Source organism: Saccopteryx leptura, chromosome 1, assembly GCF_036850995.1.
Source record: "Saccopteryx leptura isolate mSacLep1 chromosome 1, mSacLep1_pri_phased_curated, whole genome shotgun sequence".
Lineage (NCBI taxonomy): Eukaryota > Metazoa > Chordata > Mammalia > Chiroptera > Emballonuridae > Saccopteryx > Saccopteryx leptura.
In genome coordinates this window covers 6,098,904-6,210,345 of record NC_089503.1, presented here as the reverse complement: position 1 = coordinate 6,210,345, position 111,442 = coordinate 6,098,904, and the positions used below count along the sequence as shown (strand labels likewise).

Below are 111,442 nucleotides of genomic sequence, written 5' to 3'. Positions count from 1 at the left end.
TTTGCACACAACCTGAAAGTGATGAAGCCAGGATTCAGACCTAGGCAGCCTGGGGCCTAGAACCCCAATGTCCATCTCAACAGACAACCTGGGTTCAAGTCCTGTAACCTCTCTAAGTCATAGGCTCTTCAGCCATTCAGTATATGCTTATTGCCCTGGCTGGATAGCTCGGTTGGTTAGAGCATCATCTCGATACACAGAGTTTGTGAGTTCGATCCCCGATCAGAGCACATCCAGGAACAGATGGACGTCTCTCTCTCTCTCTCTCTCTTTCTCTCCCACCCTTCTTCCTCACTCTCTAAAATCAATATATAAATTTAAAAACATACACATGTATATTAAACCATGCCTATGGGCCGGGCTTGCTCTGGTTGCCGGGAGGAATGCTGGGGAACGAGAAAGGCCTGGGCAGGGATTACCTTCAGGCACCGCGGGCACCTGGTGAACCACCAACCGTTACAGGTGGGTGAGCAGTGCCCCACCAGCTCAGCGGCCCAGCAACTCAGAGCTGCCTGGACCTCCTGGCTACTCCAGAGTAGCCACACAGACACCGTTTTCTGTGTGCGCGCATCCCGCATACTTCCGTCAGAGCCTTGGTGCAGGTCCCACCTTTTAGCCTGTCGCTCCGGGACAGCCCAGAATGGCAGGGATTTGTGTCCTGTACTCGCCTGGACTTAGAAAAGTGTGTCTAAAACATGTCGAATGAACGAATTACTGAGCTCTGGGGATTCCCTGTGACTTCCTACCTAAGCAGTTGGGTGAGAAGTGGTGGTTGAACTGAAGAAATTTCTCAACAGATAATTATTTTAAAAGTTTGATTGATGCCCTGGCCGGATAGCTCATTTGGTTAGAGCTTCACTCCAAAGCACAGAGGTTGCCAGTTTGATCTCCAGTCAGGGTGCATCCAGGAATGGACCAATGTTTCTGTCTCTCGTTCTCCTTTCCTCTTTCTCTCTCTAAAATCAATGTATAAAATAAAAATTAAAGAAAGCTTGATGGGTAACCCGCGTGCTCTGTTCCCTATCTGCCCCCTCCCACATTCCCTCACACTTACATACTTGTGGGAGGCGCCCTCTCGTGTGTGGGGTAGGGTTTGAAGGGGTCACAAGAGAGCGTCTCATCCAAGCCCCTCATTTGATCGTGGGGACACTGAGAAGCCTGGATGTGCTTGAGGCTGTGTGTAGGACTGGAGCTCCTGCCAGGCCACCTGACTTCTAGCACAGACCCCAGATCGTCTTTGGGTCCCTGTACTTATCCTGTGCATAACACAAAGGGTTCCTGACAGTTCTGAGACCCTCACCCTCCACTGTGACTAGTCCCTTCGGGATCTGAGAGGCGACATTGGCTACGCCAACCGCAAGCCTGGCGAGACTTCTGGGAAGCAGATTGGAGCGCTCCCTTCAGGCTTCGTGGCCTGGGGGTGGGGGCGGGGGGGGGGCAAGAAAGCCAATTACAGCTCCTGTCCAGAGCTGTGGCCGCTGAGGGGCGTAGGGAAGCCGGAGGCACCTCACTGAGCATCTCATGCCACCCACAGCCGCAGCGACAGGGAGGGACCTGCACAAAGTCACACAGTGAGTCCATGTGCCAGCGCAGACTAGAAAGCCAGGCTTCCTGACTCCCAACACCAGACTCCTTTCTGCCATCTCCAAGTCCCGCAGAAGGGCCGATTCTGACTCTTGGTAGGTGTGTATGTGACAGAAGAAAGTCCTAAAGAATTCATCTCCCTTCCCCCAGGGTCTGAACACCTCAAGGCCACAGGTTCCTAAAGCCTTAGGGGTCAGGCGCAGACACGCTGTGTGTGTGACTGTTCACAGCTCCCCTCCCAGCCTTCTGGAGAGCTCTGACATCTGTCTCCTGTTTCAGCTGGGCTGCTCGGCTGCTCAGGTAATGCTGTGGGACAGAGAAGCCTGCAGCCACGGGGACTTACACTGGGGTAAAAGAGAGGGTCAGACTCAGTGAGGAGGAGTAAAGGTAAGGAATAGCTGTGCTAGGTTCTTTTTTTTTTTTTTTTTTTTTGTATTTTTCCGAAGCTGGAAACGGGGAGAGACAGTCAGACAGACTCCCGCATGCGCCCGACCGGGATCCACCCGGCACGCCCACCAGGGGCGATGCTCTGCCCACCAGGGGGCGATGCTCTGCCCCTGGGGGGGGGGGGCGCTCTGTCCCAACCAGAGCCACTCTAGCGCCTGGGGCAGAGGCCAAGGAGCCATCCCCAGCCCCCGGGCCATCTTTGCTCCAATGGAGCCTCCTTGCGGGAGGGGAAGAGAGAGACAGAGAGGAAGGAGAGGAGGAGGGGTGGAGAAGCAGATGGGCGCTTCTCCTGTGTGCCCTGGCCGAGAATCGAACCTGGGACTTCTGCACGCCAGGCCGACGCTCTACCACTGAGCCAACCGGCCAGGGCCTTTTTTTTTTTTTTTTAAGGGAGAGAAACATCGATCCATTGCTCCACTTACTTACGCATTCATTGGTTGATTCTTGTGCGTGCCCTGACTGGGAATCGAACCGCAAGCTTGGCGTATCAGGACGATGCTCCAATTAACTAAGCTACCTGGCCAGGGCTGTGCTAGGTTCTTTTGGGAGGGCTGTGGGCAGAAGGCTATATTAACAGTGACTCAGAGGCAGCTCGGCATTGCTTGGATCACACATTTATCCACTGAACACAGATCGCTCACTGAGGGCCAGGCCCTGTGGGAGGCCCAGGGATACAGCGACGAATGAAATAGGCATGGTCTCCATGCTCACGAGCTGATATACTAGTGGGGCAGACAGCCGTTAAAGAAGTGTACACACGTGTGGAATGATATCGAGCTATGGTAAGCGCAGTGACTAACCCAGGACAAGGGCTCTCCTAGAGAGTAGGGGGCGACAGGCAGGAGGGGCAGAGGAGGCCGACTGGCTGGCCCCTGAAGCCGAGCCCTGGGCAGAGAAGGGGCCAGCGTGGGAGAGGGGGGAGACAGTGCAAGCTGCAGGAGGAACAGCCCGTGCGGAGATCCCCCCCCCCGCCTCCCCCCAGGCTGGCAAAGGATATGGTGGGTTCAGAGGACCGAAGGGCTGCGGAGGACAGCCAGACAGGCAGAGAGGTGGCTGGGCCGGCTCCTGCAGGCTCAGAGTGAAATGTTTGGGTTTTTTGGCAAGCGTAGTAGTTGGAGACCACTGGAGGATCTAAACAAGGGACAGGTGTGACACAATTGATGTTTTAAGGTCACATCGGTGCTGTCTGGAGAAGGGACTAGAGGAGACAGGCTGGGGGCAGGAGACCACTCAGAGCTCCTACAGCCATCCAGACAAGAGATGGCAGTGGCCTGAGCCAGGACGATGGCTCTGGGGACAGAAGAGGAAGGTGAAGTTGCCATCTGTTTGTGAGCGAGAGAAGTCAGGGCTGCCAATGAATTATATAGTAAGTGGATGAGGGGGAGGGAGTGGAAGGTGGGGTCAGGGACGACTCCCAGTTTATTGTTCCCAATGCCCACACAGAGCGGGTATCATTTACACTGAGCCCCCAGAAGGAAAGAATAACCTCCCCTGGCACTGCAGGAAGCCTGCAGAGGGAGTGGAGGGCAGAGGGAGGGGGAAACAAAGTGGGGTCCAGAATTGCAGGTTAGGAGCTGGAGGGCAAGGGGTCCGCAAATATATCCTCCACACTGCAGACAGTACCAGAGGGGCAAGGACAGCCTGCCCTAAAGGATCGCCGGGACACCCTGGGGCCTTTCGAGCACCACAGGGCCTTGGTGTTGCGGGAAAAGAGAGGTTAGCCAGTCCCCGCAGGACTTCCCTTTCACGTTACACAGGGGGACTGCGGCCCAGAGCCAGGGCACACATCCCCGCTGACGAAACCCTTCCAATTGTACAGTCCCAAGTCTTTTTAAAAAAAAAAAACTTTTAAAAAAAATTTATTGGTTTTACAGAGAGAGGAAGGAGGAAGTGAGAAGTATCAACTCATCGTTGTTTCACTTGACTTGTTCACTGGTTGCCTGTCCTATGTGCCTGGACCGCGCAAGCCCAGGGTTTCAAACAGGGGAGGCTTTACCCACAGGTCGGGCAGTCCGGGCCTTTCAGTTAATAGCCACGTAAGGGCGAGTCTGGTAAAACGTTTCCGGTGCTTATTAGTGCCCGCTGTCATCAGGCGCCCCCCACCCCTCCGCGAGGCTCCCAGACCTCCCTCCCTCCCCACGGGGTAGAGCCCCACACACCGCGGCGCCCTTCTTCTCGCTTTCCCCGGCTAGGTCCACCCTTCCAGCCCTTGCTGCCCAAGAATCTTCTGTTCTTCGAAGATCAATGAAGGGTCCTCAAAGCCAGAACGAACAGCCACCTCCGACAACGGGATCCGGCCGCAATTGCTTTCTTCTCTTTCTAGTGCTGGTGGTTGCTGCTTGTGTTCGGGGCCCGGGCCCGGGCCCGGGTTGGGTGCGGACCGTCTTGCTTCGACCCTAAATCCGCGACATACATCCGGGGAAATCCGTACTATATTGGTGACTCCGGCGGGCTCCTCTGCACGGAGCACCCGGGGGGCCGCGTCCCCTGGGCTCCTCGCGCTCGGCTGCACAGCCGCCGTGGGAGCCGCTCGCGAGGGGCGCGGAACCGCTCGGGAGGGCCCGGGTCTGCGAGAGCACAGAAACCCCGTCGGCACCAAGCGCTTCCCGCTCACGTGACCAGGGCTGGCCTTCCCTCCCAGCACAGACTCCGTCACGTGACAGCGGAACCCACAAACGTTCCCCTCACGTGACGGAGCCCGGCGTGTGGACCAATGAGGGGGAGGGGCGGGGCTGTCGGGGGCGGTGCGCGCGAAGGGAAGCTGGCTGGCTGCGGGTCGGGAGGTCCGGCGGGAAGCCGTGTGCCGGGGCCGGTTGGGGGCCTGCCGCCGGCCGTCCGCCAGTCTCAGCCCGGGCGCTGGCCAGGCCTGGCCTTGGGGCTGGGGGTAGCATGAAGTGTCTGGTCACGGGCGGCAACGTGAAAGGTGAGCTGGGACTGGCCGGGGGCGGGGGCACGTGGGACTGCCTGCCGCGCCAGCCTCACCCCCGATTCCCCTTTTCCCCCGCAGTGCTCGGCAAGGCCGTCCACTCTCTGTCCCGTATCGGCGACGAGCTCTACCTGGAGCCCCTGGAAGACGGGGTGAGGGGCTGGGGTGTGGGAGTGGGTGGGAATCCAACAGGGAGTCCGAACCTGGGCTTGAGTCTCGCCTCCACCAGGCAGGATGCCCGTGGACTAAGATTAGTCAGTTGAATTTCAGTTTCCAGTCCCTCGCGGTGGGCCATTAGTTTGGCCGTGCCATCTTCCCAGGCTTGTGTGTGAATGGAGAGCCGTTGCCCTCCCTGAAGTGCCAGGTGGTGGGTGGGGGTGACTAAGCAGAGTGCGCTGACGGTGGTGTGAAGCCCTTGGTGGTGGAAGCAGTGCTGAGGCCAACTCAAGGAAAGCTTCATGGAGGAGGCAGCCAGTGACTTGAAGGGGATAGAGGATTTCAACAGGTGATGGTGGAGGTACAAGACATTAGGGCACGTGGGTCAGCAAGAGTGTGCCAGAGGACTGGGCCTGTTGCTGCCCCTGACCGCATCGCTGCCCCTGCTTTTCCTGGCCCAGCTCTCTCTCAGAACCGTGAACTCCTCCCGCTCTGCCTACGCCTGCTTCCTCTTCGCCCCGCTCTTCTTCCAGCTATACCAGGCGGCCACCCCAGGTCAGGACCCCCTGCGCTGCAAGATCCTGATGAAGGTGAGGCCCTCTCCTCGGCAGTGGCGGCACCACGCCCCTCCTAAAGCCCCCACCACAAGTGCGGCTGCTCTGGGGCACTCAGCAGATGTCAGGTGGGAGAGATGTGTGTGCAGGGGCAGTCCCGTGCACGATACAGCGAGGGGCACAGTGAAGACACCCACAGAGGGAATGCAGCTATGGAGAAGGTGATCAATCCTACCAGGGACCTGCAGTGAATGGTGACATCAAGCAGGTCTTCCAAGTCTTGCCAGACAGGGAACAGCATGAACAAAGGCCCAGAAGCCTGTAAATATTCGATATGTAGTGGGAGCTCCCTTCCTGGTTAGGACAGTGCTGACCCTATGATGGGCCAGGGACTGTAGGGGACATGAGAGCTGTTCAGGAGATGTGCAGTGCTGGCCTGATGTGATGACCCTCCTTAGTCGTTCCTGTCTGTCTTCCGCTCACTGGTGATGCTGGAGAAGACGGTGGAGAAATGCTGCATCTCCTTGAACAGCAGGAGCAGCCACCTGATGGTCCAGCTGCACTGCAGATACGGTGAGTAGGCAGGCCAGCCCCGTAGGCCCTGGGGCGCAGGGGTGGATGTCGGCAAGGCCCTCTAAGACCCTGTCTGCCCGTCCAGGGGTGAGGAAGACTCACAACCTGTCCTTCCAGGACTGTGAGTCCCTACAGGCTGTCTTCGACCCAGCCGCATGCGCCCATGTGCTCCGGGCCCCAGCAAGGTAAGTATACCGCCTGCCCAAAAGCGAGCCCTAGGTCTCAGATTTCTTTCTTTGTGGCTTCAAGGGCCAGGTTAAGAAGGCACTTCTACTGTTTTCTCTACAGCAGTGGTCCCCAACCCCCAAGCCGCGGACCGGTATCGGTCCGTGGGCCATTTGGTACTGGTCCACAGAGAAAGAATAACTTACATTATTTCCATTTTATTTATATTTAAGTCTGAATGATGTTTTATTTTTAAAAAATGACCAGATTCCCTCTGTTATATCCATCTAAGACTCACTCTTGATGCTTGTCTCAGTCACGTGATACATTTATCCGTCCCATCCTAAAGACCGGTCCGTGGCCCAAAAAAGGTTGGGGACCGCTGCTCTACAGGGTTTCTGTGAACCTGTGTTCATCCAGCCGTTTGCTCTCAAGTCTGTCTAGCTCTTTAAGGGAAAGGCTGAGTGGAGGAGGGGCAGGGGCAGGGACTCCCTTGCTGTGTGCTCTTCACTGCCTTCCTGAGCCTGTATTCTCCGCCCCAAGACTCTGGCTTGGCTCTCTGACCCGTCAGAACCATTCCAACTTTTCTTCTAAAATGCAGTTCTATAGATCTCTGGCTTAAGCAGCCTTGAAAGTCTGTCTTTAAGCTTTGTGGTTCAGGGGCTCAAAGCCCTTCTTTAGCTTGGTCACCCTTCTGAGGGTGTTCCCATGCAAGGGCGACATCTCTTCCTACTTGTCCTGGCGCTAGTCTTGGGGAGTCCTTGGGCCAAGGCAGGAAGCTGGGTGGGAAGGTTGTGGTCTAAACAGGCAGCTCTGGGGCTGGAACCCTCTGGGCAATCCAAGCACCAACACACTGTGACCAATCTGGGAGATGGAAATTCCAGTGGAAGCACAGGTCATGGTGAAGACCAGTGCAGAGGATGGCTTCCTTCCTGCCCATGCTGGATTCTCTTGGCATTCATGTAGCCCAAGGTCTTGTTCATTTATTTTGTTAGCTGTAGGTCATCGTAACGTGAAAGTATGTTTGGGTCCTGACAGTCTGGTTTTCTGATTTCTGTTGATAGAGCTTTTCAGGTGTCCTCTGGGTAGAAGAGAGGGAAGGCTGTCACTTCTGGCCTGGATTTTGAGGCTCTTTTTTTTTACAGAGACAGAGAGAGGGATAGACAGGGACAGACAGACAGAAACAGAGAGAGATGAGAAGCATCCATCATCAGTTTTTCGTTGTGACACCTTAGTTGTTCATTGATTGCTTTCTCATATGTGCCTTGACCATGGCCTTCAGCAGACTGAGTAACCCCTTGCTCGAGCCAGCGACCTTGGGTACAAGGTAGTGAGCTTTGCTCAAACCAGATGAGCCGGCACTCAAGCTGGTGACCTCGGGGTCTTGAACCTGGGTCTTCCGCATCCCAGTCCGACGCTCTATCCGCTGTGCCACTGCCTGGTCAGGCTCTCTTTTTTAATGAGTGATCTTTTCCTTTTTCCCCCCAATTGATTTAAGAGAGAGCATGAATTTACCATTCTGTTTAGTTGTTACATTTAGTTGTGCACTCAATTGCTTTTCATATATATTTCATGACCAGGGATCAAACCTGTGACCTCAGTACGCCGAGACGATACTTGATCCACTGAGCCACCCAGTCAGAGCTTTTTTTCTTTTTCTTTATTTTTGTTCGCTTTTTTTCTTATGGATAACTTTAAATACGTGTGAATGCAAGCTTCTGTCCTAGTTGTCTTGAGACAAATTCTGGATGTTATTTCATTTGTAAATATTTATAATTGTGTATACCTAAAAATCAAGGACGGAAGGGCCCTGTCTGAAGGCCAAGTGTATTTATGAGGATGGCATGGGCTGTTTCCCACTGCTGGATGGGCAGGTGCTGCCTGCCCAGTGCAGCCCATCCTTCCTGCTGCCCTCTCTGGGCTCTGCTCGGCTGTCCTGTCCCTTGCAGTGGACTTCACTCTGACAGCCTGGGAACTTGGATGGGGCAGGGACCACATCCTGCTCACCCCATCCTCCGTCCTGGGGCATGCGAGGCCTGGCCCATGCTGTTCCCCTTTAGTGCCGGTGTGTGTGTCACTGCCTTCCCTGCCTCAGGTCCTCTGAGGACAAAGCCAAGCCTTGGGTGTAATGCTGTGCCCTCCTCACAGGGTCCTGGGGGAGGCCGTTTTGCCCTTCCCCCCGGCATTGGCTGAAGTGACTCTGGGCATTGGCCGAGGCCGCAGGGTCATCCTGCGCAGCTACCAGGAGGAGGAGGCAGGTGAGGGGCTGGGCATGGCCTGTGATGGGGAGCAGAGCTGGGTGGCAGAAGTTGGGACCCATGGGCCCAGGTCCCCCCTGTTCCTGCCCCCACAGACAGCACTGTCAAAGCCATGGTGACTGAGATGAGCATTGGAGAGGAGGATTTCCAGCAGCTGCAGGCCCAAGAAGGGGTGGCCATCACTTTCTGCCTCAAAGAATTCCGGGTAAGGTTCTCCCCTTACCCTCACTCCTTTGTCCTCCTTGCCCTCCTGGGCCTCACGGCTCTGCCTCTCCCCTCCCAGGGGCTCCTAAGCTTCGCAGAATCGGCCAGTCTGTCTCTCAGCATTCACTTTGATGCTCCTGGCAGGTAATTCCCGGCCTCAGGACAGGGAGGGCGGGCTTGGGGTGCCAGGAGCCAGAGGCCCTCACCTTGTCTGGATCCATCACCTGCCCAGGCCAGCCATCTTTGCCATTAAGGACTCTCTGCTGGACGGCCACTTTGTCCTGGCCACGCTCTCGGAGCCATCCCTGAACTCCCAGGACCGTAACTGCTCCGAGCTGCCCCGGTCAGTGCCTGAGCTCCAGGCTCACAGGTAAGGGTTCCCGCAGGCCTGCTCTGTGCTCTTCTGTGCACCCTGGCGGAGCCTGCTGCCTCCCCCCCCCCCACGCGGGTGCGTGTGTGCGCGCGCGCGCACACACACACACACACACAGGCACTTCCTGTAAGGCCTTGGCCCCTGCCGAGCTCACAGCTTCCAGCCCCACAGGCTCAGCCTTCCTTCCTGGTCAGCTGTGCTCAGATTCCTCCCACCCAGGGAAGTGTTCCCAAGGTCAGCCTAGCTTCCTTCTCTGGTTGAGGCCTCCCCACTGAGCCTCCTCCCATACAAGCAGGGATAGGGGGCTGCTGGAGGCCAGAGGCCGGAAACAGGTGGCTGGAAGGGCAGGTGGGTTGGGGAGGGTGGGCCCTGCAGTTAAAGCAGAGGAAGTGTGGCCTGCCCCCCCAGCCCATCTCCTGGGAAGGTGGGGGCTTGGGCCCCAAGTGGCCCAGCTCACTGGACTTGCTGCTCCCTGCCCCCAGCTGAGCTAGACTGGGCCCTAGGCTGCCTCCCTCAAGCCCCCACCTGAACCCTGATCAAAGGATTCCAGGCCTACCCCCTCCAGGAAGCTCCTCCAACTAGATCAGGAAGTAATAAAACTGAGAGATCACTGGTGGTCACAGCTGCCCACCCCCACTCCAGCCCCCTAAGGTAGCCTCTGCCTTTTTCCGTTTCTTGCTGACACCGTCTACCTGCAGCACCCCCCACCCGGATGACTTTGCCAGTGATGACATGGACTCCTACATGATTGCCATGGAAACCACTGGAGGCAGTGAGGGCTCCCGGACACTTCCCTCCATTTCCCTCTCACCTGGCCTCCCGCCTCCCTGCAACTCAGGAGAGGAAGCTGAAGCTGAGCTCAGTCCAGTGCCCGGGACCCCCCCACCCAAGAAGGTAGGGGCTAGAGGTGGAGGCCAGGGATGGGAGGCCCGGAGGCCGGGGGCTGCAGCCTCAACTCACTCAGCTTCTTGTTCCAGTTCCGCTCGCTGTTCTTTGGCTCCATCCTGGCCCCTGCACACTCCCCCCTGGGCCCCAGCCCCGTGCTGGCTGAAGACAGCGAGGACGAAGGCTGACTGGAAAACCCCTCCCGTGTCCAGGGGCCCTGGACCGGATGAGGCCCCAGCCTCTCACTTTTCCTAGCACCAGGCAGGGAAGGGCTGGGTCTCTGCCCTGGTGGGTACTGAGGGTGGGCTGGGCTAGAGCCGAGCTGGCTGGTCCTGCTGCGCCCCCATGTCCAAGCCCCAACTGGCCTTTGGTAACTCCTGGGTCCTGTCACGTCCCCCCAACCAATCATGTCTGTTTCCAGGGCTGGCAGTTGACAGAGGTTCCTCACCTCTGACTCTAGCCTCGTGACCATGACTGGACACCTGCCTTCCCTAAGGGAAAAAAAAATCACAGTGGGGCTGCTGGCCCCTGCTGTCTACCCTTGCTGTCAATCATGACTTGCCCCTCCCCCAAGTCCTGGGCACACCTCTGGGAGCTTCTATGGCTGGAATAGACTGTTCTTGTATTTTCAATATTCTCTGGCCCCAGCTAGGAATTCTAGGAGCCCCTGTGGACCTTAATGTGTGGCTGGGGTTGCCCTGGCTGGGGCCCTATGCCTGGCAAGCCTGCCCTCCCAAGTGGCTCTGGGTGGAAGGATGCCAGACCCAGTGTTTGGGACAAGGGAGACAGGCCAGGGCATGAATCCAGCTTTGACCTTTATTCAAGAGACCAGATGGGTTGCCCAGGATCCGGCTGCCAGCCCCAAGGACAAGCAAGGCTGGAGACCCCCAGTCTGGCCCTGCTTTGCCCTGAGCTGCAGCCTCAGCCCCAGGACCCTGCTTGTGGCCACAGAGGCACAGGCAGAGGGAGCCTTGGGGGACTGGATGCTGCTATTGATTCATTAAAAAAAAAAAGTAACACCAAGGCTCCATGTTCCCTGTGATGAGCAGGCCTAGGAGGCCAGCATGACCTCCCATGGCCGAATGGTTTCTGTACAATCCACCGTCTGGGGCAGAGGGCGGGTATGCAGAGGCTATTTCTTGGCTTTGGCGGAGTTACGGGGTGGGGTGATGGGCCGGCCACCAGGGTTCAGGCCACTGAACTGCCCGTATTTCCCCTTGTTCTTGTCGGCGGGCTTGAGGATCTAAAAGAGAGCACACGGGTCAGGCTCGGGGGGCCGAACCATGGGGCCAGCAGCCCCTTCCTTCCCCATCCCCACCTGGAAGGAGCACATGAGCGTCTCGTCCACACTCATCATGGCGCCTGCGTTGTCAAACTCGCCACAGTAGTTGGGAGCTGAGAAGAGTGTTACCAGCTGCCGCTTGGCAAAGAACTCGTAGCCATCTTCTACCACCTGGACGAGGACAGGGCAGTTAGGTAAGCAGGTGCCCAGGTGCAGGCTGGCTCCGACCCTGCCCAGGCCCTGCTCCGACCTGGACTGGAGCTGCCAACCCACCTGGTGTGCCCGGCAAATGAGGTCCAAGTCATGCTTGTGCAAGAACTTGGCCACCACCTCTGCCCCAAAGGTAAAGGAGACGCCACGGTCGTTCTCGCCCCAGCCCTGCACATCCTTGTCGGGGTCAGACCACAGCAAGTCACATAACAGTCCCTGGTCAGGCACGTCTGTGGGCCGCATGATACGCCGAATCTGCTCCATGGATTGCAGGTCCGGAGACAGGCCTGGGGGACACAGAAGGCACAGGACTGCCTCAGACAAGCCTCAAAACAAGTGCCCCCCTCACAGGGGAGAGAATGTTGACCTGGAACGCACAGGTTCCAGGTTTGAAACCCCGAGGTCACTGGCTTGAGTGCTGGGTTGCTGGCTTGAGCATGGGATCCTTCACATGATCCCATGGGGTCACTGGCTCAGCTTGAGCCCCCCTGGTCAAGGCACATATGAGAAGCAAACAATGAACAACTAAACTGAGGCAATTGAGTTGATGCTTCTCATCTTTCCCTGTCTCAAAAAAAAAGGGGGACCCCCTCCTCCAGAAATCCCTGGCCAATCAGTGTCTTTCCCTCTTCCCCCCACCTACCCTATTCCCAAGCCTTCTCTTAAAGACTTTTGGGAGCCCAGGCAAGCAGAACTCATTGCTTTCTGCCTTTTCAAGCCCCTGCCCTCTAGGAGCGCAGGGCTCCCTACAGAAAGGGGGGAGCACAGGGCTGAGGCCACAGCAGCAGAGTGTAGCCTAAGGATGGGGAGCAGGGAAACATCCTGCAACAAGTGACCTCCAAGCCCAGACCCCAGGGAAAGCTGTTCCAGGGGACTGGGAGCCAGTCCTCCAGCGACATGGCTGGGCTTTTTCTTCCCATGAATTGCCTCAGTGGGGCCCCAGAGCCACCCTCACCTCCATGGCAGCAGAAGATCTTCTCATCCACGATGGCAGCGATGGGCAGGCAGTTGAAACAGTCAGTGAAGGTTTTCCACAATTTAATGTTGTAGCGTCTCTTGCCTGCCCAGAGGAAGGAGCTGACTCATGAGGGGGCCTCCAGGACCTCCGAGACAGGTTGGAGAAGAGCATGGAAGGCAAAAAGGGAACCCCCCTCCTGCCCATACTGCCTACCAGCCTTCTAGGAGGAATTCTACAGTGACCGAGTCCACAGAACCCCGAGTTCCACTCTAGAACATCATTAGGGTTAGCACCCACCCCCACTCTATGAGCAGGACCAGGCTAAGACCAGGTCTGGTTTATCTCAGCTTCTGGCCAGCAGAATACAGTTCAGTTAGGTATTCTGAGTGCTTGAGTAACAGGTACTAGAGGGAGCACCACACAGGCAGATAGGACCTTGCATTAGCACGTAAACAGCCCTTCCGTAAATAAGCATTTGCAGACCCTGTGGCAAGAAGGCAGGATCCTGCCTTCCCACCACTCACGGTCCAGCAGGAATCTGTCAGACACAGATACCCCTACCACCAAGCCAACACAACCCTGCTATTCAGCAGGGAGAGCTCTTCAGGTCTGGGCAGCCCTAGGCACAAAGCCCACTCACATTCATCATAGAAGCCATAGATGCGGTTGATGCTGGCACACTCATGGTTCCCACGGAGCAGGAAGAAGTTCTCAGGATACTTGATCTTATAAGCCAGCAGCAGGCAGATGGTCTCCAGTGACTGCTTGCCCCGGTCTACATAGTCCCCCAGAAAGAGGTAGTTGCTCTCTGGAGGGAAGCCCCCATACTCAAACAGCCGGAGAAGGTCGTAGTACTGGCCATGGATGTCACCTATGAACCAGAAAACCAGGTCAAGACTAAATGCAGGGTCTAAACTTGAATGCAGGGCCAGGGTTGGGCTCAAGATAAGAAGAGTTCAGAAATCTTAGGGGTCAGTGCCACCTTCAGGAAGCAAAGAGGCCTGGATAGGGGTCTCACCGCAGATCTTTAGGGGTGCCTCCAGCTCCAGAAGGATGGGCTGGCTCAGGAAAATCTCCCGGGATTTGAGGCACAGACCACGGATCTCGTTCTCTGTCAGCTGTACATTCTTTCCAGGCCGCGAGCCCTGCACTGGAGGCAGAATGGGCGTCAGGACCCTGGTCCCTCCGAGAAGAGGAAGGTGGGCGACACGGGTGCCCCACGGGCACTTCTGGGGGCGCCAGGGCCTCCTGAGCCCCCCTTGCCCGGCGTAGATGGTGCTTGCTGCTAAGCCTACCAGGGCAGAAGGTGGCCTCCCCAACTACGCTCAAAGCGCTCTACTATGTGGAGGGGCTGCCACCCCAAACCCCACAGCGCAAGTCCCTTTCGCGGAGGGACTAGGCTTCTCCCTCACTCCGAGAGACCAGGCCAACCCGTGCGCCCCGGCCCAGGAGAGAGAACTGCTGCCCCTGCCCCAGCAGCCCAGACCCCCAGGTGCGTCGCGAGTGGGGGGTGACGGCGGCCACGGGACCTCGCGGCCCGTCCCCGCCCAGTCTAAGCTGGCCCTCGGAGAGGCAGGAGCACCCGCGCGCCACTTCCGGGCCGGGGAGGGGGGGGTCAGGGCGCGGCGGGCGCCGACCTCTCCCGACCCCAGCCAACCTTCCAGCAAGCGCCCGATGATCGAGTCCAGGTTGAGCTTCTCGCTGTCGGACATGGCGGCTCTGCCGCTCCCGCCCAGCAGCTCCGGGCCCGCTCCTGTCCCGCTCCTCCCTCCCGCCTTCCACTGGCTCCTTCCGGCCTGGCGTTCCTTCCGCCCTCCCTGGTCCGCCCCGCCCCGCCCCGCCCCGCCCGGCTCCGCTCGCTTCTCGGGTCCGCTGCCCCTGCTCCATAGCGCCTCCGCTGGTCCCCGGGAGCAGTGGCCGCGGCGCCCCCTGGGCGGGGCCTCGGTGACGGGGCGGGCTGAGTGTATCTGGGGCGGGGCCTGGTCGATGGGCGGGGCTTTGTGGGATGGGGTTGAATCCAGTTCGGCCCCTCCCAAATTACCCAACCCTTTCGGAGGGTATGGGACCGGAAGTACTGTGGAAGTTGTTTTTCCCTTTCTGAGAGTAATCAGTCCTTCCCACTTGGAGTGAGCACGTTGATATTTTTTCCCCAAATACTGTGGATTAAGTCTTTCAAGTGCAGAAATAGCAAGTGGTTGGTTTCACGTCACTGAGCACCTCTACCTCCTGTGGCTCCTCGGGTGGCTGACCAGACCCAGAAGGTAGCCACAGAACTCCGAACCCATTTTGGCTCACACTGCCTGTGGTGCAACCTAAATTAATATTTATGTATTATAAGTCCCATCATTGCCTTTTGAGTAACATAATCTGCATGTTAAAAGTTACTTTGTAAAGAGCAAACATTAAGTAAATCATAATTCTCATTGGAACCCTGAATTGAGTGTTTGACATGCTAATATCCTCGAAACTGGAGGCAGCCTGCCCGCTTTACCTCTGGCTGGCCCTGACCCCATCATACCCAGCACAGGAACCCCAGCCTGCAGCTAGCCAGCCAGCCAGCCCAAGGGGTGATGGGAGGAGCCCATGGCCCAGGGGCACTGGGGTAGGCCGGAAGAGACTCAGAAAGGAAGGGGTGCCCCCCCACACCCTGGGGAGGGGCCCCCCAGTGGGTTGCTAAGGCTGTGGCGGAGGAGGAAGTGAGAGGAGAGGTGAGGTGCAGCAGGGAGGTAAGCTGGGCTGGTGGGGACAGGGACTGGGCCTGGGGCGGATCTCTGAACCGAGGCCTGGCCTTTCTGCCACCTCAGGGCCTACCTCCTCCAGAAGAGGGGACAGGAGGGGCTTGGTGAGATACCTTGAAACCTCCTCCCTCCCACCCTGCAGCCAGTTTCTGGGGCAGGGGACTGGCTGTGTGGGAGCCCAGGCCCCAGGCTGGCCAACAGCTGCCTCTCACACTGGCTCTCCCCACACCTTTCAGGCTGTCGCATCAGGGGTCTGGGGCACCATGGCCCAGGCCCTGGGTGAGGACCTGCTGCAGTCCTGCGAGCTGCAGGATGACTCCAGCTCTTTGGGGTCTGACTCAGAGCTGAGTGGGCCAGGCCCATATCGCCAGGCTGACCGCTATGGCTTCATTGGGGGCAGCTCAGTGGAGCCAGGGTAAGTGGGGAAGGAAGGTGGAGGAAGGGTGCCAGGCTTGAGGATGGGGGCTGAGGGCTGAGTAAGGCCCAACCTCAAGGGTCCTGAGAGGGTCTGGGGACTCAGCCAGTGTCACCCCTCCCCAGGCTCCAGGTAGAATCCGAAGGATGCCAGGGCTGGGTGGGGTGTCCAAGTATGTCCCTTTAACCCCAACCTCTGAGGATTTGTGCCCACCCTTGATGCCGAAAATACTTCCCCTTTTAATCTCTGGCCCAGGAATCCCAAATCTAAATCATAGAACCCACACCAGACAGGATAACAAGTGCAGAGACACAAAAGAACTTGCCTGAGGTCACAACAGATCAGAGACAGAACCAGACTCAAACTCAGGACTCCTGGCTTCCAGTACAGAGCTCTGTCCACCCCTGTGTCTTCTGTGTCCCTATCCTGGGATACAGCTAACCAGCCCCTCCCCCAACACACACCTACACAACCCCTTTAGTCTTTCCTGCCTCCGCCCACATCCGAGCCACATCCTTTCCTGTCTCCATGACAACCACTGGCAACTCCTGGGCGACAGGTCAACCCCCTAGTGGCTACCCAGTTGGCATGAGAGCGGCAGATGTGGGCACTAGGTCACAGCTGCCCTGCAACTGAAGGTCTGTGCCCATGTGCTCCCAGGCCCAGTCATCCTCCTGCAGACCTTATCCGCCAGAGGGAGATGAAGTGGGTGGAGATGACGTCGCACTGGGAGAAAACCATGTCTCGGAGGTACAAGAAGGTGAGGGGGACAGTGGCCTCACCCTGGCCTGCCTGGCTCATCCGCCTTTGCCTTGGTCCAGGCCCAGGAAACATTTAGCCCTCCTGTGTCCCCACACCTCTTGCCTTTGTTCCCTACTACCCAAAGTGGCCCTTGCCCAATGACAAGCGGTGTTGGTGCCTGCTGAGAGGAGAAGGGGTGGCTGGCCCGGCGGGCCTGACGGGGTCCCGTGGCCTCACCCCCAGGTGAAGATGCAGTGCCGGAAAGGCATCCCTTCAGCCCTCCGTGCCCGGTGCTGGCCCCTGCTCTGCGGGGCCCATGTGTGTCAGAAGAACAGCCCTGGTACTTACCAGGTAAAAAAGTTGGCGGGGGTCCTACCTCCCCTTCCCAGATCCCCTCGCCACTCTGAGCCCTCACACCCACCTTCCTGCCCACCCACAGGAACTGGCTGAGGCCTCAGGGGACCCACAGTGGATGGAGACCATCGGCAGGGACCTACACCGCCAGTTCCCTCTGCACGAGATGTTTGTGTCACCCCAGGGTCATGGGTATGAGGCCAGTGATGCATAGGAATCCCCAAGCTCGCAACCCCAGTTGTTTAGTCCAGCCCCCCACCCCCACCCTCAGCTTTATGTCTTTGCATCTCAGGGGACCCAACAAGGCGGGGTGGTGATGCCTGGGCAGGGGCTGCCAGAGGGTGGGAAGGGATGCCCAGAGGACTGGCCCCTAATGGGGTCTTCTGGCACAGGCAGCAGGGGCTCCTGCAGGTACTTAAGGCCTATACCCTGTATCGGCCGGAACAGGGCTACTGCCAGGCCCAGGGCCCCGTGGCTGCTGTGCTTCTTATGCATCTGCCCCCAGAGGTAAGTGCCCTTGACCCTGCTCTAGAGACTTAAGACTCTGACCCCCCCCCAATCCTGTGATCCACGACCCCCAGCCCCAGGGACTCTGAATTCATGTACCTGGAACTATTGATCCCCAGCCCTAGTTATCTCAGAACTAGTTATCTTGTGCCCTGGACCCATGACTTCCTAGACCCAGGAACTCTGACCTCAGGGACCTAAAGATCCCAGATCCCGTCCTATTGAACCAGGACCTCATTAATGCCAACCTCAATGATCTTCAAACCCAACAACCTTGACCCCCAAAACCTGGGATCCTTTACCTTTGCCCCTTGCCCAGTGATCTAGGAGTCTGGATGTTATTGCCTTGACCCTGTGACTCCTGGTTCTGAGCCCTGTGACCATGATCCCTAGCCCAATGACCCCAAGGACCCAGGACTTGAAGTTTGGGATCCTCCCAAACCTTGACCAATGAACCCTATCCATGTGACCAAATTGAACACCCTGAGCCCTGTGACTTCCAACCCCCGAAACCCGTCGGTAGGTCTTTCTCTGGTCATGGGGAGGCTTTGGTAAGAGTACCACCCAGCACTGAGTCCAGGCTTCTGGCTCCAGAGTCACTGTGGATGGTGTCCAGGGACACCCTGGCGCCCCTTTCTCTGCCCTGTGGTCCCTTTAGTGGTGTGGGGGCACTCACAGACTGTGCTCTGCCCTCAGGAGGCCTTCTGGTGCCTGGTGCAGATCTGCGAGTTTTACCTGCCCGGCTACTATGGGCCACACATGGTGAGAGGCTGGGATGGGGTCAGAGCGCAGAGGGGGAGGGGCTGGGCAAGTGGGTGGGGACCCAGGGACTGAGGGACACAGAGCCTGGGGTTTGGGAGCGGAGGTGCTGATGGACACGGCTGCAGGAGGCTGTGCGGCTGGACGCCGAGGTGTTCATGGCTCTGCTGAGACGGCTGCACCCGCGTGTGCACAAGCACCTGCAGCAGGTGGGCGTCGGGCCCCTGCTCTACCTGCCCGAGTGGTTCCTGTGCCTCTTCGCCCGCTCCCTGCCTTTCCCCACAGTGCTGCGTGTCTGGGACGCCTTCCTCAGTGAGGGTGAGTGGACAACAGCCAGGCGGGCGGGGGGCCGGGGTAACAGCCTTGGGGGGTACGCAGAAATGAGCCCTCCAGCTCTGCTCTGCCCCGTCTGCCACTGCCAGTCCTGGGCCTGGGTCTGGGTGCCCAGGTGTGTTGAGGGTGATGCACCCTGCGGCTCTGGGGAGACAGCCCAGCCCCTGGCCACACACTCCCAATGTAATGAATGGTAGCCCCCTGCGGCGAGACCACCATTGGGAGGGCAGCCCTGGCCTGGGGCGGGCTGGGGCCAGGGAGGCTCCGTCAAGGTAGATGGGACAGGACCTGGGGAGGTCACTGCCGTGGAGGGACTGGCAGAGTGGGGACCTGGCCAATGCTAGCCTGGTCAATGGCTCCCTCATTCGGGAGCCCAAAGACCTACTTGGCGCATACTCACTGGTGCCAGACGCTGCCCTAGCCACCGGGGCCACCTGAGTGAGCGGACCTGCCTCCTGCGGGTGGGGTGGGGATAGAAGGCACTATAACCAAATGAACAAGATATTTATAGATTATCATAGATGCCATGTAGAAAATAAAGCCAGGGTCATGACCGAGTCTTAGGGGAGCGGCAGGAAGAGACTGCTGCTTTTTTTTTTTTTTTTTTTTTTTTTTTCCTGAAGCTGGAAACGGGGAGAGACAGTCAGACAGACTCCCGCATGCGCCCGACCAGGATCCACCTGGCACGCCCACCAGGGGGCGACGCTCTGCCCACCAGGGGGCGATGCTCTGCCCCTCCAGGGCGTCGCTCTGTTGCGACCAGAGCCACTCTAGCGCCTGGGACAGAGGCCAAGGAGCCATCCCCAGCGCCCGGGCCATCTTTGCTCCAATGGAGCCTCGGCTGCCTGCTGCCGGAGGGGAAGAGAGAGACAGAGAGGAAGGAGGGGGGAGGGGCGGAGAAGCAGATGGGCGCTTCTCCTGTGTGCCCTGGCTGGGAATCGACCCGAGACTCCTGCACGCCAGGCCGACGCTCTACCACTGAGCCAACCGGCCAGGGCGAGACTGCTGTTTTTAAAGATGCTTGTGGCGCTCCGTGGAGGAGGCGGACTTGAAGGCACAGTGTGGAGACTGGGAGCCCAGGCAGAACACCGTCTACAGGGTCCTGGGTCCTGACTACAGATGACTTGGGGGGCATAGGTGTAAAGAAAGGTGGACGCCCGGGCCAAATGGGGGTGTCAGGACAGAGCTGAATCAAACTCGGCCTTTGGGCCCTGGTTCTCCTGTCAGAAACCTTATGGGTTGGCCAGCAGTTGCACCTAAAAACAAAACAGTGGTAGAAATCAATCAGCACATTTATTGAACACCTGATGTGTGCTGGCTTAGAGCTCTGGCCATGGGTGTCCAAGTCACCATCTATGGTCCCCTCCTCTCCGGCCTCAGACCTCTAGGGCAGAGCCTGATCGTGTGACTGAGCTATCCTGGCCCTCCCCACTGAGGACAAGTGCTGACATGGACTCCCTCTTATAAAGATGACATTGATCTTCATCCCTTTACTAGTCACAGTTGTTACTAAGTCTTGCTGGTCCCCTGACTGTTCTGCTCAGCAGACCTGAGCTTCCTGGAAGGGCTTCTGAGGCTCTGGGATGACCCAATGTCACACCTGTGTGTACATGCACGTGTGCACTATGCTCTTGGCTTAGGGATAGGAGCTCTGGCAAGAATCTCTCTGGAACCAAAAGGTCACAGATCTGAGCTGGAAGGGCCTAATTGGTCACGTCCCCCAACCCAGCCCTTCCCTGCAGGGTCAAGGAGCTGAGGCCCAGAGAGGTTGTCAGTCACGCCTGGCTTCTGGCAGGCTGCTCTGCCCAGGAGCATCACTGGCTGCCAGGATATAGTTACCAGTGATCCCAAACGGCCTCCTCCTCAGTCCTTGCGCCTGGCCTGGGCGGTGGCTGCAGAGTTATGGGACGGTGGGAGGGACCTGGTGCAGAGGGCAGGTTTAGGTGCAGAATGGAGGCGGGGCAGGGCTAGCCTGCTCTGAGTGAGCTCTCGGCCTGCAGGTGTGAAGGTGCTGTTCCGTGTGGGGCTGACACTGGTGCGCCTGGCACTGGGCACCACAGAACAGCGCCTGGCCTGCCCGGGGCTCCTGGAAACGCTCGGTGCCCTGCGGGCCATCCCCCCCGCCCAGCTGCAGGAGGAGGTCTTCATGCCCCAGGTGCGTGCCCCTGCCCACCCTTCCCTGCTGCACAGCTGGGGAAACTGAGTCCCAGAGCAGGAAGTCAGAATCAGTGCTTAGTTCCTGTCCTTTGAGCAGCAGACACTGTGAAAACCCCAGGCCTCAAGTGACTCGCTATGGGCTCCCTTAGCGAGACTGTCTGTCAGCCCCTCCGCCCTCAGCCACTTCCTGGGGCTGTGTACTGCCCGCCCTGTGGGGACCTTACGGTTTCCTGCCTATCTGCAGTCCAGGCAAACTCAGTGCCAACCGCTCCCCACAGGTGCACAACGTGGCCCTGTCCGAGCAGGACCTGCAGCGGGAGATCAAGGCCCAGCTGGCCCAGCTGCCGGAGTCAACATCCGGGCCACCCCCGCGGCCGAAGGCCCGCCTGGCCGGGGCCCAAGCCATCTTTGAGGCCCAGCAGCTGGCAGGGGTGCGGGGAGGCACCAGGCCTGAGGTGCCCCTTATCGTGGTGCAGCCCCCAGAAGAGCCCAGGCCACCACGGCGCAAGCCCCAGACCCGAGGCAAGACTTTCCATGGGCTCCTGACTCGGTCCAGGGGTCCCCCGATTGAGGGCCCCCCCAGGTCCCATCGTGGCTCCGTCTCCTTCCCGGACACCCGATTCTGAAGGTCTCACCTCTGAGGGTACCACTGTGGACTCAGTGTCCCCTGACCCCAGTTGCCTGAATGGCTGATGCCAGCCTCACAAGTGAGCACCGCACTTTACCACTGGGATTTGGTGACTCAGCTGCCTTCTCACTGGCGACCAAGCAGAAATGAACCAGGAGGCGTTGGCTACAAAAAAATGATTAAGATTTATTCAAAATTCTTAGGGTTTACAAACTAGAAACATGACTAGGCAATACCCAGAGTGTCCCATGAAGAAAAGAAAGCCGAGAGTTCTATAGCAAAAAGCACGTTCTTGAGCAGAATCAGTCCAGCAGTTTTTGGCTCCGAGTTGGTAGGAGATGGGAACCTTCCCGATGTCAGGCGGCCTGGACACGTGAACATTCCTTCCTAAGTTCTTCATTTTTTCCTAAGTTCCATCTATAGGAATTAATAAGACTTCAGGCATTGACGCACAACTGGAAAGTTCAAAAGTTTAAGTCCTCAGGCTAAAGTAAAATAAAATCATTTCCTCTTGAACCCATTGTGCCAGCTTGACGATACAGACTCCATTTTGAGTCACCTTAATTACACTGACTTCATCTTGTTTTCTTCACTCATTCCTCACCATGGACTGTGCCAGGCACAGGATGAAGGAAAGTCACAGAGTGGGGCTTTGGGGCTGAGGCCCACCACCACCAGGCCATGGAGCTGTCCCCTTGCAAGCACAGAAGCCTAGTTGAAGGAGCAGTAGGGTCAGGGCAGCCAGCTGGGCTAGGGAACTCCAAAGGACTCCTGGAATAAAGTCTGATCAAGCAGAAGCCTGGCTGGAGTTGGATCAAATGCCCTCCATCTCCAACCCTAGACCAGTTGCCTTTTCCTTCCTCCTCCCCTGACCACAGCCCTGCATCTCCTAGCCCCGCCCTGTTTGACCATACACACCAAGGCTGCCCATTGGCTACAGGAATGTGTTTACCAGCAATAGGACCCAATGGTGAGCGTCCTGCTCAGCCTCTTAGGGACAGGTAGCACCTGTGGGAGGAGGGCTCCCCAGGTGGATGCTGGGCCCAGAAGTGGGGCTTATCCCTTATTCTGCTCCTCCCCCAAGGCCAGTTCAGGATCCCTGGGGGTGGGGGAACTCTAACCCAAAGTCCACACCCCACCCATGATCCTGGTCCCATTTTCAGAGAGAGCCAGGCAGAAACAAAGGCCTAGTGTGCCCCGGACAAAGGAGAAAGGTCCCGCCGGTCCTTGTCCCCTCCTGAAGCCTTGCCTCAACCCCTGGGGACTGCCACCATGGAAACCCCCTCCCACACTTACTAATTGCCCCCTGTGGGTGCCTGGGACATGAGCCATCACCAGGAAAACAGGGCTGGTTCCCATGCAGGCTTGCTTTGCTGGGTGCCCATTCCTGCCCTCCCTCCCTGCCTCCCTGGGCACCCGCCCCACAGGGTGGAAGGTAAAGGGTTGAGGCCATGGCAGGACCCAAGCGTAGGGGAGAAAGCCTTTGGAGTCCTGCCTCATTGGTGGAATAGTCAGTCGGCCCATCCCAGTGGCTGTGCTGCAACATTGGCATGGCCACCGGTCAGCCCCCTGACTTGGAATGTTCTAATGACAGGGCCGCGGGCCCCAGGAATGCACTCACTCTACATGTGCTTGGGTGGTACTGTGTGCCCAGCCAGGCCCTGGGTCCAGACAGAGCATTCCACTCTCAAGGAGCCTGGCGGAGGCATCACAGAGCTCCAAAACTAGATCTGCATTTTTTTTTGGGGGGGGGGACTGAGGCTAAAGAGGGGAGGGAACCTGGCCAAGGCCTACCTGCCTATGACAGACCCCAGGTTTACCCCTACCCCCACATTGGCAGCCTTGAACCTGCCCCCTACCATTGGGCACCCACCTCTGTCTGCCCTCCTCGGGGTGCTCTCTCTTCTGCTCCCACCCACCCGCAGCCTGCATTCCAGCCCCTCTGAGAGTGGGGCAACACTGGGCCCCCCCCCCAGTAAAAGTGCTTCCAGAGCCCTCCCCCTCAACCCTCGCCACAGCCGGGAAGCTGCATTAATAATAACCCACTCACCTGCAGCTCCTGCCGCCTTCTCAAGCCCCGCCCACACCCTCAGCTCTGCAGGTGGGACTGACAGCCTCACTAGACAAAGGGAGAAACAGAGACTTTGGGAGGTTGAGTACCCAGCCCAAGATGGCAGTGAGGGCCAGAGCCAGCTGGAGCGCAGACCTCTGTGCCTTAGGCTTCGAGCGGGGCAGCTAATGGGATCATCTCAGGCCCTGTAGCAGGTAGGGTGGCAGGACTTAACCTCTCAGTCGGTACATTTCTGCAGTGAGCAACATGTACGACCATACTTGGTGAACCTGGCAGACCCAGCTCCCTACAAACCTTTCTGGAAAGGGGCTCAGAGAAGGCAAGCCATGCACCTCAGAGCGTGCAGCCTATGAGAACCAAAGCTGGAACGGCACCCAGCGATGTATGCTGGCTGGCCTGGGTCAGCCCAGGACATAGGAGTGGGCGGCAAGCAAAAAAGAGAGACAAATGAATCTGGCCTTGGTAGGGGGAGTGCCCATGGTCTCCAACTGCTACCCAGTCCAGAGGTTCCCTGGCCCCATGCCCACACTGTTCCAGGCTCTTACAAATCAGACGTGGCCTCTCTGCAAAGTCTCTGCATGGGAAAGACCTTCTCACTTGCTGTGAGCCTCAGTTTTCTCTTACAGGAAATGGATAAAACTGCCCACTCCAGCTCCAAGGGTGCTTGCTCTACAACCTCAATATTATGCCAGACCCTGATTTTCCTCCCTGCACCCACAAGGCAGATGCCATCACAGCCGGTGGCTCGCCAGCATGGCCTGGAGTGGGCATGAAAGCACGCTGTGCCCTGTGCACGTATGCATGCACTCTGGCAGAGGTAGGAGTCCGACTCCACCACTCACCGGCTGTGTGGCCTTGGACAAGTAACACCACCTCTCTGAGCCTCACTTTCCTCATCTGTCAAAGTCAGAGGAGGATCACAACTGCTACTTCACAGGGTTCAGTGAGATGCAGCATCTAATGCTCCCCACACAGCACCCAGAGCAAGGTCATGAAATGCTTGCTGTCATTGCTACTGAGCGCTAACCTTCGGTCACACTCCTTGCCCAGCCACTGTAGAGCTTGTGTTAAAAACAAGACAACAGGCCCAGTTTGGGTGGCTAAATGGATACAGCATCATCCCTGCAGGCTGAGAGGTTGCGGGCTCAATCCTGGGTCAGGGCACACGTGCAGAAAAAAACAGTGAGTGCAAAACTAAATGGAACAACTAAGTGGAATGAGTTGATGCTTTCTTTCTCTGTCTCTCTTTCTCTCTCTCCCCTTCCCCAACCCCCTCTCCCTGTTACCCTCTTCTCTTTCAAATCAATGGGGGTGGGGGGGGGGAGAGAACAGGTTCCAAATGAAGTCACTTATGCTAAGCCAGGGGTCCTCAAACTACGGCCCGTGGGCCACATGCGGCCCCCTGAGGACATTTATCCGGCCCCCGCCGTACTTCCGGAAGGGGCACCTCTTTCATTGGTGGTCAGTGAAAGGAGCATAGTTCCCATTGAAATACTGGTCAGTTTGTTGATTTAAATTTACTTGTTCTTTATTTTAAATATTGTATTTCTTCCCGTTTTGTTTTTTTAGTTTAAAATAAGATATGTGCAGTGTGCATAGGGATTTGTTCATAGTTTGTTTTTTTTTTATAGTCCAGCCCTCCAACAGTCTGAGGGACAGTGAACTGGCCCCCTGTGTAAAAAGTTTGGGGACCCCTGTGCTAAGCCATATATCACCAAACTGAGAATTACAGCATCAGCTCTCCCAGAAATGGAATCTTCAGCCAGTCAAGTAGGAATCGCCTGGTCAGCACTGGTTAGACCCCTCCCGTCTGCTCAAAGAATGCACTAACCTACCTGCTTCTCGCCTGGTAACCTTCCTGGGTCCCACTCTCTGCCCATCAAGTCTTCCGTTCTGCGCAGTCCCTTAGCGCTCCTTTCTATCTGCTGGATCGGCTGCTGACTGATTTATGAATCATTGAATACAGCCAATAAAGTCTTTAAAAGATACCCAGTTGAATTTTGGTTTTCAACACTTGTTAAGTGTCAAAGCTCGTGCTCTTTGACGACTTCTGTGCCCCCTCCTGCTCCCATGCTGCAGGAGAATGGACTTTCTCAGGTGCCGCACTGTATCTCAGGAGCCTGAGTGTGTGGACTCGGAGCCAGGAGGTCCTGGAGCAGCCAGGCCTGGGGACCTGCATGGGGAGTGTGGGATGGGCAGGGGGACCCTCCATAAGTCACTTCTCCCCTCCAAGTCCCTCCAGTAGTAGACAGCGGTGGGTCCCCACAGGCTACTCTGTACACAGTTGCGGAAAGGACCCCAAACTGCCACTGTGTCCCTACAAGTGCCATGGGCCCCTCAGTACTCTCCCCAGCCCAGGAGGCTCTTGGGGACAGCCAGTGCCTCCAGGGAGAGGATCTGAGTTTGGAGGTATGAGGTAGAGGAATTGTAACAACAGCCTGCTTGTGCTGGGCATTGGCATGTGCCAACCCTCATAGCCCTGTGAGATGAGAACTAACTCCATTCTAGGCAGGAGGAAAGTGAGGTTCAGACCAGAAAGGGGCGGCCTCATGCTGGAACTAGGATTGGAACGCAGCTAGTATGACACTCTCCCACTTGAGTAGAGGGTGAGTGTTTCTTGGTGGCTGGGTGTTTCATGGGGTGAATCCGTGGCTGTGAGCCAGATTTCTTGGGGTGTACTTCTGTTGGTGCCCCTGGGCGTGAGGATGTGTGTCTAGAGACCGTGGGTGGCCAGCTGACCTGCGTGTTGATGGGCAGGACAGATCCTGTAGACGACCCCCTACCCATGCTCAGACCCACTGGCACTTCCTCAGCCTGGCCACTCCCTCCCCACAGGGGAGAGGATGTCCCAGGAAACTGGGACCGCCCTTGTAAGGACATCTTACTGAGTGGTCACTGCTCTGACAGGGCTGGGAGAAATGAGAAGAGAACCCAATGCACCGGGACCCCTGGCCCAGAGGGTCTTTCCAGGACAGACTGCCACAGGGCAGAGCGCTCATGGCTGGGACAGACAGCTGCTAGCCGGGTGTGCTGGGGAGGTCAGGACACCATCCAGGGACAGACAGAGCTCTGGACTGTGTGCTCCAGGGCTTTCCCAGCCACCCCACCCCCGAGGGCGGGCCCTAGTACCAGTCTCTGTCTGCTCCGCTCTCCCTCCCCCTCACCCCCCTCCTCTTTCCATCTCTTGCATTATGGGACATTCTCTCTCTGTCCCTGTTTTCCTGTCTGTCTTTTCTTTACCATGGCCCAATGTCTGTGACCCTCTCTGGCCATCCCTTTCCGTTGGTACCTGGCTCTCTGCTCCATAGTCTGTGTCTCTGAGGATGCCATCTGTCCCTCTGTCTCTCCCTGGCCCTTTCGGTTCCCTGGCTCTTTGGATCGGATGTTCTCCCACTCCCGGGACCCCAGATTTCCTGTTGGGTGGCGCGTTTGGGCGGGAGGGGCGGGGCAGGTCCTCTGGCAAGCAGTGTGGCCCCTGGGCCCGCACCGCCCCTGCCCAACACTGGGCATGCCCCAGGCGCTTCTATATAAAGCTGCGCTGTCTCAGCCCGGCGCTGTATCGCTACCGTGCCGACGCTGAGTCCCCTGTCCGGTCCTCGCGACCCGCTGCCACTCGCCGATTCCCGCAAAACCTCTGCCACCCGCCAGGTACCCCGGCTCCTGCCCGCACCTGGGGAAAGCCAGGGAGGGGAGTACGGGGACAGGTGCTGCAGGCACCGGGACCTTGAGTGCCCGCACCCCGCAACGGGACCCGCGACACTATCCGTCCTCACATTCCCAAGCGGGGACCCGTGCGCCCCCCGCTGGATGGACTGAGTGCCTGGACCCCAGCGCTGCCTGGCTGGAGCTCACACACCCTTGGGAGATGTGTGAGCTCAGAGTGCTGGGCCCATGGGTCAGAGCGGCAGAAATCCCTCCACCTCCCTGGGGTGGGGGTGGGGCAGCGTGGGGCACCTCCTGGCAGGGACAAGAGAGAAGCACTGGGGCGTCCACCTCTCTGCCCCCTGAGTCTTAGGGGCTGGCCAGTTGGGTGGAGACTGGGCTGCCCTGACTCCCTCCTTTGTCTCTCTCCCCCTGTCTCTGCCATCAGGCTCTCAGGCCTCTCTCCACCTGTAAGATGGTGAGTCTCCTCTGGTCCCTCCCCCAAAATGCCCAAGTCCCCCACCAGAGAAAGGGCCCAGAGGGCAGCCTCTGGCACCCAGAAGCCTAATCCTGCGGACAGCCCTGTGCCCACAGCTCAGACCCATTACCAGCTTCATGTGCGCCCTTTGACTCCCTCTTACGCTGTATGTCAGGCACCCCATTAGTCCTGGGAGTGGACACTGTTGATCTCCTTGGGCATTCATTCAGTCTGCAACATTTATTGAGTACCTACTATACATTCAGCACCATTCTAAGTTTGGGTGCAGGCAATGAACCCCGTCTGGGCTCTCCGGGAACTCACCTTCTAAAGGAGGGCACTAAGGTGAGGGTGGCACTGGTGAGCTGGGATTCAAGCCCAGGTCTGAGGCCCAGACCTCTGCCCTGCTGCCTGCATGCAGCATACTGCCCCCCAGTGACAAGGTGCTGTTTTTGGTCCAAGGTTTATCAGCCTGCAAGGGTGGGACAGGGCAGGCATCTGGCGCCCATAAGGCCCAAAGAAACCCCACGACTTGTCCAGGATGGCCTAGCTGACCCCCTGGAGGACAGGCCCACTTTAACCTGAGCAGCCCGCATGTAGGATTCAGCCAGCCTCAGAGAGGGTTATTTCCCTGACTCAGAACATCTGAAAAGAAGGACATTAGCTTCTTCCATACCAAAGCCTAGCACAGGGCTGGGCGCAGAGCAGGCCTTCGAGGTCGACCTGGGCATGACAAGAAACAGATTCACCTACACATTCAGGTCTCAGCAGAACTCCTTGATGGTAGATGGGTCACTGAGGCCAGAGACAAAATGAGCAGTGATTGGTTATTTCATTCATTTATTCTTCTGTCAACAAACATTGAGCAGCTACCATATGCCAGGCACTGTTTTAGGTGCCAGGGCTGCTGCCTTAAAGAACAAAATGGACAAAAAACTCTGCCCCTGTGAACCAAGCTAGGGTGCCCCTGCGTGGAGGGGGTGCAGCAGGGGTCCATCCCCTCGGGGCACTGCCAGTACAGTCTAAACAGCACTCTCCCCTGTGTGCTCCTGATCTCCATTCCAACTTCGCCCTCCCCTGATTCTTGGGACATAACACAAGGTTAGGAGAGTGGGGGCTTACACTCTAGGGTGACTTAATGTCCCCCTCGCCCACCCTGTTCAACACCCACCACTTTTGCCCCACCCCACCCCCAGCTCTCCTTGGATCCACTCGGTCCCGAGTGGAACTGCCCCCTAGGCTCCAAGGACCTGGAGGACAAGGAAGGCCCGTGGGGAGGAAGCTCTGGCCTGCCGGCCCCAGACTACTTCTCTGGCTCCTGGCGCCTCGACGTGGGCCTGGACTGCAAGGGCTCCCCCGAAGGGGCCGAGGCCCGGGCCTGGACTGCCTACTACTACAGCCTCCTGCAGAGCTGTCTGCAGCAAGCTGGCCTTCCGGAGACCCAGGACCGCAGCCGGGTGCCCCGCACAGGTGCCCAAGGGATCCACGGAGGGGGAATCCCTGGGGTGAGGGTGGTGTCCCCAGCCCAGCCTGCTTCCCGTCTCTGTCGAGGTTGGCCCCTGCCCCAGACTCTGGCTGGGTCTGAAGCCAGGCAAGCCAGTCACCTTTGGCAGGCAGGCAGGCGTAGTGGCGAAGGGCCTCTGGCACCTGTCACGTCAGAGCTCAAGGCACCCTCCACCCCTGGAAGATCCAGCCCTGGAATCCACAGCCCATGTTCTGCAGAGGGTCTTGGGAGCTGCTGTGGAGGCAGTGAGCACTTGGGACACATGATTTCTCCTCTGTTTTACCTACTTTACATATCAGGTGACCTCCAAAGAGCTAGAGTACATGAAGAATCACAGGCTTGGCTGATTGTACAGCCTGGGAAACAGGTGCAGAGACTCCTCCTCCCCCCACTGCGCAGGGGTCCCACAGAAAGTCAGTGGCAGAGCTCAGGCTAGAAGCCAGGTCTCTGGTCACCCAGTCTCCAGCGCCTTTGACCAGCTTCAAAGGGAAGTAGCCTCACGGGGTGGAGATGGGCAGCAGCTTCCCTCTCCAGCGTCCCCTTTGTCCCCTTAACTCTTCTCATCCGTACCCAGCAGGGCCATGGGGGTCAGGTAAGGTGGACAAAAAGACAACAAGGGGAACCCCTGGTGAGTTGGTGATGTTCTCTTCCCCCGAGGCTGCCCTGGAGCAGAGGTGACCTTGTGCCTTCTGGGATCCCCCAGCACCTTTCTGTCTGTGCTGCTGGAGGGGGGGGTCCAGAGCCCAGGTGAGTGTCTGTCTGAGTTCCCCCACCCCCTCCTAACGAAAGGGCAGCCTGCCCTGGCCCAGCCACATCCCAAAATACCCGCCAACCCTGGCAACTGCCTGCGTTCCAGGGGACCAGCTGGCATGCTCCGGGTGGGGGTGGGTTCTGGGAGCAGCTGCCCCCCACTACCCAGAGGCCCAGGCTGGAGGCAGAGGGCATGGGGACACGAACCCCTCCCTGGCCAGCAACCCTCCCCCTTCTGCCCACAGGAAACATGCTTCTTTGCCTGTCCCCTGCTTGGCTGACAAAGGTGCCGGCACCAGGGCGGCCAGGAGAGGCGACCCTGCTTGTCTCCAAGGCAGTGAGCTTCCACCCGGGGGGCCTGACATTCCTGGATGACTTTGTCCCCCCGCGCCTAGCCACCTACTTTCTGGCTGGCCTGGGACCTGGGCCTGGCTGGGGTCGGGAAGCAGCTCAGCTCGCTCGTGACCTCACCTGCCCTACGGGAGCCTCAGTGGAGCTGGCCCGGCTGCTGGAGGACCGGCTGCTGACAAGGCATTTGCTGGCTCAGAGGGGTGGTGTGCCCGTGCCAGCTACTCTGGCTTTCACCTACAAACCATCCACGCTGCTTCAGGGAGGGGACACCGGCCCAGGACTACGGCTGGTGGAGCTGAGTGGCAAAGAGGGCCAGGAGACACTGGTGAAGGAGGAAGTTGGGGCCTTTTTGCACTCGGACGCCCTGGGGGATGCCCTGCAGGTAACAGGCTCCGGACCCTGAGTTCTGCGCTGATGCCCGCAGGATGGGACCCGTGGATGGTTATCAAGTCCTGCTGGGAGTTATCCCCAACGTTGCGCTCCGCTGCTGTCCCACCTCTCTGAGGCAGTCCCCTGCCTTCTCAGCTCAGTTTACTCATTGGCTCCTATGGGATGGCATTTTGTCCCATGGCACATGGCGTGGTGAGGAAGCCCCTTCCCCTTCCCGTTGTTGCAGGTGGCCATCAAGCTGAGCAGCTGGTGCTGGCGGGGGCGGCGGGCACTGCGTCTGCACCCACGAGCAGAGGCGGGCATAGTGGCAGACGCGGTGCTGGCATTGCTGGAGAAACTGGAAGAGGAGGAGAGCGTCCTAGTAGAGGCCGTGTGCCCACCTGCCCGGCTGCCCCTCCCAGGTGAGAGCCGCCTGACCAGCCCAGGATGGGAGCTTGGCTTTGCTTCCTGGCCTCTCTGCGCTGGGCTCAGGCCTCCCTGTCTCCCCCCCAGGCAGTCCCCACTCTGGCCCGGAGCTGGCCCTGCGGATCTGTGCTGTGGTGTGTCGGACACAGGGTGACAGGCCCCTGCTGAGCAAGGTGAGCGTGGCCTAGGTGTAGGTCATGACCCTGCTGCGTACTGCAGGCTGACTCCCCTGAGCTGATGACAGCCCCCGGGGAAGGAAAAGGACAAAATCTCTGAGGGGGAAATCTTGGTTGCCCTCTGGGAGGATTCCCCTCCAACCCCTCTGTACCCATCCCACATCAGGCCTTGACTGATACCCCAAGCTGAGGCCCAGGGCTCAGGGCTGAATCCTCTGCCCAGGGAGCTCTTGTCCACAGAAGAGGCTGACCCAGAGTCCTAATAAACCTCCAGTGCCTGGAGCCCTTTGGGAGGGGCTTCCATGCAGGGGAGCTCAGGACGGCTTGGGGACCTCCTGAGTGTCCAGCTCTGGGCCAAGCTGAGGAGAGACTCAGCCCTGTCCTCAGAGAATTCCTAGGTGGGGGCACACTCGGTGGCACAGGCCCCCCGGGACTTCAGGAGTTTGGAGCCAGTATGCTTGGAGCCTTCAGGAAGCAGAAACCCCGGTTGGTCCTGGAAACCTGGGTAGACTCCCCCAGCGTTCTGGGGACCAGATGGGCAGTGGCTGGGGAGGTGGTTTGAGCAGTGTAAGTCAAACTGGAGAACAAGGCTTCTTGAATGTCCAGAGGGGTCTGGCCTGGATCTTGGCACAGGGAAGCTGTGCATGCATGGGGTAGGGCAGTGGTCCTGGGAGGACTCCTCCTGGGCCAGTAGCCTGAGCCGCACCCTGCCCAGGTGGTGTGCGCCGTCGGCCGCGGGGACCGGCCTCTGCGGCACCAGAACTCGTTGCCGCGGACGCTGGAGGTGGTGCTGGCCCAGTGCGGCCTGGGCGAGGCGGCGCAGGTGTCGGCCGTGCGGCGGCGCGTCAAGGAGGCGGCTGAGGCTGCGCTGGCCGCCGTACTGGCCCTGGAGGCCGGCCTGAGCGCTGAGCAGCGCGGCGGGCGTCTGGCCTGCACTGACTTCCTCGGTGAGTGGGAACGGCCAGGGCCAGAGGCTGGGGACAGGGGAGGGTGGGAGGAGCGGCGCACAGCCCAGGGCAGTCCGCGCTGAGCCCGCGTCCCCCGCCCGGCTCAGGCGTGGACTTCGCGCTGACTGTGGCGGGTGGTGCGCTGACCCCCGTGGCCCTGGAGCTGAACAGCGGCCTGTGCCTGGAGGCGTGCGGCGCGCTCGAGGGGCTCTGGGCTGCCCCGCGCTCGGGGTCGGCGACCGAGGAGGCTGCGGCAGCCGCGCCGCTCGTGGAGACCATGCTCAGGCGCTCGGCACGCTGCCTCATGGAGGGCAAGCAGCTGCTGGTGATCGGCGCGGGCGGTGTCAGCAAGAAGTTCGTGTGGGAGGCGGCGCGCGACTACGGGCTCAAGGTGGGCGCGGCCAGGCTCCGGTCGGGTCTGAGTGGTGGAGGCAGGGCCCGGGCGCAGCGGGGGGGCGGGTTTGGGGAGGCTCCCCATCACCACTAAGGGTGGGGTCCGCGCGTGGCTATCTCTCTGCGGCCCTAGATCCCAGGCGGTGGGGCCGCTGCCCGACTGGCCCATGTTACCAGTCTAAACTCCAGCTTCTAGCCCAATTCTGTCCTGGTAAGTTGTTTTGTTTTGTTTTTGTTTTTAGAGAGAGAGAGACAGACAGGAAGGGAGAGAGAGGAGAAGCATCAACTCATAGTTTAGGCACTTTAGTTGTTCATCGATTGCTTCTCATAAGTGCCTTGACTTGGGGGCTCAAGTTGAGCCAGTGACCCCTTGCTCAAGCCAGTGACCTTGGGCTCAAGCCAGTAAACCCAGTGATTACGCCAGATGAGTCCACGCTCAAGCGGGCGACCTCAGGGTTTTGAACCTGGGATCTCAGCATGCCCGGGTCGATGTTTTCTGGCCACTACGCCACCACCGGTCAGGCTGCCCCTATCAGTTTTCTATTTTTTTTTATTCAGTGAGAGGAGGGGGGGGGCAGAGACAGACTCTCACATGTGACACGACCAGGATCCTCCTGGCAAGCCCAATAGGCATGCCGTGCGCTGTTCCTCAGCAACCGAGCTCTTCCTAGTGCCTAAGATGGAGGCCATGGAGCCATCCTCAGCACCCAGGGCCGATTCGACTCATTGCTGCAGGAGGGGAAGATATATATATATATATATATATATATATATATATATATATATATATATATATATATAGAGAGAGAGAGAGAGAGAGAGAGAGAGAGAAGCAATTGGGGAAGGGATGGAGAAGCAGATGGGCGCTTCTCCAGGAGTATACCCTGACCAGGAATCAAACCCGGGACATCCACACATTGGACCGATGCTCCAGCACTGAGCTAACTGGCCAGGGCCTCTGTCCCTGTCAGTTTTTTTTTTTAATTATTGATTTGAGATCTTTATTTTATTTATTTATTTATTTTTTACAGGGACAGAGAGAGAGTCAGAGAGAGGGATAGACAGGGACAGACAGGAACGGAGAGAGATGAGAAGCATCAATCATCAGTTTTTCGTTGCCACACCTTAGTTGTTCATTGATTGCTTTCTCATATGTGCCTTGACCACTCGGCCTTCAGCAGACCGAGTAACCCCTTGCTCGATCCAGCGAGCTTGGGTCCAAGCTGGTGAGCTTTTTGCTCAAGCCAGATGAGCCCGCGCTGAAGCTGGCGACCTCGGGGTCTCGAACCTGGATCCTCCGTGTCCCAGTCCGACGCTCTATCCACTGTGCCACTGCCTGGTTAGGCTGTCCCTGTCAGTTTTAAGCAGAGCTCAGGGTAGACAGGCTGGAGAGGTGGGGCAGTGCTCAGGGTTAGTGCCAGAACCTGGGCTTTGAATGCCAGGCTAAGGAGATTGGTGCTTATGGTGCAGAAAGGGAAGGCACTTCCTTTGAGGTTGATTGAATTCCTGAAGGCAGGAGGAGAGGGCTGGGGAACAGCTTACAGATCCCAAATCAAGTTCACAGCAGTGGCCCCGTTACAGAACCTGCAGCTGTGCGGGCAGAGCAGACATTCTTATCCTCATTGAATAGATGAGAAAATGGAGGCCAGACGTCTAGGCTCTTCCTGGCCCTAACCTACCACAGTGGCCCCTCCCCGCCTCCCACAGTATACCAGCTTTTGGCAGTCCTCCCTCCGGCCATTCCCATGCCTCTTAGCTCCCTGCCTTGCACCCGGAGTTCACCTGGAATATCTCTTCACTCTTCACACTGCCCGGTGTTACAGCGCAGACAGCCACCCTCCCTCCCAGCCCTCTTCGGGGCTGCCTGTGCCCTGGGTACAGGTTGCTTTTGTCTGTTCTCCCAGCAGGCAGTGAGTCTTGGAGGTGTGGGGCCCCACTGGATTCTTCTGTGGGCCCCTCCCAGTGTCAGAACACATCGAATAAATGATGACAGAGATAATAATGCCCAAAGACACCAGACCACCTGTCCCAAGTCCCAACCCTGGTGGTTTCTCTACAAGCCTTGGCCAGAGTGAGGCTGCCTGTGGGAATGAGCCCACTTGCCCTCCTCGCCCCTCCCCTCTGCCCTCTCCCTCCTGCAGCCATCCTTCCTCTGGCTGGCTCTTATTCAGCTCCCAGTTTAAGCATTGCCTCCTCTAGGATGCCTTCTCTCTCCCCCAGGCTGGGTGAAGCGTCCTACCTCTGCACCTCCCATTTACTCAATCACGGACAAATATTTCTGAGCACCTAATGTTGGTGATTTCATCTCCCCTGAGGGCCAAGACCACCTTTTAGGCCCTATCCTGTCTCCCCGGCACCCAGCACAGGCTGATCTGAGTGTGTTGCCCTCCTGTGGTTTCTGTAGCTGCACCTGGTGGAGTCAGACCCCAACCACTTTGCATCCCAGCTGGTGCAGACCTTCATCCCCTTTGATGTGACGGAGCACCGGAGGGATGAGGAGAATGCACAGTTGCTGGCGGAGCTGGTGCGGGCGCGAGGCCTGCAGCTAGACGGCTGCTTCTCCTACTGGGATGACTGCCTGGTGCTCACAGCCTTGCTCTGCCAGGAGCTGGGTCTGCCCTGCAGCCCCCCGACCGCCATGCGCCTGGCCAAGCAGAAGAGCCGCACCCAGCTGCATCTGTTGCGCCGCCGAGGCCCGCCCTGGCCTGCGCCCTCCCTCCATGCTGTGCCTTGCTGCCCGCTGGAGAATGAGGCTGACGTGGAAAGAGCTGTCCACCAGGTGCCCCTGCCAGGCGTCATGAAGCTGGAGTTCGGAGCGGGTGCAGTGGGCGTGCGGCTAGTGGAGAATGCCCTGCAATGCCACCAGCATTTTTCCCAGATTGCCCATGACCTGCAGGGTGAGGCTGATCACCCTGGCATTGGGCTGGGCTGGGGCAACTCCATGCTGCTGATGGAGTTCATTGAGGGCACCGAGCATGATGTGGACCTGGTGTTGTTTGGTGGGAGACTGTTGGCTGCTTTTGTCTCTGACAATGGCCCCACACAACTGCCTGGCTTCACTGAGACGGCAGCCTGTATGCCCACCGGGCTGGCTCCGGAGCAGGAAGCGCAGCTGGTGCAGGCGGCCTTCCGCTGTTGCCTGGGCTGCGGGCTGCTGGATGGGGTCTTCAACGTGGAGCTCAAGCTGACTGGGGCTGGACCACGGCTCATCGAGATCAACCCCCGCATGGGCGGCTTCTACCTGCGAGACTGGATCCTGGAACTCTATGGTGTGGACCTGCTGCTGGCTGCTGCTATGGTGGCCTGCGGCCTGCAGCCTGCCTTGCCTGCCCACCCACGGGCCAGTGGCCATCTGGTGGGTGTCACTGGCCTGGCGTCCCAGCACCTGCAGGTGCTGAGCTCCACTGCCAGCCAAGAGGCTCTGCAGACTCTTCATGAGCGGGGCCTGCTGCGCTTCAATCAGTTCACGTCTTTAGAGGAGGCCCAGGTGCCTGGCAAGTATGAAGAGCCCTACTTCAGTGTGGCCTGTGCTGGGTCCAGCCCAGCTGAGGCCCGCCTCCGCCTGCTGGGCCTCTGCCAGGGCCTGGGCATCGACGGGCCCCACTATCCTGTGGCCCACTTCCTGTCCCACTTCAAATAGCACTGGGGCCAGGGGGCAGGGGCGCAGTGCTGGAGGGGGCACTGTGGCACCTCCTGCTTCCTGATTCTCTCCCTGCCTCTCTTCCTACCACCCTGCCCCCACCCTGGTTCAGCCCTCTCCCAGGCCTCAGGTCTGTTCCCAAGTGGCAGGGCCATTTTGACACCAAGGTCTACTGGCCTTTAGGGCCACAAGAAAAGTAACTGGGGGGGGGCATTGGGTCCTCTTGCTTTCCCAAAAGCCCCAGTAGAGCCCACTGCTTCCCTAGGACTCTAGCTGTGGAAAAGTGACAACAGCCAAACACACACACACACACACACACACACACACACACCACCCCTAGGGGTGGGAGTGGGCCCAAACCAAGCCCATACTCCCCACCCCTCTCCATTCCTGCTATCTCCAGGACGAGAGAACCTGGCAGGCCCTGGCCTTGGCCAAATCCTGAGAAAACCTAGACTAAATCGCCTGTCTCCTCCGCCCCCCCCCCTTCATTGAACAAATTCCAGGACAGTTTTAAAGCCTGATGACAACTTCTGACAGTGCCCCACCTGCCTCATTTGACCAGAACAGCAGAATTAGTTGACCTGGGGACAGCAGTTACCATCTCTCCCCTCCAGGTAGACATGATTGCCCTATTCTACAGATGAGGAAAGAAGCTCAAAGAGCTAAAACCATTGCCTCAATGTCGTATCACAGTGGATGGAATGTCGAGGGATTAGATGGACGGTCCAGGCTCCTGCTTTTACTAAGCCTGGCATGCCCACTTAGCTTCTAGGCTTTGCTCATCTCCCTGCCCTCATTCATATGTGGCCCTCTCATGCTTAGGTGCTTTGGCCTCCGGTACACCTCACTAGCATCGACAGAGGACAGTCTATACTCCCTTCCTAATTCAGGGAGGCTGCTTTTTAAGAACTCCTGCCTCTGCTCAGCATAGGAGCTGTGGACAGCTCTGCAAGCAATCCCTCTCCAAATAAAGGCTTAAGGACTACTGAAATGTCCAGAATCTGGAATAGGTTCTTGCGACTTGGACAACACCTCTCAGGCTCAGCTAGATGGGGGTGGAGAAGGGAGAGATGGCTAAGGGGTACCTGTAGCATCTAGTGCTAAGGATAACCGCCACACTGGCCAGGCCTTTGAGGTGACCTTCCTTGGGAGCCTGCCACGAGCACCCACACTAGGACCCAAACCTTGAGGGTCTCCTTGAGGGCCTCCTGAAGGTGAAATGACAACTGGAGGGCCACATCCAACCAGATGGCCAACCTCCAGCCCACAGACCCCTGAGATCTGTTCATCTGAATTTGTATCTACTCATCCAAGACCTCACCTGACCCAAATTCATCCCCACAGAGCCCCATCCAAAAATCCATGCCCAAATTTAAAGTCACAGACCAGGTTTGGTGTGTTCATTCATCCTTTTAAGAGAGTTTTATTAGGCACCTATTCTGTACCAGGTAGCCGGATTACTAAATGTTCTTAAACTGGCAACGGAGCAAATTCCAGTAAACCCATATTTACGGGTGGATCAGTGAAACACAAAATCTTTCTGGCAGGAACCTGGCAACCAAACCTGGCAGTAAGCTGGGCACGGAGCCATCACCCAGTAACTGCACTGACCTGCAGGGTCCTCAAGCACGGAAGTATGTTAGGGAGAAGCTGATGCAGCCGCCTCCCTTTCCGGGGCGAACAGAGAGGAGAGGCATCCTACCTTGCCTCTCGCCACCCAGCCAGCCTGGCAGCAAAAGGCTCAACAGGGCTAGGTATTGCATTTACACTCATACCTGCATGCTTTGGAATCTGCCCAATTCAAACTGTAAGCTAAAATGGGCGCCTCCCAGGCCGCCCTTGTCCAGTGCTGCTACCCAGGAGCTGTGCTGGGAAGACTTGCAAGTTTCCGCAAGGAGGATCCCGCAGATTTTGGCTTCCTGGCACTCTGAACTACAATTCCCGAAAGGCCTTGCGACGGGACGCCACAGTTTATCCGCGCTAAGCGGCCAACCCCGGGGAAGGCGATGCCTCTTTCGTAATTGGCGCGCGCCGCAGCTGTCGCGGAATGATAACGCACAGGCCAGGGCCAGCCAGGGCTGTCAGTCACAGCGCCTCCAGGTCCGCGCCCAGGGGCCCGCGGGGCCGGCGCCGCGATGGCGGCAGTGTTTGACCTGGACCTGGAGACGGAGGAAGGCAGCGAGGGCGAAGGCGAGCCAGACTTCAGCCCCGCGGTGAGTGGTCTGCCCAGGCGCGGCTCGATCCCAGGGCCGATCTCCTCCCCCTAGCGGGGGCATCGCCTCAGTTCCTCCCGTCTAGAGTGGGCTGCGCACCTGCAGACCCCGATCTTTCTCAGATCCTGGGCCCTGTTGAGCTCCTACCTCGCCCTCATCTCGACCTGCCTCCAGGACCCTCGCCCTCCCCCCCCCCCCCATTCTCCCTTCTCTGCCTCCGTCCTCTCCTCCCCAGTCCTGTCCCGTCACCTGCCAGCTCCCATTCCCGACCCCCTCCTCTCCTGGGCCGAGCAGCCCAGCTTGTGGGGCGCCGCCCTTGCCTCTTACCCCTCGGTTTCTCACAGGACGTGTGTCCCCTTGCCGAGTTGAGGGCGGCCGGCCTGGAGTGAGTGAAGGTCGTGTTGGGGGAGGAGGGGACGGGCTGGGGAAGGGAACCTGGGGAGGATGGAGCCTTGCCCACTTTGACTGTCTGTGTCTACAGGCCTGTGGGACACTACGAGGAGGTGGAGCTGACCGAGACCAGTGTGAACCCCGGCCCTGAGCGCATTGGGCCGCACTGCTTTGAGCTGCTGCGTGTCCTAGGCAAGGGGGGCTACGGCAAGGTACGGGCCCTCCTAACTTCCTCACTGGCCTCGCAGAACAGGCTTCTCAAAACGAACTAGACCTGTCAATCAGGAAAGCCTCCGACAGAACTCAGAGCCAGAAAAGGAAAGGAGGGAAGGGCAAATCCTCTCAGAATCAGACTTGAAATCTTGACTGCCCCACCCTTGGGTGGGCATCAGTCTCTTGGTCCCAATGCCAGAGCTTCAGGGTGGGGCATTTTGAAGATAGGGTGTGGAGAGGAAGTTGATCCTGTCTCCCCTGCCCTACAGGTGTTCCAGGTGCGAAAGGTACAGGGCACCAACCAGGGCAAAATATATGCCATGAAGGTCCTGAGGAAGGTGAGTCGTTCATTCAGCCCAACAAACCTTCACTGAGTGGCTGCTGTTCCTGATACCCTACACTAGATTTTGAGAAGACAACAGTGACCATGATGGTTTATTGTCAGTTGTGATTACAGTCATGCACAGCTTAATGAGGGCACACATTCTAAGAATGCGTCGTTAGGCAATTTCGGTGTTGTGCAAACTTCACAGAGTACACTTAAACAACCCCAGATGGTCTAACCTACTTCACATCAAGGTTATATGGCAGAGCCTGTTGTTTCTGAGCTATAAACCCGTACAGCATGTTCCTATACAAAACATGAGATTGAGTCAAACACAGAGCCTGACCAGGCGGTGGCGCAGTGGATAGAGCGTTGGACTGGGATGCGGAGGACCCAGGTTCGAGACCCCGAGGTCGCCAGCTTGAGCGCGGGCTCATCTGGTTTGAGCAAAAGCTCACCAGCTTGGACCCAAGGTTGCTGGCTCGAGCAAGGGGTTACTCAGTCTGCTGAAGGTCCATGGTCGAGGCACATATGAGAAAGCAATCAATGAACAACTAAGGTGTCGCCATGAAAAACTGATGATTGATGCTTCTCATCTCTCTCCGTTCCCATCTGTCTGTCCCTATCTCTCTCTCTCTGACTCTCTCTGTCTCTGTAAAAAAAAAAAAAAAAAAAAAATCAAACACAGAGAAAGTGATGTAATCCAGAGATGCTGTAAACACAAGATGTATGAGGCTGCTGCTGATGTAACATGGTGTACTGTTTTATAGTAAACTTTTTTATAAATATAAAAAATATACTGTAAAATAGAGATAAAAGCCCTGGCCGGTTGGCTCAGTGGTAGAGCGTTGGCCTGGTGTGTGGATGTCCCAGGTTTGACTCCTGGTCAGGGCACACAGGAGAAGCACCAATGTGCTTCTCCACTCCTCCCCCTCCCCCTCTTCCTTCTCTCACCCTCTCTTCCTCTCCTGCAACCATAGCTCGGAAGGCTTGAGCAAATTGGCCCCAGGTGCTAAGGACCGCTCTATGGTTTCACTTCAGGCACTAAAATAGCTCAGTTGCCAAGCAACAGAGCAGTGGGCCCAGATGGGCAGAGCATTGCCCTATGAGGGGCTTGCCAGGTGGATCCTAGTTGGGGCCCATGCAGCAGTCCCTTTCTCTGCCTCCCTGCTTCTCAAGAAAAAAATAAAAATAAAATAAAATAGAGATAAAAAATTTAGCCTGATCTGTGGTGGCGCAGTGGATAAAGCGTTGACCTGGAAATGCTGAGGTTGCCGGTTCGAAACCCTGGGCTTGCCTGGTCAAGGCACATATGGGAGTTGGTGCTTCCAGCTCCTCCCCCCTTCTCTCTCTCTGTCTCTCCTCTCTCTCTGTCTCTCTCTATCTCTCCCTCTCCTCTCTAAAATGAATAAAAAAAAATTTTAAAAATTTAGTGCACATATATACCAATAACAGTCATTTAATGTCATTAGCAAGTATTATGGACTGTGCATAGCTGTATGTGCTTCACTTTTTTTTTTTTTTTAGTGAGAGGAGGGGAGGCAAAAACAGACTCCCGCATGTGCCCCAACTGGGGTCCACCTGGCAAGCCCACTAGGGGGCGATGCTCTGCCCATCTGGGGCCGTTGCTCTTTTGCAACTGGAGCCATTTTTTAGCGTCTGAGGCAGAGGCCATGGAACTATTTATCCTCAGTACCCAAGGCCAACTTGCTCTAATCGAGCCATGACTGCAGGAGGGGAGGAGAAGAGAGAGAGAAGCGAGAGGGAGGGATGGAGAAGCAGATGATCACTTCTGTGTGCCCTGACTGGGAATCAAACCCAGGACATCCACATGCTGGGTCGACACACTACCCTGAGCCAACTGGCCAGGGCTGTGCTCCACTTTATAGGACTGGCAGTGCCGTAGTTTTGTTTGTTCCGACATGACCATGAACATGTGAGGAATGCATTGTGCTAGGGCTTTAACTCATCACTGGGAGATAGGAATTTTTAGCTCCATTATAATTTATGAGACCATCATCATATATGTGGCCCATTGTTAACTGAAATGTCATTATGCAGCATATGACTGTATGTTGTTTTTGCAGAAATTCTCAACCATGGGCAATTTTTCCTCCCAGGCAGGGGACATTTGACAATGCCTGAATATATTTTGGAGTCATGACTAGAGAGGGGTGTTAATGGCATCCAGTGGGTAGAGGCCAGGGATGCTGCTAAACATCCTACAGTGCCCAGGCAGCCCCCCTTTACTCCAAGGAATTATCTGTCCCAGACGTCAGAGGTGCCGAATTTGAGAAACACCAGTCCCTGAAAAGGGTGACTGCTGGTAGCAGCTGAATTAAGGAGAAGTACATGGAGTGATAGAGGGTGTCTATCTATGGCCGGAGGGACTGAAGAAGACCCTGGTGCCCGCCTTCTAACCAATCCCTGCCTCTCCAGGCCAAAATTGTGCGCAACGCCAAGGACACGGCACACACACGGGCTGAGCGGAACATTCTGGAGTCAGTGAAGCACCCCTTCATTGTGGAACTGGCCTATGCCTTCCAGACTGGTGGCAAACTCTACCTCATCCTGGAGTGCCTCAGCGGTATGAGTTGGGTCCTGGCTAGGGACGTGGCAGGGACAAGGAACCAGTACAGAGAGCTCTGGGGGCTTTGGAGGAAAGCCTGGAGAGAGGTGGTGTATAGATCGGCTGTGGGGTCCCCACACCCATCCGTCCGTCTGTCCATCATTCATTCATTCAGCAAACATCTGTCCAGCACCTATTGTGTCCCTCACCTGTGTTGGAGGTGGGTGGGAATGGTGGGAGTTTATTTAGGAGTCTAGAGGGTTGTTTTGTCCGTTTCCACTGTCCCTTCATGCCCTGTTCCTCTCTCCTGTGTGTTCTGCCTCCAGTAGGTCCCAGATCCGGTTGGGTCATTCTCTGCCGTGTCCTCCATCCTTTCCGCTCTCGGGAGGGGGGGACACAACACAGTTGTGCCTTACCTCGGGCTCACTCTCTGCTAGTGTCTCCTCCACTGACTCCCAGGGTTGCCATCTCAGAGCCCCGCATTGTTCCCAACACTTCTCTTCAGAATTCATGGCTCCCTCTAGCTGCCTGGATGAAGCCTGGCCTCCCTGGGGTCCTGTTCACCCAGGAGCCATCCAGGCCGGCTTTTCCCACCTCCCTCGTCGGTGCAGGATGAGCCCTATGAGCTCCATTCCCTGGGCTCTGTCTCAGCAACCCCTTTAAGTCCCACTGCTACCAAGACTTTCTGTTCCCTCTCTTTGGGATTAATTTTGTCTTCCTCTGTCTCCTCTGTGGGGTATTTTTGTGTTAAGCCCTTGGCGCTGTTGCCTCAGTCTGGCACGTGTCTCCCCCCTAGACTGAGCATCCTGAGAGCAATGGCTGGGTCTCTATCTCTGTCCCCAGCTTCACCCAGCACAGGGCCAGGCACCGAGTAGGCGTCAGTAGATGTTTGCTGAATTGAATTGAACCCCTACGGCAGCTCTGTGAGGCAGGTAGGGCGGGAATTACGAGCCCCACTCTCCCCAAAAAGAAACCAAGAGTTGGAGAGCAAAGGAGCTTGGTCCCAGCACACAGCTGATGACATGTTTGTGTCGCAGGCGGTGAGCTCTTCACACATTTAGAGCGAGAAGGCATCTTCCTGGAAGACACGGCCTGGTGGGTGTTACTTCCGGCCTCTCTCCTGGGGGTCTCCAGGGGTACCTTAGGGCCTCTCCTTCTACTGTTGCCTTCATCCTGTCCTGTCTCTGCAGTTTCTACCTGGCAGAGATCACTCTGGCCCTGGGCCATCTCCACTCCCAAGGAATCATCTATCGGGACCTCAAACCCGAGAACATTATGCTCAATAGCCAGGGTGCGTGCCTGCAGCTGTATCTTCTGGGTCGGAACCTGCCCGGGAGGGCTATGGAGCCTTGTCGGGTGGCCCAGTGCCCTGACCAGCCCCCCAACATTCTTCCTCAGGCCACATCAAACTGACGGACTTCGGACTCTGCAAAGAGTCCATTCATGAGGGCGTTGTCACCCACACCTTCTGTGGCACCATTGAGTATATGTAAGGGGCAGCTGGCGGGGCCCAGGGTTTCAAAGGACAGCCAGGAAAGGCCTGACCCAACTGATGGTTCCCCCCGGCTCCCAGGGCCCCCGAGATTCTGGTGCGCAGTGGCCATAACCGGGCGGTGGACTGGTGGAGCCTGGGAACCCTGATGTACGACATGCTCACTGGATCGGCAAGTCCGGCCTCCTCGGGAGGGCGCGAGTGGGTGTGGGAGGCGGTCCCTCTCCTGGGCCCGGAGGGAGGCCCGCCAGACTCCCCTCCCCCTCTGCCTCCTCCAGCCACCCTTCACTGCTGAGAACCGGAAGAAGACCATGGACAAGATCATCAAAGGGAAGCTGGTGCTGCCCCCCTACCTCACCCCGGATGCCCGGGATCTTGTCAGAAAGGTGGGCTTCCTCCTGCCCTTGGTCCAGCCCCCACTTCTTGTCCCAGGCCCTGCACAGGGTCTGGGGTGCCCCTGGGTCGGGAGGAGCCGACCCTGCCTGGGCAGTGTGCCGTCGGGACAGAGGAGCCCTGGCTTTGGGGTCCCAGATGTTGAGCTTGGGGTGTAGCTCTCTGACCCAGAGCAACAGTAGCTGACCCTGACAAGCCCCCGGTCTAAGTCTTAATCTGCAAATCGTTCGTGATGAGCTAGCTGCTCTTCATGTAAAAGGCAACCAGGAAAAAGAAAAAAAAGCCTGACCAGGTGGTGGCGCAGTGGATAGAGCGTCGGACTGGGATGCGGAAGGACCCAGGTTCGAGACCCCGAGGTCACCAGCTTGAGCACGGGCTCATCTGGTTTGAGCAAAAGCTCACCAGCTTGGACCCAAGGTCGCTGGCTCAAGCAAGGGGTTACCCGGTCTGCTAAAGGCTCATGGTCAAGGCACATATGAGAAAGCAATCAATGAACAACTAAGGTGTCGCAATGCGCAGTGAAAATCTAATGATTGCCTTGGCCGGTTGGCTCAGTGGTAGAGCGTTGGCCTGGCGTGCAGGAGTCTCGGGTTCAATTCCCGGCCAGGGCACACAGGAGAAGTGCCTGTCTGCTTCACCCCTCCCCCTCTCCTTCCTCTCTGTCTCTCTCTTCCCCTCCCGCAGCCAAGGTTCCATTGGAGCAAAGTTTGCCCGGGCGCTGAGGATGGCTCTGTGGCCTCTGCCTCAGGCGCTAGAATGGCTCTGGTTGCAGCAGAGCGGTGCCCCAGATGGGCGGAGCGTTGCCCCCTGGTGGGCGTGCCAGGTGGATCCCGATCGAGCACATGTGGGAGTCTGTCTGACTGCCTCCCTGTTTCCAACTTCAGAAAAAAATACAAAAAAAAAACACCCAAAAAACTAATGATTGATGCTTCTCATCTCTCCGTTCCTGTCTGTCTGTCCCTATCCCTCTCTCTGACTCTCTCTCTGTCTCTGTTAAAATAAAATAAATAAATAAATAAATAAAAGGCCACCAGGGCCCTGGCTGGGTAGCTCGGTTGGAGCGTTGTCCTGATACGTCAACACTGCAGGTCTGGTCCCCAGTCCGGGCACACACGGAACTCCGTGAGTGCGTAAATAAGTGGAACAACACGTCAGGTTTATCCCTCTTCCCGTTCCTCTTTCTCTCTGAAATCAATGGGTGGAAATAAGTAAGCAAAAAGGCCGTCAGGGGCATGGAGGGGGTCAGCCCTCATGCAGGTTTGGAGTTGGATTCCCAGTAAAGCCCCCTGGGGTGATGTCTGCAGCCACGTGCCTTTGCAAAGGCTCTGTGGAGAAGGGGACATTGGACCAAACCTTGGAAGTCTGGGTATCAGTAGGTGGAGACCACGTTCCAGTGGCCTCCCCCCCCACACACACATACCCTAGCCCCTGAGAACATGAGGACACGTAAGTAGTACCTCTGTCTCAGACCCTTATCCTCTGCCCTTGTCCTGCAGTTTCTCAAGCGGAATCCTGGCCAACGGATTGGGGGTGGCCCAGGGGACGCTGCTGATGTGCAGGTGGGTCTGGGACAGCCGTGAGGGTTTGGGGCTGTAGGGCAGAGAGTTACTGAGAGAGCCAAGAGGGGATGAATTGCTGGCATGTTTGGGGGCGCTCTACCCACAGGGACACCCCTTTTTCCGGCACATTAATTGGGATGACCTCCTGGCCCGCCGCGTGGACCCTCCTTTCAGGCCCTCTCTGGTGAGTGGAGGTCCCGTTGGCCCAGTGGCAGGCAGAGGACCCTGTCTTGACCCCCTCTGACCCCCTGAACTCGGTCCACCCACAGCAGTCTGAGGAGGACGTGAGTCAGTTTGACGCCCACTTCACGCGGCAGACACCGGTGGACAGTCCCGATGACACGGCCCTCAGTGAGAGTGCCAATCAGGCCTTCCTGGTGCGGTCTGGGGGGCCTGAGGGTTCTGGGGGCGCAGGTGGGGATGGCGGCTAGGGAGCAGGGGACGCTGAGCACTGCCCGCCCCGCCTTCGCCCCTCAGGGCTTCACCTACGTGGCGCCCTCCGTCCTGGACAGCCTCAAGGAGGGCTTCTCCTTCCAGCCCAAGCTGCGCTCCCCCAGGCGCCTCAACAGCAGCCCCCGGACCCCTGTCAGGTACTCGGGGCCCCCTCGCTGGGGCAGGAGGCCAGTTCCAGCCCTCGCCCTGCCCTCTGTCCCGGAGCTGCCGTGTCTAGCTTCCGTTTCCGTCTACAAGGGACCCGTTGTAGCAGGGCCTGCCTGGATGGGCACTGGATGTCGCAGCCTGTGCCCCCAGGCGTGTGGGGAGGCTGGCCTCCTGCCCTGGGGCCCGTAGGCACTGACTCTGCCTTGGTTTCCCCCCCAGCCCTCTGAAGTTCTCGCCCTTTGAGGGCTTTCGGCCTAGCCCCGGCCCACCGGAGCCGATGGAGCCCCCGCTGCCTCCTCTCCTGCCACCGCTGCCGCCACCGCCACTCTCCAGCACTGGCCCCCTCCCCATTCGACCCCCCTCAGGCACCAAGAAGTCCAAGAGGGGCCGTGGGCGCCCTGGGCGCTAGGAGGACGGGTGGGGACCAGGACGGTTGCTGGGGCTCCTCCCTGCAGGCCTGCCGGTAGCTGGAGCCCGGGCGACCTGGGGCAGCAGAGAGCAAGAGCATGTCGTGCTGGAGCGGCTGTGCCCGAGTTGTGTGCGTGAGGGGTTGGCTGCAGGCCCTGGCTCTGGTGGAAGGGAGCGGTGCCCTTGCGGAATTAAAGCATCCAGTGGAAGGGAGCGGTGCCCTTGCGGAATTAAAGCATCCAATCGTGGCGCCGGCCTGGTTCTTCCTTTGGCCGTCTGGGGGCAGGTCTGGGCAAGGTCGTGCCAGGAGAGCCTCTGCTTAGGGACAGGAGGGTCACTACAGGACCACAGAAGCACAGGGCTGGAGAGGTTTTATTTCAGATGGCTGGGAGTGGGGATGCACAGCCTCGGGGACAGAATGGGGGTGGGGGTGGGGTTAAGTGACAGTCTGAGGCTCTCCATGTGGGGGTGGGGGTGACAATGGGGTCCAGGGCAGGCAGTGTCCAGTCATGGCAGCTGGGGAAGCAGAGGCCCAGTGGCAGGGATGTGACCCCAGGCTGGCTCCTACAGTGCAGTGATGTGGGGGGCCTGGCCCCCCGCGCTGTCGTCCCAGGCCGCGCTACCGGCAAAGGCGTGCAAGTCGCTCAGCAGGGCCTCAGCGCTGCCTGCGGAGCCCTCTGGCCCCCGGGAGCTGAGGCCGAGGGCTCCTTCGGGGTCACCCTCAGGTGCTTCCTGCTCGGGCTCCGGGCCCTGCTGTGCACTGAGCTGCTCTCCGCGCTGCCGCTCCTCTTCCTGGGCTATCGCCTCCCTGCGGCCGCCGTCAAAGCTGTCATCTTCCGTGTCCTGCTCATCCTCCTGCTGCCCTGGGTCCTCAGCGGGCGAGTCCTGCTCACCCTGGGCCCAGAGCCAGCGGCCCGGTGGGCTGGTACGGAGCAGGTGGCGTGTGCGGCCCCACAGCGCGGCGCCCAGGCGGGCCGGGTGGTAGTAGCCTCCGGACTCACGGCTGAGGTAGCGCCAGGCCAGGGCCAGGCCTGTGGCCAGCAGGAGGAGGAGCAGCAGCAGCAGGACCACAGTGACGGAGCTGGAGCCCATGCCGTCCTTGGTGCCGCCAGAGCACAGGACCCCTGGCAGGGCCAGCAGCGTCCCGAGCCCCAGGGCATAGGACAGGTCCTGTGGAGAGACAGGCAGGGGCTCATCTCCCTGGCTGGGGGCCAGGCCGTCGGCAGGCCTGGTGACGGAGTCCTCGGTTGCTTTTTGGGCAAAATGGGGACAGTCAAGTAGAAAAGCCCAAGTCCTTACTTGGTCAACACTGTCCTGGCCCTGTGAGATCTGTCCACCTCCCTCCCTCCCTCCCACTTCATCTTTATAATCCTGACCCTATAGGGTGTCGGAGGGGGACCCTGCCCGAATGTTCCATCCCCTCTCCTCTCCCTGCCAGCCACGTGGCTCTCCTGCTCACTGTAGCTCAGAGCGCCTCAGTGCAGCCTAACCTGACCTGGGTCACTAGCCCAACCCTCTCCCTGCAGCCTGACGCAGGCCTGACCCTCTACTTGCCTCACTCCGCTCCTAACTCAGTAGGGAATGCTGCTGGTTTATTGGGCTTTTAGTCTTATCTCCCCTGCCAGAGCCAACCGTGAGAAGACAAGGATCTTTCTGGCTCAAGCACACAGTAAGCAACTCCCGGCACACAGTAGGTGCTCAGTAACTATTGGTTGACTGTGTCAAGACCACTCATGGGGGTAGGGGTGGGGATAGAAGGGAGCCTGCTAGACTGATGTTGGGTCTGGCTCTTCCTGAGGCTGGGATGCAGGAGCCAGTCCCCAAGGCAACTGTTCACGGTCCCCTTGCCAGAGCCCCGGAAGAGGGTCCGAGACTCCTCCACCCTTCCAGCCCTGCGGGACTGCCTGCCCAAGCTGCAGTGTTTCCGTTCAGTTCAGCTCCCTGTCCCTGGGGGCCTCAGGCTGGGGCAGGCGGGTGCAGCTGCCAGAGGAAGCCTGTGGTTGGAACAGGCAAATGAGGGGGGGAGGGGTGCAGAGGTACAAGCAAGCCGGCCCTCCCAGGCAGGCCCTGCGGGGCTGGCCCGCAGGGCAAGGGAGGGTCTGCCCAGGGGTCATAAAGGGGTTCTGGGCCTGGAGTGGGGTGCTTGGGCCACAGCCTCAGTCCCAGGGAGGCCCGGCTCTGAGGTGAGGTGAGAGAAAGGGCCAGTTCCCACCCCATGCCTGTCCTGGTTCTCCGTTCTCACACTTCTGCCCGGACTCCCTGCTTTTGGCCCTAGTCGAGGGAATCCTTCTTTAGCTCCCAGGTCCAGACACTCCAGCCCTGACCTCCTGTGGCCCCCACCCCCAGGACCCAGCAGGCTCACCATCGGTCCGCAGGCCTCTCAGTGACAGGCGCCCACCTCCGGCGATGGCTGTGCTGAGCGAGAAGTGAGCTCACAGACTCAACTGCAGCTAGGGTACTTGGTGCTTCCGCTTCCTGCCCATAATACCCCAACCAACCCTCCCTGCTGCAGGGCCCTGGGGGGGAGGCTTGGGCCTCTTGGGACCACCTTGACCCACATCAGATCCTTACAAGTCTCACTGGGCTAGGCTGGGGCTGTGGAGCCTGTGACCAGGCCTCCAATAGGAGCAACTGGACACCCGGCTAAAAGCACTGTGTGGCCCTCGAGTTCCTTCGCTCATGTCAGCCTCAGTCTCCCCGCCTGACAGAATTCAGGGAAGCTGACTGTGGGGGGGTGGCTCGCGGCCCCCAGACCTCCCTATCTGGGATCCCTGCGGGCCTCCTCTGGCCCCATTTCCAGACTGCCTTCCCCAGCCCCGCCCTGGCAGCAAAATGGCAAACCTGGCTTTTAGAAAGAGAATTTTATTTGGAATGAAAATATAGAGCCCACCCCTCCCACTCCTCCTGAGGCAGGAGCAGGGGGCCGGGTGGGGGTGGAGAGATGGTCCCTCAGAGTATAAGCTGGCCTTGGTACAAAAACCCTCCACAGTAACAGTAACAGAAGCCAGGCGGTGGCTCCAGTCTGGGCCCGCAGGATGGGTGAGGGTGTGGACTGGCCCGTGAACCTGCCCCAGAGGCCCTCGGCAGGGGGCAGGGAGCAGCCAGCCAGCACTGTGACCTGCCAACAGAGGCCGAGTGAGAAGGGGTAGAGGAGGAGGAGGAGACGGTGAGGGGAGGAGCAGCGTCCACTGGGCCTGTGGTCCTACACGTCCCCGTTCTCCATGCGGCCCAGCTGCTCCTCCAGGCGGCCAATCCGCTCCCCTTGCTCTTTGACCAGCGCTCTCAGTGCTCGAAGCTCCTGCATCACCTCCTCCAGCTTCCCAGCCTCCTGCAGGAACATGGGGTCAGGGGTTCCAGTGCGGCAGCCCTCCCCAGATCGACTACCGGGCAGGGGCCTGAGGCTCAGAGAGGGACAGCAAATGGTTCAGGCGCACACAGCACACTGGGGGACCAGAGGCTCAGAGATGGACAGCAAATGGTTCAGGCGCACACAGCACACTGAGGGACCAGAGGCTCAGAGAGGGACAGCAAATGGTTCAGGTGTGCACAGCACACTGGGGGACCTGAGGCTCAGAGAGGGACAGCAAATGGTTCAGGCGCGCACAGCACACTGGGGGACCTGAGGCTCAGAGAGGGACAGCAAATGGTTCAGGCACACACAGCACACTGGGGGACCTGAGGCTCAGAGAGGGACAGCAAATGGTTCAGGAGCACACAGCACACTGGGGGACCTGAGGCTCAGAGAGGGACAGCAAATGGTTCAGGCACGCACAGCACACTGAGGGACCAGAGGCTCAGAGAGGGACAGCAAATGGTTCAGGCGCACACAGCACACTGGGGGACCTGAGGCTCAGAGAGGGACAGCAAATGGTTCAGGAGCACACAGCACACTGGGGGACCAGAGGCTCAGAGAGGGACAGCAAATGGTTCAGGCACGCACAGCACACAGGGGGACCAGAGGCTCAGAGAGGGACAGCAAATGGTTCAGGCGCGCACAGCACACAGGGGGACCAGAGGCTCAGAGAGGGACAGCAAATGGTTCAGGTGCGCACAGCACACAGGGGGACCAGAGGCTCAGAGAGGGACAGCAAATGGTTCAGGTGCGCACAGCACACAGGGGGACCTGAGGCTCAGAGAGGGACAGCAAATGGTTCAGGCGCACACAGCACACTGGGGGACCTGAGGCTCAGAGAGGGACAGCAAATGGTTCAGGTGCGCACAGCACACGAGCTGCCCAACACCAGCCCAGACTGCCAGGCACATACCCCGACTCCCGCGAGGCTGCCGCTGCTGGGGGAGCTAGTGTTGGTGGAGGCGGCGGGCGTCGAGGCCCCCGGGCGAGTGGAGCCAGGGGCCACCGCAGGCCTGCTGTCCGATAACACGTTGCGCCGGCTGACCTTTAGGTCCCGCTGTTTGCTGGGCACGTAGGCCTCCCGCAGGGAGATGAGGATGGGGTCCGCATCCCGCCCGCTCACCCACTCCTCCGCCTCCAGGGCCGCCTCAGGCCCTGCTGTGTCTGGGTACAGATCGTCCTGGAAGAGGTCCGACTGGGCAGGGGGTGGGAAAGGTCCAGATCAGATGGGGGCCCGCCACCAGGGGCCTGTGGTCTGGGTCTTATGTGACCATCTCCTCCTCACTCTTCCTGCTTTCTAGGCTTGCACCCTGTCAACCCATTCCCCAACGGCCTGGCCCCGAGCCACTACCTTTCTAAGCTCAACAGTCCCTTCACTTCCCTTCCGGACGCTGCCAGCAGTTTCCTATGAAGCCTTCCCCAGCCTGCCTTAGCTGGGGTTGGTGGGATTCTGGAGTCATGGCTGTGCCCGGGACTGTGAGTTCCTGGGGCAGCCTGTCAGCCTTGTTTGCAGCTCGCTTCCTGGGGACGTGCCTGGCACACTGAATGGCGGGCTCAGCACACACTGGCTGAGGATGCAGCACGTCCAGTGCTCTTGGCTGGGCAGCTGAGGCCCAGCCACTGGTAGCCTGGTCCCCTCCTCGCGGGGGCTTCCACACAGCTGGACTCCCTGTCCATCTCTCCATCCCCAGCTCTGTGCCTTGCGCCTGGCCGAGTACCCACCCCTGGAGGGCCCGGGCCCAGCCGTGCTGTCAGCTGGCCTTCGATGGGAAGACCTCCAGGCTCTGTCTCCTGTGGCTCACACTGAGCGGGGCTCAGCTCACCCGATCTTGGCTTGCCCCCGCCCCAGCACCAGAGGACAAGCTGGCGACTGTCCAGCTCACTGACCCACCCCACTTGGCCAATGTCTCATTCACAGGCCTTACTTTAGTCACCCAAGTGGCCTACCTGCCTGAAAGAGGAGGGGGTAGACAGGGTAACTGGGTGGCCTCACCTTTCTTGGCACAGTCATGACAATGGGCTCACACTTGCGCTCATGCAGTTTGTAGAACCTGGAAAAGGGAGGGGAGGGAGGAGCCATGGGTAGAACTCCTACCAGCTCTCCTAACTCCCTCTACTCTACTTCCAGTCCTTACTCTACTCCCAGCGCTTCCAGACTGCCCCCTGCCCCCAGGGCCTCCTGAGCAGCCTTCTATAATCGGCCTCTCACCCCTGCCCCCAGGCCACACCCTTCCTAAGGCCAGCTGCCTTGCTGGTCCCTCTTACCGGGCGATCTCACACTTGCTGACCTCCAGGCCCCTCTTGGGCATGCTGCCCATGCCCCGCTGGGGCTCTTTGCTGGTGAACGTGTTCAGGAAGTGAATGTAGGGGGGCTCATCTGTGATCTCAAAGTACCGGATGCTGGAGTCGCCCTGTGGGGCGGGAGGGAACAGGCTTTAGTGCTCGGGCACGCCTCTTCCCTGTCCCACCAGGCCTGCCCAGCCCCACCTTGCCACAGACGTAGACCACACTGGTGTCGGGGTCATAAAAGGGCAACAGGGCCCCGTTGCTTGAGTCCAGCTCCTGCAGGGCCATGGGTTCTTCGAAGTTTTCCTGGCACACAGGGTAGGGTGCAGTCAGGCCAGGGCCAGGCCAGGCCAGGCCAGAACCTCCCTCTCAATGTCCCAACACGCCATCAGGACTTCCCCAGCCAGTCTCCCATGCCAGCCAGTGCTGCCTCTCCCAGGCTGGTGGGTTCTCTCCTACCTCTAAGCCTTTGGCCATAATATGCCCCATCAGACCCTCCTGGTTCCCCTCTGTTCCTAGGGTCCCACTTTCTGGCCTGTTCCTGGCCTACAGACTCCTCCCAGCAGCAGGCAGGGAGAAGGGAGGCTGGAGGGGGGCTCCGGGTCCTTTGAACCTTAGGTGCCTGGCTCAGAACCTGGGAACCATAGGTTCTCTCCAGGGTGACTCTCGCCCTATTCACTCAGGGTCGTCCCTCAATCTTAAACTTGCTACCTCAGGCTGGCCACAGCCACTTACTGGGTCCCAGAGCGCCAGCTGCCGCTCGCTCATGCGGCTGAAGCCTGTGGTGAACACCTTGCCATCCGCCAGGAAGATGGCCCGCATGGGCCGGGCCCCCTCATGTGCCTTCTCCCGCTCCTGTCGGGGATATAGAGTGGTCAGTGCAACACCCTGACTGAGCCCCTTGACCCGTTCCCTGCCACCCTCACCTTCCTAGGCCACATACTGCCACCAGCGTGCCCCGGCGGGGGTCGATGATGCGCACACTCTTGTCCTTGCACGCGGAGCAGAAGAGGCTGCCGTTGTGGTTCCAGCTGACGTTGTAGATGAGGTCGGGATGCTGGCTGTCCAGGCGGTACAGCTCCTCCGCCGTGCCCACGTTCCAGATGAGCACCACGTTGTCGCAGCCTGCCGAGTGGGGGCACGTCAGCTCACTAGGCGTCCCCTGACCACCCTCCTGGGAACAGACCAGACCTCTTGACCCCTGAGGGCCTCAGCTTTCCCATCTCGCCGATGGGCCTGGGGAGAGGGGTGGGAGGTCCCCGAGCTGCACACGGAGAGGCCTAAGGGCACAGAAGCAGTGCGGACCTGCGCTGAGCAGCACGTTGCGGGCCGTCGGGTGCCAGGTAACTATGCCCACTCGCTTGGTGTGCCCTTCCAGCACCACCACCGGTTCTGTCAGTGGGGACACTAGCCCATTCTCTGGGATCTGCCACACCTGTGGGAGGGTTGAGGCTGTCAGCCGAGGCCTGTGCGTGGCCCTGCTTCCAGTGGCCTCGAATCACACCGGCAACCCGGGACCCCCCACAGCCCCACAGCTCACCATGACTGTGCAGTCCTCTGAGCCGCTGGCAATGACTTCATCATTGTGAGGACACCAGTCAATGTCCAGGACAGGTCCCGTGTGTCCACACACTGTCGGGTAGGCCTTGTCAATGCGGCCCGTCTGCAGGCGTGAGGGGAGCCGTCAAGGTGGACTCAAGGCCCCCAAGCTCCATCCCTCCCAGCGCCCCGTCTTCCCCTCCATGGAGCAGGAGCAAGGCACCTGGCCTGGCCCACAGGGAGCCAGACTGCCTCTTCCTGGCCCACCTCTGCCGTATGAGCACTATCAGGTGAGCAGGAAATGGTTGTTGCCTCTAGCCCTGACTCCATGGCAATAAAAGACTTTCTCTTCCTGTGCTGACACATCTCAGGCAGTAAATGTGGATTATGACACCTGCCCAGAGCGTGGGGCTGGACAACATATGAGATGCGGAGTGAGCAGATAGGTCTGGCCGGAGCGGCCACGCCACCTCCAGCTCTTCCCCCAGTCCTCACGGGCCCCACCTTGCTTAGGGGGAGCACCAGGAAGGCGCCCCCACCGCTGGCCTCCACAATCACCGCCAGGAACTTAGGGTTGACTGCGCAGAAGGTGCTGTCCCAGGTGACACGGGACACTCGAATGTCCTCATAGCATTGGTCATTCTTGATCGGCTGCCCGAACACGTGCCGGAATTTGCTCTGCCGGACCACTTTTCGGAAGGACATGTCTGCGGTGTGCAGAGGCCTGGTCAGCGCGCGCCCAGCCTGGCAACCCCCAGCCTCCCAGGGCTGCCGGCAGGATGGTGGGGTGGGGAGAATGCCACTGGGGCCTGCGCACTGTAACCTACCTGGCTCTCAGTGTGCCCTCATAGAATGGGGTCACAGGTGCAGACCCTGGCTCCCTCCTCCCAGGGTGGAGAGAGAAAGGACTAGGATACTGAGTCCTGAGGCTCCACAGGACCCTTCCTGGGGCCAATGGCTGTGTGTGTGTGTGTGTGTGTGTGTGTGAGAGAGAGAGAGAGAGAGAGAGAGAGAGAGAGAGAGAGAATGGGGGAAGGGGCCAAAGCCAGAGAAGGATTAGCTCCTCTGAGGGTCCCAGTGAGTTCCCAGCGGGTTCCTCCCTGCCCAGGATTTGGAAGCTGGATGATGAGGATGGACAGAAAAGACAGGGATGGTCTGTGCTGCTGGGGCTGCATCAGGCCCCAGTTCTGAGTCCCAGGAAATGTGCAGTGCCCGCAAGAATGTGCAGGGAACCCCAGGCCGGCCCAGGGGGCCTGGCAAGACGGGGCGGGGGACCGGACGCCGCTCCCAGCCGCAGAGCATCCCAGAACCGCCTCGGAGCGGTGTCCAATGTGAACCAGGAGCCCAACTTCCAGGTACCCCGGTCCAGGAGGGGAGTGGCTGGGTTGCCGAAGGTGTTGGGACTGAGGGTGGGGCTCCGTGGAGGGGAAGGTGGTCTCCTGGGACTCGCGAACTCCCACTCTGCTCCCCCCGCGGCTCCGCCCCGTAGCCCCGCCCGCCCCCGGCCTGCGCCCCCAGCCCCAGTCCGCAGCGCTCACCGGGGGCGCCGGGGACTGCAGCACCGGCCTCGGGCGGCTCCGGATCCCGGCCTCTGGGAAGCAGGAAGCGGGAATCAGGAAGTGACAGAGGAGAGGGGGGCAGGGGGCGGGGGGCGGGGCTGGGGCTCGCGGGGGCGGGACCGAGGTCACGCGCGGAGGGGCGGGGCAGGAGGCTGCGAGCGGAGCCTGGAGGCCAGGAGCGCCGGGGGCGCCGGGGCGGAGCCTGGGCGGAGCCTGGGGAGCCCCGCCCTCCAGACTGCCGGGTCGCTCGTGGGCAAAGCGGTAGGGTCAACGACACCTGTGGGGGTGGGGTCCAGAGGCCGCAGGTGCGGGCCGCAGCCCTGTCACTGACTCGGCCCTTCCCAGGAGTGAGTGGAGCCCCGCTCTCCCAGTCCCCCACCCCAGTGCATACTTCAAGGTCCCCCAGTCCACCCCCCCACTCCCCTACCCCCGCCACCCGCTCCGAAATATATCATATACTGGAGCAGTCGACGTATGAATGTGCCTTTTTTTAAGTTACAGAAGTATGTGCTCTTGATTAACAATGTAAATAAAACAGCTGTTTTAAGGGGGGAATGGAAGGCGCCAGCCAACCGATTCTTCCAGACGAACACCCCTGTGTCTTGCTGGGCCTCCTTATTAAAAATAGAAATGGGGTCATACTCCCCAGATCCTTCACACCTTCCTGTTTTTCCTCTGCCATCTCCCACGGAGGCCGGGAGGTCAGTTCACAGACCTCTCCCTCCTTCTACCCTGCTCCTGGGACAAGGGGCTCATAGTTGTTCCGTACCTCCACGTGGGGCTGGTGTGCCTGGAGCCCTGGCCACCTCCCTTCATTCCTTCTCAGAGCATCTACTGCCCTAGGTGACTAAGGGTGATGGGCAAGTTCCCTTTCCCAGAACAAGTGGGAGCAGGGGGAAGAGGGGAAAGAGCTCAAGTCAGCAGGAGCCTGGCCCTAGCTCCATGTGTGGCCCATGTGGGCTGGGGCTTATACCCACCTCATTTCCTGCACCTCACCCTGTTGAGGAAACAGCTCAGAGAGGAGAGGTGCCTGCCCCTGGTCACCTTCCAGGACTCAGTCCCCATTTGTTTGACTCCAACATCTTCCTTTTCCCGCTGCCCCATACTCCCGGGCAGACCAATCCCTCCAGCCTAGGACAGGGGTGAGGGTGGTTTGGAAGAAAGGAGGCAGCCATAAAGCCTCCCTCTCCATTGTGTCTAAAGCCCAAACCAGATAACATCCATGGTGGTTGCCTACCCTACCCCCGCCTGTCTGACCCCTGCTCACCACCCCTTATTACCTACTTAGTCCTTTCCCTGCATGTGGCCTAGTGACTCTAACCCTCCTGTCCCTGAAATACAACACCTTTCTTCCTACCTCAGGGCCTTGGCACATCCTACTTGTTCCATATGAAGCCTCTTTCCCCAGATCTTGAAAAGTCTCCATCCCTCATTTCCTCCAGGTCTCTGCTCAGATGTCACCTCCTCCCAGAGCCTTCCTTGACCACCCTCCTCACCCATCACTCTCTGGCCCTCTTGTTTCCCCTGCATAGTTCTCAATCATGACCTGATATTATATAATTATTTGTGTATTTGTTTTTTGTCTGTCTAGCCCACTAGGATGTCAACAAACTGAGGACAGCACTTTGTCTCGTGTCCCACTGTGTTTCGGTACCTAGAACAGGAAGACCTAGCACACACTGTGTGTTCAATTAATTTACGTTGAATGAATGAACAAGCAGCCCTGCGTGTCGAATTGAAAATGCTCATGTTCACAACTCTCAGAATCAATGTCTGGCCCCCATGAGGGAGAGGGCATTGTCTCTTATCTGGAGAAGGACTGAGTTCTCCAGAGGGCAATGGGAACCCATCCCCACAGGTGTGCTAGCGGGGAGGTGGGAGGCTATGGAGCAGTGGGGTGAGCCCTTCCTTCATCTCCCGTGGTCTTGGGTGTGCATGTTTCCTCCAACACGAAACCCTCCTGTGGGCCACCAAGAGAACTCCTCTTCATTCTTCAAAACCCTTCATGGCACTGTTCTTTCTCCCGGATAACAGTCATCCATTGTGGATGGGATTCCCCTTGGGGACTTTGGAGGTAGGGCTGGCCTAGTGGCCAAGAAGTAGGGTTTGGAGTGTGGACCAAAGTTGAAGGCAGGTGGCTGGCACTGAGGTTTTAGTCCCTGATCTGCCTGCCACGTTGAAAAGACTTTGGGACCCATAGCTGGGAGCAGAGGGACTCTGCTGAGTGCTCCAAAGGGACGTTCAAGTCCAGACCTTGTTCTCAGTGAGTGTGCACTTTAAAGAGGTCACTATGTGGAGGAGGGGGCAGTGTGGCTGAGGGGACAGTGCCTGGCGGGCAAGATGCTGCCACATGGGCGCTGGTCCGTGGGTCAGTGCTGGTCCCAGGCCTGGGTGAGGCCTGCGGGTGCCCACTGGTGTAATCAAGTTAATGGATAACAATTATTAAGCCCTTATTCTGTGCCTTTGTAGGGATTAACACTCCCAGGAATTGGGGACCATTATTATGGTGCTCACTCAGGTGAGGAAACAGAGTCCCATAGAAGCCAAGAGGCTGGCTGAAGACCACACAGCTGCTGAGTGGTAAAGCCAGGACTCAGACCATCCCAGAGGGGCACCAGAGCTCATGCCCCTAAACCCACCCATGTGTCTCCAAACTGGAAGGCTGGCTGGAAAGGCACCTAGCAAGCACTCTCAATGCTTCGGAATGAATGAATTCAACAAGCTTGTGCCTGTCCAGAAATCTTTATCCCATAGGCCTGTTTTCACAATTCAATCGCTAGGAAATGCTGTTATACTGATAGTGTCATCACCACTCAGCGTGCTTCTGTCCTGGGCCTACAGCCAACCTCGCAAGAAGAACGTTATCACCCCATTTTACAGATAAGAAAACTGAGGCAAAGAGAGAGGTAGGAACCAGAACCTGGATCTGACAGCACCAGTCCAGACTGTCTGCACAGGCCGCTGCCCTTTTAGAATGCAAGCACCCCTGGGGAGCATAACACATTAAATGTCATTGTCATTTACATCTATTGGTAAGGGTATTGCTCAGCTGCTAAAGGTCCCAGATGCTGAGCTAATGGGAAAGGATTGGGGTGGCAGTGAAGAGGATAAGGGGACACGGTTTTGGAACACTAGGGATTGAGAGAAAGTGGGGTGGGCTGGAGCCAGGAGAGAGGGATGGATGTGAAAGGGAAGGGGGGGCTCAGAAACTAGAACTTCAGCACTTCCTAGTTTTTTTTTTTTCTTTTTTGCAGTGTCTGCAGTTTGAAAGGGAAGGGGTTGGCTGGCTCTGTCCCAGAGACACTGTGTGACCTCTGGGGACCTCCGGCCTTTCTGGAGCCACTGAGCTCTCTGTTTGGACACCCTCTCATCTCTGCCCTGGGCTGAGAGTACAGGAGGGGCTCAGATGGAGGCAGGCTCAGGACACTCTGGGCCTACAGCTCCCACCACAATGCGCAGGTGGAAACTAGTTGAACCCTTAAATGGAGCATATCTCAAAGTCCCCTGGAGCTACCCAAGGCACAGAGGTGACCTCACGCTGTCTGAGGCCACCGGGGTGCCAGCAGTCCAGAACTGGTCATAGGCAGGGCTGTTTGACCCCCGAGCTCACAGAATCCCAGATGTTCAGGCCAGGTGGCGCCTCCTCCCATATACCTCCAGTCCATACAGGGGCATCCCTGGACGCCAGCAAGAGAAGGACATCTGCTCACTGTGCCGCTACTGCGTGCCACCGGCTCTCACGAGGCGCCTCGCACACTTTCTCATTGGATGGTCACAATGGCAGAAGAGACAGGAGTTCAGAGGGTGAAGTCACCCAGAGCCGGATTCAAATCCAGGCTTGGCCAATCGCTCCTCAGCTCCAGTCATCTTGCTGAAGGAACTCCTGCCCCCAGCCTCCTAGCCTGCGGTCTCCTGCTGGCCCCTGAGTGCCTCCCACCTCTGTAGGACTTCCTCCTTTGCTGTCCTCGTGCCCAGGTCAGAGGACAGGACAGGGAGAAGAGGGAGGGAAGGATTGAAGGGAGTCAGGCCAAGCCCTGGAAGTCGCCCCTGCTGCCTTTCTCCTGTGCCGCCAAGGCTAAACTGTCAGTGGGGGCTGGGTATGTTGGAGGGCAGAGCCCAGCAAGACACCATGAGTTATGACAGTTCAGGAGGTGTTGGGTCACCATGTGTGTGTGTGTGGGGGGCAAGCATGAAAGAGCTTGGCGGGACCCAGGCAAGGAACACGAAGCTCACAATAAACTGTCTGGGACTTTTGGCCACTTCATTCTCACTTCCCCCAAAGCCTCTGGTTGGCCCAGCGGACTTGGTGGGGTTTCTCATGATGACTTCCTCCACGATGCCCCTCCTCTCTGAAGGGCTGACTCTTCTGTCTCCCGCTGGCGGCCCTGGCTGGCCTGGGCTTTCCTGGACCCTCACGTGGGTCCTGCAGCAGGACCTTCCTCTGGAGGGGCCCTGCTGGAGCTTTCTCCCTCAGAGGCAGCGGGCGTGGCTGGATTCTCAGGGGCCTCTGGGGTGGGATCCTCGGATGGGGCCAAGGAGGCTTCATCACAGGGGCTAGGGGCTGAGCTGGCGGCAGGTCCAGGGGTCTGGGCCTCAGGGGTCGCCTGTGACTGCTCCATAGAGTCCAACTGGGCCTGGGCCTCATGGTCCACCTGTGGCTGGGCCGCGGAGTTCAGCTGAGAATGGACCACGACATCTGACTGTGGTTGGGCGGTGGGGTTCAGCTGAGAATGGACCACGGCATCTGACTGTGGCTGGGCCGTGGGGTTCGCCTGTGGCTGGGCCATGGAGTTTGCCTGGGCCGTGGGGTTCAGCTGAGAATGGACCACGGCATCTGACTGTGACTGGGCCGTGGAGTTCAGCTGAGAATGGACCACGGCATCTGACTGTGACTGGGCCTTGGAGTTCATCTGAGAATGGACCACGGCATCTGACTGTGGCTGGGCTGTGGGGTTCAACTGAGAATGGACCACGGCATCTGACTGTGACTGGGCCTTGGAGTTCAGCTGAGAATGGACCACGGCATCTGACTGTGGCTGGGCTGTGGGGTTCAGCTGAGAATGGACCATGGCGTCTGACTCTGGCTGGGCCACAGAATCCAGCTGTGGCTGGGCTGTGGGGTTCACCTGTGGCTGGGCCGTGGGGTTCGCCTGTGGCTGGGCCGTGGGGTTCGCCTGTGGCTGGGCCTCAGCCGTTGGCTCTGGCAGAGTCTGCCCAGACTCCTCTTGGGTCTGCAGCTCTGCCGGCGTGAAGCTGCCTGGCTGTTCTTCGCAGAGCGCGGCAGCAAAGGAGGAGAGCACAGCGCGCAGCAGGGCCCGGAGGTCGGCGCTGGCCAGCAGGCAGAGAAAGGGGCTGAGGCAGCTGTTGAGCAGGATCAGGTAGTCAGAGTAGACCAGCATCTCCCACAGGAGGTAGCCCGGGTAGATGTCCCACAGGAAGGCCAGATACAGCAGCTGTGCCAGCTGGTAGGGCAGCCGCAGAACCACGTAGGCTGACAAAATGGTCTTGGCCACACGGGCAAAGCCACGGCGGGCCGCGGGTCTCGGTTGGCGGCGGCAGCAGGTCCTGCAGGCAGCAGCCTGCGTGAGGATGTGGCAGATGAGCAGCAGGAGGAAAGGCAGGAAGCCGCCCAGGATCTCCAGCATGCGCAACGGCAGCTCCTCACTGTCCCAGAAGTCCAGACAGATGACCAGGTCGTACCACCAGACAACGGCCTCCGGGAAGACCAGCCAAGGCACACTGAAGAGTGTGGCCAGCACCCAGACCCCGGCGCAGACCCAGAGGGGCAGGCGGACTGGGCGGTGCCCAGGGTACCAGCGTGGGCAGAGCGCCAGCAGGCAACGGTCCAGGCTGAGGGCTGCCAGAAGGAAGAGGCCGGAGGAATAGGACACACCCCACAGGAAATAGTAGAAACGGCAGGCTGCCGTCCCCAGCGGCCAGTGCCCTCCGTGCTGGATTTCTAGGATCTGGAAGGCCGCTGCTGCCAGGAACAAGAAGTCAGAGAGAGCCAGGCTGAGCAGGAGCAGGGCCAGCCTCGTGCCTGCTCCCTGTCGGGCCTGCGAGCCAGCCAGCCATGCCATGAGTGCATTAGCGGGCAGCCCCAGGAGCAGCAGGGCCACCAGGAAGACTGTGTCCCAGACACCCTGGGGGTAGTAGTCCTCATCATCAAGCTCCGTGCGAGGCCTGCGGCCCAAAACACCCAGGTTGGCTTCCATAGCAGTGTCCATCTGAGGTCCCCAGTGTACAGCTGGATACAGAGTGGTTGCCTGGCAAGTCAATGAGGGCATGAGTGACTGGGTATAAAAAAATGCTGTGCATCTCCATCCAAGTCACTGTCCCTCTCTGGGTATCATCACCTTTTTCTTTTGAGAGAGAGAGAGAGAGAGAGAGAGAGAGAGAAACAGGAAGGGAGAGAGATGAGAAGCATCAATTCTTCGTTGCGGCACCCTAATTGTTCATTGATTGCTTTCTCATATGTGCCTTGACTGGGGGGGCTACAGTAGAGCCAGTGACCCCTTGCTCAAGCCAGTGACCTTGGACTCCAGCCACGACCTTGGGCTCAAGCCAGTGACCTTGGGCTTCCAGCTATCAACCTTCAGGCTTAAGCCATATTGATGATCCCATGCTCAAGATGGAGACCCAGCTCTCAAGCTGATGAGCCCGCACTCAAGCCGGCGACCTCAGAGTTTCAAACCTGGGACCTCAGCATCATAGGTTGATACTCTATCCACTGTGTCACCACCGGCTAGGCATTGTCACCTTTTGAGTAGTTACCTTATGCCAGGGACTTTAATAAATTACTTAACTTAGTCCTCACGCAATTCATTTTGCTGGTGACGAGAAGAGGATTCAGAGGACCAGTGACCCACCCAAGGTCAGAGGTAGGAAGGGAGACACCAGTACCCAAACTCAGACCTTACCATGCTACCACTTGGAGTCTCAGTGTGTCCAAGTAGACTAAACCAGACGTTTTCTAACATATTTTTAAAGCTGGTGAATCTTTTCCTTAAATAAAGTATGACAGTGGAACTCCTGTAAATGAAAAGGGAGTGCTCAGATGAAATGAAAGGAGCCTACCCTTAGGGCTCCAGGGAACACTGTTTGAAAACCACTTAGTCAGATTATTACAGGTCCCTTTTTGTCTAGTATTCTAAGGTTCAAGTGTTTAAGATTCCAAAAAGGGAGGGCTCAGGTCCCAGGGGTCCACAGGAATTCTAGGGTGACAGGGAGTCTGGAGCCAAGGAGGTCCCTTCCCCTAGCCAATGCAACTCATGACCTCAGGGTGAGGTCTGCAGCTTAGGGACCCAGTGGCCTGGGGCCAGGAGGGCTGTCCTGGGAGCAACTTGAGCCTCTTCACTAATCTCCATCCCTGCCACGGCCCTCTCACCATGGTCACAACTCAAGGCAGAGGCGGCCCCCTTTGTCCTCTGGGGCTACTGAACAGAGAAGGGGGCTCAGTGGCGTGATGAGGATGAGGGTGCTACCCCCCCCCCACTTCCCTCGATGGTGTGGAGTTTCTCTCCAAGGACAGGAAACCCTGGTGACAGCATGGAGTCAGGGGATGAAGCAGACGCCCCTGAAAGGCTAAGTCACGCCTGTGACGCATGGCTCCAGCCCTTTGGCCTTTATCTCAGGGGCCGCCCCCATCTCCCCATTCCCGGCTCTTCCCCCGGCCGACCCCACCCCGCAGGTTTCAGCCCCTTCTGCATCAGAGCCCTGGCTTGGCTTACCTGTGAGGTGCAGGCCACTGGCCGGAAGGAGCGGGGCGTGCCTGCCTGCCCGCCCAGCGGTCCAGACGTCTGCAGGGCCCCACTGGGACCTGCTGCATGGCGCCCGGCGGCGCTAAGGCGGCCTGCTGGAAACCCAACCCGAGAGGCTCTCAATCATTCATGAGGCTGCTCACCAGGAAACCCTAACCCCAGCCCAGAAGGGCCAAGTGACCAGCTAGGCCCCACATTCTTGAAAACGCCAAACGCCGCACCCTGGGCCTCTGCAGCGCAGTGCAGGCTCTGGGTCCCCCAGGGCCCACCTCCTCTGACCTCACCCCCATGACCTGAAATCGAGCATTCAAGGGCTCTCTTCTTCAATTTCACACACCCTCTCCTCCAGCCAGGTGTTGTGGACCATAAATGGCAAAAAACCATTTTAGATTCCAGGCTTAGCAAAAGGCTAAGTTCTCCCCCCTCCACCTCCATATTGGCTGTGATGCTGAGTATTTGTACCCACTGACTTCTTTCCTTGGGTTGCTGGAAGCAATATACATGCCCTTCCTCTGACTCTTTGTTTCAATGTTGGTAGATTTCACTAATTTATCCTGTTTTTGCCTTGGGAGAGTTCCTGTCTTAGCCTTGGATGTGCAACTTTGTATAAAGGTCCTTGATTTGCATATGGCTATATAATAAATCAGGGTGTGGGGGGGGCTATGGGACACTGGGATACTGCCAGGCATTTTGAAGAGTCCTCCTGGTCCCTTGGTTTTTGTTTTGATAAGTGTGTTTCCTTAATTCCACACCTTTATTTGAAGCTGCGCTGGTCTGGGGGAGCCAGGGGTCACCCATAAGAGCCCCCCCCAGGGGAGCTCGTCCTGTTCTTGCCTGCCTCCCGGCCTCTGCCCACACTGTTCCTCCTGCCTTCTCTTGTCCACTCTGAGCTAAATTCTGCCTACGTCACACAACTGGGCTAAGTCCTTGACTCTCCAGCAGTATTGCTGCCATTTTATAGACTAGGCAGCTGCGGCTTAGAGAAGTGAATTTGCTGGGCTTCCCAGCTGCGTGGCAGAGCTGCCGTCTCAAGCTTGAGGCGGCCATGGTGTCCTGGCCCCCGTTATAGCTGAGACCTGTCTGGCCCTGCCCTGGCCACACAGCGCGAGGGCCCGGATTAGGGCCTGGCTGCCTACCTCACTTAGCCTAAGTCCACTCAGGACCTGATCCCAGGCCGTCAGGACACATAAGCAGCTTTAATTTGAGGGTCCAAGGGGCTTCCTTGTGCCGCATCTTGGAGGCCTGCCTCCTGTCTCCAATGGCCACAGAGCAGGTGAAGGAGCAGTATGGCCCAGCCTCAGCCCCCAGCCCCCAGAGGCCCCCTGTGGGTGTGACGGCTCCCAGGAGTGGGGCTGAGGGGCAACCCTTGACCAGAAGGAGAAGCAAGAGGGAGAGGGGACTCCGAGGGTCCCAGAAAGGTGCTGAGAGCTCTGGGAAGCAGACCCCGATCCAGTGCCCCGAGGCCCCGGGGAGCAGCAAGAACCCTCCCAGGACTGGAGGAAGACAGGAGGAGCCCGCCGCTGCAGCCGCTGGGCCGGCCTCTTGCCGCCAGTCCCACCGGCACCGGCCTGCCCCCCAGCACGATGCTGCTCAGAAGACGTATGGGCCCCTGCTCAACCGCATCTTCGGGAAGGTCAGGGGGCGCTGGGCAGGGCTGGGGAGCCTGAGAGTGCGGGTGGGGACTTGTACCCTCAGGGTCAGCCTACCCTGGCCCTGGAACTCAGCCTCCTGCTGCTTCTGCTCTGGAGCTTGGCTGAGGGCAAGGTTTCTGGGGCTTGAAGAAGGGAAGGACTTGGGCCAGGCTGGGCAGTGAGCAGAGCTGGACCTGAAAGCCAGGGTTCTGTGAGGGTTCAGGGCCCCAGGAGCAGGAAGGGGAGTTGTCTCTTTTCCGGGGGCCCACACAACTTCAGCTGCCTTCTCCTGCCCTTGTGGGACTGGCCCTGCCCAGGCCAGTGTGGGCAGGGGCTGGAGGAGGACGCCCAGGGTCCTGGCTGGCCCTGGGGACATGCTGGACTCTGGCCCCGCAGGACCGCGAGCTGGGCCCCGAGGAGCTGGATGGTGAGTGACCCTTGCTGGTGACAGCGGGCGGGAGGTGTTTCTGAGCCTGGCTCTTGGGCCTGACCTCCCTCCCTTTCAGAGCTTCAGGCCGCCTTTGAGGAGTTTGACACGGACCGTGACGGCTACATCGGCTACCGGGAGCTGGGCGCCTGCATGCGGACGCTGGGCTACATGCCTACGGAGATGGAGCTCATCGAGGTCTCCCAGCACGTCAAGATGCGAAGTCAGTGTCTGAGCTCCCTGCCCGGGCGGCTCCAGGCGTCCAGCGGGGCTGAGGGGGTGGGGTGGGAAGATGGCAGTTTCCAGGGCAGTTTCACAGTTTGACATTGGCCCTGTCAGATGCAGGGACACCAGGGGACAAGGAAGACACTGGGATCCAAGTAAAATGCTTGGGGCTCTATGGGGAACTTGGGTTGAAGAGCCCCACCTTTACCTTGTGAAGTGCTTCCTGCCGGTACTAGCTCTCTCTCTCTCTCTCTCTCTCTCTGAGGCTCCTGAAAAGAATCTCCTGAGGTCCAGTGAAGCCTAGCCTGGCAGAACCCTGGCCATTCCTTATGATTAAATAGGCGGGCACTGTGTGGTTATCATGAGCTGATGTGTCGAATTCTGATTCCTTCCATCCCAGGGCACCTGCACTTGTTTCTCCTTGGCGGCCCCAGGCTGGGACGTGATTTACAATGGATGTAAACATTCTGACTCGTGCTTCTGTTACTTGGTCATTGATTTTTATTATTATTATTATTATTATTTTTTAATAACTGATGGCATCTTAGAACTGAGGGCCATCGTGGGAACGCTTCTTCAGGGGCATGTGTTGCTGCCTACAGAAGCCCACATGCGTGACAGCCACGGCCCCCAGCCCCGAGAGCACCCCAGCAGTAGGCTCTCCTATCGCAGCCTAGGACAAGGAAGGCGGTTCAGTCAGTCATCCGAGCTCACACCCCATCAGCGGCAAAGCCAGGGTTTGGACCTGGATGGTCTGTTTCCAAAGTTTGGTCTCTTTCCCTCACACCTGGGTGCCTCACTGAGTGCACCCCCAACAGAAAGTGGGACTCCTGCCTCTTGCCCCCTCCCTGGGTCCCACCTTCCATGGTGATACTCTGCTTGGTTTCATAGTGGGTGGCCGTGTGGACTTCGAGGAGTTTGTGGAACTGATGGGCCCGAAGCTGAGGGAGGAGACAGCGCACATGCTGGGGGTGCGGGAGCTCCGCATTGCCTTCCGAGAGGTGTGGGATGTGGCGTGGGGAGGTGGTTAGTGGGCAGCGGGCGGGCGGACGTGCGGACCACTTCCTGATCGGTCTCCCAACAGGAAGAGGGAAGGAATGGGCCAGGGAAAATGGGGGCTGGGGGCCTCAGCCTCTGCAGATCCAGAGCCCTGCGGATGGTAGCTCTCGGGCTAGGGGGAGGGGTTGGAGAGGAGTTGGGTCACCCCAGCTTGGGGACCCACCCAGGGAGACGTCCTAGAGCAGAAGGAAGAGAGTTTGGACCATGGAATGTGGGGACATCCAAGCACAGCACGTGGTAAGGTGGAGATGGCTTTGGGTGGGAGAGGCTGAGCCCTGCCGGGATCCTAGTTTGACAGGGACAGGGATGGACGAATCACAGTGGCGGAGCTGCGACAGGCAGCACCAGCTCTGCTGGGGGAGCCGCTGGTGGATCTCGAGCTGGATGAGATGCTCCGAGACGTGGACCTCAATGGCGATGGCACCGTCGACTTTGATGGTAAGTCCCCTTCCCAGACACTCCTCCGCCTCCCAGGCTGAGCCCAGCCCCTGCTGGGACCCCCCCGACCTGGATGGCCCCTTCTCTCTCCTGCAGAGTTTGTGATGATGCTTTTTGCTCACTGAGGCTCCGGGCGGGAGCCTGTGTTGGCCCTCTGGCCCCAGACCAGCAGGGTTCAGGCTGCAAACCTTCCCCACGAGGCCACAGGATGGAAGAGGCCAGCAGCCAGCCTCCGGCTTCTTCTGCCCCTGACGACACCTGGCTGGAGAGTTGACTTGTGATGTCACCTGCCCCCCCTCATCTTCACCTCCTTCCCAGCTGAGGTGCCACGAGAAAACCTACGTCCATCTGCCCATTGTTCCCCAGTGTGGGCAACATCTGGAGCTCTGCAGCCCCTTGGGAGCTTGGGAGCTAGCTGGCACTGGCAACATTCAAAAATGGGGCAGCTTTGGGGAAGGACTGAGAGGGTGGCTGGACGGGACATCTCCCACTACGTACTTATGTGTAGTGTAGAAATGTTAAGAAAAAAATAAAATAAGCTGAACTTGAAAAAAAAAAAGGATATCCCTAGGTACCTAAGACAAAGAGAACTCCAAGCAGAGTGGTGGGAGGGAGCAGACACTGAGAGGGGCTTTAGACCTGGATCCAGGCTTGAGAGCCTGGGCTCTGACCCCCAAGAGTGATGAAAGACCTGTAAGAGGCTGGGGAGCAAGAATGAGCCTGAGTGCATTCAAGGGTTTCAGAAGGGTGTCCTGTTCTAGACAAGGGGACCCAAATACACATCCACCTCCCAGCCTAAGGAATGGGCCAGGGGACAGATGTCCAGGGCCTTGGGTGGAAAAAGTAATCGTAAGGAACCCTAAACTCAGGCCTGCACATGAAGCAGGAGTGTGGTCTATCTCCAAGGCACAAAGAGCTGGAAACATAGGGAAAACAATGTTGCACAGGGTACTCTTTAAATCCAGGGCACATGGGACTTTCTCTCTCTCTCTCTCTCTCTCTCTCTCTCTCTCTCTCACACACACACACGCACACACACACTCACACACACACCCTGTCACTTCTGAAGACAAACTCATGACAAAAAATTACAAATCGCATAAGAAAACAAGTAACCCAGAGGAAGACGAGGCAGATGCAACAGGAGATTTTGCACCTCATAGTATATAGAACTACCTAAAAAGGACCATAAAGTAAACAAACAAACAAAATGGAGATGAAAGAAGAGAGACCAGTATGCAGTAGGAGGAAAGCATTAACATTGAGCAGGGAGATTAAACATATATATATATAACACAATGGAACTTCTAAAAATAAAGGATATAGCCATTGGAAAGCAAAAAAAATAAAAAATAAAAAATCAATGGGTCAGTGAAACAACAGATTAGAAACAATTTAAGAGAGGATTAACAAACTGGAAGATATTACCTGAGAAAGCACTTCTCAGGTAGCATAGAAGGATAAAAAAATGTAAAGGTAATTAAAAGTCATTAGGAGTCTCAAGAGAAAATACAGAGAATGGACACGAGGCAATCTTCAGGGAGATGATGGCTGAAATTTTTCATAAAGATTTCTACAAAGATAGGTACCCAGACCGAAGGAACACACTGGATACAGAGAAGGATAAATAAAATGACATGTAAATCTGGACGAACCAGAAAAGGGTGTGAAGGGGGTTTCCACCATGGGCTGTCACTGAAGAGATGGCTTTAGCAAGAAGGACATTTAATCCCCAATGAAGGCAGAGTGTGTACTAAGGAAGAAGAAAGAAACTAGAAAACACACTGGTAGATCTCAAAACGTGTTGAGCCTGACCAGGTGGTGGCACAGTGGATAGAGCGTCGGACTGGGATGCGGAGGACCCAGGTTTGAGACCCCGAGGTCGCCAGCTTGAGCACGGGCTCATCTGGCTTGAGCCAAAAGCTCACCAGCTTGGATCCAAGGTCGCTGGCTTGAGCAAGGAGTTACTCGGTCTGCTGAAGGCCTGTGGTCAAGGCACATATGAGAGGGCAGTCAATGAACTACTAAGGTGTCGCAACAACAACAAAATAAACTAATGATTGATGCTTCTCATCTCTCTTCGTTCCTGTCTGTCCCTGTCTATCCCTCTCTCTGACTCTCTCTGTCTCTGAAAAAAAACCCTCGTGTTGACTGTAAAAAAATGTTAATTTGGGGGATTTTAAAAACAAACAGGGAATAACATAATAGACAAAAACAAAATGGGTGGTGGGAGGAAATGCTTGAGTCATGCTGAAATCTTTTTTTCTTGTTATTTTTTTTCCTAGAGAATAGATTGATTAACTTTAGATGCTTTTAACTATATTTATGGGTAACCATCAATATAATATAGAGATAGAATGTTCCATTCACTAGGGGAGGAAAAGGGGGAAGTGAAGAGATCTTGATTGAGCCAGTAGAAGGCTGGGGAAGAGGGAGAAAAAAAAAAGCAAATAAAAACAAAATCCATAGAAAACATTAAAACAGAAGGTAGAAGTAATCCTTAAAAAGTAAAAAATGATGGCCTGACCTGTGGTGGCGCAGTGGATAAAGCGTTAATCTGTAAATGCTGAGCTTGCCGGTTCAAAACCCTGGGCTTGCCAGGTCAAGGCACATATGGGAGTTGATGCTTCCTGCTCCTCCCTCCCCCCCCCTCATTCTCTCTCTTCTCTAAAAATTAATAAAAGTAAAAAAAATAAAAATAAAAAAAAGTAAAAAATGATTGTAAATATAAAAGATTAAGTTTTGCAGTTAAAAATATAAGTCTCAGTCCCAGAAGAAAGTATCACTGTAATTAGATTGATTTCCCTGTGAGTGACAGTGATCCAAAATAACAATGCCTTAAACCGGATAGAAGTTTATTTCCCCCACAGGAAGTCGAAGGTGAAATCCAGCTGTTTGGTCTTCAGGGACCCAGGCTCCTTCCAATGGCTGCTGGGCCATTCCTAGGGAGTGCCCACGTTTGTTTGTCAGGGGGGCAGGCAGGATGGAGGCAGGAACAAAGGAGAAAGGAGGTGAAGTGTACGAACCACATCGTTACACCCCGTTTGGCAGGGCTCCTCTCTTGGTACAACGAGGTGCAAAGGGAAATGCAAGCCATGTTTGGGGTGGCCCTGCGCCCCGCTGAAAACCAGAGGTTCTACAGCTACAAGGGCAGAGGGCAGATACCAAAGGGCAGATATCAGACTCTCCCCTGCAGCTGAGTGCAGGGTGTAAGAGACTCGTTCAGAGCGTAATGACAACTGAAAGGCTGAAAATGATGTCTTGCAAAAAAGATTTACTAGGAGAAAACGAACCAAAACAAAGCATAGGCTATGAGGTAAAAAAAAAAAAAAAAAAGCATTAAAGACAGAATTACAGTTCATTAAAGAAATCTAACGTTCCTAATGTATGCAGCTATTAACGTGTTTTCCAACTAAAAATGAATTATATTTAGAGTGAAGACATTCATTATTCCCTGAGGATAGTGTTGCTGTCAAGCCAACCTGGATGACACCATTTAACAACCAGCAAAAATCCAAGCTCAGCCTGACCAGGCAGTGGCGCAGTGGATAGAGCGACAGACTGGGATGCAGAGGACCCAGGTTCGAGACCCCGGGGTCGCCAGCTTGAGTGCAGGCTCATCTGGTTTGAGCAAAAAGCTCACCAGCTTGGACCCAAGGTTGCTGGCTTGAGCAATGGTTATTCAGTCTGCTGAAGGCCTGTGGACAAAGCACATATGAGAAAGCAATCAATGAACAACTAAGGTGTTGCAACGAAAAACTGATGGTTGATGCTTCTCATCTCTCTTCGTTCCTGACTGTCTGTCCCTATCTATCCCTCTCTCTGACTCTCTCTCTGTCTCTGTAAAAAAAAAAAAAAAAAATCCAAGCTCACTGGCTACATTAAAACTTGAAACATTTTGCCTGACTGGTGGTGGCACAGTGGATGGAACATCAACCCAGAGAGCTGAGGTCGCCAGTTCACGGGACCTGAGGACACTGGCCTTAAGGCCATGGTGGCTGGCTCCATCTTCTGGTCGTCAGCTTGGGCCTGGGGTTGCCACCTTGAGCCCAGGGTTGCCGGTTTGATCCCTGGTCAAGGCCTTTATGAGAAGTAATGAATGGACAACTATGTGGAATGATGAGTTGATGCCTCTCTCTCTCTCTCTCTTTCTCTCCTTCTATATAAATAAAAAATCATTTAAGAAAATTAAACGTTTTGCCTGACCAGGCAGTGGCACAGTGGATAGAGTGTTGGACTAGGATGTGGAGGACCCAGGTTCGAGACCCCAAGGTCGCTGGCTTGAGCAAGGGGTCACTTGGTCTGCTGGAGCCCCACAGTCAAGGCACATATGAGAAAGCAATAATCAATAAACAACTAAGGTGCCGCAATGAAGAATTGACACCTCTCATTTCTCTCCTTTCCTGTCTGTCCCTATCTGACTCTCTCTGTCACAAAAAAAGAAAAAGAAAAAAAATTAAACGTTTTGATTTGGTGTTTTGTCAAAGGGTTCCTATAGCTTAAGGGTTGGCCAGTGTTTCCGTTAGGGGCTGGGGAGTACAGCTCTGAGGCTCTGAGGACCACAGAGCTTCTGTCGCAGCTGCTCACCCTGCTGTTGCAGTTTGTGTGGCCAAGCTGCTAGAGTCAACGTGTAAACAACTGGTGTGGCTGTTTTGGAGCTTTAATAAGGAAAAATTAATTAAACTTGATTTATTGACAATGAAATTTGAGTTTTGTAAACTTTTTTGGTCATTTTATTTTATTGTGGCAGAGACAGAGAGAGTCAGAGAGAGGGACAGACAGACAGGAAGGGAGAGAGATGAGAAACATCAATTTTTCGTTGTGGTTCCTTAGTTGTTATTTGATTGATTTCTCATATGTGCCTTGACCCGGAGGGGCAGGGGTTACAGCCAGGCCAGTGACCCCTTGCTCAAGCCAGCGACCTTGGGCTCAAGCTGGTGAGCTTTGCTCAAACCAGATGAGCCCGCGCTCAAGCTGGCGATCTCAGGGTCTCAAACCTGGGTCCTCCGCATCCCAGTCCGACGCTCTATCCACTGCGCCACCACCTGGTCAGGTGAGTTTTGTAAACTTTTATGTGTCACAAAATTTTATTTTATTATTCTTTGACTTTTTCTATTCATTACAAAAAAGTGTGAAAACTTGTGTGTGCGTGTGTGGGGTCTATTGGGCCCACGGACTACAGCTTGCTGACCCCTGAGACAGTCTTGTATTGTGGAGGATCACCACTTCTGGGGTACCTTTGTTAAGAACAACAAAAAGTTGTGAGTGTAGTAGCAAACAGTACTGATTAATTCGCCGATTTACTTATTTTTTTTTTTTGTATTTTTCTGAAGCTGGAAACGGGGAGAGACAGTCAGACAGACTCCCACATGCGCCCGACCGGGATCCACCCGGCATGCCCACCAGGGGGCGATGCTCTGCCCACCAGGGGGCGATGCTCTGCCCCTCTGGGGCGTCGCTCTGTTGCAACCAGAGCCACTCTAGCGCCTGGGGCAGAGGCCAAGGAGCCATCCCCAGCGCCCTGGCCATCTTTGCTCCAATGGAGCCTTGGCTGCGGGAGGGGAAGAGAGAGACAGAGAGGAAGGAGGGGGGGAGAGGTGGAGAAGCAGATGGGCGCTTCTCCTGTGTGCCCTGGCCGGGAATCGAACCCGGGACTTCTGCACGCCAGGCCGATGCTCTACCAGTGCGCCAACCGGCCAGGGCTAATGTCCTTCTTTTTTTAACAAGGTACCTATCATGGGAATCTGTGTTTTTATTTTTTTTAATTTATTTTAATGAGGAGAGAGAGAGGGAGAGAAGGGGGGAAGGAGCGGGAAACATCAACTCCCATATGTGCCTTGACAAGGTAAGCCCAGGATTTCGAACTGGCAACCTCAATGTTCCAGGTCGACTCCATGTCCACTGTGCCACCACAGGTCAGGCTGTCCCTGGTTTTTATTTCACTTTTCATTTTAAGGTATTGGTCCATGACGAAATTAGAAATGAAAACTGGTTTTCACTTCAGCCAGTGTGAGAACCACGGATTTAGGAGTTCCTGCACCTAAGAGGTGCCCCCCAAAGTTCCTTGACGAGGGGGCTGAGGGTAGGGAGTCTGGGTGGGCCAGGAGAGCAGGAGTGAGCGCAGAGGGCTGGATGTTCATTTTTTATATAACAAAGTCACAGAAACCCAAAGGCACTGGCTTGGCTGCTGCATGCACAGCGAGGCCAAGGCCCTTCCTAATGGCACTTACATGTTACTGCGGGAGCCAGGCTGTAACCAGGTAATTACACTGAGCAGGGCCTCCTCAGCCCAGTTGGTGGCCACCAGCTCAGTGCCCTTCTCCTCCCCACCAGTGTCATGAACTCCTGGGTTATGTTCCTGACTTTGCCCTTGGGTGAGTCCCTCTCCCTGGGTCTCAGTCTCCTCCTCTGTAAAATGGGGCTGAGGAGGTGAAGACAAGAGATAAGCTGTGGTAAGTCCTCAGCACAGGCCCTGGTGCCTTCTAAGGGTTTGATATATAGTAGCTATTATGATCTCAGATCTCAGGGTTTTCACAAGATTTTGCTTCCTGGTTCTTAACATTCTGAGATATTTGGATTTTTCAAAATCCTGAGATGGTTTGTTCCCAATGGTCTGTGGTTCTAAGAGTCTTTGATCAGTGAGGTTTGCTGTCATACCAGCCCTGCATCTGATGTCCTTTGTCTCTTATTCCTCCCAACCCCTGGGCCTAGGAAGTAGGGCAGTGGGTGGAGAGGACTGGGCCATGGCCCACATTCCCAGCTGGCTGTGGCAGCCGGGGCCTCAGAGCCAGCCTGGAACCAGGATAGCGGCCTCCAGGTCCTGGGCCTGCGTCATCCCAGTGCCCTTGGCAGGTTCAGGCACTAATGCTGCCCCTGCAGGTGGAAACGGGGGCAGGATGTAAATGCCAAGGGTTGGGGCAGCTGGGACGCTGGAAGAGGCCGAAGAGTCCCAGGACCAGCTCTGCCCTCAACACTGGGCTCACAGCCTCGCCGAAATCTTGGGAGAATCAGGGTTGTCCTGTGTGCAATGGGAAGGCAAGTGGTCCCTGTATCCTTCAGGGCCTGGGTCAGCCCTCTTCTCAGCCTTTGCGGTATAGGCTGATAGGCAGGTTGGAAAGAAAGAGCAATTCTCTGCTGGATATAAGTACCTCTTTTATTAGCACAAAACACGGCCAACCCAGTAGCCCCAGGGTCCGAGAATAACTTAAGGCACAGATCAGGCAAGGGGCAACTTTCCCAGGCCCAGGTAGTGGGCCCAGGGTCCTTGCGCCCCAAACTTCCTGAGCAAACTCCGATGGGGCTGGCAGTTTGAGGGTCCTGGAGGGGCTTTTCCGTTGAGATGAGGGAACTGGAGCAGCGTGGGCTGAGGAGCGGCCCCTGGGAACGAGAGGAGGCCGCCAGGGGCCGACTTGGATCCCTGCCATCCACCGGCGGTTCACTTCTCGAAGTAGGGCAGGTAGAAGAACTGGAAACCCCGGTAGCCCTTGACGGCGCAGTAGATGAAGATCACGTGGTAGACTGTGGGGCGGAGCCAGTCAGCGGATAAGCCCTGCCCACACCCCCCAGGCCCCGCCCCGCCCTGCGCCTGCTGGCTTCTGTTCGTACCTCCCGGGACCAACAACAGAAAGCCAGGTACGAAGAAGATGGCACTGGAGACACCTTCGGGAGGAGAGGAGGGGCCAGGTCAGGGCAGGGAGGCAATGCCATTAATGTGCCCCTTTCCGCAGTAAAAGGGACTGTTTCTGGCTGGGAGGGTGGTGAGTAATGGGAAGGGGGCGGGCTTGCCAAGGATCCCTGGGCAGCAGAGGCGAGTAAGCCTGCGGAGGTAGGAGGGGCGCTCACCTGGTGAGGGGGCCGCCTCCAATCCCACGCCGATCAGGATCAGCACTGCACACAGATGGAGCCGCAAGGGTGAGGACGGGAACGGGGGGTAGGAGCTGGGACCTCCAGCCGCAACCCCCAACATGGCTTAGGCCTGAGGAATAGTGTTACCCCAGCTGAGCTGAAGGTTCCCTGGGCAGAGACCCTCACCGGGAAGCTGCCACGCACTGTGTTTCCAGGGGAAGGCACCTGGCAGGCCCCAGGAAATGTCTGTAAGGAGAGACTTTTATCTGCTCCTTGGTGTGGCTTTTCTGTCGATCAGCATACGTATGGGGAGCACCTGGTACTGGGAATCCCTGGGGGCTGGGGGAGGCTGTGAGGTCCCTGCCCTCGTGGCCTCTCCCTAGCGGAGCAGCCAACAAGCACCTGCCAGTTCCTGCGGCAGTGGTCAGGATACATAGGGTAAGATCAGACAGGACCGAGCTGGGGACCAGCGAGGAGCTTCTTGGAGGCAGTGGCACCTGAGCTGAGCAGGGTTCACAGTAGTGACAGCAGTTAACATTTAGCGCCCACTTACCAGGTGCTGCCAGACAGTGGGCTAAACGGATTACATGCGGGCCTTACTTGTCACCCTGACAGAATGGGACAGGTACTATCCCCACTTCACAAAAGATGGAACTGAGGCGCAGAAAGAGAAAGTAACTTGCTCAGGGCTGCGCTTGGAAGGTGGAGGCAGTCTTCCTAGAGGCTTTGCTATGGGCAAGGTGGAGGTGGAGAGGGAAAGGAGTCCTCCAGACAGAGGGGACAGTCTGGGGGGAACTCGGGGCTCTTAGGAGCTCGGCAGGGCCTGGAGGCCCTGGGGAGGGATGTGGACTGGCTGTGAACAGTGGGCCCTGGGGAAAGTGGAGTGGTCAGGGCAGGATCAACTTTTCAAACCCAGAGAGAGTCTGGGTCCCGAGGTTAGAGGATGGGATGGGGGAGGTGGGGCTCTGGGCTCTACAGACAGAGGCTTCTGGGGCCACCGTGGGCTGTCAGGTGGTTTGAGCAACTCAACAATGGAAATAATGAGGCCGAAACTCACTCCCCGGGCTTAGGGCTGTGCACTCTGCTCACTCAGAGCAGGCATTTTTTTCTAATTCCTACAAACGCCATTTATGGGCCGATAGTGGCTCCCAGGCCTGGCAATGCCATTAATGTGGGTTTAAATCCTAGCTCATCCACTTGTTAGCTGTGACCTGAGGAAGTCCCTTCACCTGTCTGAGTCTGTGTCTTTATTTCTGGACTGCGATGGTAATTCAGCCTGTTCTGTTGGGTGCTGAGAGAGAGGATAAAATGAGAAGGCAGATGGCCAGTGTAAGCAGTGCCCTGTGTGCAGGTGTCAAGGAAGGGGTTGCTCCCTGCCCTGCAGACACTGCTCAGCTTTCTGGCTAGGGGCCTTGACCTGCCTGGAGGAGGGAGGGCTGCTGCCACAGGGGGAACCTCCTTTTGGGCCCCTCTTGATTTCAACCCTAGATCCTTTCTGGGGACCCTGATTCCTTACCCCATAGGATGGAAAATGTGTGAGTCAGAAAACATCTGGCTGTGAGAGCTGCCTGCTTTGGGCCTCAGTTCCCCATCTGAGCAATGGGGGTAGAAGAGAGATCCTCATCAGTTCTCAGACTCCAGAGAAGGGTGAGTGACAGGTGCCCTGTGGATCAGGCTGGCAGGGCACTCGGCATCCTTGACCATGGGAGTGGGCATCTCCCTGCGCACCCAGCCCTACAAACAGGTTCTGGGTCATGGCCCTACCTTTTCCTTGCTGTGCAACCTCTGTAAGGCAGAGAAAATAAGCCTGCCCTGCACCTGATTCGATGTAGACACAAAACAAATGGATTAAACAGGCTAAGTTAAAAAAAAAACAACTTGGAGCACTGAACCAGGTTCCATTTTCAACTATGTGTGATCTCTTGGCTGTGTGCGTAGGAGGCTGGGCCTACCCCTCGCGAGGCCTCCCTTTCCTCCCCTGTAATGTAGGGGTGGGGTGATGGGAGCCAGCTGCCTCCTCAGGAGGCTGGGAGGCTCAGTGCGCCTGCTTAGGGTGCAGAACCTACAGAGGAGGAGAGCTGGCCCCTCACAGAGGCTCTCAGGGACTCACCCAGGCCGAGCAGCAGCAGCAGGAAGGAGGCTAGCACTACCCTTCGGTTCTTCTGGATCAAAGGGTGTTGAGTCCAGCTGGGTAGAAGGAGAGAAGTGACGGGAGGCCCACCCTCTCCTGTCACCCACCCCAGGGGTGGGCCCAGAGGGCTGAGGGGAGTAGCCAGGCTGCCTCTCCTGGCTGTGCCACCGGGAGCTCAGGAAGGGTGGGCTCTCACCTGCAGCAGGCATTGTAGGAACGCTGTGTGCTGTTGCTGATGGTGCTAAAGGACCACTGGGAGCTGCGGACAGATGTTCGGCCAGAATCCCTGCAGGACAGATGTGCCCAGTGAGGGGGAAGGGGGCAGCAAGGAAGGGGTCCCTTTGGGACAGGAGCCATGATGACGTGACGGAGAGGGTGCAGGGACTAGGGATGGGTGTTCCTGTAGGAAAGGGAGCACCTATCCTGTAGGACACGGGATGGGATGAAGAGGAATTCAAGGGTTGGGGGTTTCTCCAGGACTGGGGTGGAAGGTTGGGGATTCATGCTAGGGACTGCAAGACAAGTGACCATGGGATGGTAGGGGTCAGACTACGCTGGGGTTTCTGCAGGATAAAGAGCCTGGTGGGGGTGGGTGGGTGAGGCTGGCATTAGGGTATGGTGTCCCCGCAGGACAGGGGGACCCAGGAGAGGAGTGCGGATCAGGCTTGTAGGACAGGATGTGAGAGAGCTGAGTGAGGTGAGGTGGAATGAATGGGAGCCAGAAGCACGGGAACCGGCTTGGGGCAGGTCCCCACCTGGCCCTGACCTGGTGCTGACTCCCACGTCTGGCTCCGGAGGTGGCTGGGCTCCATCCTCATCATTCTCCAGGTTCTATTCCAGAACACAGGGCTCAGGGGTTACTGGGCTCAGGCCCTTCCTCACTCCCTTTGCAGGGAGAGGAGGAAAGCAAGTCCACACAGCTGTTTTCCCTGCTGCTTAACAGCTGTCGTATGTGTCCCTGCCTCCCTGCCCCCACCCCAGGGGCAGAGTAGACGGGTTTGATGATTCACAAACTGAAACCAGGTAGTAGGTGGGAACTGGAGGCTCTGGGGTGCAGGAGCTGCAGGGATTGATAGAGGGCTCCCAGCATGGGTCCCAGGGCGAGGGGATATCCCAAGTTTAGGAGTCAGGGTGGAGCTGTCAGTATGGTATTTCAGGGGTCCAGTTGGAGGCTTTGGATTTGGGGTGCCAGGGCAGGGCAAGCCCATGGTTTCCAGGTCTGGGGCACAAGAATCTGGTCCAGGTCTCCAAGAAAAGGATCCTAGAGTTGGTAGAGGTCATCTGGGAAAATGGGGATTTCTAGTTTAGTGCGTGGGAGTCAAAGTGTGACAAGGATTCATCATGTGAGTGGGGGACCCCAGCTCTGGGGGGTGTGAAAGATGGAGTGGAGACTTCTAAAACAGAAGAGAGGGTGCAGGTTATTGTTAGACCATCTGGCCTGGAATTCAGGGGACTGCTCCGGAGTATGGCCAAGGTCTGGTTCAGGTACAGAAGGGCTCCCTAACTCCCCCTCCTAATATCTGAGGAAGGAGGGAGATCAGTAACCAGGACGGGTAAGGACTCCAGCTGGGCTGGGAGATGAGCTCCTAGGTCCAGTCTCTGTGCTCTCAAGTGGTGGCTGGGGGCCACAATCAGAGCTGAAGGGGTCTGGGCAGGGCTCTCGATTATGGCCACGTCGGGGGGCGGTCTCCCACTCCGGCTAGCACCTCTAGACAGATTCTCCCCTGAGTTGGGGTTCTCCAGGGTCCGGCCTGGGGTCCCGCCCGGAGCGGGGCTGTGGGTGAAGAGGGCCGGGCCGGTCACCTGGTAGCGCAGCCGGGACTGCTTGTCCTCGTCGGCCACCTCGAACCGCGCCCGGCGTTCGAAGTGCAGCGGCCCGAAGCGGGAGACCCCGCTGGACTCGGGACCAGGGCCCGTGTCCTCCAGGGACAGCTCGAAGGCGTCATCGATGCTGAACTGAGGCCTGGCGGCGCTCATGGCCCCCGCCAGGTCAGGCGACCAGCGCCCCCGCCGCCATCCGCGCCGCTGGCCCAGCTTCGCCACGGCCCCGCCCCCGCACGTAGGCCCCGCCTCGTGCTGTCGTTAGGGAACGCGACTGTCCGGCGGCCAAGGCCCCGCCCTCGCGCGAAGGCCCCGCCCGCGGCGGCCCTCAGCAGGCCAGAGTTGCGGAGTGCCGAGCTGACTAGTGGGAGGAGCATTATCTCATTCGGACTGCGCGGGGGTCCTCGGCGCCGCCCAGCGGCCGCCTCTGCGAACCACAGCCGGTGCGGCGTTCTGATGCCGTACCCAGGTTTGTACCTTGGGCTTGAAGGGGCTTCCTTCTGCGCGCCATCCTCCCGTCCCGAGACAAGGCCTTCTGTATCCCAGCCCGCTCCTTCGGTGCCGAGGAGACGCCAAGGAACTGTTTCCATACCGTACTCACCGCGGCCCTACAGGGGAGGAGTATTCTTTCTCACCACCTAGCAGCTGTGCAAACTGGGGCGCAGAGTTTATATGGCTTCTACTGTACTCTCCAACCTGCACTCAGCAGCTAGTATTCTTTAAAAATATATCTGATCCTTTCTCTGTTATTTCTGAAATTTTTTTATTTATTGATTTGAGAGATAGAGGAAGGGAGAGAGAAAGAAACGTGAATTTGCTGTCCTACTTATGTGTTTATTAATTGATCCTTATATGTGCCCTGATGGGGCAGGGCAGGAACCCACAACCTTGGCATATAGGACAATGCTCTAACCAACTGAGCTACCTGGCTAGGGCTCAGTGTTACTTTTTTTTTTTTTTTTAATTTTTTAAAATTTATTTATTCATTTTAGAGAGGAGAGGGAGAGACAGAGAGAAAGAAGGGGAGAGGAGCTGGAAGCATCAACTCCCATATGTGCCTTGACCAGGCAAGCCCAGGGTTTCGAACCGGCGACCTCAGCATTTCCAGGTCGACTCTTTATCCACTGCACCACCACAGGTCAGGCACAGTGTTATTCTTAAATAAAATTTGTATGTGTATGTAAATAAACAAGTATGCTGCTAAGTCACTCTGTAAACATTTCCGTTGGTTTTCTATTGTGGTTAGAATAATATCTGAACTCTTTACAAAGGCCTGCAAAGTTCTGAATACTCTGGTCTCTGCCTGCCTCTCCCAACCTCATCAAGTAAACCCCCCTCTGTCCCTCTTTTCCCCTGTACACTCAGCTGTACAGGCCAAGCTTAATCCCACCTCAGGGCCTTTGCACTTGCTGTTACCTATGCCTGGAAAACACATAACATAGTGCCTGGCACACAGAAGTACTCAATCAGTGTTAGGTATTACAACTCATATTAAGGTCCTTAACCCTGGCCCTAGCCGGTTGGCTCAGTCATAGAACCTCGGCTGGGCGTGTGGATGTCCCAGGTTCAATCTTTGGTCAGGGCACACAGGAGAATTGACCATCTGCTCCCCCCCCCCCCCAACCTTGTCTCTCTCCCTTTCTCTTCCTCTCCTGCAGCCATGGCTCCATTGGTTTGAGCAAGTTTGCCTGGGGCACTGAGGATGGCTCTGTGGCCTCTGCCTCAGGCACTGAAAAAATGACTCCATTGCTGAGCATTGCCCCCTAGTGGACTTTCCGGGGGATCCCGGTCAGAGCACAGGAGAGAGTCTGTCTCTCTGCCTCCCCTCCTTTCACTAAAATAAATAAATAAATAAATAAATAAATAAATAAATAAATAAATAAAAATCCTTAACCCTATGGATTCTACCTTTGAATGCAGTACAAGGAAGGATCCAGATTTATTTCAACCTAGGGTCAGTTTTCCCAGCACCATTTACCAAACAATCAGTTTTGTCTCCTCTGAAGTGTAATGCTCCTTTTGTCATATATCAAGTACAGTATATGGTCATTAGTTACAGATATCTATTTTAAACTCTCTTTGGTTCCTTTGATCCCCTTGACTAATTCTTAACCAGTATCATCTGCTTTTTATTACTGTGGTTTGCAGTGGGGTTTAATACAGCAGGGCAAGTTCCTGCCCCTCCACCCATACACACACATTTTGGTCTTTTTCAAACTTGACCTAGCTCTCACGGACCTTTATTCTTCTACAGAAATATCACAAAAATGTTTTCCAAGTTCTTCAAAAATCCTCCCTATTCCTACTGGTATCTTATTGAATTTCTGGATTAATTTGAGGAGCAATCACAGCTTTAGCTGTCTAGCTGTTCTATTCATTAACAAGGTATGCATCTTCAGTTATTCATGTCTTCTTTTATGTTCTTAAATTTTTTTTCTCCAGAAGTTTCTGAGCTGTGTTTTTCTTTTCTTTTTTATTTTTGTTGTTGTTGTATTTTTCTGAAGTGAGAAGCAAGGAAGAGAGACAGACTCCCACATGCGCCCAACTAGGATCCACCCGGCAAGCCCACGAGGGGGTAATGTTCTGCCCATCTGGGGCGTTGCTCTGCTGTGGCAGGAGCCATTCTAGCGCCTGAGATAGAAGCCATGGAGCCATCTTCAGCAATGGAGCCTTGGCTGCGGGAGGGGGAGAGAGAAATAGAGAGAAAGGAGAGGGGGAAGGGTGGAGAAGCAGATGGGCCCTTCTCCTGTGTGCCCTGGCTGGGAATCGAACCCAGGACATCCACACGCCAGGCCGACACTCTACCACTGAACCAACTGTCCAGGGCCTTATTTTCTTTCTTTTTTTATTTAGTGAGAGGAGGGGAGGCAGAGACAGACCCCTGCATGTACCCTGACTTGGGAACACCCTGCAAAGCACACTAGGGGGTGATGCTCTGCCCATCTGGGGCTCTTGCTCCCTTGCAACTGGAGCCATTTTTTTTTTTAGTGCCTGAGGTGGAGGCTATGGAGCTATCCTCAGTGCCTGGGGCCAACTCACTCCAATCAAGCCATGGCTACAGGAAGGGAGGGCAAGAGAGAAAAAGAGAGAGAGAGAGAAGTGAGAGGGAAAGGAGTGGAGAAGCAGATGGGTGCTTCTCCTGTGTGCCGATCAGGAATCGAACCCGGACTTCTACATGCTGGGCCAATGCTCTACCACTGGACCAACTGGCCAGGGATATTTTCTTAATACTTTCTGAGTTTTTTATTACTGTTGTGAATGTTACCTTTTCTATTATATTTTTGAGAGGGTTATTGATGGTATGAAGTACTATTCATTTTGGAGTGGGGGGGCAGCTTATTTTATATCCCTGTAACATTGCTGGACTCTCCAACTTATTAAAATAGTTTGTAGATTGTTGGGATCTCTATATGTATATATAATCACTCTCATTTCTTTTTCTTGGTTTATTGCTTTGGCCAGGTGTATGCTAAACAGCATCACTGATAGCTTTCCTTGTCTTTTTCCTGATCTTGAAGGGAATGTGAATATCTCATCATTTTTAATTGCATATGACTTTTATCAACCCAGGAAAGTTCCTCTTTTTCCCCCCTAATAGTAAGTTTTTATTATAGTCATAGAATTTCATCAAATGCTTTCCTGCAGGTTTTGCAATAACTATATGAGTTTTCTCCTTTTGTTCACTGGTGTACTGAATTACACTAATAGATGTTTCTAACTTGAAACCATTCTTATATTCTTGGAATGAGCCCTACTTGATCTTGATGCCTTTTTTTCTTTTTAAGTTTTAATTGTGATAAAATACACATAATACTTAATGTCTTAAACATTTTTTCCCCCGAAGTGAGAAGGGTAGGGGGGAGGCAGACAGACTCCCGCATGTGCCCGACCGGGATCCACCGGCATGCCCACCAGGGGCCGATGCTTGGCCCCCTCTGGGGCGTTGCTCTGCTGCAACCAGAGCCATTCTAGTGCCTGAGGCGGAGGCCATGGAGCCATCCTCAGCGCTCGGGCCAACTTTGCTCCAATGGAGCCTTGGCTGCGGGAGGGGAAGAGAGAGACAGAGAGAAAGAGAAGGAAGGGTGGAGAAGCAAATGGGCACTTCTCTTGTGTGCCTTGGCGGGAAATCGAACCCAGGACTTCTACACATTAGGCCGATGCTCTACCATTGAGCCAACCGGCCAGGGTCACTGTCTTAAACATTTTTTTTTTCATTTTTTCCGAAGCTGGAAACGGGGAGAGACAGTCAGACAGACTCCCGCATGCGCCTGACCGGGATCCACCCAGCACGCCCACCAGGGGGCGATGCTTTGCCCCTCTGGGGCGTCGCTCTGTTGCATCCAGAGCCATTCTAGTGCCTGAGGCAGAGGCCACAGAGCCATCCCCAGCGCCCGGGCCATCTTTGCTCCAATGGAGCCTCGCTGCGGCAGGGGAAGAGAGAGACAGAGAGGAAGGAGAGGGGGAGGGGTGGAGAAGCAAATGGGCGCCTCTCCTGTGTGCCCTGGCTGGGAATCGAACCCGGGACTCCTGCACGCCAGGCCGACGCTCTACCGCTGAGCCAACTGGCCAGGGCCTTGTCTTAAACATTTTTTTTTTTTTTTTTTTTTTTTTTCATTTTTCTGAAGCTGGAAACGGGGAGAGACAGTCAGACAGACTCCCGCATGCGCCCGACCGGGATCCACCCGGCACGCCCACCATGGGGCGACGCTCTGCCCACCAGGGGGCGATGCTCTGCCCATCCTGGGCGTCGCCATATTGCGACCAGAGCCACTCTAGCGCCTGAGGCAGAGGCCACAGAGCCATCCCCAGCGCCCGGGCCATCTTTGCTCCAATGGAGCCTTGGCTGCAGGAGGGGAAGAGAGAGACAGAGAGGAAAGTGCGGCGGAGGGGTGGAGAAGCAAATGGGCGCTTCTCCTGTGTGCCCTGGCCGGGAATCGAACCCGGGTCCTCCGCACGCTAGGCCGACGCTCTACCGCTGAGCCAACCGGCCAGGGCTCTGTCTTAAACATTTTTAAGTGCATAGTTCAGTAGGGTTAAGTATATTCACATCGTTGTACAACCAATCTCCAGGTCTTTATTATCTTGCAAAACTGAAACTGTACTATACTCATTAAACTACTTTCATTTCCCCCCCCCAGCCAACCACCATTCAACTTCCTCTCTATGAATCTGACTACTCTAGCTACCTTATATAAATGGAATCATATAGTATCTCTCTTTTTTGTGAATGGCATTCATTTAGATATTGATACACTTTTATAAACACTAGTGGATTCGATTTATTAGTCAAATGTTGTATAATTTTCTTGCTTTATGATATACTTATCTGGTTCAGAAATCAAGATTAAAGTGGCCTCATGAAATATGTTGGTTGCCTTTTCTCTTTTTCAAAACAATCTGTATAAGATGCAGACTACTTGTTGCTTCAAAATTTGGGAGAACTTGCTTGTAAAACTTCCTGTGTTTGGTTAAAAAAAAAAAGAAAACAAAACAAAACAAACAAACCATGTTCCCTTTTCATCGCAGAGGTCCTGCCTATCTCGGGACTTCTTGTGGGCAATGACCCAGGGTAAATATCTGAAGCACTTAGCACCTCGGTCACAGGGGACCGACAATAATCCTTTGCAGTTATGATGGGATGGAGACAGTGCACAGGTCCCAAGACATTCCTCCCTACGAGGTGACCTAACCCTCAAAAGTGGAAGTGAATGACTTCTACAGTGCTTGTCCACAGCTAGTTTCCAGGGGCGGAAAGACTTTAGCCCCGAAGTACCTCACTTACCATTCACGTATTCCCCTCTATTTATTGGGCACCCACCTCGTGCCAGCCACTGTGGATTCAATAGTGACGACACACGCACCACCAACCCCACTTGTGGCTCTCTCAGCATCTTAGAGAGTTTACCATTCCCACAGGGGTATCAAAACCCTCCTTCTTACTCCTGGTGGATTTTTTGTTATTGTTTTGTTTTTGTTTTTTGTGGGCTATTAGCTTTAATCCTAGCTTGCACCCAGCGGGCAAGTAAAAACACACACTGGGCTCCAAAACCCACTCATTCAGTGCTCACAAAGCTACTGACTTATCCGAGTTTCCTAGAATCAAAGGTTTCTGGCTCACCAGACTTACTCACCTCTGTTCCCCATCTCCTCTCTACACAAACTCTGCACAAACTGGCTTCTCCTTCAGCACTCTGCCATCTTGGCTGCTTCTCCTGGCCTCCTCCACGTGGCCTCTCTCTGCTCTCCTCTCTGCTCTCTCCTCTAATGCTAATCTCAGGAACCGAGAGGTCTTCCATTTTTTTAATTGAATTTATTGGGGTGACATTGGTTAATAAAATTATATAGGTTTCAAGTGTACAACTTTATAATACATCATGTTTTTTATTTTTGCAAAATAAAACCCAGGATTTAAAAGTCAGGACTTGTGCTAGATACACAAAAGGAAAAGGCCAGGCCCTGGCCGGTTGGCTCAGTGGTAGAGCGTCAGCCTGGCGTGCAGAAGTCCTGGGTTCGATTCCCGGGCAGGGCACACAGTAGAAGCGCCCATCTGCTTCTCCCCCCCTCCCCCCCTCCTTCCTCTCTGTCTCTCTCTTCCCCTCCTGCAGCCAAGACTCCATTGGAGCAAAGATGGCCCAGGCGCTGGGGATGGCTCCTTGGCCTCTGCCCCAGGCGCTAGAGTGGCTCTGGTCGGAACAGAGCGACGCCCAGGAGGGGCAGAGCATCGCCCCCCTGGTGGGCAGAGCATCGCCCCCTGGTGGGCGTGCCGGGTGGATCCCGGTCCAGCGCATGCAGGAGTCTGTCTGACTGTCTCCCCCCCCCCCCCCCCCCCCACCCCCGTTTCCAGCTTCAGAAAAATAAATTAAAAAAAAAAAAAAGGAAAAGGCCAGAAGGCAATAAACAAAAATAGTTTTTGGAAGGCTTTTCCCTACCCCGCCCCCAATCTTCCTATCTTAGGTCTGAAATGATGTTACACTACTTCTACAACTTTAAAGGGAGTGGTACAGGCCTGACCTGTGGTGGTGCAGTGGATAAAACGTTGACCTGGAATGCTGAGGTCGCTGGTTCAAAACCCTGGGCTTGCCTGGTTAAGGCACATATGGGAGTTGATGCTTCCTGGGTCTCCCTCTCTCTCCCCTCTCTCTCTAATAAAAATGAATAAAATCTAAAAAAATAAATAAAAAATTAAAGGGAGTGAGTGGTACAGGCCCAGAGGAGTGGGCCATAGTTCTAACCGGGGTTGGGATTGCTAGGAACGGCCCCGTGCCGCCCCGCCCGCAGGACCTGGCCCCGCCCCATTGACGGACCTCGGTTCTTTTCCCACCTCCCCCGGGCACTCTCAAGCCCCGCCCCCGACCAGATCCCCCAGCTCAGCAGCGCGGAGAACCAATCACCATCCATTTCCACGTTTAGTCCCTTTTGGGCGTCTGCCCTTAGCAAAAATGGCATCACTTCGGAAGTTGCCGAAGCTCCAGAGGTTGCCGAAGCAGGTCCGGAAGTTGCCGAACGAGTCCGGAAGTTGCCGAAAGAGAGCAGCGGGTAAGGAGGATGGCGGATGTCATCGCAAGACTCCGGGAGGACGGAATTCAAAAGCGTGTAATACGGGAGGGCCGAGGAGAACTCCCTGACTTTAAGGATGGAACCAAGGTTAGCGTCTTACCCGACCCCTAAACCCCTCTGCGGCGCGGTGCGCATGCGAGGCGGGAGGAGGCCTTAGGCGAGAGATTGCGCATGCCCGGAGAGCAGCGGACGGTGACCCTACCGCTCACCTGCGGAGCTCGACGCTGATTGGTCTGGATTTAAGTAGGGGGTGAATTTGGATACGTCTTCCCTGCTCCCTGGCTTGGCGGTGTGACTGTATTGGTCCTGGAGGCCGTCAGGCAGTAGACGTAGGTTGCCGGATTTGACCTCGGTGATTGCCCGAACCAGATGCTGAAGAAGACCCAGACCTGGAAACCCGGGATCTGGGAGGGGCCCCTGGGTTGCAAGGCTTGAGATCTTTTATCGATGATAGGGTTTTCATAAAACACAGACCAGCTCCTATTGTTTAGATGGGAAAACGGAGGCCTTAGTTCACACAAACCGAGAGAATAGGCGCAGAGGTCAGGTATGTCGGATAAGAACTTTTTGGCAGTTTTCTGACTGGTCTCCCTGGCATCGCAACAGACAGATAAAGGCTGAGAAGTAAAGAGCCTCCCACCGTCCTGCTTGCACATCCAGGCCTCCAGCTCCAGCCTCTCCAGGCTCTTCCCCAAACAGCCTACCTCTCCAGGTTGCCCTGCTTCTGGAGTGCCTTTCCCAGTTGCCACTTGTCTGTAAAGTAAGGAACTTTTCTTGGGCAGCCCCTGTGCCCAGCAGAGCAGTCCCGTAGGACAGGCATGTGGAACGAATGACTGGAAGTCCTCGCCTGGCCCCGTGGGAGTGCGCTGAGAGCAGGGGGAACTGCATAGCTCTAGTGATCATTTTTATTAAGAGGGATCCTTGCCCAGATGAGAGAAGGGGGGTGGGTGTGGCTGCATGTCCCCATGGCCCAGGGGCTGGTGACCTTGAAGATGGTTCTAACAAGGGAGATTCTGGATGGAACAGACACCAGGAGGAGAGAACATTGTAAATATAGCAAAGATCTGTGTGAACAGTGACACTGAAAGAACAGGGACAAGTGATATTAGATGACCAATCACCAGCATTGATTTAGTGATCACTATGTAAGCACCATGCAAAGTACTTTACAAGTTTATTTCCTTTCATTTCCACCATGTGAGATAAGTAGCATTGTTGACTCTATTTACTGATGTGAAAACCAAGTTTAGAGAAGGTGGTGAAGAGTGTGGGCTTCTCTAACCATATCCTATTGAGGGTTGGGTCTTCAGACCTTCTCTCTGCACTCACCTCTAGATGACCTCATCCAATCTCATATTTTTTTTAATGTTTATTTTATTGATTTTAGAGAGAGAGAAAGGGAGAGAGAGAGAGAGAGAGAGAGGAACATCAATCTGTTCCTGTATATATGTGGGATCAAACCAGCAACCTCTGTGCTTCGGGACGATGCTCTAACCAACCGATCTATCCGGCCAGGTTCTCCAGTCTCATCTTTTAAAACAAATACTCCATGGCCCTGGCCGGTTGGCTCAGTGGTAGAGTGTCGGCCTGGCGTGCAGAAGTCCCGGGTTCGATTCCCAGCCAGGGCACACAGGAGAAGCACCCATCTGCTTCTCCACCCCTCCCCCTCTCCTTCCTCTCTGTCTCTCTCTTCCCCTCCCGCAGCCGAGGCTCCACTGGAGCAAAGATGGCCCGGGCGCTGGGGATGGCTCCTTGGCCTCTGCCCCAGGCGCTAGAGTGGCTCTGGTCGCAACAGAGCGACGCCCCAGAGGGGCAGAGCATCGCCCCTGGTGGGCAGAGCGTCACCCCCTGGTGGGCGTGCCGGGTGGATCCCGGTCGGGCGCATGTGGGAGTCTGTCTGACTCTCTCTCCCCGTTTCTGGCTTCAGAAAAATACAGAAAACAAACAAACAAACAAACAAATACTCCAGGCTGATGTGGTGGTGCAGTGGATAGGGTGTTGATCTGGGATGCTGAGGACCCAGGTTCAAAACTCTGAGGTTGCTGGCTAAGGCACGGGCTCATCTGGCTTGAGTGCAGGCTCACCAGCTTGAGCGTGGGGTCACTGGCTTGAGTGTGGGATCACCGACCTAATCCCAGGGTTGCTGGCTTGAGTCCAAGGTCACTGGCTTGAGCAAAGGGTTAGTAGCTTGGCTGGAGATCCCTGGTCAATGCATGTATGAGAAGCAATCAATGAATAACTAAAGTGCTGCCAACTATGAGTTGATGCTTCTCATCCCTCTTCCTTCTTGCCTCTGTCTCTCTCTCTCAAAAAAGAGAGAATTAGAAAACAAATTTTCCATTCCCGGACTACACGAAATGTATATCTCTAGCCTTAACCTCTTCCCTAAATTTAATATCTAGCTCCCTACTCACCACCTCCACCTGGTTGGCAGCTCAGACTTAACCTGCTCCACCAGTGCTTTTCCCATCTCAGTTAAGGGCACCTGCAGCTTTCAGAAACTGCCCAGTCTCCATGGCTTCTTCTCTTCTCTCACACCCCACAGCAGATCCTCAAAACACACCCAGGGTCTGACCACGTCTCCCATTACTACGCTGGTCCCGGCCACTAACCACTCTCCCTGGGTTATTGCAATAACCTCACTCACCTCCCTCCTCTGCTGGGATTCACCTAGTGGCTTCCATCTCAGAGTAAAAAACAGTGTCCTCACTGTACACGGCCCACAGGTCCCGAGGGGTCCACCCCTGCTTGCACTGCTGTTCTCTCGGCCTGGGAAGTTCACACTGCCTTGCTCTCTCTGCATCTGCCTGGCCTGCTTCGCCCTTACTCCCTTTACATCTCTGCCTGAAAGTTGCCTTCTCCACCCCGTATAAATGCCTCCGGCCTCACCCGCTGCTATTTGTTTTCCGATCCGTAGCAATCACCTCCTCCTTACGTAGCACATTGCTTGGTCTGAGGCCCATCTCTTTCCTCTACGGTCCACGTGAGCTGCATGGAGGCAGGGATTTTGTCTGTTTTGTTCACTGCTGTGTCTAGCACAGAGCTCAGGTACATAGGTGCCCAGTAAACATCTGTGGGAAGAATGACTGGAGCTAGGCTGCTGGCCCCCATCCCCGGCCAGCCACCCACTGCCACTAGCCATGTGACTTGGGCTCCCTCATTTACCCTCTCCTTGATTCAGTTCCCTCACTTGGGTGCTGGGGTAAAGGTCCGGTGGTGACCCCTGGGCAAGCCCTGTCTGCCGTGTATGCGAGCTGGGAGCCGGCCCTGTCCTCAGGGGCTGGCTGAGGGTTTATGTCCTTGCCCCACCCCACATTGGCCTGCAGGCCACGTTCCACTACCGGACACTGCGCGGCGATGGGGAAGGTGCCGTGCTGGACGACAGCCGGGTGTGCGGCAAGCCCATGGAGCTCATCATCGGCAAGAGGTTCAAGCTGCCCGTGTGGGAGACCATCGTGAGCACCATGCACGAGGGGGAGATCGCCCAGTTCTGCTGCGACGTCAAGGTACCTGGCACGCCATGTCTCTGTGGTGGCTCTGCGTCTGCGCTGTTTGTCCAACCGTCCCTGTTCCCCATGCCGGGGCCTCTGCCCTGGCCAGGTCACCACCGACTCCCCCCGGGCACCGCACCACCAGGGCACGGGCATCCTGGCCTTTGCTCCTGCTTCTCCTCCTTTAGCTAGACTAGTCAGGGGGCTGCTTCTCAAAACGCAGATGATGCACTCAACTCCTTGCTTCCGGCCTCCCTGGCTCCTGGTCACCACCAGGCTAGAGTGTAAGCACTTAACTGCTCACATGGCCCTGCAGGGTCTGACGCCCTGCCAGCCCCCTCCTCCCACTTACCTCCCTGCTATTCCTTCCCATCTTCTCTTTGGCCAAGATCCTCCCTCACACCTCACAGTGGGTTCCTGGGTCACCACCCCCAGGAATGCCTCCCTGCCTGCCGGTAGTTGGCTTGAACCCCTCCTTGGGGTCCTCCAGCTTATCTTGCCCTGCGTGGCCAGGATCTGGTCTTCTGTCTGAGTCTCAGCTACTTCAGGGCAGGAGTTGTGCCTGTTTACCTCCAACTTCAAAATGCCCTGTGTGGGCCAGCCCAGCACCAAGACTCAGGAGCGTCTGCCAGCTGGACACAGACAGCAGGGCCAGTGAGGGGCTGGATTGTTTGGCGTGGGGAGTTGTTCCACCACCCCGCAGCTGTTCCTAGTCAGTGACGGAAGGCTGCGTCCCCTGCGCCTGAGGGGCTGCCCTGGGCTCAGCTCTAAGGTGGGGTGGGAGAGAAGGTGAAGGCTCTGGGAACAGAGCGTGGAGGGACTCCATTGTGAGTCCCACTTGTGGGCTGCACTTGAGGAGGAGGGCAGGCAGAGGAGGAGGTGAGAGTCCCCCTGGGCCTGCAAGGACAGAGAAGCCCGGTGTACGGTGGGAGTGTGTATTCGGGGGGTGTTGTGGGGGAAGTGCTTGGCTTGGTTTGGTGGTCGGAGCGTAGAGAAGGAGCTGGGGGCTTCCTGGGGCTTCCGCGTGGGAGACGGGGCTGGGAAGCCAGGGTCCTGAGGGGAAAGCCCCCCTGCGCGTCATCAGAGCAGCACTGGGCCAGTTGCTGCCCCTCTGGGCCTCAGTGTCCTTTCTCAGGTGGTGATTGGGCAGAGGGCTGGGCCTCTTGGACCACCCTGACAGAGCCTGGTGCCCACTCGCCCTCCTGCAGCATGTGGTCCTGTATCCACTGGTGGCCAAGAGCTTACGTAACATCGCAGCGGGCAAGGACCCCCTGGAGGGCCAGCGGCACTGCTGCGGGGTCGCCCAAATACACGAGCACAGCTCCCTGGGCCACGCCGACCTAGACGCCCTGCAGCAGAACCCCCAGCCTCTCATCTTCGACATCGAGATGCTTAAGGTGAGGGGCAGCCAAGGTTCAGGTGCTCGACAAGCTGCCACCACCCCGCCTCAGAGCGGGTGCCGACCCTGCCCGTCTGCCCAGGGTGCGTGGGCTCCATGGATAGACTGTGGTTGGGGAGGGAGATTGGGGCGGGACAGGGCAGGTACGAGAATACCTGTGTGGGACCCCTAGCTTTCCCATGGGGCTCCCGCCTGGGGCCCCTTCTTCCTTCAGGTGTCTGTGGGCAGGGATCTTCACCATCTTGTTCACTGTTCTGTTTCTAGAACCTGGCACAGTGCTGGGAACATAGGAGATGCTACATAAATGTTGGTCAGTGAAGGAACACGTGACTGTGGTTGTGGTATCCACTGTCTGGAGGCTGAGCAGCTGTGGTGCCCTGCGGCTCTCCCTGACCTGACCCGTGCCCCGGCAGGTAGAGAACCCTGGCACATACCAGCAGGACCCCTGGGCGATGACGGACGAGGAGAAGGCCAAGGCAGTGCCGGTCATTCACCAGGAGGGCAACCGGTTGTACCGCGAGGGCCACGTGAAGGAGGCTGCCGCCAAGTACTATGACGCCATCGCCTGCCTCAAGAACCTGCAGCTGAAGGTGCTGCCCAAGCTGGGGCCGGCGGGCGGGCGGGCGGGAGGGCTGCGGCGGAGCCGGGCCGGCCTCAGCATCAGTTCCCCTCCTGCCCCCGCATCCCAGGAGCAGCCTGGGTCCCCTGACTGGATCCAGCTGGACCAGCAGATCACGCCACTGCTGCTCAACTACTGTCAGTGCAAGCTGGTAGCCCAAGAATACTACGAAGTGCTGGACCACTGCTCTTCCATCCTCAACAAATATGACGGTGAGCGCTGAGCGCTGGGCGGCAGTCAGGTGAGCTGCCCCTGCTGCCTGGCAACGCTGGCACAGGGGCATGAGACTAAGCCTTTGATATCAGCCCCGTTCTGAGCCCCCAGCTCGGCCAGACATCCCCCTCGTTGTGCCCATTAGGTAGGAATGGTGTCATGAGGACTGGGAAAGCTCTGTCCCATGATGGGCACAGTGGTGCCAGAAGACAGACCAGGCAGCTAGCTGGTCCCCCCCTCATGCCCTTGCATACCTGCTGCCACTCCTTGCAGACAACGTCAAGGCCTACTTTAAGAGGGGCAAGGCGCACGCAGCTGTGTGGAACGCCCAGGAGGCCCAAGCCGACTTTGCCAAGGTGCTGGAGCTGGACCCCGCCCTGGCACCGATTGTGAGCCGGGAGCTTCGGGCCCTGGAGGCACGGATCCGGCAGAAGGATGAGGAGGACAAGGCCCGCTTCCGGGGCATCTTCTCCCACTGACAGGTCCCTGCCCGCCCTGCCCAGCTCACTGCCACCACTGCCAGCCCCCCACCCCCATCATGCTTCTCTGTACATAAAGGCCTTATTTATCTCTCTTCGGGCCTGGCGAGCCAATCCGTTGGGAGAGGTCATCATCTCCTATATCCTGGCACTTGGGTGGTCTTGGGGCCAAGGGATCACGGTTCTAATCCCAGCACCCCAGTCACAGCTGAGACCTTTCTGGGGATCACTGTCCCTGGCAGAGCAATGAGAACGATCGCTGGCTAGGGCTGGGGTGTCAGGAGCCTTTAGTCTTAAGGGGGAGGCAGAGTGTGTGCCACCTCCAACCTCTGATGTGGTGGTTCCCTGGTCTTAGCTCTTGCGGGCAGATGTTTCAGTGAAGAGCCAGTCTGGGCTGAGGGTGGGTGGTCTTGTGAACTGAAAGGCTGGCTCTGGCCGGGTGGGCCAGTTGCAGAGAATGGCCTTGCTTAGGTAGAGGGGAGGACAGAGCCCCCCATGAGACCTGGTCCCCTCTGCCCATTAGCGTCCCATGGAACTGGACACTGGGCTTGGCTGCCCTGAGACCAGGCAAGTGGGCAATCCGGTGGGATGTAGGTGGTGTTTATTTTTGTGGGTTTACACACTGGAAAACCTCTGGATCCTTGCGGTTCCCTCCTCCCTCCTGCGCTGGGCTGGTTTCCCCCATATGAAAGAGAAGTAACACTGAGGGGCAGGCAAAGATGCAGGGTGTGGAGCTGGGGCAGAGCCAGGGCCAGAGGTCTGGGCCCCAGCCTCTCACGTGACCACTTGGGCCCCTGAATGTGTGAATAAATAACCCAGGTCCAGCCACAGTTCAGGCCTCACTCTCCGCAGTCCAACTTGAGGCTGATGCTTCGGGCCTTGCCCCGGGCCAGCGTCGTGGGTGGTGTCCCTGGGCCCTCTCGCTCTGCCTGGCTGGGGCCCCTTGAGCGAAGCAGCTGGCTCTGTTTGCGGAGGAAGTCCACAGGGGCAGCCCCACCGTAGCTGCTCTTGGCCAGGGTGGCCCTCGAGGGTCCTGTGGGGGCATGTGGGTGGGAGCCAGCTTCCAGTTGGCCCAGGTGGGCCACGTAGCCATCTGACAGGAACTGTGGGCAGAGGTAGGCAGGGATGAGGGGATGGTGGTCTCAGGGCCACACACTGCCCTCCCATCCTCTCCAGGCCCCTGGACAGGGCTGGCTGCATCCCAGGCCTCGCACAGCCTGACCGGGTCTTCTCTCCGCAGCTAGGAACCTCAGGCTGGGAGCTGGGCACCTCGGCTCTCCTTAGCTCTGCCCTCTCGAGGTAGGTTTCCCCGTCCATAAACGGCATTCTTGGGGGGAACAGCACCCAGCTTGGCGAGCACTCTGTGCCCGGCCCTGTGCACCCCGAGGTGCAGTGAGTCACATGATCCTCAGGAGAGCTGTCAAGGTCAGTGTCATCTTATCATTGCCACTTTCCAGACAGGAAATTGGGGCTTAGGCCAAGGCCCATGCCCAGGGCCAGGCCCCAGTGGAGCCTGGACTCCAGCCCGAGTTCTCAATACCGGTGTGCCCAGCAGCTACAAGCTGCTCGTGACCCTTGTCCTGGGAGGTGCCCAGGTTCCCTGAGGCCAGCCAGCCTTATAGCTGCCCCCCCCCCACCGGCTCTTTTTAACACGGGTGGACCTTCTGACCTCAGACCCAGGCGCCCAGCTGTCCCCCTCACTGTGCCCTCACCTGGCACTGTGCTTGCAGCTTCCGTACGGCACGACCCACGATATAGGTCTGGCTCGGGGGCAGGCCCAGCGCCGCATACACGGCCACGTCTTTGGGGGACCCATAACCGGCCACGATCTTCAGTTCCACCTGTGGTGGGAGAGGCCAGTCAGCCACCCCTGGGACAGGGCGTGAGGCTGGGGATGGGGGTCTGGTGGGCTTCCCCGGTCAGATAGTTGAGGGAGCCAAGCTAGGTGGACAGAGGTGGGGCACAGAGTCCTGTATCACCAGGCACTGATGAGAAGCAGGACCAACTGGATCTCCCCTGTTGGCCCTAACAATTAGGGCCCTTAGAGCATGAGGGCAGGGCCATAGGGACTTCTCCTGTCAGTTAAGGTCCCAGAGATGGGCCGAGGGCAGAGGCCCTTCCCAATCGCTGTACCTCCTGCACCAGGCTCTGCAGAAACACTGCTTTCTGGCGCAGTGGGTCATGGGTGAGGCCATCACAGAAGGAGACAACACCATGGGGGAAGTTGTGCTGTGACAGCCAGGCCACTACACGGTGCTTCTGCATATCAGGCCGGCCCGTGACGTACACGATCAGATAGCCCGCGTCCTGCCAGTGCCTGTGGGAGGGGGGCAGCAGTTGGCTCCCGGTGCCAGGGGTGGGGGCCAGTCGCCAGGGAGAGCCCCGCGGTGGCTGCTCCTACCTGACCACGTCCACAGCGCCGGCGCGCACCTTGGGGTCGCTGCCCATGATGGAGACGCTGGCAGTGAAGGAGCCATCTATGCTGAAGACCACGGCCTCAGTGCCCCGGGCTACCACTGTCAAGCAGCACTCGGCATATGTATGGTCCCCCCTGCGGTTCACAGGCGGTGTGAGTGGGTGGTTCTGAGGCTTAATGGGGTCCTTCCCGGGGGGGGGGGGGGGGGGGATGGCCCACCACGTGCTTACCTGACCATCATGCGTACTGGGTAGACGCCGATGCCCAACACGCGCTCAGGGGGCACTGGGAAGGTGAGGCGGCCCGAGCTGTTGGTGACCTCAGTGCCAAAGTGGATCCACTTGCCTGACAGTGGCTGTGTCATGATGTAGACGTCCACCTGGGGGGGACCACATGGGGTAAAAGCATCCATGGGGTGGAGATGCCGGGTACCCCGACTTTGAACATGGAAGAGGGCATAGACGGGCCTGTCATCAGGGCTGGTGGGGCTGGATGTTCAGCCTGGCAGGCTGGGTGCTGTCCAGGGGGACAGGAGGCAGGGCCAGGAGCTCCTGCTTCAGGGCAAGGTCAGCCAATGGGGGCAGGTCTAGCAGAGGCCAAGGCTACTGGGTCCTGACCTTCTCTCCTGTGAGCGTGACCACGTCCAAGGGCCCGTACATGAAGCGCCCATTCAGCACCTGGGGACGGCCCTCACACACCACCGTGTCGTTCGCCCGGTGGTTGGAAGTGACGTTCTGATGGGAGGAGACAGCATGAGCACAGAGCCAGATGGTGACACCAGGGGCGGGGGGCTGATGAGGGAGGCCAGCGATCAGCACCCAGACGGGAGGGGCCGGACAGGGCCCCAGGAGCGAGTGCTATTGCCACCCTCGGCCTACCCGAGGTCATGAGTGTGTGTGTGGACTGGTTCTGTGGAGGTGGAGCCATGACAGGACCGATTCAGAGGATGAGGTGGGATGCAAAGAACAAGGCAGGGCGGGTAACCGCCCTCTGGAAACCTGGGCCACAGGCCGTGTGGGCAGGGATACTTGGGAGGGGGCACGGCCTCGCTTCCGGGGCTCCAGGGGGCAGTGCACCTACGCGGATCTTGACTTGCGTGCGTTTGCGCTGCCACTTCTCCCTGGGGAAGGCAGGGCTGTAGATGGACGGCTCCTCGCACTCGGGCAGCTGGGGCTGCTCCTTCTCGATAACCTAGTAGAGGGACTGGGCGAGGTCACGTGAACAGGGCCCTGGGGGCTGCCCCTCCCTCTCCCAGCCCGGGGCTCCCCACCCTTGTCCGGTTCCCATCTCCAACCCCATACCCGTGGGCCCACCTGGCGCAGGATGAAGGCTACCACGTCAGCCGACTCCCAGTAGCTGGCGTGGAAGAGGTGCGGCAGCGTGACAGTGGGGAAGGCGGTGAGCGCCTCCGGGCAGTAGAGTGAGTAGTCGATCCGCTTGGTCCCCCACCACCGCTCCAGGACTGCAGAGCCACAGCGGGCGGTGTCAGGGTGGCCTCCCACCCTGTGCCCACCTGCCTGGGCCCTGGGTGCTCCTCCCTCCCTCCTTTCCTCCAAGCCTTCTTTGCTGGGTCTGAGCTGGGTGGAGGGATGTTTCAACTGGGCCTTGGAAGGGGAATAAGGGTCTCCTCCCCTGGCCAGGCGGCTGGCTGACTTACTCTTAACCACCTCACTGGTGGTGCTGGGGGCAGCTGGCTGGGCCTGTGGCTCGGTACCTAACTCGCTGCCCTTCCAGAAGGCACCACTGGTAGAGGTGGGCGTTGAGGGCACCAGCATCTCCAGCTCCTCCAGAAAGAGGCCCGAGTGGGTCTGCAGAGTGTCAGCTGGGGGAGGCAGGGCAGCTCAGCAGCAGGCGGGGCCAGGCTGCACCCTGCCCTTCCACTCAGAGGTTCTAGGACGCGCAAGCCCTACCCCTTGGCCTCTGCCCCGCCAGCCCTCCCTGGTCAGGGCCTGGCTACAGCAGAACTGCCCGCGTCTGGGTAGAAGCAGAGTGGAGGCATTCCCTCCTAGTAGCTCAGCCCACAGCCTGCTGCCTTCTCGCTGGAATGCCTGTCACCACCACCTCAACATAGGCTCATTTCTCAGGGGCCAAATGGACACGTGTCTGCGGCCCACACCGATACATAAACCCAGTGCGCCCTGGACAGACTCTGCAGCCCCCACCCCCTCCATGGGTGGCTCTTCTCACATTGGCATAGCAAATGTCATTCTGCCCCCTCTAGTCCAATCACCACCATGGCCCCCTATGCCCGGGCAGAGGATGTCAGAGGGTCCCAAGTGGCTGGGGCAGGGCTCCCCGGTCCTGGGAAAGGTGACAGGAGAGGTTACCAGTGATGTGGGAACCACCTCCTGTCCCCTTGTCAGGGCCCACCCCCACCCCTCCCTGTTGGGACCCTCCTCTCCCCTTTATCTGGGTTGGGGGCGTACCCAGCAGCAGGGATGAGCCATCTCCCAGGGGGAACTTCTGGTAGCGGGGTACGGCCAGTGGGGCGATGGCCTGGAACTTGGGGGCCAGCAGGGGCTCAAGACGGCAGGCGCAGGGGTCGGCCGCGTGGAAGAGGTTGTAGATCTGCTCACAGGCTGGGCGCATTTGGGCCACTGGGATCCAGAAGATAACGTGGGGAAGGGATTCATTTGGGTTTCTGGGAGGGAAGGGTTGTGGGAAGCAGCATCCTGACATGCTGTGTGACCCTGAGCCAGCACTTCCCAAACTGCACTCCCCAGGAGGTCACCAGGGTCCTTTACAGTGAGACCGATCTCTTGGCTAAGAAGAGATCAGAGCCTTCGACGTGCTGAGGTGGTTCAGGATAAAGAGGGTCCCGTGCACGTCGGACCCCCTTCTCACCCAGAGTGTCTGTGGGCATGAATTCCCTCTGGTGCACTTTGGGACACTTGGCATTGGCAAGTCCCTTCTTTCTGGGCCACAGGCTTCCCTTCTCTAGCTAGGCCGTTTAGCTTGTATGGTGGGGGACAGCAACGACACCGGCATCTCAGGTGAGATGGATTTGGAGGAGCTGGAGGAGGGGCAGACGAGGGACGTCACCGCATCCTGAAGGCTCACCCTCCAAGGCAGGCATCACGGTTTTGCGCAGAGCCAGCACCAGGCCCAGCGGGGAGCCGAAGAGAAAGAAGCCGGAGACCTTGAAGTCCAGGCGGGCAGCGGTGATGGCGCCATCAGGAGCCTCCGAAGCGGCAGTGGGTGGGCAGGAGGCGGTGCTTGCCCGCCTGGGCTCCCCTGAGGCAGTGGTGGCGGCCACCTGCAGGCTGTGGAGCACGGGCGCTCAGTACCGCTGCCTCAGCAGCCCCACCTAGGCCAGTGTGTGGGTGACGGGGCAGAACATCACCTGTTCTGAGATCCCTCAGGTTCGGGATTGGTCGTGTCGCTGGGGGTGCGCTGGGTGGGCAGGGATGAGGGTTCTGGGCTGGCCCGGCCCAGCCCCTCCATCCCATCTGCCAGAGGGTCCCTCACTGGGCCAATCTCCGGGGAGAGCAGTTCATTGTTCTAGAAGGAACAGGGGACAGAACATCCTTAGAGCTGGAGACAATGTGATTTCTACTTATTTGGAAGTGAGGAGAGAGGCTTGAATGTTGGGCAGGGAGTCAAAGAAAACGGGCAGGCAGAGCCCCAGAGGGGACAGAACAAAGCAGCTGGGGACCTGTGTATAGAGAGGGCATGCTTCAGGGGGCAGAGCCCTGGAAATGGAGAGAGGGCAGGGTCCAGCCACACTGACCACGCTCCCTCGGCGGCTGCTGCCCCGGCTCCCTGTGCCCGTGCCGGCACTGTGACAGAGCGCGTCAAAGCCCAGGATTCCGCCGACCCCGTCTCCGATCAGCACCACCTAGGTGAGAGGCCAGTGCCATCAGGAGGGGTTGGCGGGTGGATAGAGGCTCCATGGCAAGCTCCCCAGGGACAAGCCCCTGACCTGCCCACAGAAGCCAGCGCCCTCCGACGAGCGCAGGAAGGCGGCATAGGCCTGGTTGGTCCGGGCGATGACAGTGGCCACAGCGCCCTGGTATCGGGAGGATGAGGTGGCCAACAGCGGCAGGGCGGCCAGGGGAATGTGGTCTTGGGAGCGGGACAGGCCGTCGCTGTCATGGCTGTAGGGGCTCAGACTGGAGGAACAGGAGGTATGTTGGGTGGGTAGAGGTCCATGGTCCCTTCACTGCCCCTGCCACGCCCCCTTGGCCTGCTGGCAAGTCCTAGCACTGTGGGACCTCTGTAGGGGGCATCAGCATGCTAGAGGCCTTTGTGATGAAGCCACTGACTAGAAACTAAGGTCCAGCTGTGTGGCTGATCGGCCTAGGTGTCTGGCTTCCTGGACTCCTCCCCCTACCCCCACATGGGTCTTCCCAGTCCCTGGAGCCTTTCCCTTCCCACCCTGACTGTACTTGGAGACAAGGGCATAGGCTGCAGCGCAGATGGGTGGGCAGGGCACCAGGCGCAGTGCCACGTGGCCCAGGGCCTCAGGGAAGTGGACACGGGTGACAGCTTCGAAGGCCAGGCTCAGTGTCTGCACGTCTGCCTGCTTGGAGTTGGCATCGCCAGGGCCGGAGTCCAGGATGTTGCCGCTGTGCAGGATGAGGAAGAGGGCGTGGACTGCACATGCCTCAGCCCCCAGCTCCCCAGCTCCATCTGGACCCTGCAGGGCACAGTGGAGTACCAGGCGTGTCAGAGCAGCGGCCTGGCGGATGGGTAGGCAGAACTGTGATATGATGTGGCTGCTCATACTTACCTCTGAGTCTCTGGGTGCTCGGGCCCCATCCCTGATATCTTTGATGGCCTCAGTTCCAGGGTCTGCAGGACAGGGGCCAGCCAGTGAAGGAGACTGAGGGGTCTGTGGGGGACCCTTCCTCTGATATCTCAGAATCTCCTGCTCGTCTGTCTGCCTGGGGGGCACCCCATCCCCCCTTCCTCTGACCTCTCCCTCGCCTCCCCTAGGTCAGCTCACATTTCCATGCCAGCCTTCGGCCACCAGCGATGGCCCCTCCCCACAGTGCCTGTCTGCCTGGAAAATTCCTCTAACTCCTCCCTGTCCAATATGGTCGCCACTACCCAGCTGTGCCTCTTTAAACTAAAATGAATTAAAATATAATACAGTTCAAACTTCAGTTCTTCAGTCACGCTAACCACATTTCAAGGGCTTCATAGCCATCTGTGACTAGTGGTTACAATGTGTCCATCATCACAAAACTTTCTTCTGGACAAGCTGGTGGATCCTTCAAAATCCAGCTTAGACATCAGCTCTTGTGGGAAGTCTTCCTGGACTCCACATGAATTCCCCCATTCTCTGGGCTATGTCTGAGCCTGGAACACACTCCAGCCATCCCTCCAGTCACCCGTTATCCACTCTATTCATCTGTGTATGTAAAGAGCACCCTCTCTGGACTGACATTCATCTCAGGACGCTGTTACACTCGGGACTGACTTATTTTCTGAGGCCCCGCTGCCTTTGGAGTACCAGCGACCTGATTCTGGATCTTTACCTGGTGCCCCCTCTGCCTCCATGGGGGAGGCAAAGGCGTCGATGAAGTCATTGGAGTTCCACTTGGTCATCTCTTTGGGGAAGACCTCGTCACTGTCCGAGAAGCCTTCTGAAGGGACAAGGGGCTGTGTCGAGGGGCGGCAGAAGTTTCTCAGGGACACCCCTCCACCACCATCACCAGGGCCCGCATCACTGACCGTGGGCATCGAAGAACTCCTCGTCAGAGCTGTTCTCAGAGTCCCGGGCAATGTTCTGCATGCGCCATTCAGACAAGCTCTGAGGAGAGACGCCCCCTGCAGGACCACATCAGCGTTGTCAGCTGGGAATCCAGCCTGAATGAAGGCCGCTCCCTCCCACCCCTGTGCCAGGGCCGCACCTCCATGCTGGGAAGAGTAGGAGGAACGGGAAGAGGAAGACCACTGCTTGCCGAAGCTGGTGTCAGGCGAAGCGTCAGGGCCCAGGGGGGCTTCAGGCCCATCGGGGGTGTCCGCGCGGCTGGCCCCCGCCCGGGCCTCAGTGCACAGCTTCCCCGGGGGCTGGGCCTCGGGTCCCTCGCTGTTGGTGTTGCACTTGGCCATGCGCTGGGCCAGCATACGGGCGGTCTCCTCCTCCAGTGCCCGGATGTCAGCCATGCTCAGATCCGTCCACTCGTCCTGCCAGCACCAGGCCTGGCGGTGGGCTCGCAGCATCACCCGGCGAAGACCTGTAGGTGCCCAGGCATCAGAACAATGCCCCCCTTGCCGTGTCTCCATGCCACAGCATCCACATGCCCAGCCCTGGAGGTTGGTTAATGGCTCCCCTGGGCACACCATCCACCCAAAGCCACCACGTAGGACAGGGCGAGTGCCCTGCAGGAGATGGAGAGTGGAAACTGGGGCACCCGTCTTCCTGCCCCGCTTCCCTCCCTGCCCACTGCCTCTGCTCTCCCTCTGGACACCCCAAGTTTGAGGGCTGACCGCACCCCCATGGCACAGGAAGCTGGGACCAGTGCACGGGCTTGCTCTCATCCGGCTTCCTGCTTGCTTCTTCCCGGGAGTTAACAATTAAGGTGCTAACAGTTAATGAAATTGTTGGTGGTTAATGAAGGTGTTAATCGTTAATGGAAGTGTTGGCACTTAATGAAGGTTGTCATGAAAGATGATACCCATTCTGGGATATTTTCATCTTAAGCAAAGGAATAGAGTTAAAAAAACCCTTGATATCTAGGAAATAGAGTACTCGTGGCAGAACTATAATGATAAACTTCCGGAAGGAACTAGAGCAGAATCTTAATGGGGTTCTATGTGGGTGATCTTAATTTTCTTATTTGTGCCTTTTGGTATTTTTCCAAATATAAGACAAAAAGCCTCTATTACTCTCTGAGCTAAATTTCCTCATCTGTAAAATGGGAATAATAACCAGTGCTTAGCTTGAGGGTATAGTGTGTGTTAAAGGAGATCTTGCATGAAAAGTGATTAGCACAGGGTCTGGGGACGGGGTGGGGGAGGTTGGAGAAGGTATGGGGGGTTAGATGGTGATGGAGGAGACTTGACTTGTGGTAGTGAACACACAATGCAATATTCAGATGATGTGTTATAGAATTGTACACTTGAAACTTACATAATTTTACTAACCAATGTCACCACCATAAATTCAATAAAAAAAATTTTTTTTAAAGGCTCTGCATGGGCCCTGGCTGGTTGGCTTAGTGGTAGAGCGTCGGCCTGGCATGCAGGAGTCCTGGGTTTGATTCCTGGCCAGGGTACACAGGAGAGGTGCCCATCTGCTTTCCACCCCTCCCCCTCTCCTTCCTCTCTGTCTCTCTCTTCCCTTCCCACAGCCAAGGCTCCATTGGAGCAAAGTTGGCCCGGGTGCTGAGGATGGTTCTGTGGCCTCTGCCTCAGGCGCTAGAATGGCTCTGGTTGCAACAGAGCGACGCCCCAGATGGGCAGAGCATCGCCCCCTGGTGGGCATGCCGGGTGGATCCCGGTTGGGCGCATGCAGGAGTCTGACTGCCTCCCCATTTCCAACTTCAGAAAAATACAAAAAAAAAACCCAAAAAACAGACAAAAAAAATAAATAAAAGGCTCTGCATGTGTGACCAAGATAAGCTTTTACCATCTGGTCTAAACTCACCTTGTGTATAGAAGGGAAAATTAAGGTACAATGATGGGAAGAGGCTTACTGCGGGTTCCATGAGACTCTGCGGCAGAGTGGAACCCAAGCCCCTGGACGCCCCCATCCAGGGATCCTTCTAACTGCAGCTGGCCCACCCTCAGACCTGGGAGGTGGGGCAGGGCTGAGCCACAGGAGCTGTGGGGGTGGGTTTAGGGTGCTGTGAAACAGGGTACCATGGCCCGAGGATGGGTCGCTGGGGGTCGGGGGTGGGAGGGGCCCTGAGAGAATGACATCAGAGTCAGAGCCTTAGCCTGTACTCAGTATGCTGCCGGTTGGGGCCAGTCTGACCCTCCTGAAAGTCTCTAAATCTCGCTCAATGTGCAGTTCAGAATCTTAGACCTCAAGATCATGTTGCTAGCTTCCTGACTCTCTGACTCCTACCTGTACCTCATGGCTAGTCTCCCCTGAGCCCCCGCCAGGCTGTGCTGTCGCCCCCTGCCTCAGCACTCACCACATCAAAGGGAAATAATGGTTTTATGCTTCTGTGTCCCCTGGAACCTTGAGACCATGTCGGCTCAAACACAAAGCCGGTGCATGCTGGGTAAACAACCTCCCTGGCTGGGCGCTCACCAACATCGTGGATGAACTGCTCAATCTTGGCCTGCATGCCCCAGTATCGGAACTCGACCTTGCACAGCTTGTAGGCGCACATGAGGGGCCCCGACTGAGCCGCCTTCCGCGCCCAGTCGTCAGCCAGCGGTCCTCGGCCCGTCTTCACCGAGCGGTACAGCCGGGGGTCCTCTTCTGCTTTGTACTCGCCCGGGGCCACGGCGTCCCTCACAATGTCGATGGTGTCTGAGGGGGTTCCGGCAGCACTGAGCATCGCCAGCCCCCTTCCATCCCTGACACCCCTTCCCTGCCTCAGGATTGGGGAGGACAGCCTTTTGAAGACAGGAAGCCAAGGCCCAGAGAGAGCCTGGGACTTGTCAGAGGCTGCCCAGTGACGCCGCAGGTGGCCTTAGAGGGTCTCTAGGGTCCCCCCACTGGCTCCAGGCCTCACCCAGGATGCGCTGTCTCTTCTCAGCCCCACTCAGGTTAAAGACGTTCGCCTGCTGCCCTCCATCAGGCAGGTAGTAGGTCTCTATTTCAATGGAGAATTTCTCCACAAAGGGGCAGGTGTACCTGAGCAGGAGACAGGGGCAGTGGTCACTACTGTGCCCACCAGAACTGTTCCCCTCGTGGTCCCAGGCTTGTCCCACCCACTCACCGCGTTCGGGTGTAGGGGTAAGCATTCCAGGATTCCTCCTCCACCTGCAGGGCGGCCTTGGGCAGCAGTGCCCGGAACCAGCCTGGGATATGGGAGCCCACGTGGTACACCTTGTGCGTGTACTGCCCACTGCCACCAGGCCCATCCGTGTAGGGCCGGTTGGCCAGGATTTCCACGCCACTGCCCTCACCACTCGATTCCTCCCGGCTCTTTTTCTGCAGTCCAGGGCAGAGCAGAATGCAGAACTTAGCCTCGCTCAGCTCCTGGGGCCCCCAGCTCTGCCTGGCTCTCTCCACACCTCTGGGGCCCTAGTCCTAGCCTTTCCAAGGCCCCAAACCCTACCCTGGCCCCCTGCTGCTCCTGGGACTGGTCCTCCACAGGGTCCAGTAACCCAGCACTTAGTCATTCAAGTGTCTACTGAGTGTCTGCATTAGCCCAGGCATTGTTTAGAATTACGTTAGTTAGGTTATATTGGTGAACAGAACAAAGACCCCTGCCCTTGTAGAAGTTAGTTCCAGTGGAGGGTGACACAGAAAAAAGCAAATTATATGGTATGTTAGAAGGAGAAAGTGCTATGGGAAAAGAAAGCGCAGAACAGGGTAGGGGGGGGGGTTGAGTGGGGACTGCAATTGCCAGAGATCAGAGAAAGCCTCAGGGAGATAACATGACTTCAAGGAGGGAGAGAAGAGTGCTGAGTGGATGTGGGGTGGGGGGCGATGTTTACCGCAGCAGAGGCAGCGGGAAGCGAAGGTAAGCTGCTGCGGCCCGGCCCGAGGACATTGAACATCAAGGAGGTGGGGGGGTGGGCTGGAAGAACTGAGGAGAGTCAAAGGCCCTCCCTCTCTGAGGATCTGACACTGGTCTCCTCCCTTGGTGGGACCCCATCACCAGCTCCTGCCACACCCCTCACAGTGAGAGCACTCAGATCCTGCCCTTTTATAGCTCTGGAGCCCAAACTTGGCCAACTCAGCCCTGTGGCTGGATTCTGGTCCTCTTGCCCCTGAAGACTCCGGGCCCATTTTTCTCACAGCCCAAGCCCACACCCCTATCCCTTCTATTATCCTCTGGGGTCCCTGCTGGCCCTCTATTTCACAGTTTCGGTGCCTGATCCTCATCTCACCTCTCCACTGGAGCTTGCCAGGAGTAGCCTGCACCCTCTGGGGACCCCCTTTCAGCCCTCATTACCACCTGGGACCCCTGCTCACTCCCTGCCTCTCCCTTGCCTCCTCATGTGCCTTTCTGTATGCCGATGGGATTATAGATTCTAGGGAGGATTAAGAGATCCTACACGGACTGGGCACTTGGGGGGTGGGGAGGCACTGCTAGGCCCTTCTGCATTTTTCCCCCAACCCTTGCATCCTCCCCCTGAGTCTGAAGGAGGACCTCTCTCTCATCCTCTGGCCTCTGAGCCCTTTCAAGCCCCAGAGCAAGATGGCTGGGGGCTCAGCCCCAGCTCCCTGTCCCAGGTGCGGCCTGCATGCTCCTGCGTGCAGTATGATGGAGTATCATGAAGTATGGCCCCCTTGGTCTGCCGCTTCATACCGCCCTCACCTGGATCATGTAGAGCTGGGCCACCTGGTACTCGTCTAGGCTCATGGGCAGCAGAATGTGGTACTCCTTGATGAGCATCCTGAAAGCGCTCGGCCGGCTGTGCGGCCTCCGCTCCGCCTGGCACAGGGCACGGCGCGGCAGTCAGTGCGGGGCGGCGGCGCGCAGTCCCGAGCCCAGCGCGCAGGCGGAGGGGCTCGGGCCGCAGGACCCCATGCCCGGACCCCGCACCGGGGAGGCGAAGGCGAACCCAGCGCTGCCACCAGCGCCGCCGGGGGGCAGGAGCCGCAGTGAGGCTCAGCGTTGACCTCTTTTCCGCGCAGCCCCCGTCCCCCGCCCGCCAGCAGCCATGGCAACCGCGCGCTGACGCCGGCCCCCCAGAGCTGCGGGGCTGGCCAGTCTCGCTCCTCGCGCCGCGTTCTAAGCCCCCTTGAAACAGCATCCCTCGGGGACCCGCCACCTTAAGCCCTCATGCCCCTCCTTCCGGGCCTGCCTTCCACAACCGGCCCCTCGGGGCCGCCCCCTGCATCCCTTTCTTGGAGTCAGTGGGGTCCCATGTTCCCCACTCCCTTCGTCCTTCGTCCACTTAAAACCTTGTCCCCCGGGGTGTCTCTACACGGAGCAGCCCCGTGCGCCCCTCCTCTTAGCATCTATCAGTGTTCCCCACACCCCGACACCCGAACCTGCCTTTCAGGGCTAGGTAACTAACCTCTCCGCCCCCCAGACTTGTCTTCCCACCCTGGCCGGCCGCCCAGTCCTCTACTTCCCCTTCCCAGCATCCTTCCTGGACCTCACTGTCCTTCCCGGGGCTTGACCCCTCTTCGGGCAGAGGCAAGAGTGGCTCCACTCGGTATCCCAAGGACTCCAGCCCTGAGACCCGCGCTGCTCACCCGCACCCCAGTTCCGTTGCAGGCACCCACCCTACCCCACCACCTCGCACCCAGCGAGCAGGCGAGAGGCCCCATTGTCCCTACTTCCCTCTGCTCCCCGGCGTCTCCGTCCCCCGCCCTGCTCTTGGCCCGTCCCGGCTCACCTCTGGCTGAGGGCGGGCACCCCTCACCCGGCACGCGCGGGGGCGGACGGGCTACGGGTCCGAGCCCTGAGCGCCCCCAGCCCCGGCCCCGGGTTCCAGCAGTGGCCGGACCCTCGGGAGCCGTAGCGCCCGCCCATGGCCCCGACCTTTCTCCCCGTCTGCTCTCCGGCGCCCTAGCCGTCCCTCCCCGCCGCCCGTCGCGTCACTGCGGCCGCCCCGCCCCCTTCCTGGGCCCGGCGGGCCCTCCCCACCCCTGCAGGGTCCCGGCAGCCCCGCCCGCAGCGGATGGGGGCGGCCCCTGCCTTCCTTCCCCAAGGCAGCCGGTGGAAGAGGCAGTTCTTCAAACGCTGGTGCTTTTTACTCCTTGAGCTCTGGAATCCCCAAAGCACTTTTGGTTTCTGTTCCCACCCTAGCCCAGCCCTCCCATGTGCTAGGGAAATATGGCAGGGTCCCATCCCATTCTCCCACCCCTCAAACCTGAGACCCAGTGTAGGGGAAATTCATTCCCTTAAGTCTGGCCAGAGCTGGTTTCTGACTTGCCTCTACCTAGGGAGTGGGGTTCCAGTGCCCCAGTGCCTCAGCTACACACCCAAGCAGAGGCCTGCAGTCACTCCTAGGACTAACCCCTCAATGTGGCCGCACTTATACCTTCCAGGTACGCTAGTCTGGCCAACCAGCCACCAGACCCTGGGTGAAGGCTGATGGGCTGGGCTCGTGGGACCACACCCAGTCCACTAAAGGTGCTGGGAGAGGGGGCAGAGCACCCATGCCGGCAGCCAGTCCTCTTCCCTCCGCTCTGCTCCTCGGGTGCTGGGGCCAGGGGAGCAGCAGTGCCCTGACTCCTCTCCGCAGAGTCAGAGATGTGGCGTATTTGAAGCCTCTGAGGGCTGAGGCAGTTTAGGCTGTTAGGGAATTAAGGCATGCGGGCGTGGCTTCAGTGAACTGGCATTTCCACCCTGCCAGGCAGCTCCGCTAATCCAGAGGTAGAACCCTCAAGGCCCAGGCTGCTGACACTGCCCTCCAGCTGTGGAGGAGGCGAAGGCCCTGCCCTGCCCTCTAGTGGCCTAGGTGAAAGAGACCGGGACTGGCAGCTACTGGAGCTCACCTCTCCACTACTTATAGCTGGGAAGGCTGAGGGGGAGAGGGGCAGGGCCCCTCCCAGCGCCCCTCCCAAGGTCTATGGACAACAGGGACAAGGCAGGGCCAGGCTCAGTCGGCCTCTCTCCCACCCACTGCACCATTCTGAGCCTTCTCTTTCCCTCTATTTTTCCCAGCCCACCAGAAGTACCAGACTCAGAAAGACTAAGAGCTGAGAGAACGATTCCAAAGTATCTTTTATTTATACAAAAAGGGCATGTTTAGCAAAAGACACACTGAGAAAAGAGGCTATGGCCCAGGAGACAAGGCAGGGAGGTGACAGGCCTTCTGAGGCTCTGCTGGGGTGGAGGGGGTCTGGGACAGAGTGGTGAGAAGTCCTGGGTAAGTGCTGAGCAGTGGGGGCCACAGAAAGGAGAGAGCTCCAGCTGGGTCAACACTGACGGCAGGTCACGGGCAGGATGCACAGTAACCTCGCTGCTAACTATTCCAAGGGTCCCAAGTTAGTGCTGCCGACTGGAGTGAGTCACTCCCTGGTTCCTGGAGGGCACCCACCAAGGGACACAGGACAGGAAGTGCAACTCGGGATGAAGGCCAGGGAGAAGCAGGTGCCCTGCAGTGGCCAGGAAAGGTCCAGACTGGAGGCGGAGGCGCTTCCTGTTACGTGCGGGCGTTCCGCTCTGTCTCTGCCAGGCACTCTCTGACTAGGGCCCGGGCATGGATGATGCCTGGGGTGGGAGTGGAGGTGGAGGTGGGGATGGGAAAGTAACATACAGGGTCTCTGTGACCCTCCCACCCACACCCTTCAGAATTAGACCGCTCCCTCTGTACCCCTTTTCCCTTCACTAAGAGGAACCATAATATAATGAAGGGCTAGACGAGATTAGAGGTTTGGCTAATCTCAAATTTGCCCTGTCGAAATACAAATTCCCTGGTCTTGTCCTGGAAATCCATTAAATCTCAATCAAATTCAATACACCTACGGATAGTGATCCTGGTCCTAGTCTAGGTTGGCTCAGGACTTGCAGTCTCCAGAGGTCCTTCCTTTCAGGATGGGGGGTGGTGGGGGGTGAGCCAGGGCCTCACTCACCTCTCTTTAGGCGCTCCATGGCGCTCTTGCTGCCAGCATAGGTGGGCCGGATCTCTTTGCCCATTTCCTCTATGACCGATAGCAAGTCCGTGTAGGTACTCTGGGAGCCCTGGGCGCCGGGTGGCTTCATTGCCTATGTCAAAAAAAACCCCAACAGGGCAGTGAACTCAGACCCTAGGGGGCCTCCAGTCCTCAATCATAGGCAATTTCTCGGACCCACTCACCTGTACATAGCCCATGGAGGGCGGCCCAAAGTCGTTAAACAGTGGTCTGAAAGGGGCAGCGGCTCCTGGCACCGAGCCCGACGGCGACGGAACACTTCCAGCTGCAACATGCGAGAGTTAAGAGGTCAGCGCGGGTCAGAAACATCTTTTCCAGCGCTCCAAGCCCCCGACCGGAATCGCCCGATTCTTTCCGAAGAACTTCAGGGCTGTCCAACTTCAGGGACAAACCCCTCCCCCTGCACCCCACCAGGCCCTTACGCGACCACGCCCACTTCACAGGCCAGCAAACTGAGCCTCCGGAAGTGTAGGGCAAGCCAGTCCTGCAGAACTCAAGCTGTCTTCTTTTCAAGACCTCGGCCGCCCGAACAGGCGAACAGGGATAGAGCTGGATCCTCACCTGTAGGGACTGGGGTGCCGGGCCCAGGGGTGCTGGAGCCCGGGGTACTGCTGGGGGCGGGGGCGATGGGTTTGTAGGACATCCCCAACTCCTGGGTGCGGCGGACGTCGGCCGGCCGCTCCTCCGGGGTTGGCTGCCTGGCCACTCAGCTGCGCCCTGATTGGCAGGCGGGCTGCACGCCCCTAGTAAATAGAGCTAAGGCCGGAAGGGCGGACGGGCACAAATACTCTCTCACTCCCGATTGGTGTGCAAAGATGTCACTCAGGCCTCCTCATTGGCCGACCCGGCCCCAATAGGCCGCAACCGCTGCTGATTGGCCTCTGCCTCCCAGACCTCGCACCTGTCTGCTCCGGATTGGGCGGAGGCCGACGCCCTTCGCAATTGGAGAGTTCGCGGCCTCGGACTGCGCGCCCTCAAACCGATTAGTCCCAAGACTCGAGAGGCGGGGCCTTGGAAGCCCGGACCTGGGTCTGGTCCGCCGCGTTCACGCCAAGGGGGTCCTCACAGGTGCGGGCACCGCCCTCACGCATTACTCGCGTTGCTTCGCACGTCAGCTCCGCGCCGCCGGTCACAGTCCAGCTGGGGTTGTTCTCGCCACCACCGCAGATCGCGCCTTTCCTCCGTTCCGGACGCCGGAGGACGCAGGGCTTTGACGTTCCGAGCCCTGCGTCTCACCCCGTGCGCTTTTACGTCACCTTTCGCCGGTTCAACAACCTGTTCCCGATATGCGCACGCGCCCTGCTAAAGCATTCGTTTGTTCCTATGGAAACGCCATCGTCGCACCTCTTCCTCTGAATTGCCTCGTTCTTGGGTCTAAGCTAGTGTTAGGTCCAAGAGCGACCTCACAGACTCCTCAACCTGCTTCCCCCTATACCCCCCGCGCCTGTGCCACAGAATGACAATAGTAGGAACAGCTAATCTTTGTTAAATACTACGTGCCAGGCCCTGTCTCACAAAAGAGTGCCACCTGGAGCCGGAATGACAGTTGGAATCTCCCACCACCCCACCAGCAATTTTCCCTTGGGCATGTTGCTTACCTCAATATACCTCAGTTTCTCCGTGTGTAACATGGAGACACAAATAATAACTATGTCATAGGGTTGTTGTTTGGGTTAAATGAATATTCATAAAGTGCTTGTTGTTTCATTCTCCTCTTTTCTGTTCCATTCCATTGCCTCAAAATCTTTCCATTTCTCCACCCTCAAATTCCTTCCCTCAAACCTCATTCCCCACTACCCTAGATCTTATACTCTGCTCCAAACACTAACCCTGTCTCCCAGGCTTCTCCCTAAAAACCTCTCCGTCCTTGAGTGTCCTTCCTGCCCCCCAAGTCTCATCCTCATGACGTTCACTCATCCAACAAACGTTTTCTGACTATCCTCTATCCCACGCGTGTTATCTGGAAACGAATGACCATGGCTTCTCTCCTTAAGGAGCTCCTGATCTCAAGAAAGATACAGAGAAGCAAAGGAACACTGCAATAAGACCATGTGGAGACTGGGACAGGGTGCATTGGAACTTGGAGGGGCTTGCCCGTTGACAGCACAGAAGTCTTCCCCGAAGAGGTGGTGTTCAGTAGGTGAACAGAAAAAGTGTGATGTATTCTTACAATGGACTGTTATTCAGCAATAAAAAAACAAACATCTATCTACCATGAAATAACACATATTGCTAAATGAAAAAATCCAGTCTGAAAAAGCCATATACTATATGATTCCAATTGTATGACATCCTGGAAAAGGCAAACTTATACAGAAAGTACACAAATTACTGGTCGCCAGGGATGCTGAGGGGTAGAATTGAATAGGTGGAGCATAAGGGACTTTAAAAAAATCTTTTAGCCTGACCAGGTGATAGCGCAATGGATAGAGCATCAGACTGGGATGCAGAGGACCCAGGTTCGAGACCTCGAGTCCCCCAGTTGGGGCGCGGACTCATCTGGTTTGAGCAAAGCTCACCAGCTTGGACCCAAGGTCGCTGGCTCGAGCAAGGGGTTACTCAGTCTGCTGTAGCCCCACGGTCAAGGCACATATGAGAAAGCAATCAATGAACAACTAAGGTATCGCAACGCAAAACTAGTGATTGAGGCTTCTCATCTCTCTCCGTTCCTGTCTGTCTATCCCTCTCTGTCTCAAAAAAAAAAAAAAAAAAAAAAAAAAAAAAAACATAAAAAAAATCTTTTAAAAAATTTTTATTGGCCCTGGCTGGTTGGCTCAGCGGTAGAGCGTCGGCCTGGTGTGTGGGGGACCCGGGTTCGATTCCCGGCCAGGGCACATAGGAGAAGTGTCCATTTGCTTCTCCACCCCCCCCCTCCTTCCTCTCTGTCTCTCTCTTCCCCTCCCGCAGCCAAGGCTCCATTGGAGCAAAGATGGCCCGGGCGCTGGGGATGGCTCCTTGGCCTCTGCCCCAGGCGCTAGAGTGGCTCTGGTCGCGGCAGAGCGATGCCCCAGAGGGGCAGAGCATCGCCCCCTGGTGGGCAGAGCTTCGCCCCTGGTGGGCGTGCCGGGTGGATCCCGGTCGGGCGCATGCGGGAGTCTGTCTGACTGTCTCTCCCCGTTTCCAGCTTCAGAAAAAAATAAATAAATAAAAAATAAAAAAATAAAATTTTTTTATTGATTGATTTTGGAGAAAGAGTGAGGGAGAGAGAGAAGAAGAAACATTGATTTGTTGTTTCACTTATTTATACACTCATTGGTTGATTCTTATATGTGCTCTTACTGGGGATCAAATATGCATCCTTGGCATATTGGGACGTTTTCACCAACTGGGCTACTCGCTACGGTGTTGATTTTTTTTAAAGCAGTGAAACTATTCTGTATGATACTCTAATGGTGAAATCAAGA

The 111,442-nt window shown here is 57.3% G+C and overlaps 13 protein-coding genes and 1 long non-coding RNA gene across 24 annotated transcripts; 6 read left to right on the top strand and 8 right to left on the bottom strand.

The window, feature by feature from the left end:
• Positions 1-4,764: 4,764 nt before the first annotated feature.
• RAD9A (RAD9 checkpoint clamp component A) lies at positions 4,765-10,666 on the top strand. Of its 2 annotated transcripts, XM_066343519.1 has the most exons (11): positions 4,765-4,954; positions 5,039-5,109; positions 5,575-5,703; positions 6,126-6,240; positions 6,326-6,425; positions 8,554-8,663; positions 8,759-8,868; positions 8,947-9,011; positions 9,100-9,237; positions 9,939-10,134; positions 10,218-10,666. In XM_066343519.1, exons 1-11 carry the CDS (start codon positions 4,921-4,923, stop codon positions 10,311-10,313), a joined length of 1,164 nt encoding a protein of 387 aa, XP_066199616.1. In that variant the 5' UTR covers positions 4,765-4,920; the 3' UTR covers positions 10,314-10,666. The 2 variants fall into 2 exon arrangements, with proteins under 2 accessions (XP_066199616.1, XP_066199537.1); XM_066343440.1 differs by having other exon boundaries at positions 8,759-9,011.
• Positions 10,667-10,927: 261 nt separating this feature from the next.
• On the bottom strand, positions 10,928-14,391 carry PPP1CA (protein phosphatase 1 catalytic subunit alpha). Its single transcript, XM_066343616.1, has 7 exons — positions 14,233-14,391; positions 13,594-13,725; positions 13,216-13,446; positions 12,573-12,677; positions 11,681-11,904; positions 11,444-11,578; positions 10,928-11,368 (listed from the first exon to the last, which is right to left on the bottom strand). The coding sequence occupies exons 1-7, from the start codon at positions 14,285-14,287 to the stop codon at positions 11,258-11,260; spliced, it is 993 nt and encodes a 330-aa protein (XP_066199713.1). The 5' UTR covers positions 14,288-14,391; the 3' UTR covers positions 10,928-11,257.
• Positions 14,392-15,262: 871 nt separating this feature from the next.
• On the top strand, positions 15,263-22,021 carry TBC1D10C (TBC1 domain family member 10C). 2 transcript variants are annotated; one of them, XM_066343136.1, is made up of 10 exons: positions 15,263-15,301; positions 15,550-15,728; positions 16,389-16,488; positions 16,713-16,820; positions 16,909-17,015; positions 17,216-17,330; positions 18,027-18,092; positions 18,218-18,407; positions 20,423-20,577; positions 20,858-22,021. In XM_066343136.1, the coding sequence occupies exons 2-10, from the start codon at positions 15,577-15,579 to the stop codon at positions 21,203-21,205; spliced, it is 1,341 nt and encodes a 446-aa protein (XP_066199233.1). In that variant the 5' UTR covers positions 15,263-15,301; positions 15,550-15,576; the 3' UTR covers positions 21,206-22,021. The 2 variants fall into 2 exon arrangements, with proteins under 2 accessions (XP_066199233.1, XP_066199314.1); XM_066343217.1 differs by lacking the exon at positions 15,263-15,301 and adding an exon at positions 15,307-15,417.
• On the bottom strand, positions 21,816-26,660 carry LOC136376860 (uncharacterized). The gene is made up of 3 exons (XR_010746250.1): positions 26,568-26,660; positions 23,258-23,326; positions 21,816-21,918 (listed from the first exon to the last, which is right to left on the bottom strand). It is a non-coding gene; the product is annotated as an uncharacterized lncRNA (long non-coding RNA).
• A 173-nt stretch (positions 26,661-26,833) lies between these two features.
• CARNS1 (carnosine synthase 1) lies at positions 26,834-36,942 on the top strand. 2 transcript variants are annotated; one of them, XM_066342620.1, is made up of 10 exons: positions 26,834-26,926; positions 27,369-27,398; positions 28,595-28,868; positions 29,560-29,649; positions 29,898-30,385; positions 30,620-30,794; positions 30,886-30,971; positions 31,690-31,921; positions 32,029-32,312; positions 34,719-36,942. In XM_066342620.1, the coding sequence occupies exons 2-10, from the start codon at positions 27,396-27,398 to the stop codon at positions 35,952-35,954; spliced, it is 2,868 nt and encodes a 955-aa protein (XP_066198717.1). In that variant the 5' UTR covers positions 26,834-26,926; positions 27,369-27,395; the 3' UTR covers positions 35,955-36,942. The 2 variants fall into 2 exon arrangements, with proteins under 2 accessions (XP_066198717.1, XP_066198642.1); XM_066342545.1 differs by lacking the exon at positions 28,595-28,868 and having other exon boundaries at positions 26,871-26,926.
• Positions 36,943-37,606: 664 nt separating this feature from the next.
• RPS6KB2 (ribosomal protein S6 kinase B2) lies at positions 37,607-46,367 on the top strand. Of its 5 annotated transcripts, none has more exons than XM_066342937.1 (15): positions 37,988-38,170; positions 38,515-38,555; positions 38,652-38,772; positions 39,043-39,111; positions 41,538-41,685; positions 42,705-42,762; positions 42,858-42,958; positions 43,066-43,156; positions 43,241-43,331; positions 43,438-43,545; positions 45,049-45,111; positions 45,218-45,295; positions 45,381-45,488; positions 45,589-45,701; positions 45,931-46,367. In XM_066342937.1, the coding sequence occupies exons 1-15, from the start codon at positions 38,093-38,095 to the stop codon at positions 46,118-46,120; spliced, it is 1,458 nt and encodes a 485-aa protein (XP_066199034.1). In that variant the 5' UTR covers positions 37,988-38,092; the 3' UTR covers positions 46,121-46,367. The 5 variants fall into 5 exon arrangements, 4 of the variants coding, with proteins under 4 accessions (XP_066198903.1, XP_066198824.1, XP_066199034.1 ...); XM_066343015.1 differs by having other exon boundaries at positions 38,100-38,170; positions 38,515-38,565; XM_066342806.1 differs by lacking the exon at positions 38,515-38,555 and having other exon boundaries at positions 37,607-38,170; positions 45,381-45,462; positions 45,931-46,087.
• A 114-nt stretch (positions 46,368-46,481) lies between these two features.
• On the bottom strand, positions 46,482-48,569 carry PTPRCAP (protein tyrosine phosphatase receptor type C associated protein). The gene is made up of 2 exons (XM_066360358.1): positions 48,482-48,569; positions 46,482-47,289 (listed from the first exon to the last, which is right to left on the bottom strand). Exons 1-2 carry the CDS (start codon positions 48,482-48,484, stop codon positions 46,684-46,686), a joined length of 609 nt encoding a protein of 202 aa, XP_066216455.1. The 5' UTR covers positions 48,485-48,569; the 3' UTR covers positions 46,482-46,683.
• A 394-nt stretch (positions 48,570-48,963) lies between these two features.
• Positions 48,964-54,939, bottom strand: CORO1B (coronin 1B). Its single transcript, XM_066342416.1, has 11 exons — positions 54,835-54,939; positions 53,801-54,003; positions 53,298-53,420; positions 53,063-53,192; positions 52,701-52,882; positions 52,493-52,612; positions 51,959-52,063; positions 51,737-51,882; positions 51,465-51,522; positions 50,385-50,666; positions 48,964-49,447 (listed from the first exon to the last, which is right to left on the bottom strand). Exons 2-11 carry the CDS (start codon positions 53,999-54,001, stop codon positions 49,322-49,324), a joined length of 1,473 nt encoding a protein of 490 aa, XP_066198513.1. The 5' UTR covers positions 54,002-54,003; positions 54,835-54,939; the 3' UTR covers positions 48,964-49,321.
• A 4,328-nt stretch (positions 54,940-59,267) lies between these two features.
• Positions 59,268-61,082, bottom strand: GPR152 (G protein-coupled receptor 152). The gene is made up of 2 exons (XM_066360357.1): positions 59,874-61,082; positions 59,268-59,495 (listed from the first exon to the last, which is right to left on the bottom strand). The coding sequence occupies exons 1-2, from the start codon at positions 61,080-61,082 to the stop codon at positions 59,268-59,270; spliced, it is 1,437 nt and encodes a 478-aa protein (XP_066216454.1).
• Positions 61,083-63,790: 2,708 nt separating this feature from the next.
• Positions 63,791-66,954, top strand: CABP4 (calcium binding protein 4). 2 transcript variants are annotated; one of them, XM_066360355.1, is made up of 6 exons: positions 63,791-64,248; positions 64,643-64,673; positions 64,753-64,896; positions 65,790-65,899; positions 66,248-66,395; positions 66,492-66,954. In XM_066360355.1, the coding sequence occupies exons 1-6, from the start codon at positions 63,874-63,876 to the stop codon at positions 66,518-66,520; spliced, it is 837 nt and encodes a 278-aa protein (XP_066216452.1). In that variant the 5' UTR covers positions 63,791-63,873; the 3' UTR covers positions 66,521-66,954. The 2 variants fall into 2 exon arrangements, with proteins under 2 accessions (XP_066216452.1, XP_066216453.1); XM_066360356.1 differs by having other exon boundaries at positions 64,125-64,248; positions 64,564-64,673.
• A 6,743-nt stretch (positions 66,955-73,697) lies between these two features.
• Positions 73,698-78,422, bottom strand: TMEM134 (transmembrane protein 134). 2 transcript variants are annotated; one of them, XM_066342218.1, is made up of 7 exons: positions 78,175-78,422; positions 77,138-77,202; positions 76,568-76,657; positions 76,351-76,427; positions 74,238-74,282; positions 74,001-74,054; positions 73,698-73,913 (listed from the first exon to the last, which is right to left on the bottom strand). In XM_066342218.1, the coding sequence occupies exons 1-7, from the start codon at positions 78,346-78,348 to the stop codon at positions 73,831-73,833; spliced, it is 588 nt and encodes a 195-aa protein (XP_066198315.1). In that variant the 5' UTR covers positions 78,349-78,422; the 3' UTR covers positions 73,698-73,830. The 2 variants fall into 2 exon arrangements, with proteins under 2 accessions (XP_066198315.1, XP_066198396.1); XM_066342299.1 differs by lacking the exon at positions 74,001-74,054.
• A 7,263-nt stretch (positions 78,423-85,685) lies between these two features.
• AIP (aryl hydrocarbon receptor interacting protein) lies at positions 85,686-92,045 on the top strand. Its single transcript, XM_066342092.1, has 6 exons — positions 85,686-85,836; positions 89,076-89,255; positions 90,449-90,637; positions 91,053-91,229; positions 91,329-91,470; positions 91,745-92,045. The coding sequence occupies exons 1-6, from the start codon at positions 85,738-85,740 to the stop codon at positions 91,948-91,950; spliced, it is 993 nt and encodes a 330-aa protein (XP_066198189.1). The 5' UTR covers positions 85,686-85,737; the 3' UTR covers positions 91,951-92,045.
• Positions 92,046-92,534: 489 nt separating this feature from the next.
• On the bottom strand, positions 92,535-105,982 carry PITPNM1 (phosphatidylinositol transfer protein membrane associated 1). The gene is made up of 24 exons (XM_066341983.1): positions 105,794-105,982; positions 104,764-104,880; positions 103,213-103,427; positions 103,006-103,127; positions 102,576-102,800; positions 100,225-100,551; positions 100,046-100,141; positions 99,850-99,957; positions 99,099-99,160; positions 98,755-99,005; positions 98,289-98,478; positions 98,097-98,204; positions 97,710-97,867; positions 97,427-97,629; positions 96,793-96,963; positions 96,024-96,188; positions 95,680-95,828; positions 95,447-95,557; positions 94,984-95,100; positions 94,597-94,745; positions 94,352-94,501; positions 94,084-94,267; positions 93,663-93,791; positions 92,535-93,053 (listed from the first exon to the last, which is right to left on the bottom strand). Exons 2-24 carry the CDS (start codon positions 104,839-104,841, stop codon positions 92,790-92,792), a joined length of 3,732 nt encoding a protein of 1,243 aa, XP_066198080.1. The 5' UTR covers positions 104,842-104,880; positions 105,794-105,982; the 3' UTR covers positions 92,535-92,789.
• A 1,121-nt stretch (positions 105,983-107,103) lies between these two features.
• Positions 107,104-108,933, bottom strand: CDK2AP2 (cyclin dependent kinase 2 associated protein 2). 2 transcript variants are annotated; one of them, XM_066341857.1, is made up of 4 exons: positions 108,600-108,933; positions 108,203-108,303; positions 107,979-108,111; positions 107,104-107,616 (listed from the first exon to the last, which is right to left on the bottom strand). In XM_066341857.1, the coding sequence occupies exons 1-4, from the start codon at positions 108,679-108,681 to the stop codon at positions 107,549-107,551; spliced, it is 384 nt and encodes a 127-aa protein (XP_066197954.1). In that variant the 5' UTR covers positions 108,682-108,933; the 3' UTR covers positions 107,104-107,548. The 2 variants fall into 2 exon arrangements, with proteins under 2 accessions (XP_066197954.1, XP_066197893.1); XM_066341796.1 differs by having other exon boundaries at positions 107,104-107,501.
• Between the last annotated feature and the right edge of the window lie 2,509 nt (positions 108,934-111,442).

What these genes read in the sequence shown, in the direction of transcription:
- RAD9A (XM_066343440.1), top strand. Translation starts at nt 4,921, where the DNA reads ATGAAGTGTCTGGTCACGGGCGGCAACGTGAAAG. An exon ending in TGGAGCCCCTGGAAGACGGG is followed by an intron (nt 5,110 to 5,574) that starts GTGAGGGGCTGG and finishes TTCCTGGCCCAG; the next exon opens with CTCTCTCTCAGAACCGTGAA. An exon ending in CTACCAGGAGGAGGAGGCAG is followed by an intron (nt 8,664 to 8,758) that starts GTGAGGGGCTGG and finishes CTGCCCCCACAG; the next exon opens with ACAGCACTGTCAAAGCCATG.
- PPP1CA (XM_066343616.1), bottom strand. Translation starts at nt 14,287, where the DNA reads ATGTCCGACAGCGAGAAGCTCAACCTGGACTCGATCATCGGGCGCTTG. An exon ending in GGCACCCCTAAAGATCTGCG is followed by an intron (nt 13,447 to 13,593) that starts GTGAGACCCCTA and finishes TCTGGTTCATAG; the next exon opens with GTGACATCCATGGCCAGTAC. An exon ending in TCATTTGCCGGGCACACCAG is followed by an intron (nt 11,579 to 11,680) that starts GTGGGTTGGCAG and finishes GTCCTCGTCCAG; the next exon opens with GTGGTAGAAGATGGCTACGA.
- TBC1D10C (XM_066343136.1), top strand. Translation starts at nt 15,577, where the DNA reads ATGGCCCAGGCCCTGGGTGAGGACCTGCTGCAGTCCTGCGAGCTGCAG. An exon ending in ACAGCCCTGGTACTTACCAG is followed by an intron (nt 16,821 to 16,908) that starts GTAAAAAAGTTG and finishes GCCCACCCACAG; the next exon opens with GAACTGGCTGAGGCCTCAGG. An exon ending in GGACGCCTTCCTCAGTGAGG is followed by an intron (nt 18,408 to 20,422) that starts GTGAGTGGACAA and finishes CTCGGCCTGCAG; the next exon opens with GTGTGAAGGTGCTGTTCCGT.
- CARNS1 (XM_066342620.1), top strand. An exon ending in GGGGGGGGTCCAGAGCCCAG is followed by an intron (nt 29,650 to 29,897) that starts GTGAGTGTCTGT and finishes TTCTGCCCACAG; the next exon opens with GAAACATGCTTCTTTGCCTG. An exon ending in TGCCCGGCTGCCCCTCCCAG is followed by an intron (nt 30,795 to 30,885) that starts GTGAGAGCCGCC and finishes TCTCCCCCCCAG; the next exon opens with GCAGTCCCCACTCTGGCCCG.
- RPS6KB2 (XM_066342727.1), top strand. Translation starts at nt 37,737, where the DNA reads ATGCTTTGGAATCTGCCCAATTCAAACTGTAAGCTAAAATGGGCGCCT. An exon ending in AGCCAGACTTCAGCCCCGCG is followed by an intron (nt 38,171 to 38,651) that starts GTGAGTGGTCTG and finishes CTGTGTCTACAG; the next exon opens with GCCTGTGGGACACTACGAGG. An exon ending in CATTATGCTCAATAGCCAGG is followed by an intron (nt 42,959 to 43,065) that starts GTGCGTGCCTGC and finishes ATTCTTCCTCAG; the next exon opens with GCCACATCAAACTGACGGAC.
- CORO1B (XM_066342416.1), bottom strand. Translation starts at nt 54,001, where the DNA reads ATGTCCTTCCGAAAAGTGGTCCGGCAGAGCAAATTCCGGCACGTGTTC. An exon ending in CAGAGGACTGCACAGTCATG is followed by an intron (nt 53,193 to 53,297) that starts GTGAGCTGTGGG and finishes ACCCTCCCACAG; the next exon opens with GTGTGGCAGATCCCAGAGAA. An exon ending in AGCTGGCGCTCTGGGACCCA is followed by an intron (nt 52,064 to 52,492) that starts GTAAGTGGCTGT and finishes CCTGTGTGCCAG; the next exon opens with GAAAACTTCGAAGAACCCAT.
- GPR152 (XM_066360357.1), bottom strand. Translation starts at nt 61,082, where the DNA reads ATGGACACTGCTATGGAAGCCAACCTGGGTGTTTTGGGCCGCAGGCCT. An exon ending in AGCCACAGTCAGATGCCGTG is followed by an intron (nt 59,496 to 59,873) that starts GTCCATTCTCAG and finishes GTGGACCATGAG; the next exon opens with GCCCAGGCCCAGTTGGACTC.
- CABP4 (XM_066360355.1), top strand. Translation starts at nt 63,874, where the DNA reads ATGGCCACAGAGCAGGTGAAGGAGCAGTATGGCCCAGCCTCAGCCCCC. An exon ending in GGGCCCCGAGGAGCTGGATG is followed by an intron (nt 64,674 to 64,752) that starts GTGAGTGACCCT and finishes CCTCCCTTTCAG; the next exon opens with AGCTTCAGGCCGCCTTTGAG. An exon ending in CCAGCACGTCAAGATGCGAA is followed by an intron (nt 64,897 to 65,789) that starts GTCAGTGTCTGA and finishes TTGGTTTCATAG; the next exon opens with TGGGTGGCCGTGTGGACTTC.
- TMEM134 (XM_066342218.1), bottom strand. Translation starts at nt 78,348, where the DNA reads ATGAGCGCCGCCAGGCCTCAGTTCAGCATCGATGACGCCTTCGAGCTG. An exon ending in GACGTGGGAGTCAGCACCAG is followed by an intron (nt 76,658 to 77,137) that starts GTCAGGGCCAGG and finishes TCTGTCCTGCAG; the next exon opens with GGATTCTGGCCGAACATCTG. An exon ending in TCTGTTGTTGGTCCCGGGAG is followed by an intron (nt 73,914 to 74,000) that starts GTACGAACAGAA and finishes TCCGCCCCACAG; the next exon opens with TCTACCACGTGATCTTCATC.
- AIP (XM_066342092.1), top strand. Translation starts at nt 85,738, where the DNA reads ATGGCGGATGTCATCGCAAGACTCCGGGAGGACGGAATTCAAAAGCGT. An exon ending in AGTTCTGCTGCGACGTCAAG is followed by an intron (nt 89,256 to 90,448) that starts GTACCTGGCACG and finishes GCCCTCCTGCAG; the next exon opens with CATGTGGTCCTGTATCCACT. An exon ending in TCAAGAACCTGCAGCTGAAG is followed by an intron (nt 91,230 to 91,328) that starts GTGCTGCCCAAG and finishes CCCGCATCCCAG; the next exon opens with GAGCAGCCTGGGTCCCCTGA.
- PITPNM1 (XM_066341983.1), bottom strand. Translation starts at nt 104,841, where the DNA reads ATGCTCATCAAGGAGTACCACATTCTGCTGCCCATGAGCCTAGACGAG. An exon ending in GCAGTTCATCCACGATGTTG is followed by an intron (nt 100,552 to 102,575) that starts GTGAGCGCCCAG and finishes GGGCACCTACAG; the next exon opens with GTCTTCGCCGGGTGATGCTG. An exon ending in GCGCTGGCTTCTGTGGGCAG is followed by an intron (nt 98,205 to 98,288) that starts GTCAGGGGCTTG and finishes CCTCTCACCTAG; the next exon opens with GTGGTGCTGATCGGAGACGG.
- CDK2AP2 (XM_066341796.1), bottom strand. Translation starts at nt 108,681, where the DNA reads ATGTCCTACAAACCCATCGCCCCCGCCCCCAGCAGTACCCCGGGCTCC. An exon ending in CGGCACCCCAGTCCCTACAG is followed by an intron (nt 108,304 to 108,599) that starts GTGAGGATCCAG and finishes CGCATGTTGCAG; the next exon opens with CTGGAAGTGTTCCGTCGCCG. An exon ending in CATGGAGCGCCTAAAGAGAG is followed by an intron (nt 107,502 to 107,978) that starts GTGAGTGAGGCC and finishes TGGCCACTGCAG; the next exon opens with GGCACCTGCTTCTCCCTGGC.